This window comes from Megalops cyprinoides, chromosome 8 (genome assembly GCF_013368585.1).
Source record: "Megalops cyprinoides isolate fMegCyp1 chromosome 8, fMegCyp1.pri, whole genome shotgun sequence".
NCBI lineage: Eukaryota > Metazoa > Chordata > Actinopteri > Elopiformes > Megalopidae > Megalops > Megalops cyprinoides.
The window spans coordinates 39,685,529-39,809,353 of NC_050590.1; the positions used below are offsets into that span (position 1 = coordinate 39,685,529).

At 40.9% G+C, this 123,825-nt stretch overlaps 2 protein-coding genes across 3 annotated transcripts; one reads left to right on the forward strand and one right to left on the reverse strand.

The window, feature by feature from the left end:
- Window positions 1-20,016: 20,016 nt before the first annotated feature.
- On the reverse strand, window positions 20,017-57,381 carry LOC118782115 (toll interacting protein). The gene is made up of 6 exons (XM_036535370.1): window positions 57,220-57,381; window positions 47,406-47,555; window positions 33,750-33,932; window positions 32,786-32,938; window positions 26,541-26,631; window positions 20,017-21,552 (listed from the first exon to the last, which is right to left on the reverse strand). The coding sequence occupies exons 1-6, from the start codon at window positions 57,250-57,252 to the stop codon at window positions 21,332-21,334; spliced, it is 831 nt and encodes a 276-aa protein (XP_036391263.1). The 5' UTR covers window positions 57,253-57,381; the 3' UTR covers window positions 20,017-21,331.
- Window positions 57,382-61,538: 4,157 nt separating this feature from the next.
- saal1 (serum amyloid A-like 1) lies at window positions 61,539-82,455 on the forward strand. 2 transcript variants are annotated; one of them, XM_036535760.1, is made up of 13 exons: window positions 61,539-61,665; window positions 64,591-64,796; window positions 65,258-65,359; window positions 65,805-65,888; window positions 67,851-67,930; window positions 75,575-75,634; window positions 76,097-76,212; window positions 76,323-76,479; window positions 76,933-77,015; window positions 79,096-79,281; window positions 80,311-80,489; window positions 80,951-81,043; window positions 82,149-82,455. In XM_036535760.1, the coding sequence occupies exons 1-13, from the start codon at window positions 61,656-61,658 to the stop codon at window positions 82,233-82,235; spliced, it is 1,443 nt and encodes a 480-aa protein (XP_036391653.1). In that variant the 5' UTR covers window positions 61,539-61,655; the 3' UTR covers window positions 82,236-82,455. The 2 variants fall into 2 exon arrangements, with proteins under 2 accessions (XP_036391653.1, XP_036391654.1); XM_036535761.1 differs by lacking the exon at window positions 80,951-81,043.
- Window positions 82,456-123,825: the final 41,370 nt, after the last annotated feature.

Below are 123,825 nucleotides of genomic sequence, written 5' to 3' on the forward strand. Positions count from 1 at the left end.
GTCTGTTTCCAATTCAGTAACCAGCTGTAAAACACCTGTCTCTCTGTCTGACTCTGTCCGCCAAAGATCTGGCAATGAATAAATTACAGGAGAAGGTATGCAGGGCTTTTATCCCATATAGAGGAGGCTCTGCCATTTAAACCCACCAATAAAAAAATGCAAAAAAAAAAAAGAAAAAAAAAAGTCCTTTATGGTAGTGAGTAATTGAGTCCCATCACAAAACAAGGTCACACAAATTGGGATAAACACCCTACTGAAACACTTCATGCAGAATTCTGCAGACTTTAGCTTGTCTTGAAACAGACTAGCAGTTACCAGATTTGCCAACTTTGGTCAGCTGACTGTAGTGACACTCAATTTGAGACCATCTAATGCAGACATGTATGTGGTTTTCATGGCTATTGTTGCAATGATGGCTAAGGTGACCCGTTCAATGGGTAAATTAACGGCTAGCTAACTCGACATTGTCACATTGCAAACAAAGCATTAGCTATTTCGCAGCCTGCTAGCCATGTTTTCCGCTCATACCAGCTCCTCGAAAATCGATGGTCATACGATTGTCATACAAACATGGTGTGTCACCTGACAGCCCTAAGAAACAAACCACCCCTGACAGGTTGCATTTATGTTAGTGTATTTTCAGACTTTTTTTCTTCAAAAAATTTTAAAAAGTAATTTGGTGGACCCTGTGCAGTAACTCTGAAGACCTCCTAGGGGTCGCGGACACCCTGTTGAAGATCGCTGTGCTAGAAGATGGAAGAATAAGAGGGAAAAGAAATTAGTCCTAATTATTGCAAAGTACAACAACTGGCTACCACAAGTGTCAGGAGTTCCTCCTGACATGATCGCGCTGCACTCCCTGGGAGAGCGAGGGGGCTCGGGATTGAATAATTGGCAATTGACGGTGTTCGCTGCCTGGTGTGTGCTCCGCACCTGTTGCCTGTCTGTAAGTGATTTCGCCGGGACTATTTAGGCAGGTGAGTGGGAGTAGCACGACAGAGACACTGACGGAGGTTGCCACACGGGGTTTTAGCGTGAAGCTAGGCTTTTTTGATTTCTTTTTTTCTTTTGAACGTGCCGGCACAGCCGAGTTTAGGGTTTGTTATTTTGGTTTGCTGTTTTTTTCTTCGAGCTCTGGGAGTCACGACCCAGAGCTCGATTTTTGAGTTTGCTTTGTTAATTTTTTTTTTCTGTTTTTGCTTTGGTGTGTTGGACGTGCGAGTGTGTTTGAGTGTCTTAGGCGGCCTCAGAAGAGCGGCGACCGAAGGGGCTCCAGCGGTGAATCCCTGAGGAAGCGGGGAAAACATCGCTTGGTTCTGGACGCAGCCGGGGTCGAAGAGAGCCCCCACCCCGTGGAAGCGCGTGCTGGGGAGGTGGATCCCCTAGCTGGAAGGGAGGTGGCACCGCGGAACCTCAAGAGAGTGCGTGGGTCACCAGCACGGGGTGGAGAGGGAGGGCTGACCGGCTGCTGTTCTGTGTCTCCCTCAGTGTGATCCCGCGGAGCCGGCGGAGTTACTACCGGGGAGAAGACGTGGGTCGCCACCAGAGCCGCCAGCCCCCGCAGGAGTGACGCGGGGGCCTTGTCTGGAGTTTATTTAATTTTTATTTTTTTGGGACGTAGGCGAAGCCCGGCAGTGTGGCGCGGGCTGAGCTACGTCCCCACTTATATTTTCGTTTCGTTTTGTACGTCTTGTGTGGTGTGCGTGCGTGTGAGGAGCCTCCCCCGCAGCGGCAGCACTTCCCGCCCCCCCCCGGTGGTGAAATTGAGCAGTCCTCTCTCTCCCGGTGTCCAGGTGGGCGGGGACGCCAGATCACGGGGTGTTTGCAGTGAGGCTAAGTGTGTGTGTCGGGATTCCTTTTTTTGGTGTGTGCGGTTGGGTAGCATTCCCGCCTGTTTGTAGCTGGGGAGGGCAGACAGGGGTGGACAGAAGGATTGGGGGAAGGGCTTCGCTGGGAGAGGGATAGCGGCGTCTCAAATTTTATGAATTGTTTTGTTTGTGTTTTTTAATTAGAAAAATAAAGAGTTGCTATCCTACTCACCTTGTCCTGGCATTCTTGTGGCGGGCGGATCCCTAGGAGGGCGAACTGTTTGGGCATTGTGTCACTCCTGACACAAGCAACCACAAACGGCTACCAAAACAATCCCAAAGTACCACAGCCAAGAGTACTACAAACTACAAAGAGCTATCACAAACAACCACAAAATACTACAAAATTCTACAAGCTACCACAAATGACCTACAAACTACCAAACATCTGCAAAGTGCTACAAACAACTCAAAACTACCATAAACCACAAAGTATCACAAACAAGTACAGTATTGCAAACATCTCCCTCCAGCAAAGTAACGCAACTGCAAAGTACAGGAAACAACCCAGAAACTATGGCAATTAGCCTAAAGTAACACTAAATCATTTGCTATCCCACACTGAACACTTCACTCTTTTGGAACACTGGAGAATTTTGTCAGGGCTCAGGCACAGACTCAAAACGCAGACCACGAGAGCTTCAGGTTCCAGGCGGCTTTAAGAATCGCAGGGCAAAGACACATGACTGAACAGGCGAAAACCAGGCAGGTAGTACGAAAACAAATGGGGATCGGTAACAGGGACAGGCAGGATCGAAGACCAGGTAGGCAGGCAGATCAGGCAAACAAGACAAGGCGGCAGGCAGGAACAAGGTCGAAGCACAGGCAAACTCAGGTTGGAAAAATCTAAACGAAAACCACAGGCGGGAATGAGACAGGCAGAGGCTGCTGGGAAAGCACATCAAAGATGGCGGAACATGCAGAGTGACTAGCACAGCTAGCTAGCTTAGTGGGAAGCTAGCTAGCTTCCCATTAATATTGATTTAAATACTGTCACGGGGCTCAAGCAAGGACTCAGGTGCAAACAGGAAGGCACGATGAAACAACAAGTTTCATGAATCCAAATCGTAATCCAAAAAACAGTCAGAACAGGCACAGTCCAAAACCAGGGAAACACATTTACATTACATTTATTCATTTGGCAGACGCTTTTATCCAAAGCGACTTACATAGGTTACAGTTCTTTACAATGTTATCCATTTACACAGCTGGATACTTACTGAGGCAACTGTGGGTTAAGTACCTTGCCCAAGGGTACAGCAGCAGTGTCCCAGCGGGGATCGAACCGGCAACCTTTCGGTTACAAGTCCTGCTCCTTAACCACTATGCTACACTGCTGCCCACGGCGAACAATTCCGAAAAACAAAATCGAGGTAAACAAGAACAAGCAGAGTCGCAAAATGGGCAGGCTAAACAGAACAATGAACGACTTGGTAGCGAAACAGGCGAACTGAGACAAACTAGCAATGATCACACAACAAACAGGGCATATAAAGGGTGAGACTGGACTGATGAGGGGATGAGATGCAGGTGTGCAGGCAGGCAGGTGATCAGGCATGGGTGGGCGGAGACAGGGCGGAGAACAGGGCAGGGCTGGAACACAGGGGAAAACAGTAAACATGAGCACGTGGAGAGCGAAAACAAAGCCGGCCACAAAGCCGCTGTACTGACAAATACAGCTTATAACCCCATACAATACGGAACTTAAAAGCACCCTGGCTAACGAAATTGAGAATCTTGAGTCGTTTATTGACAAATACTATTTCGATATGTCTGCCAAACCAGACAACAAGAGATCGAGAGAAGAGAAGAATTGTCAAGTGCAAGCGAACCAGAAATTGAGAGGACTACCGTGTTAACAAAAACAGATCGCGCAATGCTGGAAGCCGTGCACGAACAAATAAAACAACTGAAGAAACTAGATCTCTTGCAAGAAATGATAAAAGATATAGCTGAACTCAAGTCGGCGGTTGACTTCACAAACAAGTTAATGGAAGACTTAAAGGAGGAAAACGCAATCCTTAAAAAAACAGTGAGTACCTTACAAAACGAGGCGGAGCTCTCTAACAAAAATAAACAAATGAAAGCCGAAATAATTGACCTGAAATGTCGAAGCATGAGAAATAACATCGTGATCATGGGAATAAAGGAGGAAGACTCTGAAAATTACACAGAGACGGAAAACCTTGTGAAATAATTCATGAAAAAAGAACTCAAAATGTCGGAGGACCAAGCGACTGAAGCCATAACTGAAAGCCTTTAAATAATGGAAAGTGAGGAAGTTATTATCGCAAGCTATAATTGTATTGGCCTAGCAGATAAAAAAAGACAACAAGTATTTACCTGGTTACAACATAAAGAATACCCGTTTATCTGTTTGAAAGAAATACACTTGGTACCTTCAGATGAAACTGTTTGGAAGGAGGAATGAGGTGGTCAAATATTGTTTTCCCACAGTTTAAAAAACTCAAGGGGAGTGATCTTATTCAAAAATAACTTCAAAATCACTTCTCAAGCTTCAGAAATAGATTCTCAAGGAAGATGGATCATTTTAAACATAACTATTGAAGACAAGCAAGTCTGTTTGATTAACTTATATGGACCAAATAATGATGATCCAAACTTCTTTAAGTTAATTTATAATAACATAAAGGCTGCAAAATTTACAAGTGATTATTATATAATGGTTAGAGATTATAACATAGTTCAGAATACTCTTATGGATCTTAAAGGTAGTAACTCAATCAATTACCACCCGCATGCTTCTACAGAAATTACATCTATAATGGACACAATGGACCTGATAGACATTTGGAGATTAAAAAACCCAAAATCACATAGGTATACATGGAGAAGACAAAACCAGGCAAATCGTATAGATTATTTCCTTATTTCATTCTCCTTGATATCCAAAGTAAAAAAGATTTTAATTGAAGACAAAGTAAGATCTGATCATGAACTTGTATCACTCCATTTAGAAATGACTGAATATCCCTGCGGTCGTGGGTATTGGAAATTCAATCAAAAATTACTAGAGGATTGGACATTTGTAGAAAGAACAAAGGAATTTATCACAGACTTTTTCTCACATAACATAGGATCAACAGACCCTCTTACTGTTTGGGACACATTTAAATGCGCTTTTAGAGGACACTCAATTAAATTTGCCTCACAAAGACAGAAACAGTTTAGGTTAAACGAACTAGAAATTAAAAAGGAGATTGAAATGCTTACATCATTTGTGGACAGCTCAAAAGCAACTCAGGAGGTGTTTGACAAATTGGACCAGAAACAAAGAGAATTTGAACAACTAACATATGACAGGTCAAGTATTATATATTACAAAAATAAAGCAAAATGGATGGAGAAGGGGGAAAATGCAATAAATTCTTTTTAAACCTTCAACAGAGAAATAATGCAAAGAAAAATATACTAAAATTAAATAGGAATGATTCAAAAATCCTCACTACACCAATTGATATTTTGAATGAAGTAGAGAAATATTTTACAGAGATATTTTCATTTAAGTCCTCACCCGTACAATTAAATAAAGACAATTGCAAATTATTCTTTCCTCATACTCATGTTAAAATATCTGACGAACAGAAAGAATCATATGAAGGCCTAATTACAGAAAATGAGCTTTACCAATCTATTATGTTATCAGCGGGGAAAAACACCTGGCCTTGATGGTATTCCAATTGAAGTGTACCAAACATTTTATGAACAAATCAAAAAACCCCTCCTTACATGTTTTAATTTTTCTTATGGAAAAGGTATGCTCACAGGTACTCAGCAAGAAAGTATAATCTCTCTGTTGTTAAAGCAAGAGCCTAGTGGCCAATATAAGGATCCAGTCTACCTGAAAAACTGGAGACCCCTTACACTTCAGTGCTATGACACCAAAATATTAGCCAAATGCATAGCTTTTCGTATTAAACATGTCTTACCTGATATCATACATCACGACCAGTCTGGTTTTATGCAAGGACGAAATATTGCAAATAACATAAGACAGTTCCTTGATATTATAGAACACTATGATAGAACAAAGAAACCAGGATTAATTTTTATAGCAGATTTTGAGAAAGCTTTTGATAAAATAAGATGGGATTTTATATATAAATATTTGAAATTCTTTAATTTTGGAGATTCTTTAATAAAATGGGTTAAAGTTCTATATAATGACTCTAGCAAAGTTATAAATAATGGATATCTATCAAAACCTATCACACTCTCACGGGGGGTAAAACAAGGTTGCCTTTTATACCCATATTTATTCATCATAGCAATTGAAATTCTTGCTGTTAAAATAAGATCAAATAATAACATCAAAGGTTTGGAATTGCAAGGGCTAAATACAAAAATTTCAATGTATGCTGATGACTCAAGTTTCTTGCTGAGCCCTGACAATAAATGCCTTCAAAACCTTATAAAAGACCTAGATGACTTCGCAAACCTATCTGGAATAAAGCCAAACTATAATAAGTGTCACATATTGAGGCTCGGACCACTGAAAAATACAGATTTCTCCCTACCACATGATTTACCAATCAAATGGACAGATGGATCGGTTAATGTACTTGGTATTCACACCCCAGAGAACATGAATGAAATATCAACACTTAATTTTAATAATAAACTCAGTAAAATCACAAAGATCTTGCGGCCTTGGAAAGGAAAACATTTGACTATTTATGGCAAAACAACTTTAATTAATTAATTAATTGTATCCCAGTTTACCTATTTATTCATGGCATTACCAACTCCTAAAGAATCATTTTTCAAAACATATGAACAGAAGGTGTTCCAATTTATATGGAACGACAAACAAGATAAAATTAAGCGGACATATCTCTATAATGACTACGTATCTGGTGGTTTAAAAATACTAAATTTAAAAGCATTGATTCTCTCACTTAAAGCCTCCCTTATTCCTAAATTCTATTTCAACTCACAATGGTTTTCCAGTAGATTACTTAAGAGTGTTCACCCCATGTTTAAAAAAGGCCTTTCCTACAAGTCAAGCCTATGCATTATTCAGTAATTAATTACATATTCTCTAATGTCTCCACGTTTTTGAAAGAAGCTCTACAAAGTTGGTTACAATACCAATTTCATCCACCAGAAAATACAGAACAAGTCTTACAACAAATCATCTGGCTGAACTCCCACGTTATGATGGATAGAACAATGATTTTTTGGAAACAAATGTTTGACAAAGGCATAATTTTTATAAAGGATATAGTTGATGAAGAAGGTAAACTCATGTCATATACACAACTAATTCATATTTATGGAACTGTTTGCACATTACAGCAATACAATCAACTTATTGGATCTTTACCACAAACTTGGAAAAGGAAAATTAGAAATGGTACTGGATACCAGTTAGTCTGTAGGCCACATATGAAAATGGCAACTTGGCTAAAAAAACAAAAATTAATAAAGATATCTACAAATTTTATTTAAGAACAAATAACTTAGTTGACATACCATACAAGATTTTAGATAACTGGGAAAAGATGTTAGATACACCAATCCCATGGAATCAGATCTTCAATATCCTTTATAAAACAACACTAGATTCAAAAATAAGATATTTCCAATACAAACTAATATATAAGTTCCTTGTAATGAAAAAGATGTTAAATATCTGGGGAATTGACCCATGCCCCATATGCCGATTCTGCCAAGAAGAGGTGGAATCTGTAGAGCATTTGTTTTGGTATTGCCCGATTGTGGCCTTATTTTGGAAAAAGGTTCAGGAATGGTTATCAGTGCAGAATGTTTGTGTAGCGAAGGGCGAGAGCAGTAGCCCCACCCAGCCTCGAACCCAGGTCTACGGGGTACCAAACTGCAGCTTTGACCGCGACGCCAAAGAGCCAGGCTTGTTGGTATGGCAGTCAGAGCGCATACTCAACCATAGTGACGGCACTGCATCACACTGCCCTCCCCTTCAGGAAGCGTGCCCATGCGCTTCACGCACCATGGCATCCCTCACGCATTGTCTTGCCATACTTCTCCCATCCCAGGGTGCCCCACTCACCAGTGCTTCACCCATCTCTGGGGTCCCTCACACCGTGCTTCACCCATCTCTGGGGTCCTTCACACCGGGGTCAACCTAACCTGGGGGTCCCTCATACGGCTCACACATCGGGCACGCCTCCAATGCCTCCTCGCAGGCAGCCATCCCACTGCTGACACCATTTGTAACAAAGGGCGAGAGCAGTAGCCCCACCCAGCCTCAAACCCAGGTGTACGGGGTACCAAACTGCAGCTTTGACCGCGACGCCAAAGAGCCAGGCTCGTTGGTATGGCAGTCAGAGCACATACTCAACCATAGTGACGGCACTCCGTCACAGTTTGTTTTCAATTAAACTTGTTTACAGTGATACTGGGCGATATATTAAAACACTCTCACACAATACACAACATAATTATATTGCTGGGAAAAGTTTTTATTTTTGGGTTGACATCATTGGAGACTCTAAGAATTGTGAGATTCAAGAACTTTGTCAACTGTTATTGTAGAACCGAGTGTCTTATGGCACATGAAAAAGGAGCTTTAGCTTATGCCAAAAGATGGGATAAAGTTAGAGGCTGAAGGATGGAATTGGTAATATATTTAAAGAAAGAAGGTAAAGAATAATGAAATATATTGTATAATAACGGAGAAGACAGAACAAGAAGTTTTCCTCCTCCACATGTACTTATACATACATTTATTTTACCCATTTGTTGATCCAGACATAGCTTGTCCTTTCCACCCTGTCTACAAGGAAGAGGAAGGGCTTCTTTTGTAATACTCCTGTTTTGTCTTAGATGTTTCTTAATTTTTTTTTTTTTACTTTTGATGTGGTTATTGTTGTTTGTTTGACTTATGTTTGCTCTGTTGCTGTCGTTTCATGTCTTACATGTAATATTTAAAAAAAAAAAAAAAAAAATGAGACAGGCAAAAACACTGCAACGATCTGGCAACAGGATAGAGACAAGCAGGGTGGATATAGGGCTTTGCTGATGAGGTGATTGGATGCAGGTAGGCAGACTGGCAGGTGGAGGAGATCAGGTAATCAGGTGGGCGGGGACAGGGTGGAGAACGGGGCAGGGCTGGAACACAAGGCAAAACAGTAAATGAAAGCACATGGACCACACGGTAGACAGGGAGAAACACCAAAACAGTAGCTAGGGGGCCGGAGTACTGACACTTTTGGTATCTTTGTATTCAGTTTTAATTGTTTGACTAAAATACAAATTGGTCTTCTCACATTTTGTTATTTCACATTTTAGCCATTTTTCCCTTTTCAGTATTAATTCAGTTTTCGTGGACAAAACTCTGAATGGTTTAGTCTGTTTTTAGTATTATTTTATTTCATTTTAGTCTTTTTTTATTACATCATTACAAAAATGAACCTTTCATTGAGTATTCTCAGATGTACTAACACAACATTCCCATCATATATCTTTATTTGCTAAGCAAACAAAACAGCTATTGTGAGATTCTATCCTAACCATCAGGAATGATTTTTAAACTAATAAAGGTCTTGCTTATTAGTAGACAAGTTGAATCAGATGAGCTAGTAGGCTACTTCCATATATCTAATATGGGAACTTGTAAGATGTTAATGAACACAGATAAACTGTTAAGGCATATAACATATAGGCATATAAGGCATAAAACATAAACAGTGTACTCAATACATGAAATATGCCTGGACTCAGTCAGTACTGCAACACTCCTTTTTATGTCCATAATGGGGGTTCAGAGGTCACTGTATCTCCCAATGACAACACAATTTCATTTAAGGCAATCTAACAACAGCTGTTAAAAAATTATGAATGCAGGAAAAAATAGAGAGGACATATCAGTTAATATTCTAATTTAGAAGCTCATCGATTATGTACAATTCAACACCAATCAGTTCAACTTAAATTATACCTTGAGAGCAATTAGGCTGAACACATAGCGTCTTTTTTGATGAAAAATGCTGGCCAGAGCATTTTTTCAGGTAGAAAAAAACTCTGGCAGTGTTTGTTCCAGAAAGCAGTTGAGAGCATCTTTTGTTGTCATAACAACAGCTACTGCAACATCTAGCGATCTAACTTCTCCACTGCTACCTTCTCCATTTTTGGTGGCTTTTATGTGAAACGATTGGGTCTCACTACTCCGCTTGTGATTGGTCAGCAGATGCAGATTAACGCACAGGCTGGCCTAGGCTGCAGCCTAGGGGCCCCACATTTACATTTACATTTATTTATTTAGCAGACGCTTTTATCCAAAGCGACGTACAAAAGTGCATACAGTAAGTATAGCGACAATACGGGGACAGGATGTGTACAGTTCCACAATGAGACAGTTCTCAGCTGAGAGCAAGGTCTGTTTGAGGACACAGTACTATCATATTTGTACAACTACAGCGTTAGTACAACAATACGATACACCTTCAAACAGCAAACTTCAACAACTTCAAACAGCACAATGAGTGTCAGGGTAAAGGCGGCAACAAGAAACAATTCAAAAAGCACAGCAATTTACGACACCAATTTTGGGGGCAGCAATTTTGTGCTGGGTCAGTCCAGGTAGAGTCTGAAGAGGTGTGTCTTCAGGCCCCGTCTGAGGGAATGGGGTGAAGGAGCTGTCCATAGTGGGACACCACTGGGGAGTGATGTAGGTGAAACGCCGATGTCTAGCAGAACGAGCACCTCCTGCCTTGACCATGCAAGGAGCAAGGTGTCCAGTTGCTGCTGAGCGCAGGGGTCGGGCTGGTGTGTAGGGCTGGATGAGTTCTTGGAGGTAGGTAGGGGCTGTCCTGTTGATTGCAGAGAAGGCGAGGGTCAGGGTCTTGAATCTGATCCTGGCAGCGACAGGAAGCCAGTGGAGGGATTTAAGCAGGTGCCAGGGCCCCGAGGGCCCCGGATTGGCCAGACTATTTTTAACCCTTTCGCAGTTTTCAAACCTTTTTTTATGCTATGTAGCGCATGTTGTGTTACATGGTTTGTTATGTTTTCATTAGTGTTAAGCTTCTCATAGTTTTCAGTTAGCATTCGTTATATTTTTAACATTAAATCACTGTTTCCTCAAAGGTAAAATTAGCTAGAATTTTTTCCAAGATAGTGTTCTAATCGCACCGGTTTTAGCAAATCAAAACCGGTGTGACCGTACGCGCGAAAGGGTTAATTATTTAAATTTTACTTCAGAGGAAAAAAAAAACTTGAGGTCTATTGGCCCATAAGAAACATTTAAAAAAGTAAGTAGTTGATTGGGTAGATGTGGCCAGGTTCATAAGGTCAATTTGGTTTTCAAATAATACGTCACTGCTACTGGAAAGCATGGTAGCAAAATGTCAGAAAGAAAATATGATGGCGGGGCACAAAAACGAAAAGCATTGCAAAGAACGGCTGAAAGAACACCGTGGCCAAGATCTACTAAAGAAAATCCCTAAATATTCTGCGCCAATTGGATTTTACCAGCCTTATTAAGGACCTCTCTGTCAGAAAAACAAGGAAGAAAAACTTCAAAGGAAGGACTATGTATTTATGATTGTGCTGCTGTTGCATTATTGCTGTTATATGCTGCTGCTGTGTTTATTGTATTTTTATGGCCTTGTTTTATTTGAGTATTGCACAGCGGTTCAATTTGTGTCTCTAAGGATGTTGTGATTTTGCCTCAGTAAAACAGGGTGTTCTGTATCGCTGCAGATGTTGTACGTGTTGATTTTGAAAGCTAAAAGCTGTTACCAGCTTGCATATGCACTGTGAATGCCTTTTCTTTGTAGCATTGCTGTTTATAGTAAAGGCTGTCTCAGAGTAAGTGTGAGTGTGTGTGTGCGTGCGTGTGGGCCGTGTAATATGCCTAACACGCTTTCACACTAGGGATGGTAAGATTCACCGATTCGCATTGGTGCACCGGCATAAAATTTCATGATGCGCTTGCCCCAATTAAAAAAGTGCATCATTTCTAACATGCACTTGAGGTGCATCATTTCTAACATCTTTCCATCGGTAAAATCCGATTTATGTATATATAATTATTAGTAGAGGCCCAATGTCTTTATTATTTAGAAATGTGACCAACAATTTTATATTTACATTGATTCCTCCTCTCTAAACTGTTTCTCAAGCACGCTCTCTCTCTCTCCACTGCTTTCGGTGGCCAATTCATGTCAAGTCTCTCGGCGAAGTCTCGCGTGAGTTGGAGGTGTGTCCGGCCGAGCCAGATTATCATGGAGGAGGAAGAGGTACACGTTCCACCAAATTGCTACAAATCAAATGTTTGGTGACACTTCGGATTTTTCAAGACAGACGGACAATTTGACAAGAGGCATGCAATTTGCCAAATATGACATGCCGCTATAAAGTACACAAGCAGCACGACTAACTCAAGTACTCACCTGAAGCTAGCGAAACAAATATGTTAAGTAAAAATGGCACTTTAGTTAATTTGGGATTTGCTGTCTGCTTAAGAAAAACCAAAGAAATAAAATCAAACTATATAAATAAAATCAAACCAAAGAAATAAAATCAAACTATATATACCATATTGAACATTCACATTCTTTTGCATCGCATTGTATCGTGTTGAATCGCATTGTGTTGAATCAAATCGTGTGGAATCACACTACATCGCAATAGGGGTGAATCATATCGTATCGCATTAGTAGTTGCCTCATATGTATCTTTAATGTATCATTGGCAATGCATGGAGATGTGTATCGCATTGGCCTCAGTGACTTCTTTTCTGGTAAAGCATGATGAGTAAGCCCCCCCCCCCCCCCACACACACACACACACATATACACACACACACACACACACAAAGAGTAGCCTAGGGGCCCATGACCACCTTAATCCGCCACTGCTGGTCAGCTGTCAAAAAAAGCGCTTGGCATAGGCCGTTTTGCGTTTTTTCTGAGAAGTCTGAACTTTTTTCAACGGAAAAAAACGCCCTGAGCTGCAGAAAAAAAAACGCTGGTGATGGCATTAAAACGCTCAGGACGTTTTTGAAAACACGGTCTACTCCATAGGATTATTATGTAAAACAGACGCTGACAGCTTCAAAAAAGACGCTACGTGTGAACACAGCCTTACTCACCAGCTAATATTTTGCATTCATGAGAATGTTAAATTTAGATCTATGGGAATATTCGTATGTTGCTATAATATAGTATATTGTACATTCCCTCTCACACTAACTGATGAATTAGCCTCCAAAATGAATATTAGCTACAGCAAGCTAGATTGAATGCAAGAAAGTTAAACCAGTGAGGAAAGCTTATAATCTGGATAGTTGGCGGGTGGAGGAGTAGGGACCCCGCAATAGGTATTTGGTAAAGATGCACCGATTTATCAGCCATACATTGGTATCGGCCGATATTCACCTTGTTAACTGCCAACGGCCTATTCACCGATGGCAGTGGCCGATGTTTATCTGTTGTGTCGCATCAATTTTGCGCTGGCTAAATGTTGGTTATTTGCGGTGTGGCTCGGACAACACTAGCCTACCCAGCTGCAGATTTGGAGAAGATCCAATAGGTGGTAGGCTACTATAATTAGCCTTATTCACGTGGCAGCCATTTTGCTCTTATGTCATGCTCAGGGTGGGGGTAGCAGGGTAACTCTACGGTCACACGGACGACACAGGAGCTTGTCACTTCGCTTGTCACTTATGGGCGTTCCTGGCTTGTAGTTACTAGGTTACAGAACTAAACAAGTAGGCTAGACATGATTGCTACCTTAAAATATGTCCCCACTGTCTTTACTGTAAAATATTATGTCAGCTATCATAGGCTCTATGGAAATTTGTAAGAGCCAATGACACCACATGAGAACTTGTCTTTCAATCCCATTTGTTGTAAATATGGCTGGATTGAAAGTATAGAAAACAATGTCTGCTGTTAACAAATGAGGCCTACATTGTCACTAAAAATGGCTACTCTGGGGCGTGAATATCCTATCTATAAAAATGCAGTGTATTCTTTGCAAAAACTATCATTGCCTACTTAGTAGGAGAAGTTTGCTCTTGACTCTTGTGGCAATTTATTTGCTTCAAAAACGTCGGCTGTGCCACTCCATCTAAGTCCATAGGACTCTCCAGGCCTGCGGTCAGCAAGGAGAATACAGTCGGCTTGTCTATAAGCTGCAACTGGATGAGGATCGGTTCCAGCAATATTTCGGGGCTGAGCAAAGCCCAGTTCGATGAGCTTCTGTCAAAGGTGGGACCCCGCATCACTAAACTGGACACGATCTGGCGTGTAGCCATCAGGCCAGTTGAACGGCTTGCGATTTGCTTGCGGTGAGTGTTTATAGTTAGGGTTGGGTATTGTCTGAATTTTATCGATTCCGATTCTGCTTATCAATTCTGATTCCTATTCTGCTTATTCTTGCTTATCGCAAGACATCAAACACTGTACAGTCTTTCAGATCAACACCTGCGTTTGGTCAGATTTGATGTGCAACCTGACTTGCAACTAATTAGCTTCCCACATGCACTGCACTTTGCCTTGTCGTCGTTTTCTTTTCTAAAGTGAAGCCACACTGTTGTGATGTTGGCCATGTATGATCATCATGTATGATGCTCGTATTTAACCCTTTCGCATGTAACTTATTTTTATGCTATGTAGCGCGCGTGTTACGTTACATGGTTCATTATGTTTTTTAATGTTAAATTGCTGTTTCCTCAAAGCTAAAATTAGCTAGAATTTTTTTTCCTATCTATTGGTTTTAGCATACGTGCTAAACAGCTAATCACACCGTACACACGAAAGGGCTAAACAAATGGGCACATTGTTGCGTTGATGCGTGACGTAGTCACATAGACAGGTCCTTGCAGGTAAGTAGCCTTTGTTTGCAATAATAAAGGGAACCGATAAGCAGAAATGTAATTTTTTTTACGGGTACCCAGTACTTTGCATTTTGGATTCGTTTCTAATTTGGAACTGAGTTTCGGTTCCCAGCCCTATTTATGATTGATTTCAATTTTAATGCCGCGATATCTTTACCCATTATTTTACACTGTTGTGAACAATGCCTCCACTTATATTCAGCTCTAAGTTTAATTTCCTTTCAATAAGTTCAAAATATTTTTTTTTCTTTTAAGAATTAACTGAAATTCTACTTTGCTGACATTTCAGAAGTATGTAAGTAGGCTTACTGTCTAAGCTAGCTAGGCATGTTATTGTAAGTGGTGCATTCCTATACAGCTTGATTCTTTTAAAGTCAAATGTTAAAGTAAGTTCAATTTTTAATACCCTGGTACCTCACTACAGGGGACTCATACCACAGCATTGACTTCAGCTACCATGTTGGGCACAACACTGTTTCTGGCATTGTGGCAGAGGTTTCCAGGGCCATCTGGGACGCCCTGGTGGGGTGACTACATGCCTGATCCCACCACAGAGGACTGGAAAGCCATTGAGGAGGAGTTCTACCATCGTTGGAACTTTCTCAACTGCTTAGGGTCAATTGATGGAAAGCATGTGCAGATCCAGGCCCCCAGAAACTCTGGCTCACTGTATGACAACTACAAGGGCATATATTTCATTATTCTCTTAGCAGTTGTTAATGCACAGTACTGCTTTTTGTCATAGATGTTGGCAGGAGGACGGGAGGACCAGTGATGGTTGGACTCTGGCCAACAGTGTCTTTGGCCAGGCCCTGCGGGATGGCACACTTGGCTTACTTGGGAACAAACCACTGCCTGGAGCAGAGCACCTTGGGCCCCAGCCTCATGTCTTCATTGATGATGAGGCCTTTCCACTCCAGAGAGACCTGATGAGGCCCTTTCCTGGCACTAACCTCCCCAGCAAGCAGAGGGTGTTTAACTACAGGCTTTCGCGGGCAAGGCTAATTGTTAAATGTACATTTGGTATACTTGCAGCCCAATGGCGCATGTACCGTTGTGTCATTGGCATTAGTCCTGCCAATGTGGAGGCCTGTGTGACAGCCACCTGTGTCCTGCATCCGCAAAACTTCAAGGGCTGCGCAGGACCAACTTGGTGATGTGGAAGCTGTTGCTCTGCATAACATCAGAAGAGCAGGGAGCAACCATGCTGCACAGGAGGCAATACGTGTGAGGGTGACCTTCGCCGTATACTTCTGTGCTGAGGGTGCAGTGCCTTGGCAACCAACAGCATAATTTAGAAACAAATGCTCTTTTAAGAGCCACCCATGTTTGAATAAAAATCCAATATTCCTTGTCTCACCTCATGACCCACTCCTACTCATAAAATAAATACATGCAATAACATCCTTATCCCATAGTAAGTCATTCAGCTGTCCACTGTTCCACTACTTTACACTTGTGTGTAAATGAATGAGTAGGTTTACATGAACTGCCTGTGTATTGTTTTACAAACTACAACTTCAACAAACCTTTAAACTACAACCACAAAGAATTAACATATCAATGACAGAATTATAGAAGAAATGGGTATTAACAAATACCTCTTAGCTTAACTTGTCTCTATGAAATAACTTTGAATACTACAACACCATTAACATATTAGAACATTTTTATTGGGTAAAAGCTACCACACTATTGATTTGTTGTGAAGTGATGAACTTTTGTGATAGTTTTTAAACTTTTAATAATATTTTAAAATCATGGGTAATGAACATTTGAAGTCAGCCATCCAAAGAAGTTCTAGACTGCAAGGCACCGCTGACAAGACCGTGAGGGTAAATGAGCTTACTAACACCCTCACGACCTTGTCAGCTGTGCCCCACCCTCATCTTTTACCTGCCTGCACTTGGCCTCATAAATTAATCTGTGTATGTTAAATTTCATAGCCTCCCTCCTTGAAACTGCCAGAGACTTCAGCTGAGGCAATGGGCTCCGCAAAAACAGCTCATCAGGGTCATCACTTGGAGGAGGGGGTGTGGCCTCGGTACGTTCAATGGCAGTCACTAGCCTCATCTCAAACGGCTTAACGTTCCACTCCTGGGCCTTTTTGATCTCTGACCACATGCCCCCTCCACCCAAGTGAAGGTGCAAGTGGCTGGACTCTGGGGCTCACCTTCTGGTAGCATCATGAGCACCCTAACTCCCTGAGGCATGTTGCCACTGGTGGGCCTATTCTCAATATAGGGGGCTAGGAAACCCATGATGCCACTATATTTCCATGTGCGGACATACTCCACTCCTGCACCACTTCTCTGCCTGTCTTTACTTTTCTGAAATTCTCATCGGTATGAGTTTCTGAGGTTTTTCCATTTTTTTTTTTACAGTCTTCAAATGAAAATTGAGACAGTGTAATGACACATAAATAACAGGTCAGAGGCAATTAATTCCTGGTAGACTTGATAACTTAAAATGTTACATAGCCTACTGTCAGTGTCCATGACTATAACCAGACTTGGGGAGTAACGGAATACATGTAACGGCATTATGTAATTATGACACAAAAAAGGTAACTGTATTCCGTTACAGTTACAGAAAAAAAGACGTAATCAGATTACCGATACGTTTAGTAGAAATGGGGATTATTAACAGGATTACAATTTTAAAATGGTAAGAAATGGTAAGAAATGGTGATAGGTTGATAGGTTGCCCAAATTCATTAAGTTAAATAAGCCTAGTTGTTTATAATTATTATAATACATCTAATGTTTTCATTTCTAAAGGGAGTATACCTTTGGACATATGATTAGATTTTATAGTAGATTATAATTAGACAGTATATGTTTACACATTAAGGTAAAAAATCTCTTTAATGTAGAAAGGGACAGCAGCAGACACAGGAGTCCAGAGTGAGTGCAAGTGCGTCAGGACAAATGTAGGTCCAAGTTTCCCGGTTTTTCACAAACCAAAGGTGGCAACCCCAAATGTTAACTACACAGAAATCCAGTTAGCTAAAGTTAACGTTTCATAGTTAGTAAAGTGCTTGAAAGCTAAATTAGTTAGCTAGGTACTTGTGCATTCAACTGAAAAGTACAAATACCACCTTACAAAGACAAATATAGCTAGCTAGCTACAAAACAATAAACGTAACTAGCTAGCTACTATCACATTCCGCTGACAAATACAAATATCACCTTGCAAACAAACACGTAGCTAGCTTAGCTAACTACAATAAAAACCAACGTAGAAAGCTAGATAGCTTGCTAGCTAATTTGGCTTTCACGCACTTTCCTCAACTGTCATATTTCTAATAGCTATCTCGCTAGCTATCAAACTAATAAGAACATAAGAACATATGATGACGAGAACAGGTCATTCGGTCCAACTAAGCTCGCCATTTCTTAATTAAAGAGTATCCAAAACTGCATCAAGTCTAGACTTGAACACAGCAAGGGTCTCTGCCTCAAATACATGACCTGGCAACCTATTCCATGTATTGATAACTCTTTGTGTAAAATAATATTTCCTTACATCAGTGCGGAACTTACTCTTAACTAGTTTCCATTTATGTCCTCTTGTTTTACAGACTGAACTCACCCTAAAGAATCTATTATAGTTAACCTTATTGATTCCTTTTATAAATTTAAATACCTCAATTAAATCACCCCTAAGCCTCCTCTCGCTTAATCTAAATAGGTTAAGTAACTTGAGTCTTTCCTCATAGCATTTATATTTCATGCCAGGAACTAATTTAGTTGCCCTTCTTTGAACCTTTTCTAAAGCTTCAGTATCTTTTTTATAGTGCGGTGCGCAGAACTGCACAGAGTATTCCAGGTGCGGTCTGACTAAGGCATTGTATAATTTCAATATAACCTCTTTAGATTTATACTCAATACTTTTGGCTATATATCCCAGCATCCTGTTGGCCTTTTTTACTGCTACAGCACACTGCCTAGATCCTGTTAAGCTTGGGTCAACCATTACTCCCAAGTCCTTTTCCTTTTGAGCACATTCTAGTTTTTTTCCACCCATGAAGTAGTCTTGTTTAAGGTTCTTATTTCCTACATGCAAGATTTTACATTTATCTAAATTGAAAGTCATCTGCCAGGTATCTGCCCACTTTTGGATGCTGTTTAGGTCTTCCTGTATTACCTGAGTTGATTCTATACTGTTGGCTAGACCCCCTAGTTTTGTGTCATCTGCAAATTTTACTATTTTACTTCTAACCTCTGCATCAAGATCATTTATGTATATAAGAAATAGCAAAGGCCCCAACACCGATCCCTGCGGGGCTCCACTTCGTACAGGACCCTGCTCTGATACAATTCCTCCCACAGTTACAGTCTGCTTTCTATTAGACAGCCAACTTTGAACTATTGTGTAGTTGCTATTGCTGTGACAGCTATTGTGTAGCTGTCTTGTTTGCCAATGGTGCAATCGGTTGTCTTATCACATTTGGGAATTCACTGAGGACTTTGAATTCCCTTTTGATCTCCACTTGAGCTTCTGCAGTGTTCTAGTCTTAAGAATTTATTAAAGCCACCTAAATGAGGTTCCTGGACAATGGAATACGCACCAGTGGTGGCCTCATTAAGAGGTGTATTTTCCTCTGGTTTATGATTTCTAGTAGGCAGGGTACAACTTATCCCCAACTGCTTCGAAAAAATTCCAGCTACACAACTTGTCAGCATGTTAAAATTAAGCTTTTTAGCCATTTCTGAAATCGGGAATTCAGAAATGTGACGTGTGCTTTTAGTAACATTCTCACTGAAAGCAGTCTTGAGAGCCCTTTGCCCTACTTTTGTAATAATTAGGTGCATTTTGGGGGCAAATGGAATATATGACCATGCATGTTTGTTGATGTGCATTGTCTATTGACACACCACATGACAATCTAGTTCTCCAGGAACTAGACCAGACCCTAAAGCCCTAATATTTTCAGACATTTCAAAACAATGAAGATGTGTGGCAGCAAAATACTGGCTGCTGATCACACAAATATAGCCACAACCTTTTCACAAAGATTCCTTATTATTGCCTGCATTTAAAACTCATAAAGGAAAGGAAAACAACACTTCAGAGAGAGTTTGAGTGCCAAGAATTTTCAGCTTTGCATTTTGTTGTGTTGATTTATCTGAAAACTAATAAAGTTGATTGCAAAAAGCTTTTCAGTTTGTTTAGCACACAATTAACAACCAGAAAGAACAAATTAGATTATTAAAAATGTGAAGCATTTTGACACCAAGTTATCAAGTTTAGTCATTATGTTGCAGTAGCATTTGAATAATTTCTCATCTTAACAGGTGATTGGGGAGGCATTACACACAATTTGAGTCACCACTTACTAGGTTACACAGTGTAGAGTGATGAGTTGATGTTTGTGTGTCAGGCTAGGATGAAAATCTGGCATGACCCAGAAGCTACCTTTTAACTGAAAGAGAACATAGAACAAAATGCAAGATCCAGGAGTTTCTGATCCAGTATAATCAAAGCAGAATGCAACGTGCAAGGCAGCATCTTTCTTCTGCACTGTGTATGCACGCACAAACAGACAAACAACTTTTTCATGAGCATTCCATTTATACAAAATGAAACATAATAAAAATATACTAGATCATCTGGATTAGAAGTTGGTTGAAATTTGCAGGGTAGCAATAAATAGACATTCTTTGGCTTCAATCACAGAGCAGTAGCAGTACAATAATATTTAAAATCATACAACAATGCTCAAGTTGGGGTATTTCTGCATTTAACACTGGTAGCACATAGGTGATACAGATGGCATGAACTGAAACATTGACTGGGGTTTAAGCGCTGCCACTTATTATAAAAAGAAAGCATGCTGCACAGTCCTGTCATTTGAAAATGCAGAAGTGTGATTTTGATTTATCCAGAGGATGTTTTCAACAGACAATGAAATAAGCTTCGTTGGACACTGTTTATGATGGGTTGCGCAGGCTTCCAAATGTTACTGAACTGCTTGCTTGCCATACTTGACCAAAGTAAATTGAATAGTGAAAACCTTTATGCATAAGCTTTAAGATTGGCTATTAATGAATCTGTTCAGAACCATGAGGGCAATAATATCATAAATACAAGGAATGCTGGATAGTTCTGTATTTTAAAACACATTTGTGAAATAACAAAATAAATGGAAAAAATTGTTCATCACCTTTGGCAGACCACAACAGGTGTGCCTGTCTGTGTACTTGTGAGTGCTCTAATTGTATAGTGCTTAGAGGCAAATGTTTGCTTGGAATTAGCCAAAATCCAATTACATATGGAAAGCATTATAACAATAACAGCACAATATAATGGCAAAATGAGTGGGTTTGAACTTCCCTGTAAGAGCTATATATTATGTATTTGTAGTTTCTTCATACAGTATCCTTATGTACCCCATCTCTATATATTCTTTTGTTCCAACCCTCCAACCCTCCAACCCCCTTTGTACCAAAATCTCCCCAATCATATTTTAGATTTAACCATTTAAATATTTATTACTAACTTAATATAGATGTATGCCAAAAACTAGGACACAAGTACACAATGATGCACATATACAATATAGATATTTACAATATGTTGTTATGGTTATGGTTTCTGGGGTTACAATTGGCATGCATTACAACTCCTCAGTCATCTGCAGGAGTGAATTGATGGCAGCATCCTTGTTCCCTTGCTGAGCCTCCATCACGGTACGTATCACCTCTCTGTCCAAATTGGGAAACATATCCTGCAGGGCCTTGAGGTCCTCTTCACTGCAGAGGTTCCCACGCACAGCAGGGGCAGGAGCAGCAGGCAGACCAATGGGCACCATGCCTTGGTTGTACACTGTGGGAACACCTGTAATGGGTACACAGAGAAAGCAGTCAGCCAAACCAAGTCCTGTTTCCACTACAGGTCAAGATAGATGACCAGCAGCCAAAGCTGGATGGTATAACTGTATAACATCACTGTATTATTTCACATAGTAAGACTAACATTTCACATAATGCCATCTGACTATGCATGACTTCTTATCTAAATGATTTAAATCAAGTATTTTGCACATGAACACAACAGTGTGCCACACTGGATGTGAACCCACAATCCCCAAGTCAGAACTCCAGAGTTAAACCCACTACTGAGCATTTTGGTGCATACTTGCAAAATAACAACCTTATTCATACATAATTTTCCAAATGCCTTCAAAATAAAAAGAGTAAACAAAAAGCAAATACCACAGAAAAAAACATAATGAATATAGCCGCAAGCGGCGATTACAGGGTCCAAGCACATCAGCGGAAGTTTGAATGGGTGATGGCTGCCATTGTTTCTGAGTCATCTGTCCTTGAAGACTTTATCAGGACCTTTGACCAAGATGCATTATACAAAATTCTAACTTTATTAGAGAATTGGTTTAGGAGATATGGCCAGTAAATGTTAAATAGGTCAATTTTTGCAATTGTGAAATACATGTATTATATGCAAGAATGTTTGCCATTAGAAGAAGCCAATGATTTCTGCCATCTCAGTTCAGTGAAAGTTGACCTGAGTCTAGGTTTCTGGGTCGATGAATGTTGATCTGGGTATAGCCGTCTGGAATGTAGCAAAGTGTAGTTTTTGACTGGGGGAGAGGTGGAAAGTGAGTTTGCCATGTAATTTTCATACAGATTGCTATTTGACACATCAAAAACAATCCTGCAAAGTTTCATGATGATAGGTCATAGTTAAGTCAGTTTAAGGGCTCCTGAAATTTGATTGGCTGATGGCGGCCATCTTGTTTGCGCTATCAACTTGTCCTTAAAGACTGTGTCTTTGACCAAGACACAGCATTCAACATTTGAGGTGAAAAAAAGAATTTTGATTCTAGCCCAAACGGTTCAAGAGTTATAAGCCAAAACGTGTTGTGGCTCGCTACAGCACCACCATCTGGCCAATCGCACTATGTGCTTGGACCCCTAATAAAAATCAGAACAAACACAATAGGGTTCCAGCACTACGTGCTTGGACCCCTAATAATAAAAATTAGAGCAAACACAATAGGGTTCCAGCACTACATGCTTGGACCCCTACTCACAATAACAATAATAATATCAAGTTAAACCAGGTGTCAATAAAATTAAAGTATGTATAAAAAGGAAAATTATTTAAAACTAAGTAAAGATTTGTCCTTTCTAATATCACTTGCAGTGTGCACCAAACCTTTGATTGTATACAGTACAGTGGAGGGCTACCTCATAGACAACAACCCTCGGCAGATGTGGAGGGGTATCCAGGCTATAAGCAACTACAAAGGCCAGAGCCCAACGACCACCGGCAGCAGCAGCACGCTGGCAGAGGAGCTGAACAGCTTCTTTGCCCGCTTTGAGGCCACCACACACCTGCACACACTGCCTCCCCACAACTCCAGCACCCCCCCCCCCCCTCTCTCTCCAGGAGCATAAGGTGAGAAGGACACTGAGAGCAGTGAACCCCAGGAAAGCTGCTGGACCTAATGGCATCCCGGGGACTGTGGTCAAGGCATGCGCAGACCAGCTGGCAGGGATCCTCACCAAGCTGTTCAACCTCTCCCTGACGCATGCCACCGTCCCTTCATGTCTGAAGGCCGCCACCATCATCCCCATTCCTAAAAAACCTGCCATAGACAGCCTCAGTGACTACAGACCCATAGCCCTCACGTCTGTAGTCATGAAGTGTTTTGAGCGGCTAGTCTCTCAGCACATCAGAGACTGCCTCCCTCCCTCCTTCGACCCCCACCAGTTCCTTATAGAGTGAACCGATCTACGGAGGACGCCATCACCACAACACTTCACAGAGCGCCGAGTCATCTGGAGAACCGGAAGAGCTATGTGAGGATGCTCTTCGTGGATTACAGCTCAGCGTTTAACACAATCATCCCGGACATATTAGTTACCAAACTGTTCAAACTGCAGATCCCCCTCCCCACCTGCACCTGGATCAAACATTTTCTCACAAACCGCCCACAATCTGTCAGAGTTGGCCCCCACCTCTCCTCCACGCTTACACTCAGCACTGGTTCTCCTCAGGGCTGCGTGCTGAGCCCCCTACTGTACGCCCTGTACACTTATGACTGCGCTCCGTCCCACCCAACCAACGCCACCATTAAGTTTGCGGACGACACCACCGTGGTTGGGCTCATCTCCAATGGGGATGAGATGGCATACAAGGCTGAGATAGAGAAACTGTCTGTGTGGTGCTCAGAAAATAACCTGTCACTGAACATCCTTAAAACAAAAGAACTTATCATGGACTTCAGGAAACACAGACAAGTCCATGCCCCTCTCCTCATCAACAGAGAACGTGTGGAAACTGTCACCACCTTCAGGTTTCTGGGCACCCACATCTCTGCAGATCTCTCCTGGACATCCAACACCAAGGCCTTAGTGAAGAAGGCTCAGCAGCGGCTGCACTTCCTGCGTGTCCTCAGGAAGAACAACCTGGACAAGAAGCTGCTGCTGGCCTTCTATCACTCCTGTGTGGAGAGCATATTAACATACTCTCTGGGGGTGTGGTACGCAGGCTCCACAGCTGAGGACAGGAAGGCTGTGCAGAGGGTTATTAATACCGCCCAAAAAATTATCGGCTGCCCTCTGCCCTCCCTGGACGACATATCCAGATCCCGCTGCCTCAGTAAAATTAAGGCCATCACAGGAGACCCCTCACATCCCGCCTATCACCTGTTTGACCTGTTGCCCTCCGGACGGCGCTTCAGGTCAATCAAGTCCCACACCACCAGACTAACCAATAGCTTCTTCCCCTGGGCCAATACGGACTGCTAACAAACACTGACACCCCCCCCCCCCCCCCCCCCCCCCAGCCCTCTGCCTCAATACAACTGTGCAATTCCACTGTGCACTTTAAGTAGTTTTTAAAAGGCCATATTATTGCACAAGTTTTTCTTTATATTTCTTTTTATTTACAGTGTGTCTTCTTTTTAAATTTGTATTTTATTGTATTTTATTGTATATTTTGTATATTTTTTTTCTATGTCGTGTGCCTTATTTGTATTGTGTTTACATAAATGTTCCACAGTGCGCTGTTGTTGCAGACCACCCACAATTTCGTTGTACCCCCACCGTGCAATGACAGTTAAGTCTATTCTGATTCTGATTCTGTAACAGTTCCATCTGCTTTGTCTTTAGCAAGGATATAATTGTGTTTTAAAAGATTTTAAATATTTAAAATCTTTAAATCTACTCTAGACACCACAGTCAGCCAATGTACAGTGACCAAGACCACAGTAATATGTGACCTCTTCTTTATTTTAGTAAGGAGCCCAGCCGGAGAATTTTGTACCAGCTGGAAAGTGAGAAAGACCATCATTATTAGTAGAGAGAATTAAAACAATAAAGACATACTGCTATGAAAGCATAAATAACTCTTACTTAAGACAGAAATGATCTGAGTCTAGAAATGTTCTGAAGCTGATAAACTGCAACTCTGTGTCAACTTCTCAACTTCTGCTGTTATTAATCAAATATTGGGGTCAAACAGAACATTAAAATAACATTAAACATTCTTTCCATTTGGAATTTGAGACTCAAGATCAGAACTGAGCAGTTCTGATTCAAATTTAGAATGACCATTACAGGATCAAATGATTATAACTGCCACATTCAGGTAAGGGGAATTACATTATAGTTCCATTCATATTTACTCATGCCCAGATTCAACAGGACCAAAACTGCTGTAAGAGAAAACATTTATAGCTGGAGATCTCCATATCAACCCTCCCATCTCCAGGATGCAAAGTGAAAGAGTACTATCCAAAGTCACCTGCATGATGCTGGCCTTCATGGCCAAATATATTCTGAAGGCAAAGCACAAAAAGAAGTGTTTAAATTTGAGAATCTAATTTGACTTAATATTAAATGATGCAAACACAGTCAAAGTAGAACAGCATCACATAAACTGCTCACTAATTCTTTGGTTTGCAGTAGCTGTTCGAAAATGGATGGGAGAAGCATGAGACAGGAAGCAGAAGATCAAAGACAAAACCAAGAAACAGTAAAATTAAATATCCTCCATGAATCATGCTGCTCAAAGCCGAATGAGGCAACACGGCAAGCACATCATGAATGCTGCAATCTCCAAGAATAAGAACAATCACTTCTAAATTTCTCACGAAATAAAGATGCTTTTTTAGAGTTTCAGATTTCCTTAGCAGGGTGCCATTTGTACCTTCATGAATAATTATGGAAGGAATATAATTTCAGTTACTGTAGCTACAGCTATGTCAAGGACTCTAGCAACTGGAAGGCTTCCAAATTCATTCTTAGTCATTAGAGGATAAAACATACATAAAGAGCCTTTAACAGAATTCCATCAGTGTCTTAACTGGAGGCTTTCTAAATCATCAAACACTTCAAATTTGGGGGTGCAGGAAGGTTACGAGTATTCAGTCCTGTCATCACAGTAATCCAGTCGTATTTTGTGTCAAGGAAAAAAAAGAAGGAGCAGCGAGTTTGCGGGAGTAGGTAGAAGGTGCTGTCCTGGTTTCCTTTACTGGGTAATTCACTTCCTACTTATGAGGTGTGACAAAGATTGCTGGCATAGCACCTAAACAGGATCTACTGCCTACTTTTCCACATGCTCTCCAGACTGGACTTCAAGAAGTCCTACATCCACTGTGACAGCATCTTCATTTAGACAGAGCATGAACTTGATGGGGTTCCAGAGAGTGACAGATAGTGGGATCAGGATGTTAGTAAGATATTGACCATGCATTACTACAGTGCCTGTGTTTTTGGAATATACTGGTATGTTGAGTTACCCATCAGCATGCACACGTATGCAATGTCTGCATCAGTACATAGAAGTTCACACACCTGCAATGGGCACGTATCCGACTCCCTGCTGGTAGACTGTGGGCATGAGGACCACAGGCTGCGGTTGTATCATCATACCTGCAGGCATCGACTGAAACCAGAGAAATGCACAATCAGAGCCAGGGAAACTGCCTTCAAGTACCATGCTTCCTCTGTGGATAACCAGCTACCCAAAAAGCCCACAGCTGATGAGAAAAAGATCCTTTCTTCCTCCAAAAATCAATTGACATCATTGTTCATGAAGAGAAGTCAGAATAACAATGGTGGCCATTTTGATACACAGAAGGCAAAACAATTTAGAGATATGGTGGAGCCAATTTGGAGCCATGGCAGATTGGGCAAGCAGGCACCAAAAGACACTGGGAAAACTCATAAAATGAGACTATACATTAATGATCTGCGAAATATGTGTAATGTTATGTGAAATATTGTAATTCAGAAATTAAGACATTCAGGTTGGTTGGCCAGTGTAAGTTTTATCAAGTGCCAGGTCAGCATTGATGCTGTGTGCAAGAGGAATCTGTTCAGCCCTCAGGTATGCAATAGAAAATGATAATGTTTTTAAGTAATGTTTACAAAATTACACTCGGCATATAAGAAAACTTTATATAGTCAACTGCATAAAATGACCCAGATCTCTGGAACAAAACCATTCTTACACTAACAGTTTGAAAATTCAGCTTGTAAGAATCAAACAATCCATCAATTTGCTCTCACACATGTCAATAAGGCATTCAGCTGTTATGATTTCAACAAAGAAAATCTCCTAATGTTAATTATCAAAGCACCTAGGGCTGTGTATTTTCCCATGCGCGTAAGTCAAAAAAGCGCACAGCTATGCACTTTTCAGCCTATGTGTATTCTCCCCTTGACTTAAGTTTATGATTGGTGCGCCATGAAGGCAGTTACACGCTTCGGGTGGAGCAACCCCAAAATCTGGGCATTTCTTATGTAAGCACAGTTTACGCATATTCTGCCCTTGACTTACGTGCTTTTCAGCTATGCGCTTCTGAGGGCTGTAGTAAGTCAAGCGCCACAACACAGCGAAACACCATATTGCCTTTTAAGTCAGTCCTACTTTTAACATTATTATACAAATAAAGTTCAAAATTTACGATATTTGTGTGCCATTATTTTTAAACTACAATAATATTTCTTGTAACCTTATATTACATTGTTAAACAGAAAAAAATCCTAACATCACATGGTCTTGTGAACAAGCCTGGTAAATAATTAGTTCAATTAGAATTAAACAGAAATATCAATTAAGATGAGTATAAATAGGACCAATCTTCTAGTATGCCTTAACAATCCTAACCCAAAATGCCTGCTCTGCATTTGCTTGTGCTCCTGAGAGAGTGGGAAAGACGGAGAAGAGCTCGCCAAACACAAAGAAGATGGTCACGAGTATTCTGACCTCGTTTGGATATACTGGGGCTCACTGATGCGCAGTGCATCCAGCGATTTCGTCTCGACCATGAAGCCGTCATCCACCTGTGCAGACTCCTGGACGAACAGCTTAACAGCCACAGTAATCGCCCACATTCCCTACCGGTCCTCATCAAAATCACCAGTGCTCTGTCTGTTCTTGCATCTGGGTCGTTTCAGAGGGTGGCTGAATTTTTAATAATAGGCTACTCAGCATAAGTTCAAACGTGGACATTGGAACATGCATTTTGTTGTATCGTTTCCTCAATAGTGCGTTTTTATTAATGAATCTCCATTAATAAAGTCAAACATGCCTTTATACATAGGCCTATCACATGTGTCATCTGGTATATTTACTTTATTTTTGGGTTTATGTCATACATAGAAACAAATGCTTTCCTTTGAGGCGATTCGTAATATAGCTCTCCCTTTGCATTTATTTTCAAAATCAGAGTCTGGTTTATGGTTTGAATGGATTTCAATGACATTCACATGGTAAATGCATAAGTCCACATTCCATGTTTTCCCGACAGCCAAAATAAACGAGGCTGTGACTCAGTCTACTTCTATTCTAAATAAATCACGCCTCTTTCATGAGCCCACCTTCATTCTGAAGTTAAGCGCTGTGGGCGTGATCGGATCACGTAGGGGAGAATACGCGTAACTGAAATGCGCGTAACTGGAGGCGCGCAAAAAAGGACTTAAGCACGAATGGGAGAATACAGCCCCTAGCCTGTACATTATATCTACTGAAGAAAAGGTTTAGTGAAGTTTCTGGATGCCAGTAGACTAATAACGTCACTTTCTACAGTGGAAAACACTGCCTTCTTCCACATGTGTTAATATCAGGGAAAGAAAAGCAGGTGAGAAATTCAGCACTACATGGTTGTCTTAGATTCTGTTAAGTTAGGGAAGTAATGTGAACATGCAAAAAACAACAGTGCAATTATCACAGAGACACTGGCAAACAATCAAAGAGTTAAATTATGCTTTAACTTAGCTAAGAATACTGACTGCAATAGTCCTTTATTTATTTAACTTGGACCCATCCATGGATCCATGGACCCATAACGGGTGGGCATCAGGGGCCCATGAGCCATGCACAAAAATAATATTGTCTTGGACTGCCTTTCTGTGAAAAAAGTCTTTTTGTCAGTTTTTGTCAGTGTTCCTGACAACAAGAGGCACTGCCCCATTTGCGGCTCATTGCTGCTCACTGCTACACTTGCAAGCACTATGTTTCGATGTATTGCGACCCCACAGTATGACTGAGCTCTACCGACTATGTGTAAGTAAGGTGAGTCAGTCCCAGAATTGGACTGAATTGAGTCGGACCAATTGATATTGTAGCCAGACCAAGAGCTGAATTTTGCAAAAGCAGATGTAACAGGAGTAGAATGAGGTACACCAGCAGACACAGCTGCAAAGAGGTTCAAATACATGGTCTGAATCATATGTATGAATTTGTTTCCAAAACCAAAGTGCTCAAGAACAAACTAATAGTCCCACTCCAAGCGGTCAGAAGCTTGCTCTGAATCTAGGGATGAAACAGCACATGGAGGATTCAGATGTGAAGCTTTGGCAATGACACGACACAAGCAATGCATATTATCTGGTGCCAGCCACCCCTTATACACACTGTTTGGTCTGGGTGTATGAGCTTTTCAAGTACTTTTTCGAATTTAGCAAACATTTTCATTTTTGTTCCAGCTAAACCAATAGCTCTGTAAGTGGCACAAATTGAGGAGGTCATGTTGGAATTATCCTGGCAGAACTGTCAACAGCAGTGTTAACTGGATTCAAGAATTACTTGTCCAAGCATATCCCAAAACTGTAAAATGAATTCAAGATGAATGAAATGAATGAATTCAGGATGAATGAAATGAATTCAATCAATGGCTGGTGCTTTCACTTTCTTAATATCTAAAAATACAGATTTAACTTCTGATAGGGACAATGGTTCACCTAATATCCATGTTTTCTCAGTATTGGCAAACTGAATTTTTAAAAGCTGATGGCATGCAGATATCTCTAGGCCATGAGTAGAACTATATACATCAGAATAAAACTGGCTGAATGGTATTTTTTCTATAAAATCCAAAGTGGTTGGGGACTTCATCACCAAAATTGTTGATTTTGCTTCAACATGTTTAAGCTGCAATGCCAATAAATGGCTTGGGGTACTCCCCTGACTACAGTATTTTTGTCGTTCTCTTTGCATTATAAATTCTGCTATATGTCATAGGAGACCACTGAGTTCCGGTCTAAATGTTTTCAGCTCGGTCTCCTTCTTAGTTGAGAAATTTCCTTTCAGTGATTGTTCAAATAAATGACAATGATTTTCCAATTCATCAGTTTTCTTGACTTATGATTCATGAAGATGGGAAAAGTGTAGTACTGCCCCATATGAAGCCTTTGACAGCCAACCATACCATAGTTGGGTGCTCTACCTAATTGCAATTGATGGCTAAAAATTCTCAGGTTGGTTCTAAAGTGTAAGGTGAAAGGTTTTGCAAAAGACTATTAGTAAATCTCCACCATAATTGGCTTTGGTCTTTGGATAGATTTGAAATTTGTAAATAGGCACACTGTGCTTTGACAGAATGGCTGACAGGGTTTTCATCAGCTCCATGTTACCAGATAAATCATTTGAGGACAAAATATAATCAATTCCAGAGACAGTCTATAATTTGGCAGAGAAACCTGTATAATCTGTAGTTGTGGGGTTATGTATTCCAATCCAAAGTGAAGAGTTATAATAAAAAGGTCCAGATCAAATTATTTTGGGGTCAATAATGGCATTCATTTCAGCTCCAATTGTCAAGGCATGGTCAGCAATGGTTAATTAGGGTACTAGTGACAGACGGTAGAAAATCATGAGTGTTGGCAGTGTAGAGTGAAATAAATGCAAATTTCCTTCCACATTATGTAAAATGTACATAAACAAGTCTATCATATCTGTCACTGACATTGATTTCAGTTGTAACCACAAGTTTACATTTATGATTAAGGCAGTGTTAGTCTTGCTCCTATACAGCAAGTCAAGATACTTATCATGCTTATTTGGTTCATTCAAACCCCTCAAGCCAGCCAATGTAAGCTGGCAATCCAGCTATCGAGTTATATGCCTGACATCAGATAAATCCAATTAATAAACTCAGAACTCTATCCATGGATAAACAAACCATACTCACATGTCACTACTGTCACTTAACTCAGATTAAAAATCACAACTGCTGACCAAGGTTAGCTAGCAAACTAGTCAGCTGGTTAGCTAGAAAGCTAGTCCATGGAATCTTTGTTGCTTGGTTCGTCCTGGTGATGAGAGTGCTTCCTCCTCACTTTTGGAACAATGTGCCATTTGTGGCCATTGTCCTCATCTAATGAAAGCTCTCAGCCTGCTGGGTGGTCTGGAAGGTCAGGTATTCTACATTGTGGGTAACTCAAAGTGTCGCTGGACATATTAGGAAGGACGCAAAGCCCCTCTGCCTGAACTTGACCAAGGTCTCATTGTAGGCTTTCCGACACTGAGAGGTGGTGATGCTGTAATCAGGGAAGAACCGCAGTATCTTGCCTGCTTGGTGGATTAGCTTCGCTGATCTGGCTCCATGTAGGGTGCCTTGGTGGAAATTGTACCAGAGGACTTTGAAAGTCATTGTCTGCACTTATCAGCAAAGGCATTCCTGTCTCTGGAATAGATGCAGTGAGCTCGCTCGATTTCCACAGAGTGTTTCATAAATATTCTCCATTTATAAAACTTAAAATCATACATACTGTATGTTCAAAATAGTTTTGAACGAGTTTTGATTGGCACTGCAGACAGGGGGTTAGCAATAAAGATTTTTGTCTCCCTGTGGATGATTGTTTTCATATGCTTATTAATTGGTGCAATGGGTGATACTTCTTCCTTCTCTACGTTTTTGACATATTAATCAAGTCTCTCTTTGCTCAAAAGCAGTAAATGATTGAAAAATGTAATAAACTATGAAATAAGGGGTAATGATTTTTGCAGTCCTAGTAATTTGCAACCATAATATCCATTGGTCATGCGATCATCACATACCTGCAGATTTAATGACAACTAGCTGGCCTAAGCTTATTCATTTCATTTTTGTGCATTAATTACTGCTGTCCATACAAATCAAACAGTGTTTGAGAGTATTTGTTTAAACGCATTTTTCTGCAGAGAGAATCCATAGCTTTCATCAGATTTTCAGAGGGGCCTAAAACCCAAAAACCATTAAGAGGCACTGCCATACACAATTGTTTTGTTCCATGTTTTAAGGCATTAGCCAATGACCTTTTTGAATTGAAAGAAAAACTGTGTTCAAAAACAAATGCTCATTTGACCCTTTCCTCTGGAACTCTGCTTTAAGAATCAACTACCTAGAATTTAATTGTCCTTTACAGAAGTGATTCACATAAACTGTGTGAACTGTATATATTGTTACCTATTTGTTAACAATTTTAACAAATTTGGATGTGTTAATACAAAAAATACCCAAAATGTGTTCTAGTTTTTTCATTTCAACTTAATATCAGTTAAGACGACACTGGTCGTCTAGGAATGGTTCGCGTGACTTCCTCTTCTCTATTTGCACTGCTTAGCCTGCAAGCCTTATCAATTAAAGATTCTACCTTCAAACCTCTGGCCACATATTACTGAAGGAGTCAACAGTGGTATATCTTTTGCCTTGACTGATCCATCCAAACCACTGCTGTAGTATGCAACATGTAAAAGGGAATTTTTGATATTCAACCCAGCAGGACTCATATTCCATGCAGATAAAAAGTGGTGAGAACGTGTACTGACTCACAGTAAAGGACATGACCAGGTTGATCATTCCCTCTTTGTCATCACCCTGCCTGCCGCTCAGGCTGTACCATTCGTCCACCACACTGCCCTCCTTCAGGCTTTCTGGGATGGTGATGTGCGTCCAGGCGATTCGGTCATCCATGGAGAATGCTCTCTGGAAGGGGAGGCACAGAAAGACTCCCTGTCTTAAACTAGCCTCATGACTCCACTACGAGATCCAGCTATCACAACAGACTAACCAAACTACTAATAAAGGGGAGTGAATTTGAAGAAATAATGAAGAATAGAAAAAGTTCTGTCAAACTGACCCGACTACATAATGTGGCTAGGGCTGGTATATCAATAATTTGATCCCAACTTGCAAAAAAAAAAAAAAAATCACCTTTACTCTTTCTATTGATAAATATTAAAACATATCTAAATTTTTATAAACCCTACTCCAGTATGACCCTGTGCCTACACCTGCTGACCTTGTTACAGTTATTAGATCAAGATCAGGAAGTACCCTAAAAGCACATTAAGGGTGCTTTCACACTAGAGCCTTTGGTGCAGACCCGAGTCCGCTTGAGCCGTTAGTTTGGTTTGTTTTGTTGATGTGAAAGCTGTTTTCTGAACTCGGGTGCGCACCAAGGGACCTCACCCAAGTCCTCCAGAAAATGGGGGTCTGGGGTCCGGTTCACTTGAACTCCATTGCAGTTTGCATCTGGTGTGAAAGCTATTCAATCTAAAACCAGGAAGTAAACGCTATTTTGCCTCCTTTTTGCGTTGTTGCCTAGCGACATTGGTAAATAAAAGCTGCACATTTCTTACGTGTTGATGACGTAAACGGACCAGGGTTCGCAACAAAAAATGTAATGTGAAAGGAGACCAGCGAAGTTTGTACCAGTAAAACAGACCAAGTGTGAAAACAGCCTAAGATTTCAAGGAGGAAATCAGTCTATATCTAGCACCTAATCCTCTCTCACCTCGTCAAAGATCTCCAGGTAGAATGAGTCCACTCCAGGCGGGACAGTGCACTGGATCACCTTGTTCCAGCGTGGATTCTTGGCACCATTGTGAGCGGTAGGGGTTTCATAAACAGCATAGCCCAGTCGGACCCGGCAGTACGGGTCCATCCGAGTCATTCCGTAGTTCTTTGCCAGCTTGGCCTGGAATGGGTGACAGCAATTCACTCACAAATCTGCCGAATAACCCAACATATGGACATTATACACTGGCACCAGTACAGGTAGCCAAACACACAATATTTGGCCCACTTATCCATTATCTTTCCGTTATGATCCAGACATCACTCAAACATTTTAATCTGCTAATGGTGTGCTAACATTAGCACATCTGCTAATGTTTTGCAAAGGTTTAAGAGCCACACAACCATCAGGTGCTTGAGTGTATTAAGTAAACTGGCACAACAGCACTACCATGTCTTAAATGTAATAAAGCAGACAACCACTGCTGGTTAGCCTTTGCACATGTTTATTTTTGGCAGTCTCATTGTGAGATCAAGTATATTTTGAATAAATGCATGAAATCTTCATACACATTTATGAACTGAAGCAACTGCAAGATAGGACTGTCATGGCTGAGTATACTGAGAGTAGCTAATGAAAACTACTGAGTAGGTGTTGTGCAGACTGAAACTAGGGCTGTGACAGTAATTATTTTTTCTTCCCGCGGTAATAAAGCAACAAATTACCGCGATTTAGCGGTTTAAATAACATAAACATAAACATAAACATAACACTGAAAATAAACTAAAAATAAGTTATATTAGTTATATAACTTAAGTTAAAAATAAACATATTGTTCATTGTTCAGGAGTGAAGTCTTCTCGCTGTTTGCACCTATATTTCTGAATGGGGGTAAAATTAGAATGTTTTTTTTAAATAACGTTAAAACTATAATATGAAATTATGAAAGTGCAGCACACAAATGGTGAATGAACCAGCCCGTTTGGCGTTGCTTTGGTGTCTGTAGCACAAATGGTTTAGGTGCAGTTAGAGCTAGAAGAATAAATAGTAGTAAGGGACACAAAAACAACAGCGTGCTTGCCCTTTGGGCAACCACACTAATTAACAGGTGCATTTTAAGTAAGAGTAATGCTAAAGCTTGGTCGGACAAAGACAAGGGTGTCTATCTGCGGGAGACCATCGAGGGAGAACATCAGGATGAACAACAACACGCCATGGATCACCCGATCCCTGTGATCATCTCCAGTGTGGTGGGACTGACTCTTCATATCCCAGGCCTAGAAATTCTCTGTTCTCCCATTCTCATGTGTCTAAATCCTCTTTTGAATTTCACACTGTTACAGTTACTGACCCCTCTAGAGTGTGTTTTTCTTTACAGTCCCCCTGGCCCCCGGGAGACTTCCTTGAGGAGCTGGATATTTTTCAGTTCCTTCCCAGAAGATTGAACCCCCCTAATCTCCTGGGGGTTTTCAACATCTCCCTCGAGAACTCTCAAGCTTCTGGATTCCACCCACTGCTCCACTCCTTTGACTTCACACTAATACAGTAGCTGCTAACACACATAGCAGGCAGACAGCTGGATCTGGTCTTCCCCAGGGACTGCGCCACCTCAGACCTGAAAGTTACCCCCTCCAGCTCTCTGATCACTTCTCTGTCTCTTTTTCTCTATATCCTCCTCCACAACCCACCCTGGTCATTACCTCTGTCACCTCTGACCATTGTATACACAAGCTTTCATCTTCAGCCCTCTCTTCCACAGTTCTCTCTTCTCTCCCACCCCTTGATGCTTTCTCTAAATTGTCTACTGACTCTGCTACATCCACACTTTTTTCTTCTCTGTCCTCTCACTTCCAGGCCTGTACGACTCACTCCACTGTGTCCTTGGTTAATGGATTCACTTCACGAGAACAGAGCCGGGCTTCATGCTACAGAACGGAAGTGGAGAAAATCCAGCTCCTCCACCGATCTACTGAATATATATCAAGCACTTCTCTCTGCTTGCTCTGCAAGTGTGATGTCAGCAAAGGCTTCCTGCTATGAATTGAAAATGCAAAGCTCACTTCCTAATCCATGCAGACTTTTCTTTATTTTCTACTTTTTCTTCGCTTCCCCACTCCCCTCTGTGGATGACTTTGCCGATCATTTCAACCTAAAGATTGTAAACATTTATAACTCCCTCCAATCCCCACAGCCCTCATCTCTCACCACTTCCTCTTTTTCCACCCTCTTCCTTTTTCTTCCTTTCTCTTTCTAAACTTTCCCCTATTTTATATGCTGATGTTGCTCATCTCCTTACATCACATCCACCCACTACCTGTGCCCTGTATCCCATTCCTTCACCTCTCCAGAAGACTGTTGCTCTCAGTCTTCTTCCATTCATCAGTGATCTGATGAATCTATCACTCTCCACAGGCAGTGTGCTAACAGCCTTCAAGGAGGCACAAGTCACACCCCTACTGAAGAAGAGGACTCAAGACACATCTGATGAATGAGCTGTGGCTAACCAGCTATCCTCCTTTCTCTTCTGCAATAACCTTCGACTCTTTTCAGTCTCGCTTCAGAGCTGGTCATTCCACAGAGACTGCCCTATTCTCCATTACTGAGGCTCTTCAATCAGGCAGAGCTTCCTCCCACTCCTCAGTCTTGATTCCTCTAGACCTCTCCGCAGCCTTTCTTTCAGAGTGTCCTGTAATGGTGGGTTGTCTATACCCCAAAGGCTACTGGTGTCCCTCAAGGCTCTACTTGGCTCCCTTCGCCAATACCGATTTTTAAAATAACAATTTGGCCGATGGCTGAAGCCGATACCAATGTTTTTTGTTTGTTTGTTTCTTTCTTATGCTTCCAAGCCCACCATAGGCTGGGAAACATATTGTTTTTGTTCTGTTTTTTTATGCTTCCAAACCCATGGGCTAGGAAGCATATTGTTTTCGTTGTTTTTTTTTTTTAGTTTATTTTTACCCCCTACCCCAATATTTACAAAAAATTTCTTCGCGATAAGCCTCCTACATCGTTAGTCTAGGGAATGTGAAATCTGGTCCTGGACGTAGCCCAAGAGGTCTACTAATCAAATTGCACAGGGTTTATGGATATCTGCTATAATCTGGAGGTTACCTGGATCAAAAGCCTACCTGTGCCATAAAATCATCACAACAGATTTTTCCCATGGCTATTCTCCAAAACAGTAAGAGCTATTCACACCAATCCTGGTAGGTTTGTGCCGCATGTGTACGCAATTCTGTCAGAGTTGCCCCCCTCCATAAAAAATTCTATAAAATATAATCTAAAAATATAATGGGAGTCTATGAAAATACTTGCAGTACTGAATTCTTCCATGAGAGGCGCAATCCGTGTCTTGAAAAGGAAACTCATACAAGACTTGGCAGACACAAAACATGGCGGTGCACGAACACAGGCTCCGCATAAAATTTAGGGTTACTATGCTATGAATCTCAAGTTCGGTCTTCAACTGAGGAAAGTACTAAAGTTAACGTCCATGTACTTTACAAATGATTACATTCCTCTCCTCAATACATGTTGCAAGTCTTTCAATCACCGCGTAGTGACTCATTGCGCTACCTTGCCGGCTAACTAATGTATAAACGATTACATTCTTCTAATTACTGTATCTTGGTAGGATGGTGAAATGAACGATTATTGTATTACCATTCTTCTAATAAATATTAATGCACGCTAGCTAACTACTTACAATCAATTACATTCTGTGAATGTTGTCATCCTTGTGTCTGCAATCATCTCATTATTGTATTACCATTCTGCATGCATCTAACGTGCTAACATCCACAACTCGTTGTGTAGTGAATGCGGTGCTAGCTAGGTTGCTAATATTTTACTGTGTCACTACGCTAGCTAGCTAGCAATACTCGTCATGTAGCCTTTTAATATTACCATGCAGTGAATGGTGTGCTAGCTAGGTTGCTAGCTAGCTAGTTTTGTAAAACCAAAGTGCTTGCACCTTGCCAGTATGATTGAATTAAATAAGCTAAGCAAGATATTACATTTCCAAAGTTTCTTATGATAGTCACTGCAATGAAAATGTTTCAGAACTTAGTTTAATATCAAAGGGTGTTTGCTGGTTTGCTAGTATTAAGAATACATTTACGAATTAGTTTTGTAAAACCGAAGTGCGCTTGTTTAGGTCTGTTCGAACAAATCTTGTTATGACTATCACTATAAAATAATGTCTTGTATCTGTAAATGAAAACCTAGTTGACCAGCAAGCTAGATTCCGTTCATCACTGCAATTAAATACCATTAACTCAGCTGCAGCTGATTTTGTGTTAAATTCTGTTTATCATTAGAAAAACAGAAAAGCAAGATTAGAACATTTTGAACTTCACCATATTTGTCTGGCACTTTGCCAGTACGATTGAATTAAATAGGCTAAGCAAGATATTATGTTTCCAAAGTTTCTTACATTATTCGCTGCAATGAAAATGTTTCATAATGTAGTTTATATCAAACTGTGTTTGCTGTATTGCTAGTATTGTGAATATATTTATGAATTACTTTTCTAAAACCGCAGTGCACTTGTTACGGAAGACCGTATTTGAAGAAACAACTACATGGATTACCTAAGGAGCCAACTGTCCAGAAATAAGAGTCTATGTAAGATGATATTCATGATATCGTAAGCAGGTTGTTCCACTCTTTTTCCTTTATTCACTCTAACTGGTGTGTAGGGCTGCCCCCTAATAGTCGACAAAATGTTAGTCGATGAGAAGAATCTTCGTTGACCACGTTTTCCCTGGTCGGTTAGTTGCAGGGAAAAAAACCCTCAAACTCCATTCAGGAGCTGTGCCCTGTTGGTAAAAAGTTATTAGACTATGTCAGGCAGGAAATCATCCAAAGTGTGGGATCATTTCAAGTGTGTAAAGGACGACCCCAAGAAGATGACATGCAAACTCTGCATGCAAAGATTCTCCTATCATTCATCAACCTCAAACATGACTTATCATCTGACACATGTAGGGGAGAGCCGGTATGAAAGTAACACGGGACAAAAGTAACACGGCGATTTTCTCCGAGCCCATACAAGTGTGATATGCCAGACTGTGTCAGCATGTACAGCATGCAACACTTACCAGAACCCCGAAAATCGCGTGGATACATTATGCTTTTGCAGAGTTATACCCGAGAAGCTGTTTTGGATCACAGAAAGTAAATTCACTCAAGCGGTAAATTTTTTTTTTCGAATGACAAGTTGTGTCTATTGTTTCATGTGTCATAGTCAAGATCATTTGACAGTTTAATTAGTACTTTAACACATCCTGAAGTTTGCTATGTCAGAGTTTCTCAGTTTAGAAGCAAGTCAGGTTTATATGTCAGGAGTCATTGTCAGGATGATTGTAACAGTTGTTTCTTTCATCCCTCCACAATAACAACTACACTTATTATATCATTATACCAAAGTCGTTACACATTTGTACAAAAAAACAGCTGGTATTGATAGAACACACACGTGAGTTGTTGCTCACAACAAAAATTAGTTTCTGTCTGTAACGTTATCTTTTAAAATGACATTTATCTGAAAAGCGTTAGTTTCATCCCGCCTCTCCCCTAAGTAGCCTAACGTTATTATCCCTTTCGCACATAACTCATTTTTATGAAATGTAGCACGCTGTTACGTTACGATTCATTATGTTTTCATTAGCATTATTAAGCTTCTCACAGTTTTCTGTTAGCATTTGCTATATTTTTTAACGTTAAATCACTTTCCTCAAAGCTAAAATTATCTAGAATTTTTCCAATCTAGTGGTCTAATTGCACAGGTTTTAGCGTATGCACTAAACGGCTAATCACACCGGTGTGACCGTACATGCGAAAAGGTTATTCCATTATGGTACATGATTAATGGCCTAATTAAGTTTAAGGAATTGCAAAGTTAAGGCTATACGCAGCTAAATAAATATATTGTCATATACGCTGTTAGACTTATCCAAGTGTTCGTGGGGACTGGGGAAGCTAAATTACGTCGCTTACTGCATGTTTAACTTCATGTTCTGTTTTTTATTTATCATTTGTTTTGTAAGTTATTGTGTTAGTGTTACAAGTTCATAAGTGGTATTACGTTATACTGTGTTGAAATAAATTGACAAAATGTTCAGTCTCCTTGCTGGTTGCTCCGACACATTCAGAATCATTACCGCTTTTTCCATTAGCATTGTCATTAACAGGCGGCTCACTTTGTGCGTGCGCTTGTAAAATTTATATTTTAAAGGCTCATTATTACGGTTTTGTATTTCTCTGTAACGTAGCACAGTGTTAACAATGTTACTTATAAGATTCTTCCTCAGTCCTGGAACTCAAATCATTTTCTGATGCCCCAAAAAAATATATTTAAATAGTTAAATTAATGTCATAAATGTGCAACGACTAGTCAACTAATGGCTTGAACTAACGGCTACTAGTCGACTAGGAAAATCTTTGGTCTTTTGGTACTGCCGTACCTTCAGTACTGTAGTTTCATATATGAATGGGTTCCTAGGTAGGTTGCTAGCTAGCTTGCTAATATTTTAAACATTTGTGTATATAGAATTTACTTTTCAAACTTTAAAACAAAGTGTACCTCATTTAATATGGTAACAAGATAAATTAATTCTTATCAGTTTGTTTAATTGTTATATATATTGCATGACACCTTCGGGGCTTGGAAGCATTTGAGGAACTGCAACTTCTAGTTTTGTTAGGGATGCACGATGATATAGGCACGACATCTGTATTGGCCAATAAAAACTTAAGAAGTTAATTATCGGCATCAGCAGATATGAACTTTTCTGCCGATGTGCCGATGCCAATAAGGTGACGCTAAATGTTTATTATGAGTGCCAGCAACAAGCTTCAACATGTCAGCTGTATGGAAGTATTTTGAAGTATCTGAAACAGATAACAAAATTGTTATTTGCAATGCTTGTAAAGCACCAGTGATGCAAGGAGGGGTAAAATATATAGCTAAGTTTCTCACTCTGGGATTCTAGCTGTGTGCTGCTAAGATTTTCTCTGCTTCTGAAGGGGTGTGAGACCATTTTTAAATAACGCGGCTCTGCAAGGAGAGAATGCGATTTCAAATGAAACAAGACAGCCCGCAATCACAGAGCTTGTGCTATTGGGACTTGAATAGAGGGCCTAATGGTTTCGACCGACCCCTAGCTAGGTTTCTCACCCAGCGAGGATGCTAGCTGTGTGTTGCTAGGCTTCTATTTTCTTGCGGAGGGGCGTGAAACCATTGTTTAATATCACGGCTCCGGCAGCAGAGACTGCAATGGGAAATAAAACAAGACAACCCGCAATCGCCTAGTTCCTGCTTTGGGACTCGAACTCAAACTCACACCGTGTAATTTTTGTGTTTGTACACCTACATGACACTGGACAACGAATAACGTTTTCTCTAACTTTGGTTGTGGTACGGCTACCACAGCAGCCGTGAGTTCAAGCCGAGGTATTGTGACTGGTTTCAATGGTGCAACTCTTGCTTTTCCCACCTGTGCACCTTGCCTTGGCGATTCCTTGCAACCAGATAGGTGACTGTGCCGTAGCTTACCAGATTCCACGCACCACTGCACTCCTAACGCTCTCTCAACTGGAAGTGTGTCCTTTTCAAGGTCCAAGTCTTTGACCTCTGTGGCCTTGTCCTCCTCAGGTACAGTCGCAAGCACGGCACAGGTATTGGATATCCACTTTGTTACTTTAAACCCTCCAGTGGCACACAATGCCCTAAGGTCTTGAATCAAAGTTACTGCCTGGTTTTCTGTTGCAACTGATTTTAAGCAGTCATCAACATAAAAGTTTCTCAGAACAGTGTTTACAGCTTCTGAACTGAAAGTCTTTTTGGTTGTCTTCGGCACACTTTCTGTGTGAATAACTTGCACAACTCAGTGATGAGGTGGCACCAAACAAGTTGTAGCGAAGGGCGAGAGCAGTTACCCCACCCGGCCTTGAACCCGGGTCTACGGGGTACCAATCATGCAACTTTGACCGTGACGCCAAAATGCCAGGCTCGTTGGTATGGCAGTCAGAGCGCATACTCAACCGTAGTGACGGCACTCCGTCACACAAGTGTACAACCATTCTGTATTCCTGTAGTTCCAGCCTGATTTCCCCCTCTGGCCACCACAGAAATCTCAGCAAGTCAGTGTCTTCAGGAGTCACCCTTACTTGGTGGAACATGCCTTCCACATCAGCCATAAAGGCAGCTGGTTCCTGTCTGAATCTTGTTAGCACTCCAATAAGGGAATTAGTCAGGTCGGGTCCTTGCAGAAGCTGTGAATTTAGTGATGTTCCCTGGTATTTGGCTGCACAATCAAACACCACTCTAATCTTATGCTTCTTTGGGTGGTAAACCCCATGATGAGGTATGTACCAAATTCTTTCATAGTCCCTGTGCATGTCCTCCTTTGGAATTTCCTCTGCATGCTTTTTCTCTAGCATTTCCTTCATGAACTTGCAGTAGTCCTTATGGAATCCTGGGTTCTTGATGAACTTCCGTTTCAGGTTCTGAGCTCGCTGCACTGCGACAGAACGGTTGTTTGGAAATACGACTTCCCTATTTCTTAGGGGAAGACCGATACTGTAGTGTCCATTGACGAGTTTCACGGACTGAGATACATCGTCCATGAATTTCCTATCCTCTGTAGACATCTCCACCTTCTCAGCCTTTTGGCTCTCAGGGAAGTCGTGCTTCATTTGCTGTTGGATAAGATCCTCTAATTTCACCACAGAGATCCTGTTCACTGTTATCTGAGGCCACTCAGCATCTCCCCTTTCAGTGCTGTCATCTCTATGCAGAGGTCCATTTGTGATCCAGCCCAAGACTGTCTTCACTGCATATGGTCCCTCTCCTCTACTATTGTTGACTTCCCATGGTTCCAATGCCTTGGGTACCTATACCTGTTCCTATTAACAATCCAACAGATGCATCAATCTGGGAGAGATGTATGCCATTTAAATATGGCCATCTGTCCACATCCCTCTGTTGTGGGATATTTCCTTTCTTGACTGGTATTTCCTTTTGTGAGAAGACGTGTGGGGGCTCCACATAGTTGCTCTCATCCAGGCCACTGATCTCCAGCCCTGTGACAACATGTGTGCTGACCAACCTTTCTTGTCCCATGGTTCTGAGCAATATGTTGGTTTTTCTTCCTACTACCTTTAGATTCTTCATAAGTTCCTCTGTACAAAATGTTGCTGAACTGCCTGGATCCAAGAAGGCATATGTTTCAAATGCCTGATGGCTATTCTTAGACTTAACTCTGACTGGAAAAATGGCAAGAGCACACTCCTCACTGCCAGCCCCTGTGCAACCACAGGTTTCACTATTTGTTATCAAAGCAGCACTACAGACGGGTTGCTTGTTGTCACCACTTTCACCGCTACCTGGACCCAAGTCCTTCTTAGTTAAGTGCAGAATGGTGGGGTGCTTCAGTGAGCATATTAGACAAGTCTGTTTTTTCTGGCAGCCTTTGCTTAAGTGTCCCTGTGACAAACATTCAAAACAAAAACCCTTCAATTTCAGGAAATCAAGCCTCTCTTTATGTGATTTCAGCTTGATGAGATTGCACAACTCCAAGCTATGCTCTTTGCGGCAGAAGTGACACCACTTTGTAATAGCAACATTGCCTACAATTTCCTTTTCCCTTTTTAGCTGCTCTTTGGAATCAAGAACAGGTTTCACACTTGTGGCAAAGCTTGATTTCTTTACTTTGGAGCTTGTGGCACTCAGCTTGCATTAAACTTGCTACCATCCCTTGCTCTTAAAGGTTTCCAAACAGCAGCTGCAAGGCAATCTTAGCCTGCTTATCCACAAAACTGACTAGATCTGTGAACCTAGCTCTATGGCCACTTTTTTCCTGTAGCTCGAATGCTACTACTCTCCACTTTTCCTTAAGCTTGAAGGGAAGCTTTGAAATGATTGTTCGCATGTTGGTTGGGCTATCCATTTCCTCAATATACTCCACACTGTCCACAGTATTACAACAACCAGTGAAGAATACAGCAAATGCCATGAGGGCTTTTCGATCCTCTGTCTTAATGGTGGGCCATTTCAAAGCCTTTCCAATATAGGCACTGGCAATTGTATACTCATTCCCAAAGTGTTTGTGCAGCAGCCTGTTAGCTTCCCTATAGCCCCTGTCAGGATGCATGTGCTGGCAACTACGAACGAACGAACACCTTGGGCTGTCCACTGGTGAACTTTTCTAAGAAATACAATCGATCTTTATTGTTTTCAGTCCTATCCTCAATCCCATGTTCAAACGCCTCCATGAAGAACCTGAATTCAAGCGGGTCTCCATTAAATACTGGAATATTCAGTGGTGGTAAAGTAGACAATTTCTGTTGCATTACCAGAAGCTCAGTAATATCATTCTGGCGTTGCATAATGCTAAGCAAGTGTCCAATATCACCACTGTCCTGACCTGGACTGGGTTGAGTATTTGCTTGGGTTGACCTTGCACTCTGTTGAGGAGGTTTTACAGCCACTTTGACAGCAATGTCACTACCTCTGGTTCTTTGTCCGTATGCGTGTGATCATCTCTGTTGAGCAGTCTGCTGAAATACTGAATACACCCCTTCTTCTTGCTCAGTTTCCAATCTGATGCTGCTGCTGTTAGCATATTTTGCTGCAGCCAGGTATGCATTCATGTCATCACTGAGATCAGCAGGTGCAGCCTGGGCAGACTCATACACAGTCAATACATGAAGCTTGGCATTTACAGCATCAATGGCAGTTTGCAACTCTAACTCCTCTTTCCTTGCTCTAAGCTGAGTTTCCTCCCTCTCAATCTCCTGTTTTTGTTTCAAAATGTTAGCACGTGCCAACAGTGCTGCCCTCTCAGCTTCTACTTTTAACCTAGCAGATGAGGTAGTGGAGGATACAACTGAAGAATGGCTAGCAGGAGGCTTCCTTTCCCCCTTTGTGTGAGTGGAAGACATAACCATTGAAACACTGTCTGCTGGCTGAACTTCAGCATCACATTTTCTTGCCTCTTCAGCTTGATGCACCCTCTTTATCCAATCCTTTACATTTTCTAGAAAGAGCCTAAGTACATCTGACTTTGGCTCAAACCATTCAGCTTGGTCTTGAATAATTCCCTCTTCAGACATACACGCTTTTATTGCATCGTTTAAGTCACAGAATTCCCTGTGCACACACGTGAATTCAGTGGCTATTTGGGCTGTCACAATTTCTGCATCGTCATTGTTCCCCATTAAGGCATTAATCTCCTTAATTTTCCTGCTTAATTGCCCAAACGTAGCCTTTCTAGCTCCTATTAGCTGGTAAAGCCTTTCCTCATGGCCTTTAGCAGTAAGCCTTGTTACCCTTTTTGGGCGAACGTCCATTCCTTCTTCCATTCCTTTCTTTCCATAATTCCAATGCAACGATAGCGTAATTGCAATAAATAAAATGACGCAGCAGGACCGCTATTTCAAATAAGCCCTTTAGTCAAATTAGCATAAAATCAGCCACTCTGAGGTAAACAAGGCCAAGCTTACGAGTGCAGTTAAAATTGTCAGCCTCCTTACAAACACGCTAGCTCACTTTTCTGATGAACAATATAAAGTCCACTTACTTCATATTAATAATGATCCTGTTTGGCATTTATATTCCGCTACAAATCAACTTTTCACCATTCATACGCGCACATCAATTTTTCCTCCGTTTTCCATAGGGAGCAGTTGTTTGACTAAGTGTAGTGTCAACTCAAAAAAAAAAAAAAACTTGGGAGGCGGTTTGTTTCATTTTGTGAAAAAATAACTGCTTGATTCAAATTCTCATTCTTGTTTCTTATCATTTTCACTAGCTTTCTCATCAAACAACTGTTGCTCCATGTATTACCAAAAAAAAACCCAATTTGTGTAAACAAATTTTACTTACTTTTTAGACTGACTAATGGGGCCCAAAAAAATGAAAAGCCCAAGCTGATGAATCAATTTATATATATATATATATAATATATATAAAAAAAAAAAAAATATATATATATATATATATATATATATATATATATATATATATATATATATATATATTTTTTTTTTTTTTTTTTTTTTTTTGGCTCTTACACCCTATGTTCCCTCAACATCGCATCTGCAGGGGAACTAACTGTCCCAACCCAAAGGGATCACTCTTTTCAGACACAATCCCTGTCTGTATTGGTCCCTTAGTGGTGGAACAAACTCCCTACAGGGGTTAGGACAACAGAATCAGTGGACATCTTCCGACACAGACAGAATACCCACCTCTTCAGACTGCATCTCAGTCCCACTTAAATCCCCGCACCCTAATACCTGTAGTATTTGATGCTTACTTTGTGTAATATTGTAATGTATTGTGGTTCTATGTTCTAGCGCAGAGGTTTTCAACCTTTGTGGGGCTAAGGCACATCAAAGGTCAAACCAGAACTTCAAGGCACACCAACGTAAAGCTGGTTATCAATAATGAAGAATGTCATACACATTATGATAGGTTATAACGTCATTAGCGAGATTTGACCCATACTGCACTACAGCAGACTGTCAAATAATTATCAAACAGATAGTTAAATCAGACAGGCAATCCTATAACTTATTAAAAATGCACTGAAGTGCATCGAAGCAAGAACTTGTCCGACATAGTGCGGCATCATGAACAGCAACATACTAAAATGAAATAAATAAAATGCTAAAATTGGTGTGATTAGAACACTACATGGGAAAAACTCTTTGCTTTGAGGAAACAGCAATTTAACATAAAAAAAATAGCAAATGCTAACTGAAAACTATGAGAAGCTTAATAACGCTAATGAAAACATGTAATGTAACACGCCCGCTACACAGCATAAAATAAGTTACGTGTGAAAGGGTTAATAGCACAATATAAAACATCAGTCAGTATAAGTGCACACACACACACACACACACACATACCTATATAAAACGCATCAGGCTCCTCAAAATTCCACACACCGGTTGAGAAGCACTGTTCTAGGGACTGTTGTATCATAGTATACTTGGCTTCTACATTTACATTTACATTCATTCATTTGGCAGATGCTTTTATCCAAAGCGACTTCCAAGTGAGGTACAATACAAAAAATTAAAACAGTTTACAGGCTCTTACTTTGGTTTACATTACATTATTTAGCAGACACTCTTATCCAGAGCGACTTACATCGGTTACAATTATTATTATTTTTTTTTTAACAATATCATCCATTCATACAGCTGGATATTTACTGAGGAAGTTGTGGGTTAAGTACCTTGCCCAAAGGTACAACAGCAGTACCCCAGTGGGGAATTGATCCGGCAACCTTTCGGTCACAAGTCCTGCTCCTTAACCACTATGCAACACTGCCGGCTTCTGTTATATTGCACAGGTTAACTTGTGGTAGGGCTTGAATAGTGTTAAGCTCACACTCACCGGTCTAGGACTGTTGGTAGCCTGATCTGACACTGTTGTTCATTTAAACTGAAGGGATGCACTTATGTCCTAATGTGATGGAATTTCTCTGGAGAAGAGTCTCTGCTAAATGTATGTAATGTAATGTAATGTAATATAGCAATTTATTTCTGACTCAATAGAGTGGCTTGGACCTAAGGGCAACAACAGTCTTTATTTTAGCCTAGCTTCATGGCGAGGCATGACATGCATGCACCTACCTGCACCACAGTGATGCTGAGGCGGCCTACTGTGCCCACATTGCCTCCATACTGCAGCTGCTGGGCGGTCTGTGCATCCAGCTGGACCTGCTGCTGCTGCTGGGTGGGCATGATGCGCAGAAAGTCCTGGGGAAGCTCCCCGACATACACCTGAGGAGATGAAGAAAACTATTTTACTTAGCCTATCAGCTGTACTACTTCATTTATTTAAGGCAAACTTATCAACAAAAAATCAATTTTGCAATCTGACATGTCAAAGTAATGCTTCAGGGCACATGTTCAAGCCTGCACAGATTTTCTATGCCAAGTCACTGAATAATAAACTCTGAAGTCATAGTTGAGTTACATGACAATCAATGAAAGACTCTGTTGGCTTCATCCAGCCTGTAGCTGAGCATGTGCATGACAGTTAATTGCACTTTGTACTGAAGCAAACAATGAAAAAACTCTTCCCAATGAATTTCTATCCGACCACTTTCTTAACTTTCTAATCTTTATAAAAGTGCCTGAATTTCCTTTTCACAAAAGAACTTCAAGAATTTAGAGCTGAATTTAAAGACTTTTATGTAGAATCAAAGCAAGATGTGAAAGAAATTGTGCTCCAGACAAAAGAATTACTGCAGAATGTGGATAAAGTGAAAACACTAGAGAAGCTGCACAGGAGAACCAGTGAATTCCATGAGAATGAAATGTTGCAACACAGAACTGTGAAAAACACAGTAATGAGACAGTAAGTCTTGTCATCCATCTCTCTATCTAGAGAACAAATCCAGACAATCAACATGCATACTTTAATATTAAAGTGTTGATATTCAACATATTTTAATATTAACATCACCTCAATTTTAACATTGAAGCTTCATATTACCTTTAAAACAGTGTTTCTCAATCCTACTCCTGGAGCCCCCCTGTCCTGCATATCTTCTATCCATTCTTGCTCCAAACACACCTGATTGAAATTAATGTGAGCTCTTGATTAAATCAGGTTTGCCCAGCTAATCAAAAGTACCACTGATGAGTTCAGTCAGGTAGGTAGAGCAGGGAAAGATGGAAAACGTGCAGAGCAGGGGGGCCCCAGGAACAGGATTGAGAATCAGTAACATTAAGTCATCTTTAAGGTGAGACACTACAGGTGAATAGGGGAAAATTTTTAACTAAAAAGGTATCACCATGAAACTTTGTCAGTTGATTACTTTCATTACTATAAATTGTTTTTGTATTGCAAGTTTTCCAGAAATTCACATTTAAATATGCACATTAGGCAATATGTCATTAAATATGTGATAATTTACATATATTTAAAAACCAGAAATCTAGATAATGGATAAAGCTAGACTTAAAATATTTATTTCATTTTGACAACATGGTGTAGACCAAAGTTTTTACAGAACAGCTTTTGGATACATCCTTTTTTCATTTTATAAATCAGAAAATACTATGTACTAAAAATGCATTTTTGGCACATTTTTAAGAACAAAATATCTAATAAATCAAGAAAATAAGAAAGGTATAAACAAATTCTTCTGTAATATGCTCAAGAATACTATTATGAATGAATATGAAAAGTTTGGTTCATATAAGTGCTCTAAAAGTTGAGATTTTTGGTTCAGAGTATGGAAAAAAACTAATTTTGAGAAAATGGCCGTTAAAGACATATACTGTGAGTTCATATATTCAATAAGTAGTATTTAATGATTATAGCAACAACAACCCATTCAATGATACCCCCAATTGCCCATCAAAAAACTAAATATATCTAAATTGTATATATACTTTATTATTATTAACTACAACTAAGGATCATAGGCACAGGACCTTCAAATTACAGCGCAGCCCTTTTGTGCCCTACCTATCACATGTTCTCAGGGTTAACTGCGTTATCTTTGTTCTATCCATCCCCATATGTAAACAAACATTCTTTTAATTCCCTCTGGTGTCTTTTGAGCTTTTTAATTGCTCATTTAAACGGGATATGTGCATTATAAGCCACTGTTGTGTGGCTGGTCGGTCATTATCATCCCCCTGACCTTTCCCCATTTGTTGAATTTTGCGCCTTCATGCACTAACCCCTCGTGAGTCTCTGGCAGACTCGTCGTCAATTTTAGGATCAGGCTTACTTAGCCTGGCAGTTACTCTTCTTCTGGCAATTGATAACTGATCAGGTCTGTTTTTACAAGGTTTAACACAAATTCTGTGTGTTTTGCCCATGCTGCTTCCTGGTTTCAAACTTGGTGCCGAATGCAAAGGAGGAAGTTCTGATAATGTCACGTGATGGATTTCAGCCAATCACGTAGCCAGAAATGGTCTACAAACTTCATTAGCCAATGAGATTTCGAGAAGCAACCATTTCATCACTCGGTTTGTTCACTGTTTGTCGTCTCTAGAAGGAAAATGGCCATATATGGAGCAGCCAGCATTGTGCTACAGAACACGAGCTTTACAACGAGGCATTACACTCTATGGTTTTATGAAAGATCGCGCAGTTATATTGCGCTCAAAAATGCTAACATTGGCTATAGTTCGAAAAATTTGAGGACTTAAATAGACAAAATGTAGTAAAATAAACATATTTGTGTGTAGTTTGTACATTTTATGACAATAGTGTTGTAGAAGACATGTTATAGAAGCAAAATAACAAAAAATCTGAAAATTGATGAGTGGAAGCAAAAACGTCATTTTTGCCTACCGTGTCTTGCCTTAAGCAGATGAAGCAAGGAGACCCACTCTCCCCCCTGATCTTTGCCATGTGTGTGGCACCTCTGGTTGGTACCATAATCACATGGGCCAATGACACATATCTAGCAAAATGGTGTTCAATGGAGTGGGCATATCAATAAAAACATTACCCTTTATTGACAATAAGAACAATCTCAAAAAGGGACTCAAGGGACAATTAAAAAACATCCAGAGGTACGTAACATGTACATGAAATGGAAATGTATTTGTAAAAATCAAAGAATAAATAAGGAAGTGCTGATCCTTTGAAAAATGCTATGAGACACAGACTCCAAACCAAACAATGCATAATATCTTAAAAACCTGGACATCAAGAGAATTAAAAAACCTATTCTGAGATTATATAAACATGTTTAATTTAAATCAATGTCATCTGAGTATAGATACCCACAATCATATTTTGCAAGTATCTCCAAATCAGAACTATTTAAAACAGCAAAACAAACATTTACCCTCAACCAAGACTGTCACTTATTGACTCCAAACATTTACATCAAAGGCCTTGGGATTGGAATTGACCCAGATCTCTTTCTTTTTCAACTCATACATAACATTTCAACGCTGGCATCTCCCAATCATTCCAAATTAGGCATTTTCAAGATATTACATCTGGACTGGACCAATAATGTGCCCTTTTATCTGGATTCTCAAATGCCCCTATAAATCCACTGCAACTTTCACAAAACACTGCTGCCAGACTTCTGAGTGAACAAAATCATTTTACCACAATTACACAGGTTCTAGCATCAATCCACTGTCTACCAGTAAAACAGGCATGTGCCTGCCTATTTAAAAGATGTCTTAATTCCCCACAATTCCATCAGCCTTGCTTTGTTCATAAGAGGCTGGCTGTGACTGTTGTAAAATAAGTACAACTAAAACTGATACATACAACTAAATCTGAATTTAATGAAAATTTGTCTGGGACACAGAGTCTTACAGTCATGTATAGGAGCATTAGCTACACAAAAACTTCAGTGCTAAGAACTTTCCTTAATGTTGCCTCATTTATAGCGCAGTTGCCCGTTTTTTTTTTTTTTTAAACAGTGGGACAGTCTTGGATAACCTCCTTTTGCATACTGCCATAGGTCATCCTTGCTGAGCTACAAAGTTCTGCACTACCCATTGTATACAGCACAGATTCCGTGGGCATCCTTACATTGACATTACATTTACATTCATTCATTTGGCAGATGCTTTGGTGATTTACAAGTGAGGCAGAGAACAAAACAAGCAAAAAGCCACATAAGGAGTCATCAATATTAGAAGCACTGCGTGGCCAAGTTTCAATAGTTGACAAGACAAGGTACCAGCTAGCTGGTAGAGATTCACTGCACCATCAGTGACAATTGCGGAGAAAGTTCTGGATTGTTATCTTGTGCTGCGGGACCACTAGAGGCCGTTTGTTATCAGAGCGTAGTGGTCAGGAGTAGGGCTGGGCTATATGGACGAAAAATCATATCTCGGTATTTTTAGGCTGAATGGCGATACACTATATATCTCAGTATTTTCTACGAAGTGGGCTAAATGATCAGTTGTAAGTCAAAGCCACATGTGAGATGTCACAAGCACTTTTATTAAAACAGACTGTGATCAAAATAAAATGCAAAGACAGGGTTCCTTTCCCTGTTTGAAAATATACAGTTGCAAAACATGTAAATGAAAAATTATATAAAATAAATAGCCTATATTAAGCCTCCTTCAGTTGTTTTCAACAACAATAACAGACTGATTAAAATAGAGTAGAATTAGAGGTTTTCCTCTCCTGCTTAACAAAACACACAGCTGTGCAAATAATGAAAAAATGTAAACAAAAATAACAGGCCTACCCTGAAAATATACAGCTGCACAATATGTATCAACATGTAAATGAAAAAAAAAATTAAACAAAAATAGGTTTATGTTGGCAGCACTTTCTGATAAGCCATCTCAGACTATCGAAATACTCTACCTGTAGGTTTATGTCGGTTTATTCTTATATTCTTAACATTCATGTCTTGATAGTCTTTTCTGATAAGGTTTAGAATATCAAAATATGGTACTTGAAGTTTTACGTTGGTATTGATTAGAGTGCGCTGATTGACAAACTAGAAAACAAATGTTAGCATGTAAACTAGACTGTCGAAATACAGTTTATGTGATGGATAAAGTGTAAGTAGGCCATGCCTATTATTAAAATTTACTTGACAGCATTTTCAAAACTGCTGTTGGATGAACTAACGAAAACAATAATGTAATTCGCTTAGAGCCATTTTCTGATAAGGTAAAAAAGAATTACCGACCTTTTTTGGCTTCTAAAGTAGCACAACCTACTTGCGGTAGTATTTCCAGATAGGGTAGTAAAGATCAATAGATATGACTATCAATCTACGCTATGGTAGGACATTTCAATAGGGTAGGACAAATCGACAGAACACCGGGTTTGCGCGCAGGCGCAGAGGGAGTGTGGGGGCGGAGTTGCATGGAGAGTGTGAGAGAGGAGAGATGCAAACATTGGCACGGCTTTACAGAAGAAACAGGTTATGTAACGCAACATCAAACTATATCGATATAAATGGTATTGTCTCATCCTATATCTCGTTTGAAAATATATCGATATACCTTAAAAAGTCGATATACTGCCCAGCCTTAGTCAGGAGGGAACACAGGTTTGTATTGAGTTCAGGTAGGTAGGTACTTATCTCTGTCCTCTCCCTCCTTTCTTTCACTGTCTCTCCTGCCATTGACAAACAAGTTCTTGTTAGACCAGCCACTGGCTAATTACCATTTACCTGTGTCAATGAACAAAACACCTGGGCCACCATTGCAGCAGGAAATCCATGATCCTCTTGCTCTGGTCAATACTGGAAGGGTCTCCCCCAAGCCCACCATGCCATCCCTACAAACACCTAACGGTCTCTGGGGATGCACTGTAGCAATGGACTGATGGATATGTCATGCAATTCCTGACTGTTAACAGTCCTCTGTTTTCCAGGTACCTCTTCCTGCTGTCAGGGAATAATTTTCCCGTCTTTCCCAATTATCTTTGGGTTTTATAGTTAAGGAATATACAATATGTTTAGCGCTTTGTGACCATTAAACTGCAAAATTGTGCTATAACAAAACAAAACTAATTGAACTGAATACAACTGACTAAATATAGCTAGTTATTATTAGCCTTACTAAATTATTATATAATTATTAATAAAGATTTTACATGAAATACTGTATATGAAAACAATGATTACAAAATATGACTGAAGTATGAGGCAATTCATAAAATCTTTGATCTATATGTTTTTGGGTGCCACTGAAATTCAACACTACACTAAAATAACTCCTCATTCCTTCATGTTAGGCTGTTAAGTGAGCTTCAGACTGACATTATGATTATGTTGTGGTCACACTGCAAAACACACCGTCTTCCACAACTACAAAACACACCCTCTGTTCCATAAACTGTGAAAGGTTGCCTAACCCTGCATTCACACCGGGAGCGGCAAGAGTGTCAAAGCAAACGGAAGTCATTCATATTCTATGAGCCAGCGTAGGGCTGGGAGATATGGCCTATAAATAATATTGCAATATTTTTAGGCTATATCGAGATACACAATATATATATCTCGATATTTTGAAATCTCCTCTAAAGCACTTCATAAATGCTCAATTTAACCCTTTGATGCATACACTCACACCAGTATGATGATTCTAATAGTCCCTGCAACATATGTCTGCATTAAAACTAGTGCTGGCCGATAAATCGCATTTTCATCGTCATCACGATATGAACATGCACGATAAACACATCGCAAAAGACTGCCTGAAACACAATGAATAAGAAAAATCATTTTATTTACACGCGCCATGCATTCACACTCAGCATGCGAACATTGGACCTATCACAGGGCCGCCCAATTTCGCTCCCTTTGTTTTGCACCGCCATGAGCTATGCGCTCCCGCCGTCACGTTCTTCCGGGTAAGATGATGCGCCCCTTAAAACTTATGTTCCACCAATGGGCGGAACGGGGCAGGAGTGTAGCGAACACTGGTTGAATAGGAAATAAAATGCACTAAAGAAGCATGTCTTTGTGATAAACTACAGTCGGCCTTTTGGACAGGGTTGCCAGTCTGATTTCAAGTGACGTCACATAAAAAGCTGAAATTGTGTTACACGCTATCAAAACCGATTCCCGACAAGGTTCGCTTTGGAAAAAGCACTAAAACACCACTGTGCCAAGTATTTACTTACAATAAACTGCTAACCGTGGAAACAAACCATGGCTAATTCTGCACAGGAGAGTGGTCTGGACGGGCGGGCGAGTTTGTGTGACGTTGGAGTTTTCTCTTTTTGTGTCTGTGAGAGGGAGAGAGCCATAGGAGAGAGCGAGAGAAGCTTAACACCAAAGCGAGTCTCATGCCAGTGGCTTAAAAAAATTACCTAACAATTTGTACTCGATGTTCGCGATATAGTCATTTACTACATCCCACGTAGAACAAGCCGTGATACATCGAGTATATTCGATATATCACCCACCCCTAAGCCAGTGTCTCTTGGCAGCGAGCAGCAGCATGACCGTTGGCGGCGCTTCTTGGGCAGTGTGGGCATCAGAATAAAGTTGAAGTCCGGGCAACTTCATGGAAATGAGCTATGACGCAGTTCGGTGGCAACCAATTGGAATGCAGCCCCTTTAAATAATGTTTGCAAGACCAAGACTTCCAAACAAACTTCTAGCCACCCATTTCATCTATGTCAGAACGTCCACTTCAAGAGCATTGTTGGCAGGGCAGCCACAGTGAATTTTGACGCTCTCACCGCTCCTGGTGTGAACGTACGGTAACTGCCCTAATAAAAAGTACATGTAGCATGTCATGTCTGAGTAAAACGCAAACCAGAACAAAACCTTTGGCAAAATTTCTGAGTACAGGCTGAGGCCAAACAGGTTTATGACAGCAACTGCACTCTTTGAGCTGTGGTAGTTACTTCAGTATTACGAAAATACTGCCTGAAGAAACAGTGAAAAAGGGTGTGTACAATTCTACAGTGCTACATTAAGTTTCACCGACCTTCACTCGTAACACCTAGATCGGGGAGGGGCAGGTTCAATCAATCATAGGGACTGCACCTGCTTTCCACCTACAATTTTTCTATACCACATTAACGTCATCCTTGGATTTCTATATAAAATGACCCCTCCAAGAAGGTAACTGTCACCTGTTAGCTAAATGATATCAAAGACACAAACAGTCTTTGATATTAAAAGCAGCCCATCTCTCTAGAAAAAAGCTGTGTTGGTTAATTTGCGTTACTTACAATTACAGTTGAATAATGCAGAAAAGATGTTCCAACATGCATGGATAGCTTTCTTTTGTGTTCAGTTTAGATATAAATACCCAAGGTTTAACCTGAACTCTGAACTTAAGTCCATCCAGTCCTTATCAGATTTTGTGGGGGGAAAAAAGAGCAAAGAGACCATGCTAACTTGAATTAATCACAACATTCAAATTTCACTTTAATGCCTGTACATCTGTTCTCAATTTGGTAACTATATGAACTTATAACTAAAGGAACCCTTTGGTGTAGCTTTGGTTCTCAAAGAAAAGCTAAGCTGAGGCCCCTGAGTGGTTGTCACCACTGTAGCTATGATCAATCGAGCAGAAAACATTACTGCTTGCATGCTATGCATAATAGTAAATAATTAAACATAACAACGTTCAATGTATTATGAATAAAAATAATGTCAAATGAAGACATTTCCAACCCCAATAACAAAACATAGAAATAAACAGAAATATTATAATTAAACTCCACTAAAAATACCAAGTCTGACTCTTCTTTTATTCCAAGAGGTAACAGTGACTGAGTCCAGAAAATCGCGTGTATTTTTTCTTTTAAACGAACAGCAACAACGTGTGTGGGTCTTGTTAAACTGTTTTTCACCAGTCTTGCAAACACGACCCCGCCCATCTGTGTTGCCGTGAACAATTTTATGGTGTAAATAATGTGACAAGGGAGGCCCAGTCGCGCATTCCCCAGCGCAATTATATCGCAGACCACACACGGCCAAAAACACTGCAGAAGGGTCTACTCTAACCGATTCCTCCGGATTCTGACTATACGACGCGTACAATTACGTATTATATTTATGCTGTGCTAGTTATTCTACTTAAACTCCTAAAACACGTATTAGTTTGATACATTTTTTGCGTCAGCCTCTCTCCATGTATATATAAAATGTGATTAGCAAGCTACACAAAGTAACGTTGTAACGTTTACAGTTGTGGCATACGCTTTGTATTAAAACATTATCTAAATGATATTAAGACGCTGATTTTGTAGATCTTACAAAACCAGTCGTCCTTGCTACATACCTAAAACGGAATGCCTAATGTGACAACAAATTTAATCGGCGTTAGCTACATGCTCACAACATAGAGACAAATATAACAGCTCCCTACCTAGATAGCCATTTACGGTTACACGAACAAGGTTGTTTACTAAACCAATCTGGCTGTGCTAAGCTTTAACCTATTAGCTGCACAGCAACTCTAACGACACCAAAACTAACCGCAGATTTTGTTAGAGACTTGTAAATTTACAGCCAGATAGCAAGGTACCTACCGAATGTGTTCCAAAATGAACTACTGAAGTGACCAACATAATTTCGCTGACGTTAGACTGGTAAGACGTCTAAAGACGTTAAATCGATTACGTAAATTAGGGATTTATTAAATTAGAGATTGTTGCAATGTCTTCGTTGGTGGAATTTCAAAGTGGGTAGTCCTGGTCGATAAACTATGTCTGGTTAGTTAAGTCAGATTAGTTAGCTATTTAGTTCAACTACAGCTGACAAACTAACGGCAGCAGCCAGTAGATAGGCTTGAGCATGACAAGGATTAATTTACTAGCTAATTAACGAATACATTATACCATTGGCACCCCAAAACATTTCTAAGTGAACAAAATACTAGAGACAAACCAGTCCAGCCTTGAGCTAGAACGCTAACGTTAGTTAGCCAGTGACATGGCTAAGCAGACTAGCGAACAAACAATGATGACAGAATGCTGTAGATCGCAAACGAGCCACTTTCTTTAATTTACCTGACCCCGCTGCGTGCTAATCGTTGTGGCCATGTCTCGTTGGGCGCTTAAGGTCAGCTGAAATGGAAAACAATACAAAAGTTGGACGCTTGTGTCAGGAAAATCGAGCGAATCTGACTGTCACGCAGGCGCTTTCTTTCCTGGTCAGCTGATCGCACGACTTCCCTTTAGCCACTCCTCAGTAAAAAAAAAAAAAAAATCGTGCCGCACAAACAATAGAGTAACGAGGTGGCCACGTCACACTGGTGAACGTGAATTCCCCATTCATTTTAGTCGTAGACATTTTTTTAAATGCACTTTTAAAGTACTTCTAGTCATTTATGGCTTAACCACGGGCTAAAAACTACACTTCCCATGACACCACGGAGCTTTCTCATTCCCGCTCTCCGGCCTTGCTAGTGTGCCTAATCATCGAAGCTAACTTGCAAGCTCGTCTTTAGCAGTCATCGCTATCAGCAATAGCAAGCTCATCGTTAGCAGCAATGGAGTCGCTTAGCCATATTCTCCTCTTCTTTAAGGATGAGACCCGAAGTTTTCAGCGGGGCGAGAACCATTGTAAATAAAGGCATGTGGAGGAATTCAGTTGTTTTGAGGGCTATATCACCGGTATGGTCAGGGCGAGCACGAGGAATAAGACCTACAGGATGTCAGTGAGTGTAGGCCAGTGTAACGTTAGGTAGCATAGCTAGCTAGCAAAGTCAGGTTACCAAATCATCCCCCATCGAGCTTGCAAAGTGGACTGATTGTAACCCACGATTTTGAATGATGAAAAAGGCCTGAAGCCTTTGAGACATATCTACAGAGTCAGAAACACTTTGACGTTTAAGCAAAAAGATAATTCTTCATACATGTGTAGTTTTGGGCACACGACTTGAGTGAAAATGCACATTCAGTTAGCTACATTTGATAGACGTCTCTGTGACGGTGTGCTTACAGAGATAACCTTCACGATTTCCATAGTGTAAAACCAGTTTTGCTTATATTAAACATTCAAATTTTGTTGCAGATGTATGTGTTGTCGTCTACTAGTAAACCTAACTAGGTTCAGAGCCAACGGTTTTCTAAACTGAACATCCCAGGATGCCCGGATGAGATGGTGGTATCTGATTTGTCAGGACGTTCCCCCGCATTGCTCTATTGGATATGTCGGTCGAAAAGTGGACTACAAGTCTTAAATCTTAACATTGTCGGAAAATATCGAAACATTTGATGAGTCCAAATATATCCTCACACCGAACAGGTTAATTCAGGAAATTCCCAGCTCCTGAAATGAATCCGAACTTGAGAAAAGATGAATAGTGTGCGAAGCCCATTGTAATTTCCCATAGGGAATTTACTTCCAACACCAGCGAAGAACCAGTGATGACGTCCCCAATTAGGCACACCGAGGGGGGCAGGTAAAAACTTTATTGATTTTTCGACAGTCTGCCCGATGGCCAGTACACCACTGGTCGCCAGCCATCATTTTCACCAGCCAAAGTCTTTATGCCTCAAGTGTAACTGCAATTTATATTTTAACTAAAAAAACATACATACAAACATATTACCTTTTGCATATAACACTGATTTTGGGATAGAAAAGGGACACTGAGGGAGTCCAATCAGACTTAGTTTCTCTACATATCTTGCCCTTTCTTCGTACAGAAGGGTATTGAAATAGGCTGGCTTTGACATTTTTTTTTTTTTTTGTTAAAATTGTTTCAAGACACGGTGTCCCGCAATTTCCCATCCATTCCCGTTCAACTTCACGGAATCTTTTCCCCCACGGGGGGCGTGGTTTTCCTTCCGATGACGCGTTGCGCTCTGTCTCTATCTTGGTTTGCCGACTTGTTGTACTGGAACGCGATCAACTCGGGTGTGACGTTAATCCCAGCACCGACTTCCGAGGCAAATGGAACGCAGCATCTTAATATGCCGTTGCTTTGGTAGGAATGCCGCCCAAAGTAACGTTAGCTTGAACTTTTGAACATTTTGGCTCTGCTTTCCAAATACTAACCAACCCACAGGAGTCAAAATGGAGTCTGTTTCATAACTAAGAATGTTTGATATCTAATATTAAACAGCGCCCCCAACCCACACGGTCAAGTAATCATGTCCGGGATGCGTTTGTGGGAAGGAGGTTTCTGAAGTCAGAAGAAAGTGCATAAGGGACAATGGAAACATTTTCTGGGTGTTTCTGTAATGATAATTTAACGTAGTTGTTTGATAATTACAATTTACAATATTACGAGCAAAGCGGGCCACATGTTGGCCTGCATAACAACCAGTGAATTGCGCAAAAGAGAATGGAACTTAGGCTATATCATGTGATCGAAGTGGCAGAAATCAATATGGTGACAAGTGCGCTGGAATTTGCTAATCTCGAATTCATCGTAATGGAGAAACTCATATCGTTTTCTTCAATACCATCACGTTCATATTTTGTATTTCCATCGTGATTGTATTCATAGTAAGTAAAATATGGCTTTGTGAGTCTTTTGTCTGGACTCCATAACGAAGTCTGGACGATCTAAGTCTGGTAGTCTCAAACACACGGCTCCGATTGGATGAAATTGCTTAGCATGATGGATAGCTCACAAAGACAGAGAAAGGGACGGAGTAGAAGCAACTACGACAAGTCTACTACACGCTTGTGCACATTCACATGAACATGCTATTAATAATTTGCACACAGACTATAGCCAAGGCTATAGAAAATTCAGTGTGTGACTATAGGACCTATTGTAACTGAAGGTTTTCTATGTAGACCAGTGTTTCTCAACCCTCTCCTGGAGGGCCCCTTGCCCTGCATGTTTTAGATCTCTCCCTGCTCCAACACAGCTGATTCAAATGATCAACTTGTTATGAACTCCTGAAGCTGCTTAATAAAAAAACTGATCATTTGAATCAGCTGTGTTCCAGGCTCAAAAACAGCTTTTACCCCAGAGCCATTACTGAACTGAACTCCACAGAACACTGACCCCCGCCCCTACCACCGCAACCCACCCCCCATGTGCAATAACATCTGTAAATAATCTGTATATAACATGCAATAATGTTTTATAAGGTGCAATAATATTGGTACAGTGGTACATTTTGGCACAGTGCAATGGCATAGGTACAATACACAACAGTAGCTCTTGATATGCCTCTTCTTTTTTTATTATTTTTATATTTATTATCTGGTGTGTTTGTGTGTGTGTACATGTGTGGAATGTTAATGTACCATCTCAGGGGCTGCACAGCAAATTTCGTTGTACAACAATGTGCAATGACAATAAAGGCATTCTGATTCACTCCAACCCTATCTGGACTGACACCCTTGCCATTTTGACCTTGTAAATCTAAGATTCTTGGCTTGTACTTGTAGCTTTATCTCTTACCTTGTATTTATAGCATGTTTTTGCCTAGGTAGTATGGCAGTACTTTATTGTCCCAGTGATTGTATTCGATATATGTAATCTTAAATCAGATTAGTTCTGGCTCGGTACACCGACCTTGTGCTCAGCTTCAGCACTATCTGCATTGTGCACCTGTACACATCTTGCCCTTGTGCCTGTTTGCCCACTATATGCACTTTTGTACGTCGCTTTGGATAAAAGCGTCTGCTAAATGAATGATTATGTAAATGTGTTCATGAAGAGTCAAGGCATGTGTTACTGTCCTCTTTTCTCATCAGTGGAGAGTTTTTCCATGCCACTGTCACGTTAGTTTTGCTTGCATGGATGTCCTGCATGTTTTGTTTTGTTTTTTTTTTGCCTGTGTGGCAGTCATTTCACAATTAGAAAATACTGGCTTTATTGCTATGAAATTACATTACATTATTGTCTTCAACGGATGCTATTAATCCAAAGCAATTTACAATTTTATCTATTTGCACAGCTGGATAATTACTGAGACAATTGTGGGTTAACTACCTTGCTCAAGGGAACAACAGCAGTACCCCAGCAGGGAAACAAATCAGCGACATTTTGGTTACAGTCCTGCTGCTTACCAATATGCCAAACTTATGCCTGGTATTTGCCAAGTAAATAAATCAGTTAAAATTACATCACCTGTATCACAATTTAGAAATAAAACCAAGCATTTATTGCACACAGAGGTGTTCCTTTTTAATCCGTCATAGTTTCCAATCGAAGAGGGAAGGATAAATGTAATGAATGAATGAATGAAAAGATTCCGCCTGAATGTCTGCGGCCCCTGCATTTTACCTACGCGGACGAACGTACACTCAGTCATCCGCAGCACCTGTGAGACAGTCGTCCGAATGAACATATCCTATTCCTGCCTTAAAATGAGTGTTTACACATGCGCAATGCTGTAATGTGAGTTCATTCGAGCATCTGTCTGTGCTGTCGTATTTATCGGTGGGTAGCAAACGAAGTTGGCGGCTCTGTAAGAAGCGTGAACACTGAAAGGAGTTTTCCGTTCCACTAGGCTAGCGATCCAAGCGCTCGATGATTATGGGTAAGAACGAATACGTGAAGGTTTCGCTACGAAATTACCTATGACTGTCCCTAGTCAGATTCACTTTCATGCAGTTAAAGCAAGGGAAAACTAAAATATAGCTATCCATTTTGCTAACAACATATTGTTGAGTAGCTACATGTCTACGTTGCGTACCAGCAATGAGAATACATTGCATTACCAATGTCGACAGCTAATAAAACAGAGATGTCTTTGAATTGAAATAATTCGAAAATAAGAAGTTACATCTTCCGGAATATGGAAAACCCCGAAGCATTAAAATATCAGTTAGCTAGACTCACATTTTGAGAAGGGTGATAGTGAAACATGTCTGAGCCCTGTGTTGAAACAAATGAAAACAACAAAATCGGATATACCGAGGCATAATTCATCCAGGTGTCCTCACAATTTCATTTTTCCTACAGAATGTGTCACCAGCTTCAGCAGTTTAGGCTATACAGCAGAGGATGAGTGCGAATTACAGGAATGTTCATATAACGTTATCATGCGATGACTGCACTGTACAGGTGAAATTGGCCATAGTATTGGTTAGTTGGCCATATGATTTTCTTTCCTAGTGCAACATAATTACTCTCATTTGACAAATGCAGATGGAAATTAAGATATGCAGAGTGTGAATTAGTAAATGTTCTTTAACGTATGATTACAGTATTATCCATATGGGTAATTGCACTTAGCATTTAAGTGTGTAAAATGTTTGTCTCAGACTTATGCAATGTTGGTTAGACCCTTATAACTTAAAAAAAATCCTTCATTTTATTATTCATTAAACCTATGCAAGCAGGCATTGTATTAACCATGATTAAGCCAATTAGCCACCGTATAGCATTCAAGTCAGATACTAAGTACTAAAAATGTAATGATTATAAGTTGTAGTTTGGTATCAGGTGCTATGGGTATGCATTACAGTTAAGTATAACGTTAGCCACATCCGGGGTTTGGGTAGGTTACTTTTAAATTGTAATCAGTCATTACGTCATATTGCATTATATATTGTAACTCAGGGGAAGCTGTTATCCAGACTGACATATAAGATAAGCACATTTAACAATACAATTACATTGTTAACATCAAGTAGACACTCTTATCCATGGCAACATACAAGATGAGTACGCTACATGTAATATTACATTTACATTATTGACATCCAGCAGACACTCTTATCCAGAGTAACTCCAGAAGGCAAGCAGAAAATCCGTCAGCTACACGTGAACGAGTCATTGTCAAACACATAAGGCTGAGACCACTAATGAGGCCCAGCACACAAGTGCAACACAATATACCTGACAGGAGTGTACCATTCCAATATCAACACATACCCAGGGCCTCCCTGGATTATTGTTAGTGTAATGGTATGATAATGTGACAACTGGTAAAAATATTACTCGGTGGTTTCCCCAGAGAGACTCCCTTTGTACTACCTAGTCCTCTTATGACAAGGCTGCCATTTCAACACAGATATACCCGTAGAGTATCTTGCTCAGATACTGAGCTGAAGAGTGGCCAGTTGAAAGGGGGAAACAAAACCATTGACTAATTAGTAATGAAATGTGCTTAACCAAGGACAAAACAAACACCTGAATTATAGGCTAACAAATAATAAATGGTAACAAATATGCTATTAGCTGCAGTGCTAACCAACACACTAAACCAAATATCACTGCAGCCAACGATCATTTTCGTGCATTGCCAATAGCAACAATTGCTGGGTATCAATCACTGGACTGTGAACAGCGCCTAAAACCCAGGGTATACATTCTCTTTGGTGGTGGCATGTATTGAATTACTTGCAAAAAACAAACATTACATACATTCCTTTTTAACCAAACCCTGAATATATCACAGGTGGGTTATCTGCAGTTGCAGTCTGCTGATTATGAAAACCTAATCTAACTATCCAGCTAGCTTAGTACTAAGTATCAGTTATTATATTCCTTACAAGCATTGTTATTTAAAATATTTTACTACTCATGTAGTTTAAACCAAATTTCTGTCAAGGAGACTGAAACTTGACACTTGCATTTTTGTGTATTTGTGTATTTGCTTGCCTATGTTGACAACTTCTAATAAGTGCTGCTTAATTTGAAGTTTTTTTGTCTTCCATTATAATGATGGAAAATATGGGAAATATTCTGTGTCTCTCAGTCAGTCAGTACATACAAGTAATGGTACATAAGACAACTCAAATAACAGTACAAATATATCACATCTGAACACGTTTCAGTGTATCACACAGCAAAAGCCTGTGCTACAAAGGCTATAAGTGCTATACAAAAGGTAAGGTGGTAACAGTAAATATGTTATTAACTAGTTGTAGGCATTCTTTATACAGTCATTGAAAAATCTGTGTCTTCTATTATTGAAGCTACAAGTCTTCTGATTTGCTTACTTAGTGTGAGCATTTTTGAAGTTGTATGGTCTAAAATGACATTAATCTGATGGCTCTTAACATCCAGCTCTCCAGCTATGGTCAGTGGATCTTTGCAGGGATAAACTATGGTTACTAAAGTTGCTTAGAAACAGGCTGAAGAGATGGACTTCATCCATTAGACAGATCTGTGGTCACTGTTTAACTAGTACAGATCTGTCCATGGATTTCGGCTTTCTCACTCAGCACCAGTTAGTAGATTCACATACAATCTATAATCAGATGATCTTCCTAGATGCAATGCAGATAAAACTTATAACTGTGTGACCTTTAGTAGTTAGCTGTTCTCATTTGTATTCATATCTCATTCCAAGGGGAGTGCATTTAGTAGTTTTATCAGTAAGATTGTACTTGTGAGCTGAGCTAATTACCTAGCTATTGTATTGAACCCATAATATCAATATTACATTACTGGACATGCACAGATGTTAATTCTGGACTTCCAGCTAAGGTCACTCTCCCCTTGTGCCTCCCAGAGCGCGGTGGTGAGACTGAGGAAAGCCAAGAAGAACTGAATGCTAGGTCTCCTTCTCCCAAGGCTGACCTGGACTCAATGCTCCACCGTAACCCCTCGCCCCCATCTAACCAGGAGGAGGACAAATCCCATCTGGAGAGGGAATCCATTGGGGAAACGTTGTATAGCAAGCACTGGCTCTTCAGCACCTTGACCTGCCTAATCCAGGTAGCCATATCCAGCAAGCAGATGGGCTAAGATGGAGCCTGTTTATGTGGTATACCTGTGGGCATGGCAGTGTTGTGAAGGAGTCCTGTCCCACTGTTTACCACAAAGTGAATACGGGGAACACAGTGCTGTAGGTATCTTCAAATAAAGTGGTTCGTGGAAGGGAGTAATGCGTGAAAAATGGTCTGTTTTCTCATGAGCTCAACACATAGGTGTGATAATCCTGTGTTTCTAGTGAAGTGGATATGTATGCAATGGCTTAAACTGCACAAATATTTGACACTGCAAAAATCACAAAAAAATGTTGACAAATTAAATTTATGCAGACTGTGCATGAAATGTTTTATGCAAATCTGAAGCGTCACCAAAAAGAAGAACAGTCAGTGACACAAGCATGGCAACTCAGTGTATCAGTGACTCAAGCATTGAGACTCAGTGTCAGTGAGTATGTCTTCTCCCAGACTGTGGTCAAGCACGATGCTATGGACCCAGGTATCCAGGTGGAGCTGCCAGAGGAAGAGGAGGGTAGGCTGTGTAAAATGTGGGACATGGCAATGGATGAGGTCAGTATTTTTCATTCAACTCACATCTACAAATGCCAACTGTAGAAAAAAAGTAGAGGAGAAAGCACTTTCTTTAATATGACCATAAGGGCACTACCCATATACACTGTCATAGTAATTTCAAAGTGTAAGCATTTTACATTTTTTTTCTCCCTTGGGAAGATTTTCACTGAGGAAATGTGAACTTCAGTGGCTACAGAGTTTGAGTAGCTGGTTTGAATATTATGTGTTTTCATATGAGTCTGACCTGTTCTCTTCTGCCCTGTATGGCTTTCTGTCGAATACCTGGTCTGACACTGTTGCTTGTTTGTATTGAATGGATACACTTATGTTCTGTTGCGATGGAAGTTGCTCTGGATAAAAACATCTGCTAAATGCATGTAATGTAATGAATATCTATGTGTGCTTATTTTTGTCTGTGTTTCCTTGTCCTCTGTGTATCCAGGATGTGGCTGGCTTCTTACAAGAGTTCAAAGCCACAGATATCCTGCTAGGAGCCATTGCTAAGTCTCACTGTCCGCGGCTTACGGTGAGTCATCTTGCTCTGGACATACATAGACATGAGTAAGACTGAATGAGATTATGGTCTGACTTGTAGAAAACTAACTCTATACAGAATGCACAGTGTTAAATATGCCACCACTGCTGATTTAGTCATAGTTTCAATATGGGTGACTAAAATTCTTTTTATACTAAGTTACATTTCACTGTTCAGTGTTCATTGATTTTAGTCAATGAAAACCCTCTGTTAGTCATATTTTAATCAAGGAAATGTAATTTCAGCAAAATTTGAAATTAATCCAGCCAAATTCAAGTCAAGTATATGAAGTCTATACGGACTCCCTTTAATCTCTGTAAAACAAGACTCAGAGGTGATTAGAATTAGGTTTTGAAAAACATAATAGGGGATAATACAGTGGATTACAGAATGTAACTTCAAGATAAAACTACAAGTCTAGCTGAGCCAAATAGGTTGTTTTTATCATTAAATGTTTGTATGCTCTTAAATTAACCTGTAAAACATACAAACAAAGGAACTGATTATCAAAATTCATCAGGGCATTTAAAAATATCATTCATGATGACTAAAGGGAGACATAAATGCAAGGAGTATTATTACTGAAGGTAGTTTGTTAGCTAATCAGCATGAAGTCTTTATTAATGAATGGGAGCTTTCAGTAGCTTGCAAAATAACTATGTGGCTGTCTGTGATCTGTAATATAGATAATAAAGACCTGCAATTCATATCAGCTGTACCATGGTATAACAAATGTTAAACCTTATTCATGCCAAATTTGAAAAGAAACAGTAGACATTTTTTCCCAAATTGTTCCACTATGTTCTTGTGTTATATATCTAAATTGTATATCAGTTATTCAGTGTTTCACTTTTGTTTAGTGTGGACTGTTCCAGTTCACTTAGTGTTACATTTTTACCTAATACGAGTTACTTACTACTTACCTCTGTTTAAATTTTTTTTTCGTATTATGGACATATTATTCCCAGCAGATACATTAAAACATTATGTTTAGAGTGGGAAATAACCTTGCTGGTCTACTGGACACAGTGGCTGATGAATGATAATATAATAATTAAAATGATTATTATTGTTAACAGTAATATTAATATTAATATGACTTATCCTAGATTATATACTATATCATATATATATATATCATATATATAGACAGGTAGATATAGTGCGTATGTCTGTGTCTGTGTTTGTATAGTAAAATTGCACTTTTTTAAAAAATTGTCTTTTTTATAATTATTTAATTATTATTATTATTATTTAACATTTAACAGTTTTTCTCCCCAGTTGTATAGTCCATGTTCCCCAGCTGTGACTCCTGCTGTCAGTTGGGGGCTTACACTAGCATTCTCTCCTCTGAGAGTTGTGATGTCTAACACAGCTACCAGGACCAACAACCAGGAATCACTATTTAGCTATCAGGCAAGCCCCAGGGTGCCTTTTCCTTCCTTATGTCCCTAGTGGAAGGACCCAGTTCCGCTACTGTGGGATCCCAGTCATCATTGGCTGACGTTGGGCCTGGGCCATAGCACTCAACTTTGTACTTTTGACAACAAACACTTTTACTGGCAAAGACTTTCAAGACCAGTCACATTCTTGTACATATTTCTTTCAATATTGTAGTTAAGAGTATTTTAAATCATTTATTTTTAAAACTCAGTCAGAGCAAAGGGGCAGTTTACAACTACCATTAGCTAGCTAGCTAATATAATTTAATGTTGGTGTTTCATGTCAAGTTAGCATTGAAAGATTGACCTGTAAATAAAAAAGAAAATAACCGCATTTGCACCGTCACTTGCAAGTGACAAGTGTCAATCTCCCACCATGGTTATTTTGTTTCTGCACAGTGAAGATGGGGGGGGGGGGGTAGTTATGGTGTTGATTGTACTTGTATTAATGACTCATATGTTCTGTTATATGCTTAGTGTTTTTTGAGTATAGGATCTTTTCTGTCTCCAGGAGATTTGTGTGGGGATCTTGGGAAACATGGCCTGCTTCCCTGAAATCTGTCTCTCCCTCAGTGATAACAAGGATCTTGGGTATGTGGCAGTTTCAGAAAGTTGTTTTGTAGTAATTAGCCTGTTGTATTGTTAGGGTTCAGTGTTTTAGGTTTTTATTTTTCCTTGAAAAAATTTATTGGTGTGTAGTTGGAATAAACAACAGGTAAAAGGGTGAGGGATGAAATGACTTTTGTTCACTACTCAGTAGACCATTGCCTGTGTTCTATTACTGTACTCTCAAATATGTGTAGTATGGGGTGTAGTAAGTTTATGTACTGCATAAATGACTATAGTATCGTTCTCTGTGAAGTTCTTGATGGACTGTAGTTAAGTAAAAAAAATATGTTTGTATTTTGACATTTATAACTGACATTTATGACTGAGAGGTAGTTACCACACATGTCATGTCACATAGTTTAATAGCTGGCTCTATTGTTGATATAAAAATGTAGAGACTCTAGCTACACTTCGTGAACAGATGGCAGATAAATATTTATGCTTGGACACGTGTCTGGCTAGATAGCTACTAAGCTATTTGTAGTAGCATACAATTAATGTGGTTTAGATATCAGCTTTACCTGTAATTTTATCTTGCTGATTTGCTGTTTAAGCCAATAATATACATTGCCTTGAAAAAGTATTCAGCCCCCAACCCTTTTTTTGCACAAATGATTTCCGCAACCTGAGGTTTTGATTTTTCTTTTTATTCTATTATAAAAATCTGAAGGCCAACTGTCATTTTGACAGATTAGAACACTGAGGGCAATGTACCGTAACTTTAAGTAATTCACACCCCTGTCCAATTGGTGGAGATTGTGCATATTAATTAGCTAATGTCTAGTCTTGTCTTTGATCTCACGTGCATGACCTCGTTGTCTAGCTGGCTTTAGCCATTGCATTGGTAAGCTATATCATTACATACCGTTGCAAAATGTCACGGGAGCTGAGTGTTTCTTTAAAAAGCCCAATAATTGTGATGACGTTGATAAATGAGGTGAAAAAAGAGGGATTGTTGCGGTGGAGGATGAAGGACAAGCAAATAATACTGATAACGTTTATCATCCAGCGGCAGCTTATGTTACGGGGCAAGCAAGTGGCAGAAGGTCAAGAGGGAGTACTGGGTTTAGTGGAAGTTCACGTGGCTGAGGAGGGAACATTAGGGTTGGGCATCGTTTGGGTTTTTTCCGATGCTGGTGCTAAAGCGATACATTTAAAACGGTACCGGTACCCAGGGCCAGCCTGACGCATAAGCAAACTAAGCAGCTACTTAGGGCCCCCGTGGCCACCAGGGGGTCCCCAAGAGTGCTTGAAATGTCCCACAAGAGAGCTTGAAGTGTTTTTTTGTGATATATTTAGGTTTGTCAAAATAATACGTTAATTTTGATTAATTAATTATAGAAAAAATAATGCGTCAAAAAAACTAAGCAGGTTAATCGCGCTCTATGATGCCCCTTTGACCCTATACGTCACTGTGCATATCACATGAGAAGGAGTGCTGTTATACTGAATATTTTCAGCGCTTGGCTTGCAGCCTCGTACCTACGACCAAGTCACAGCCATGCTGATATTCAGTATAACAGCACGACCTTGAGTGTGATATTGCTTTTTCTGCAACAGTTCTACAAATAAGGGTGTTTATCAAGTAACGATAATTTGAGACAAATTATGTTTTTTGTCATTTATTTGGCTCTGCCGACAAAACTAGTTCCTTCAGTATTATATTTAAGCAAGCAGCACATAAAGTTTCTTGACTGCAGGTTAGTTAGCTAGCTTCCTGCTTTTTATCATACATGAAAAGGCTAGCTAGCTACTGTCTTTCATACCCAACAGCAGGCTCGCTAGCTGCTTTTTATCAAACACATAAAGGCTAGCTATACAGTAGGCAAGCAAGCCATTTTTAATCAAAGCCCATTACATGCTTGCGAGCTACTTTTTAGCATACATGGCCAGGCTAGATATATGGTAGGCTTGTTATCTAGCTATTGTTTATCATACCCAACTGCAGGCTAGCTAGGTTTTTTTATATCATACACAGAAACTTATCCACATTATATACTAGGGATGTGCATCTTCATCATTGAGGCAGATGCGATACACATCTCGATGCAATGCCAGTGATCCAATACATTAAAGATACATATGAAACAACTACTAATGCGATACGATATGATTCACCCCTATTGTGATGCAGTGGAATTAAACGCGATATGGTGTGATGCAAAAGAATATGATGCTATGCAATTCAATATAGTTTGATTTTTATTGCTTGGGTTCTCCTTAAGCAGACGGAAAATCATAAATTGACTAAAAAAGTGCCATTTTTACTAAACATATTTGTTTGATGCTGCCTGTGTACTTTATAGCAGCACGGCATATTTTGCAAATTGCATGCGTCTTGTCAAATTGTCAGTCTCTCTTGAAAAATCTGAAGTGTCGCCAAACATTTGATTTGTAGTGCTTCGGTGGAACGTGCAGCTCTTCCTCCTCCTCGATAATCTGTGACTCGGCTGGACATACCTCCAACTGGAGCAAGACTTGGCCAAGAGACTTTACAAAAATTCGGCACATACAGCAGTGGAGATGAGAGAATGCTCTTGAGAAACAGTTTAGAGAGGAGGAATCAATCTAAATATAAAATTATTGGTCACATTTCTATATAATAAAGGCATAGGACCTCTACTAATAATTATATACAAATAAATCAGATTTTACCGAAGCAAAGATGTTAGAAACAATGAATCCCGAGTTCATCCCAAATTGTATCTGGTGCACACTTTTTTAATCGCAGCAATCGCATCATGAACTTTTTTGCCAGTGCACCGATGCGAATCGGTGAATCTTACCATCCCTATTATATGCTGTATATATCCATCATATATTACTGTTGGTCTATGTTGCCTAACTAATTTTAGTTTAGTTTTTTTTGGCATCTAAAATATGACACATTGACAATCATTTCAATGTCAAGGATAAAATGACAAACTTATGGACTTATTTCCATCATTGTTCTTGCTGAAACATTTCTGATTTTTTTTATTTCCTCAATTGATTAGGTCATATTTTTGATTGTTATGGCCATTATTGCACATGAACAGAGAAAAACATGTTCTGAATGTATGGAAAATAAAACAGATGTTGAACTGAAATGAAGTTTATACTGTCTATTATCATTGATGCAGTCATCTACCTAAGTCCATTTGAATTGAAATATTTATAAATGCTTCTAACGGCAAATATTGATATATGCAATAAATTTAGATTAATTAATCACAAAGCATGTAATTAATTCGATTTTTTTAAATCGCTTGACAGCCATAATTATATTATGTCAAGGGTAATCACACAAAAACGCAATATTATGTTAACAATAGTCAATAGTATTGGCGGCGCTGAGGTGGTGGGGGGCCCCCAAATCAAATTCTGCTTAGGGCCCTGTTGCCCCTTTTCCACCAATGCATTTCGAGGGCCAGTTCGGAGCTGGTGCCTAATCTTCAACTAGTTCTTCGCATTTCGACAGCCAAAGAACCAGCTCTCGGCCAGGAAAACTGGTTCGAGAGCGGCACCAACTCTTTGCTGGTCTAGAACAAAGAACCGCTGGGGGCGGGATTATCATGACCAACTAAAACTTTGTGACTGCCATTTTTAAAAAACCAGAGCTAGTGTAGCGCCTAGTCTGCCTAAAAAGAAGAAGAAAAAACCAAAGTTTTATTTTTCAAACGTTTCGCCTTGTTGCCAGCCAGCTGTGTATTTCTTAGCTGTGTAGCAAGTTACAAATTTCTCACATCGATGTTACGAACGTAACATTGATGGCTAGCTAGCTAGCTGTTGGTCAACTAACAGTAGCCAAGCAAGCATAGCTACTAATTTCTCACATCAATGTTACGTTTGACGTTTGTTATCATTGATGTGAGAAATTAGTAGCTATGCTTGCTTGGGTAATGTTAGCTGACCAACAGCTAGCTAGCCAGCTACCGTAACCTTGGTAACAATAGCTAACATTAGCATGCTACTTTCTGACATTGCCATTGACTCACCTACCAATGTCACTTAACATTTGATTTCACAAAAGGCTAAAATTTTATAAAGTGTAGTGAACAAGTTTGTTTTTTAAAGCACTGTTCTCTTGTTTTTATTGTTGTTTGTTCCCGCTAGCTTGCAGTGGCGGCTGCAAGCTAGCGAAACGCTATGCTCGCTAAACACTATGCTCGCGAAGCACCGCAGATTGTCTAAAATTTGTGTGCTGTTGCGAAAGCTGCAGCATGAGATTGTTTAACAAGGATTGCAATTTGAATAATTAAGTGGCAACTAATCCCAAAGCTTTCCCTTAAATGTCTCACATTACAGCTTTCTTGTGTTACAAAATTCAAATTACAAAACGGAGCTAAATTTAGTTAAATTGATTTAAATTACTGAGAATAAACTTTTAGGTTATGTTGAGTGCAATGAACAATAACATTTAGAACACAGGCCTCACAAAAACTGTGCTGTGTCATGAGCATTTATCGTAATTTAAAATCGATAAATGCCATCCTTGTTAATTAATCTCACATTGTAGCTTTCGTAAGCACACAAACTACAGACAATCTTCGCAGTTTCACGAGCATATTCATTTACTCTGTTTACGCAATTGGTGTTGATTATTCTGTGAATTATTTGTTTTATTGTTAAGGACGATAAAGGGGAACAGGTTGAAAGTAATGATAGATTTAAAGGTAGTGTTCAGGCTTGCCCTGTTTCCAGCTCACCAGCCACCACTGCTAGCTTGGCGCTAGCGGGAAAACAGAGACGTATACAGACGACATAATACAGTGACATAACAACGTGGCTCTATGGTGGCTCTCTGCCCGTGGAAAAGCAAACCGATTCTTAGAAGGTTTGCAAGTTGAAACAACTCCGAACTGGAACTAGCACAAGCCCAGAACTAGCACATAGTTCGCGTTGGTGGAAAAGGGGTAATTAAGGCTTGGGCCAGCCCTGCCGGTGCCTAAACGGTGCCTGTACGGTCACACCTGTGTGATCAGCTGTTTAGTGCCTATGCTAAAACTGGTGCGACTAGAACACGACATTGGAAAAATTCTAATTTTAGCTTTGAGGAAACTGCAATTTAACATAAAAAATATAGCAAATGTGGCGGTGAAAACTATGAGCAGCTTAATAACACTAATGAAAACATAACTAACTATGTAACGTAACACACGCGCTACATGGCATTAAATAAGTTGCATGTGAAAGGGCTAAGAAAAGGCACAAAACGATGGTCGATGACATTAAAGAACAGCTTTTTTATTGCTAAGGCAAATTTGAACTTGAAATTGAACAATATATTAACTGGTAACAGTTTAAAGTATACTTAAAGATATAGATACAAATAAATACAAAACACTTAACACATTTACATTACAAATTTACATAATAAATAAAACCTAACCCAACTACAATAATTTAACACTAAATAGTTACAGTACAGTAACATCCATTTTGGAGCACCAGAGGGCAAATATTTTAATCGACAGCGCTCAGGCATTTAAGTGGCACCGAAATCTGCGTTGCAATTCAGTTCAATATATACCGGTTGTATGGTTTCGGTACCTAACCCGTGTGGTGTGGACATGAAAAGTGACCACACGGTCGGTGTCTCTGTTCATCTTTTCTGTCCATGCCCTTATAAATGCATAATGTATAAGCTTGTTCTGTATATTAATTATTAAAAAATTAAAATGAAAATGAATGAATGAAAATTAAATGCTATTAAATATGTCTTATTATCATTAAAAAATGAAAATTGATGGGTAATAATAGATTATGACGGAAGTTTTACGACCCTGTCCGTCAAAATGACGGACAACGAGAAAGTCTAACACAACCTCTGCAGACCGCTATCTAGCTGGCTTTAAAAGTGATCTTACATACTTTTCCGCTGATCTGGGACAATTGTGTGAGCTCAACCATGGCACTGTTCTCTGTCCAGCATGATTCTTTTCATTTGCAACAGTATTTGTGTAACCCTCCCACTAAGCTGACTTTTACATACATGTATTATTGTGCCCCACTACCATGAACACGTGAATAATACACAACAAGGGAGGAGCTTAAGTGGAATGCACCAGGCAGGATATAGGTCTAGGGTTACTGTCTCACACAGGGTGTCTAAGAGGCCTGAGATAGCCTATGGGAATGGCTATAGTTAGATGCTGGATAACTGACCTCCCTTGCATTAACTACTAATAACAGTGTGAGCCCCCACTTTGAGTTAATCTTCAAAGATTGAATTGTAAACAATGTATCCCACGAATTACAAATAATTGGACTGCAACACCACTAAAATAGCGGACTCTCTAAATGATAGCTGAATGCTCATTACCATCAAAACTCTTATGCATCAATTACTTTAGCTGCAGATGATATTTATTTATCCAAGAAGTGCAATTACGGTTTGAGAAATGAACAGACATGTACCCAGATAAGTGCACAGCAAAATACAGACAGCGTCAAATAAAATAAATAATAAAAAAAACACTCGTGTTGTATACACACACACACACACACACACAGTCTGGGGTACCCTTTAGTTGGCGCGCATGGTGGAGCTCATAATGCCGGACAAAGACGTGGTTTTCTTACTCACGGAACCATTCGTCTGCAGACCAAGGAAAACTTCACGGACATCCACGATCTGAAGAACAAAGCGGCCTACTCCGTGAGATGGTATCCAATGCGTTGTCCTCACACAATCACCTCAGGCTCTGATGAACAGTCCTTTTTCCCTCACCGTCTCCTCGCAGCAATCGCGAAAAAAAGGACTCGTCGCTGCCCTCCGTTGACTCACTCGCAACGGTCTGAAACGGCTAAATGTCCCGTGCAGCTAACGGCTAATCCACAAAATGGCGATCAAGCACAGGAATTCTTACTCTTCGCCACTACTGAGTACACCTCAAAATCCACAGCAAAGTGTAACCCACAAATAAAAATAATGACACACACAAACAGTTCGTAAGTTGTATTTCCCCCAGAATCTTCTGCTTAACCCCAATAAAACTTTTCTTTTTTTCCACACAACTCGAACTCTCTCTACCCTCGTTAACCAGGCACAATCCCAACGTACATAGCAACAGTAATCCGATTGGCTAGTACTTAACCAATCATATTTTTTCCCCACATCGTACTGACATCGTAATGAACACATATGAAACGGAACCACTTGTAAACATGGCAACTAGCCCATTGCAAATACACCTTTACCTTGTTCTCTATTTGTAAATAATTTTATTCAAAAATAAAAGCAATGAATTTCCCAGGGGTACTACATTTGTTATCCCACTGCTGTCATTTTAGCTGTTTCTCAACCTCCTGTTATTTGAGTCAGAAAATAATTTTCCATTTTTTCATTATGCTACATGTACAGCAATTTGTGACGTTCTATTGAAAAATTGAACTAATAATTTTGATTGTTTGATTTACATAATGGTCCTGTTATGATCTTTGGGGTGTATGGGCCTATAAAATGTATTCAGTGTAGCTTAGTTAAATAACTTGCAAGGAAAGCACCCTGATTTCTCTTATTTCATAGCACTTGCATTGGTGATTGATATTGATACTGGATACATTTTTCCTTGAGTCAGCAATATACAGTCTGAATAAAGAGTACAGTATAAGATTGATATTTATGTGGTTTTTTCCCCACAGGGAGGTGCTTCTGCTTCTTCTGGGAGATTCAGACCCCCCAACACTACTGGAGACAAGCAGGTGAGATTTGTACTGCACAACTTATTATTTTCTCATTTCTCTACACTTTGCTTTTCAGAATATGCAAACTGTGTTGGTAAACCTCTCCCATATTTCTTTCTTATCAGCTTGTAAAACAAACCCTTCATTTCAGAGGCGGACATCTGTAGGTCTTTTTCCCACTTTCATTCCCATTTTTTGGAATCAGAATTTGGACATTGTTGTTGCTCAATGCAACATTCAGTGGACATTCAGGAGTACAAGGTGTAAAGAATACTATGGCATCACAATGCAGTCATTTGGCAACACAGCTGGTATTTACCCTGGGATATAGAGCTCAGCTTCCAAAGAGAGTGCCTTAATCCCTGACTCGGGAGCCCGAAGATGTGCAGGTGTACAATTCATATTACATCAACCCCCCACTGTAAATCTACCAAATGAAAAAAATCTTAAAGTTTATTCTCTGTGTGTGCATGTGTCTAGGCTGCTTCTCACCTGCCTTGCCCAGCCCAGTGTTGCCCCCCAGTGGCTGGAAAGGTTTCGGCAGCAGGAGCCAGTTTGCTCCAGACTCTGCTTCATTATGTGCAGTTCCACCAATGGTACAGTCAAGTTTACATACCAAAATTTGTGTTTAAATTTTTCTTTCACATTCTTTTGTGGTCTTCGTCTGCCTGTTCTCACAGTGGTTGGTCTGTGTCTTTGGATACAGTGGATTTGCTGGTTAAGGTTGGAGAGTTGGTAGACAAGCTGTTTGACCTGGATGAGAAGCTGATGAAGAGCTGGATCACTGCTCGGCCAAGCGAAGCCGATACTGGCAGTCATCTGCTGCTTGCTCCCTCCCTGCTAGAGGCTGCCAAACAGCTCAGGTGGACAAATAGCCCAGAGTTGTGAATGTTTGAATTTCTTTGTGAATCTTTCAGTCTAAAATGTTGTATTTGTGAATGTGTACCAAGGTGTGTCTCTTACATTTAAGTCCCTGAATGTGTTCTTGTGTGCCTTGTAATGCAGTGTTTAGAAGATCTGTTTTTATGTTACTCTGGGTATTAGCCAGCAGGCTGAAAAGCACAAGCATTGCTGTTACATTGTTGCAATGCCTCAGCTGCATGCTCATACTGTGTATTAGAACTGGGACACTTGTGTGTAATGTCTTTTAACCCACTGTGTGTAATGACTGTATGCTAGCTGTGTGTATAATATGTGTGCTAATGGTGTATGCAATGTTTGTATGCTAGCAGTGTGTATAATATCTGTAATAATAGTGATGTGCATAATATCTCTGTGTTAATGCAGTGTATAATGTTTGTGTGCCTTGTGAACAGAGCTGAGAGCCCAGAAGGTCTAGAGGTTTACCTGCATGCCGTGCAACTTCTCACCACCGTGGAGGAAGGAATCCAGGCTCTGGGTGAGGATCTTCATGAGGCTCTGGATGAATCTCTACATAGCACTAGGGCTGGGCAGTATAGCCATTGCGGTTTATCGTATAGCTATTTTTAGCACAATAACAGCTATCCCAGGTATGTGGCATTAGGTTTCTTCCCACATTGTTTTCGCTTTAGTCATACCTGATGCGGGAGCGCACCTCCAGTTTTCTGAGGCCATGTGAAATGCTTGTGGGGGAAAACACGCTACTCGTATCCAGTGATGGCAGGTGAGCTGGAAACAGGGGAAGCCCGAACACTTCCTTTAAATCTATCATTACTTTCAACCTGTTCCCCTTTATCCTCCTTGAGTACAATAAAACAAATAATTCACAGAATAATCTACACCAGTCGCGTAATTAGAATAAATGATTATGCCCGTGAAGCACTGCAGATTGTCTGAAATTTGTGTGCTTGCGAAATCTACATGAAATTGTTTGATTAACAAGGATGGCATTTATGGATTTAAATTACATTAAATGCTCATGACACATCGCAGCTTTTGTGAGGTCTGTGTTCTAAATGTTATTGTTCATTGCACTTAACCTAACCTAAAAGTTTATTCTCAGTAATTTAAATCAATTTAATTAAATTTAGCTCTGTTTTGTAATTTGAATTTTGTAACACAAGAAAGCTGTAATGTGAAACATTTAAGAGAAAGCTTTGGGATTAGTTGCCACTTAATTATTCAAATTGCCATCCTTGTTCAATCTCAATCTGTTCAATCTCATCCTATAGCTTTCACATTAGCACACAAATTTCAGACAATCTGCTGTGTTTCGCAAGCATAATCATTTATTGTAATTGGTGTCGATTATTCTGTGAATTATTTGTTTTATTGTTAATCAAGGAGGATAAAGGGGAACAGGTTGAAAGTAATGATAGATTTAAAGGTAGAGTTCAGGCTTCCCGTTTCTAGCTCACCCACCGCCACTGCTCGTATCTATTCAATATTCAATGTTGATATCACAGCAACAGCACTATACTGCTTCCATGTGGTTGATAGAAACACATGGCTAAGATAAAGACTGAAAACATATGCTATGTGTTTTTCAAAGCTAATAGGTAAATTAACCAACCAATAGATACAAGTGATATTTTTCTGCCCCGGAAGCATTTCACTGAACTTTGAAGGTGTGCTCCTGCATCAGGCATGACTAAAGCGAAAACAATACGGGAAGAAACCAAACGCCGCATACTGGGGATAGCTATTATTGCGCTAAAAATAGCTGTACCATATATTGCAGCAGCTACACCACCCAGCCCTACATAGGGCTGTACATGGGGCTATGCATGAGGTTTTGCATGAATGTCTGCGTGAGGCACTGGCTGAGGCTTATTCTGCTCTTGTGAGTGCACAAGACAGGATTGTGCTGTGGACACAGAAAACACTTCCATTTCCAAATTAGTTGTATATAGGATGCCAGGTGAACCATCTTTACAATGCCATAGTTTGTCTGTACAAGGCTTTTTCAGGTGTAATTTCTAATTAAATTTTCTAATTTCAGTGTGTAAATCTGGTAAGGACTGCCACTGGTCCCCACTGGTTGGACCGTGTCAGTTTATCCTTCCTTGTGTACCATTGTTTCATTTAAGATATTTTGACAGAATTGTCTGTTGTTCTTTTTCATTCACTAGCACTGATTCTTGTATGTTACACTAGGTAGTGACCTCTTGGGGCAGGTTCTTCACCCTGTTCTCCCCAGGGTCTGCTTTGAATCTTCCATGTGGAGATATATCAACATAGTTGTGTAATAGGCATACACAAAGATATTACTTGATATGAGATTACTTGCACAAACTGCAGTATTTAAGTGTAATGAGCTGCTGGGCACACACAAAGGTAGAGTCACATTTATAGCTTGTTATATATTTGCCAGACAAGCAAAGGATCTGACACAAGATAAAAAGTCAATATAGTACATTAGCATCCCTTATGATTGGATTACTTGTGAATTCATTGCAGTAATGTGGTTCAGTATTACATTGGTATTTTACTTGTTGCTGATATGGATGTTTACACAGCCTGCAGTATATTAATTTGCAAAAATGTTTGTGTCCTAGTGGAGCATGATGGGGTTAGGGAGCAGGCCTGGACCCTGCTGTGTGAGGTGATTTGTGAGGACCTGTGCCAGCTGGATGACCCCCCCATTATTCTGCAGGAGCAGAAGGGCCTGCTGGCCTCCACTCTGGCTGTGCTGTCCAGCCTCTCTGTCTGCCAGGATCAGCAGTACTGCCAGCTGGAATGCAGTAGGACCTGGGGCACATTTGGGGTGGGGTTGGGGGGTGGGGGGTACTGGATAGGGAAAGGATGGGGAGGTAGAGGGAGAAACTCACCCTTCACTAAAATAAAAGCAAATTAAGCGAAACAATTTCACACTGATGACTACAAACCAGTTTTAATGGTTGTAACTATTTCTTCCTTTGCCCAATGTTACTCCTGGTTAAACAGAAGTTATTGGCAAATATTACAATTGTTTGTTCATTTTTATTGTTCTAGAGGGCTCTGAGTGGACACAGCCAGTTTATATTTGTATGTTTACCTTTTAGGTAGGTTTATGCAAGTAGTGTTTCCCCCACATGTTGTATGAATACAAGGGATTAAATTCCTCTATGACCATCTTTGAATAAATTTTGCCTGTAAATTCACAATTACATGTATTACATTTCATTTGACTCCTATCCGTTGTGACTTACAAAGATAAGGTACACTACTGGTCAAAAGTTTTAGAACACCCTCAATTTCTGTAAAGGAAAGACCTACACTTAAGGGTTATAATGTTCTGTCTGTCTTCCTTTGTTAATTGTCTTTCTCTTCCCATGATGATAAGCAATATACTACTTCCTGCAGTGAAATACTGTCCAAATAATGCTTCAGAGGGTGTAGTAACCCAGTCTGTTCTAACGCTGCTTTTATACAGACGGAGGGTTTGTAAGTAATCAACAAAAGTTGGGGCACCTGTAGGAATTGTTTGCATCAACTTTCAAGGTTTAATTTACTTCCATTGCTGCAGAAAAGCTGTAAGTTGTTAACTCGTTACTTGTTCCCTGAAAAAGGATTTTTATAACTGAAGTTTACATTATTTTTCAGTTTTTGGTAACCTACATTTTTTTTAACCTCTGGCAGTTTACCGCTTCCTTTTGTTCCATTTCAGGTCATTCACTGGACTTGAGCTGTTTAAATTTCCATAAATTGGAAAAATGGAGGTGTTCTAAAAATTTTGACCGGTAGCGTATATAAGTGTATATAAGATGATCACATGAATATATGTGTTTCAGACTTGCCTCTGCTTGGGAGCCTGCTGCGAGTGCTACAGTACCTGAGTGAGTGTCAGCAAAGGGTGAAAGAGGGCGAGGACAGCTCAGGCAAGGGACCAAGAGAGGATGACGTACAGTTGCTGGCCGTGAGGGAGACAGCTACAGAGTTCCTGGCCCACATGCTCACCAACCTTAACAAGGCAAGGCAGGCTAACTAGGACCTTCTCTCTGAAGGAATACTGAAGAAATGTAACATAGCTCAGTCAAACCATATCATATTATTTGTTATAAGGCATATTAACAACAAATAATCAACAAGTGGGTATATCATCTGTACTGTACTGTGGTGTGTGTGAGAGAGACTATTGTGTGTGTGTGTGTGTGTGTGTGTGAGAGAGAGAGAGAGAGAGAGAGAGAGACAGAGAGAAAGAGCATACCTGGCTTTACTATGGTATGTGTGTCACTATATCAGCTGTACTGTGTGTTTGTACGTGTGCATGTTTGTGTGTTACTATACCAGTTGTAGCCTACTCTGTGTTTGTGTGTGTGTGTGTGTGTGAGAGAGAGAGAGAGAGAGAGAAAGAGTATACCAACTGTACTGTGGAGTGTGTATGAGCATACCAGCTGTTCTGTGATGTGTGTTTGTGTGCGTTTTCATCAGGATGTGTTATCAGAGCTGTTGAAGAGGGGCTACTTGACCAAGGACACCTGTATGTCTGCAGTGAAGTGTTTACTGCCACAGCACAGCACTGCGGTTAGCACCTACATCCCCTCTACCTCTTTGTACTTACCTGTTTCTTCTTCATGCACATATGCTTTCATATATTCAATCTTACTTTAAAGTGGGGAATATGACATACGGCAGAGGGTATTTGGAATATTGCAGAAGGAATAAGGAGTACTGTAGAGGGGACATGGAATACTGCAGAGAGAACACTTTAAATGGAATACTGTAGAGGGAATATGGAGTACTATAGAGGGAATACATTAAATGGAATACTGTAGAGGGAATATGGAATACTGTAGGGGATTATGGAATGCTGCAGAGAGAACATGGAGTACTGGAGTGGCAATATGTAATGCTGCAGAGGTAATAGTTTAGGTGGAATAATGTAGGGAAAATGTTTTAAATCCATTACCCTGGGGGAATGCTTTAAATGGAGTACTATAGGGGGAATACTTTAATTGGAATACTGTAGGGAGAATACCTCAAATAGAATACTGTTTGGGTAATACATTAAATGGAATACTCTAGTGGGAATAGAGAATACAGAAAAGGGAACACTGTATTGCTCTGTATTGACTGACATTGCAGTTGAACAGTGCAAGGTAAGTTCAGCTTTTTGTTTTTTTGTTCTTTTATACTGCACAACTTACAGCTCAGCATCTTCTTTCCATCATTTTAGTTTAGATACCTATAGGTGTCAAGTTGCACATTTGCATTTCTTCTGTTAATCTACTAAAGTACAGTTTGTGATGGCTGTGAAGAAGCTCCGTGTTGTGTGTGTTTTATATTCATATATTAATTCTTACATTGAGGGGTATTTGGAAGGTCATATATATACATATGTATAGCATTGCAATAATAGGCCAATATGAGTCGAACAGTGAAGTGGTTCTGCGTTCTGCTTTTTTTGTTCATTTTTTATTATTTTATTATGTGCATTCTGACAGTTTGCCCTAAAATTAGTACTTGTTACTAGAAGGCAGTTTTGAGGTTTCACATTTATGCTGCAGTCATGAATGAAGGAAGGCTACAGTTATACCGATATAAATGTGAATTCAGTGGAAGCTTGAGACATTAGACTAGAGACAGTGGCAAGGCCTGCTATGATCCCATGCCTGTGTGTCTCCCCCAGGTACAGTATATGGTATCCCTGCTTTCTGAAGCTGAGCCCAACATGGCAGACATAGTGAGAGTGAAGTTTTCCACTCTGAAGTCCTGAAACATGTCACTTCCTCCCGCACTCAGGACCACCTCTCCTGTGTAACCTAGCATATTTACAAGTCGATGCCAATGTTCCCCACGCATTAACACCATCAAAGCTGCATGTTTACCAATGGGTTTACAGCCCTCCATTTTACAGGACTCGAGAGAGAGAAGCCCTTGCTGGTTTCTTCACCATTTTCAGGCTGCTAGCTTAAAGAATATGGATCAGAATTTTGCCAACAAATCATGTGCTCCTGTTTGGAACATTTATCTTTGTATTTTTGTTGCATAATAAAAATGTGACTTTTTTGTCAGTGTTGAGAGAAGTGTTCTTCCTGTTTTGTAGGTGGCGTGGAGGGAACACTATCTTTATTATGTCTGCCAAAATCCTGTTTATCACTTTTTTCATAGTCAGCAGATTTTGTCTTTCTTGCAGAGGCCAAAGTGGCTCAGTCTGTTAAGGCTCTAATTCCCGTTATAGACTGAACTCTATCGGCCAGATGCAATGTCCATGAGCCTGCAGTAGCAGAACAATTTGAATTCTGTTGGGTGTAGGGGTAGCTATTTCAGCCCTGTTCCCTTGTCACACCACTCTTGGCATTTTGTGACTTACACACATGCATGGAAGTTGCTCAGGTGACATTTAGATTACATGTACATTTTGTAACTTAGCAGATGCTCTTACCCAGAGTGATGTACCGGGTGTCTGTACATTTAACTTTACATTTAACATGACATCAGGGAGATGCATCTATCTTTTGGGTTGCTTCCTTGTACACTCTGGGACTTGTAGTGTAAAAAATAGTCACACTAGGGTTTGGGCGTTTCAGAAGAATGCACTCAGCATGGCCTGTGTTCCCATGCACATGCAGAGTGTAGGGATTTTTCCTTCTTGTAAAGTAAGGCTCGTAGTTCCAAAGTTTAGGTTGAAAACAATTTAATAACAAAGCAAAACTAGTGTTGAATTACAGTATGAAACATACCGGGTAAAAGCAAGGCAGGTCATTTACAAAGTGGTGTTGTTTGGGTACAAGCCTTTATACTCAAAACCTGAAATAAAATGTTGAAATAAAATGCAGGTTCCTGTTCCTGATTGGGTGGCAGAGAAACAAATGTACATTTACATTTGTAAGGTTTTTGAGGCTCCACAGAGTCTCCTCCTTCACCCTGCTCACAGGAAAGGACAGAGGTATCGCACCTCATACAGGAACAAAGGGTGTGATGTGGAAGGCAACCAAATGGTTGTTGTTAACATCAAGGTATGCCAAACAATTCCCTTTGTCTCTAACCCCCCTCCTTGATAATTGAGTTAGTTTTATTGTATTGTATTAGGTGACCATCCAAGAACACTAAAGCAGGTTTTGCATTTTCCTTACAAGAGGTTGTCACAAAAGTTGGTTGAAATAGGGAGGTAAAACACAAAAAGAAAAAGTTTTTTTAAAAAAGAGAGCATCATTATCTTCCATGAATGTGAGCTCAACTGCTTCATTATTAGGTATTATAAACATACACAGCAGTGTGGGGGTGTTAGACTTCTTTACACAGGGCACCAATTTTGTAGGTTATGTGGCTATTGCCCATAGAGGCACTAGGTATTTGATAAGGATAGTTAACATTCCTCAACAAATATAAAAATGAATAAAATGAGGTCTTTAAAACCTGTTAGAGCCCGGTTTGTCAATACAAAATATAGAAAAGGCAATCACACATTTAACAAAACAATGCAGAAAATCACTGATGGAATGAAACAAAATAAACTAGAACATCTAAACAGACAGACAACAATGAACAAAAAATGAATTAATGAATAAATGATGGAAAAGGTTATTGCCAGAAAAAACCACAAAAAGGGAATGTAAATATAATGCTGTTGCGTGTGTTGGACTAGGCTTTCAGCAGCTGAGTCAAACTATGAACTGAAATCATGAACTGATAACCATAGTTTACACAGGCAAAAAAATTAATTGGACATGAGTCTAACCATACGTGAACTTATTTTGACATAAGTTTAACTTAACTATATGTAAGTTACTCTAATCAGTGTCATAAGGTCTCACACAAGATCAAATCAGCTAAGCTACAAAGGATGCCAGTATTAAACAATAACACTCATGGAGTTATTGAGGAGGGCCAGTCCATTGGATTTGACGGGATGGCAGCTCCGTTTTCTACCAGAGGGTTTCTGGGTTTGTCACTAGGGTTGCCACCTTTGGTTTGTGAAAAATCGGGAAACTTGGACCTATGTTTGTCCTGACGCAGTTGCACTCACTCTGAATTCCTTTGTCTGCTGTTGTCCCTTTCTACATTAAAGAGATGTTTTACTTTAATGTGTAAACATATACTGTCTACTTATAATCTACTATAAAATCTAATCATATGTCCAAAGGTATACTCCCTTTAGAAATGAAAACATGATTAGATGTATTATAATAGATTATAAACAACTAGGCTTATTTAACTTCCGTAGATAAGTAGCTCTGGCCGTGAAGCACTCCGTGGCACATACTGCTAAACTCCGCTATTGCTATCCTGTCTTCCTCTGGTGAACCTTTTTTTTTTGTCATAAAAGTTAAAATGACTAGTTTTTTGTGTTTGCTTAATACAAAACTCTGATGCTTCTTTATTGCATAATTTACAGGGCTGTTTTTCCTTCATATTTAACTGACATTTTGGCTGGACACAAAACACATGTGGTGGACAACGGGTCTCCTTGGGTGGGCCTTACCCATTCAGAAAAGTTTTCTCTTTTCGACCAGTCTGAGTTGTACATTGTAAATTGTTTTTTCTTTGATGCTGGTGGCTCCTCCGATTTTGTTTTGTTGTCCTCCTCGTCCGTCTCTCCCCACCATTTCACAAAACCAACAAAATAAATAGAAAGTTAGAAAGAAATATAGAATATAATAGAAAGAAAAATAATAATAACATTACCTCTAGCTAGCAACTGAACTCACAGTGGGGTCGTGGATGTGGATGCGCACGGCAGATCGACAGCCCGGGCAGTTGCTAGGCAATAAGGTAAGCTTTCGTATTTACACTACCAATCAAATAATAATAATAATAAAGTATAGACATGGCCAATCGCCGCTGTGTTTTACCCGTTTACGGGCACAGGATCGGATGTATAAACATAACCAGGAAGAAAACAGAATATCAGTAGAAGGAAACCAAATGAGGTTTTATTTGAAACTATGAAATTCTAAATTAGAAGTACATTTTCACAAAAAAACGGGACAATTCATGTCCCAGGAAAGATTATTAATTTTCCAGGACGGTCGCTCAAAAAAAAGGACAAACCCGGCAAAACTGGGACAGGTGGCAACCCTATTTGTCACAGAAGACAGAGAGAAGGAGATGCGCAGGGGAAGTCCATTTTCCGACCGTAAGTGGGAAAACAAACACAGTGTCCAGGTCCATCACTGGAGGTCCACTTCTTCTGGCTTCCTTGCCAAGCAAACATTGTTGACATGGGGATGTTGAAGAGATCTGGTCGTCTTTGCATCCATAAAGATTGTCTTCACTGACAGCCTCCAACTTTGTGTCAGGTCACACTCGTGCGTAAGGGAAAACGCTACATATTACCCACAGCTAGGTCTTCTGGTAAACTTTCCAGGTGGAAATGTTGTTGACACATGGGGAAAGATGAAGAGATGCAGTCTTCTGTCCTTACAGTCTCCAACTGCATGCTGGGGCATTTTGGTCACTAAGAGTGCATTGTTTATTGTCCAGTGACTTGCTTCCAGAGCCGGTGTTCTGTCAATTTGTCCTACTTTATCAAAATGTCCTACAGTAGTGTAGATCGACAGTTCGCATCTATCGATCTTTGCTACCCTATTTGGAAATGCTACTGCAAGTAGGTTGTGCTACCTTAGAAGCCAAAAAAGGTCAGTAATTTTTTTTAACCTTATCAGAAAATGGTTCTAAGCTAATTACATTGTTTTCATTAATGCTGTCAAGTAAATTTTAACAGGCATAGCCTACTTACAATTTATCCATCATATAAACTGTATGTATTTTGACAGTCTAGTTTACATGCTGAAATGTAAACTTGTAGTCTAGTTTGTCCATCTACACACTCTAATCAATACCAACGTAAAACTTTAAGTAGCATATTTTGATATTCTAAACCTTATCAGAAAAGACTACTAGGATATAATTATAGAATGTTCTGATACCTTATCAGAAAATGTTACCAACATACCCTACAGGTAGCGCATTTCAATAGTGTCAATAAGCAGACATAAAGCTTTGTTTTAAACTCAAATCAATTTTATTCATCAATTTAGCACACAATATTTTATTACAGAATCAACAATAACAAGGCAATAGCACATAAAAGAAATTAATAAAGACAAAATACTCTGTCGAAAAAAAACAACCATAGAAACAAATTCTATATTCTGGGGACAGCCAGATCTGAGGTCATTTTCACGATAAATTTCAGAAGGAAAAAGTGGTACAAGACAGATAAACTGAACAAAATACCAATTATTAACTCTGCTGTAGCTAACCTTAGCTAGCTAGCCAGCGATTACGCTGACAGCATAGGCTAAACTAAGACTGGAGTTGCATGATGCAACTAACATTGTGTTGAAACTTTGCTAACACAACAGTCTAAATTAGCAAGCTTAAGTTGTCAAATAATGACAGTAGAAATGGGCTATGAAGACAACTTAGCAATATCACCTCACATATTTTTCATGTCAGGCAATCGACGATTGTGAAAATGAATAGGAATAGACCGTTCTCCGATTAACAAATACTGGCTGATATCGGTGCCCGATCATTCGGTGCATCCCTAGTAGCCTAAATAAAGTTGCCACTGATTGTGTGAATGAAAATGACTAATTAGATAAGTATGAATTTGTTAAAATGCGTGCAAGTAGCTAGCGATAGTTAGTTATCGGTGTGTTATCACTACCTGAAACTACAATCAACCTTTGTCCATTTAGATAACACAAACAAAATTAAACTGAACAACAACATAACTGAATAACAAAAATAACAATAAGCTGGCTTTCTATAATAGGCCTGAAGAAAGGCTGAATAAACATCAACACCACACTAATGATGAAAAACATGCAACACCAACCTTCTGGCAACTAGCCTTCCGCCAAGTAGGATAAATTGATGGGTTTCCCGCTAAACCCGAGAAACATGATATAATTGTGATGTGCGCATGCGCAGTTAGCATTGGTAGGACCGCTCGATAGGTAGGACAGATCGACAGGACACCCTGGCTGTGGATTCATAAAGTAGAATGTTGGAAATGACAGCCGTCCACAGCTGAAGATGAGTTCAGGATGCATCAGTGGTCGAGGAGTCTTCTTCCAGAGCTTGCTGAGTTAAGAAAAATGATCACCTGAACCACTACCACCTAAAGGAATTTCTTATGCCCTAAACTCTGTTTTTCCTTTAAAGACCCCCTCAAATTTAATGGTTTAATACCCTCTACGAGCAAGCTTGTATCTTGTCTGGCCAACTATTGAAATTTGGTCATGCGGCACTTCTAATATTGTGACTTAATATTATAACACCAAGCCCAATGCTACTGTAATATCTACTGGGTAATATGCAATTAGGCAGGTAGATGTCGGAACATCATTGGGGCTGTCAAGTAGGCACCTTCCTTCAGCCTCAACAGTTAGTTCTGGCATCCCAGAACCACCCCCTGCTTACCCACTCTCACCACTTATGCTAACCACCTACCCTACCAAACAAATAACCATTAAATGAAAAATGATTAATTAACTAAGCGGCTCGCCATGTACTCATCTGTCATCTACTGCACTGAAAGACCCACCACTAATAAAGCACGCTAATAAAGAACCAGTTATTTAATTTAATCCAAATCTAATTATGCTAATTTCGACAACAAAACAAACTCAAGAAAACATTGACAAACTTTTCCACTGCTGAAGTACATCCACATACACACAAATGTCCTTTACACTTATTATAATAAATACTCTACTACTACAGCTCACCAATTCCATGCCAACAGGCAAACACTTGTGTCTTCACAACTGACCTTACAATTATCCTATGATGGAAAAATAGTCATTCTGCTAACACAGGGGTGTCCAAAGTCTGGCCTGCGGGCCAAATGTGGCCCCGGGGGCAGATTTTAAATGGCCCGTGGCCTCTCTCCCAAAATATACTGCGAGTGGTGCCAGCGCTACAATACAATATTAGGCTATGTGGTAAAGACGTGAAATGTGCTATTCAAGTGGCCCACCACACGATGGCAGAACCAACTACAGTTTGTAGACCTGCACAATATTGAAGAAGAAATTATACTTGTCCCTTAATAACAAACTGATTGGTTATACAGTCAGTAGCCTACCAGTCATTCGCTATGGCTGCGAAGAAGCGCAAAGTTGATAGCGAGGGCTGCCGCATTCAGTCCAAACAGTCCAAGTGTCCATCATCTGGATAACAGTTTGTGTAGCCTGTATTTGTTAGTGTGATGTTAATTCATATTGAAATGCTGTCCATTCATAGGTTAATTGTGTTTCGATACTGTTATCTAGCTAGCTACCTCGTTCTCGCATCTCACATGACAGTCATCAGCTAGCTAGCTTTGTTTTAAATTGCTAAACAGGGTTGAAATATGAATGACGCTAAGCAGGTAGCTAAGCCCAACCTTAAACGCTCTGATAACGCTAAATAACTGAGTAGAAAGTAGATTTGTAGTGTTGAGTGTCCACTAGCTGTCTTAACTAGGCTAAATAAAGAAACATGAGAATGACAGATTATCAATGATAGGTCTTAATGTAGGCTTTGTTTTGTGAATGACATTGCTTTTAAGTCAGGAGGAGCAAGAGGGATAGCTGTAATGTGAAGGCTAGGGCTCGGGACATCTGGACAGAGATTCATTTACCCACCCAAGCCTTGTTTTGAAATCAATATGGCAATGCAGGTTAAAAAGGCGAATACTAGGGGGGAGGATTTTTTCAGTCCGTGTCTAAAGTTGTCAATGTTTTGGAGAAAATAGGACAGAAAATGCAAGAACTGTCAGATCCTGGCTGGCTGGCAGATTTTGCATTTTTGATTGACATCACAAAGCATTTGAACATGTTAAACACCAGCCTGCAAGGCAAAGACGCAGTGATCAGTCAACTGTGTTTGCACATAAAGTCCTTTGCTACGAAACTCATGCTGTTTGAGAAACATCTGTCACAAAGTGAGCCCAACACCTCACATTTCTCAACACTGCGGGAGGTCATGGACAGTTTTCCCAGGGAGAACTTTGGTGGACTAGTAGAAACATATGCAACAGCGATTGCAGGTCTCTCAGCTCATTTCAACACACTCTTCCAGGATTCCGACCTTCAGTGTGATGATGCATTGCGCAGCAAACATGAACTCTCTCTGACGAACTTTTATCAGCAGCTGGATAAAGCCAGGTTTCCTGTAATGCGGACACTTGCGAGGAGGATGCCTAGCTTGTTTGGGTTGACGTACATATGTAAACAAACTTTCTCTGTTATGAACATGAACAAGAACCGCTTGAGGTCCAGATTGACAGATTCCCACCTACGTGATGTTCTATGTATCAGTACCACAGCTTTCACCCCAGACTTGACGTATATACTGGAATCTAGATCCCAATTTCATCCATCTCATTAGCTATGGGCTTGTCTCTTAGGTGTCAAATGGATAGCAGCCTACTTTGAAACTGGATTCATAGCAGCAAGTGTCTGAGTGATTGGAAAAGATTGTGTTACTCATGAGAATAAAATGAATAATACATAAATAAACCAAATACATAATAAGTCTACAAATAATACATACAATACCTTATTAAACACCTGTGTGTGGCAACAGTAGGTCTAGCCTGCAAACACATCTATAGTTGGTGAATCATCAGCCAAATTTATTTGTATTTTGAAATGCATTGTATTACAATGATGTCTTATTAGGTCTGTTTTATATTCATATTTCATTTATACTAGTCCAGAATTAACTTAAAACTAAAGGCACTATAAATAAAGAAAATGTCTTAAAGACTAAGAGTTTAAGTATAGTAGGCTCCTACATACACTACTACACTATATGGACAAAAGTATTTGGCCACACCTGTTAATTATTGAATTCAGGTGTTTCAATCAGACCCGTTGCCACAGGTGTATAAAATCAAGCACCTAGCCATGCAGTCTCCATTTGCAAACATTTGTGATACAAAATGGGTCGTTCTGAAGAGCTCAGTGACTTCAAGGGTGGTACTGTGATAGGATGCCACCTTTGCAATAAGACGGTTTGTGAAATTTTATCCCTGCTGGATATTTCACAGTCAACTGTAAGTGATATTATTAGAAAGTGAAAGCGTTTAGGAACAACAGCAACTCAGCCAGGAAGCGGAAGACCACGTAAAATCACAGAGCGGGGTCAATGACTGCTAAGGTGCATGGTGCGTAAAAGTCGCCAACGCTCAGCTGATTCCATAACTGAAGAGTTCCGAACTTCCACTGGCATTAATGTAAGCACAAAAACTGTGCAGCGGGAGCTTCATGGAATGGGTTTCCATGGCCGAGCAGCTGCATGCAAGCCTCACATCACCAAGTCCAATGCCAAGCGTCAGATGGAGTGGTGTAAAGCACACCGACACTGGACTGTGGAGCAGTGGAAACGTGTTCTGTGGAGTGACAAATCATGCTTCTCTGTTTTGCAGTCAGATGGGCGAGTCTGGGTTTGGCGAATGCCGGGAGAACGTTACCCGTCTGACTGCATTGTGCCAACTGTGAAGTTTGGTGGGGGAGGGATAATGGTATGGGGCTGTTTTTCAGGGTTTGGGCTAGGCCCCTTATCTCCAGTGAAGGGCAATCTTAATGCTTTAGCATACCAAGACATTTTGGACAATGCTATACTTTCAACTTTGTGGCAACAGTTTGGGGAAGGCCCTTTTCTATTCCAACATGACTGTGCCCCAGTGCACAAAGCAAGGACTATAAAGATGAGTTTGATGAGTTCGGTGTAGAAGAACTTGACTGGCCCGCACAGAGCCCTGACCTCAACCCCATCAAGCACCTTTGGGATGAACTGGAACGGAGATTGCGAGCCAGGCCTTCTCGTCCAACATCAGTGCCTGACCTCATAAATGCTCTACAGAATGAATGGGCACAAATTCCCACAGAAACACTCCAAAATCTTGTGGAAAGCCTTCCAAGAAGAGTGGAAGCTGTTATAGCTGCAAAAGGGGGACCAACTCCATATTAAAGTATATGTATTTGAATACAATGTCATTACAGTCCCTGTTGGTGTAATGGCCAGGCATCCGAATACTTTTGTCCATATAGTGTATATGTTAATAGACTTGAATAAAACTTAATTGATTTGTATTTTGAAGTTTCATTGCTATCTTACTGTTTCATAATTCATTAAAAAAAAACTGCACAGTGCATTTCGAGTTTTACCAAGAAGTCAGTGTCAGAAGATATGCAGGCATGGCTTGCTATGTTATTGATTACAGCCCATTTAATTGTTGATTTATTATTACACTGAAAGCTTTTAGAACGCATATGTAAAATCAAGGAGCTGGCCCTTTTCATAAGATCTAATCTGGCACCGGTTGAAAAAAGTTTGGACACCCCAGTGCTAACATGTTTCTCACATGAAAAGATAAAGAAAAGCACACACCACATGTTATACTCCTTCTCTCTGACCCCAGCTAACACTGTTCCTTCTACACCAAATCCACCTACTTCCTTGCTCTGCAGCCTCTGCCATCTCCTTCGCTACCTGCCCTAAACCCGGCCCCCATACTCCCAGCTCTCTAAACAGCGCTGTAGTTGATCGCACTACAAAACCTCTACAACCTACCTCAATGGAATGCACACTTGCCCTCCATCCTCGCTGCTGTACCTCTGCTGCTAAATGCATGTATTTAAGCTTCTTCCTCTCATAAGCTTCATCCACTGTGTCCTCCCACAGCACCATCAGCTCTATAAAATGTACAACGCGCTGACTAGGTGAACTTCTACAGAGGTACCATTGAGAGTATTCTGACAAACTGCATCTCAGTGTGGTACTGTACCGTACAGTCTCCGACTGGAAGGCCCTCCCGAGGGTGGTGAAACCGCCGAGCACATCACCAGTGACCAGCTGCCTACCATCGAGGACATCCAGCACAAGTGTTGTCTACAGAGGGTGAGAGGCATCGTCAAGGACACCTCTCACCCGAACCACGGACTGTTGACCCTCCTTCCATCCAGGAAGCACTACAGGAGCCTCCGCTGCCGCACCAGCAGTCTCAAGAACAGCTTCTTTCCCTCAGCTGTTGGCCTGCTGAACTCTGTTCTTGAACATTTTTTTTTTTTCACATTGCACAACACTGCACCTTCTTCCCTCCACACTTGTATATTTTTTGTGTTTATGGATGTGCTCTGTCAATGAATGTGTACATGTAACTGTTTAGCTTAAGTGTTTAGCTTGTAGGGGGCCAGAACCTGTAGGGAAGTTTCAGAGTAAGTTTGTGTGTGCACATGAATTTGTATATGTAAGTGTGTGACTTAGAGTGTAAGTAGTATAAAAGCAACCATTTCATATCCAGAGATGTGGTGCTATTTTCTGAAGTACTGGGGCACCCCCGCTTTTTTTTTTTTGGGGGGGGGGGGGGGGGGGGGGCTATTAAAAAAAACTTGCCTTCCGCCACACCTATGTTCATATCACAATACCACAATAATATGATGAGGACAGTCTGGCAAACTGGATGAATTTTTTTTGAGGTGTTTTACAATGGTGGTAGCAAGAGCAGCTATAGCACCCCTTAAGGGACAGATTGGTTGAAAAGCTATGACTTGAGAAAGTGCTTTGTAGTTGTTTCTGGTTATACTTTTTGTTCTTTGTGGTACTTTGTGGTTGTCTGTGGAAGATGTTGTCATACTTTGTGGTGATTAGTAGAGCCCAGAGGAACAGGAAGTTAGCTTAAAATATACAAAGAATAGGCAATGCATGCAGGACTAAATTATGCCTGTAGCCATGGATTATCAATAGGGCCCCTTTTTTGGACCACATGAACTGCAGGGATTTAAAACTGTGACTTCAATCTCTATCCAGGTGTCCTAGTGTCACTAGATTCAGTCAATCAATTATCAATAGTACTTTTTAATTATCAGTAGTAACTTCTAAATAACATCATAGCTTTATGGTGAGCTCTATGGAAAGGTGAAATTTATATGCAAACTTTTTATTAAAAATAAATAAAAACCAAATTTAAAAATAATTTATGATATGAACCAGCATGTAATAAACAGTGGGGCCATTACATTAGACAACCAACTTCAACAGAATTACCTTCTACAAACAGCTGACTTGCACAAAAACAAATTGAAAGACTAATCAAAACATCTGACAGTATATCTATTTTCAGAGGTGAAACAACGTGGGAAAGACCATTATGTTTTACTTACTGTATTTGTTCTGGAAGTAAAATGGGGAAGTGCAATCAGATAATTTTGTGACAAGTGAATTATAAAAAGGCCGTATCAACCTCTTTGTGTCTGTCTCGGAATTACCTGCAAGAAAAAAGTTTCTAGGCTGTACTGCATTAACAAATTGTAAACCTGAATCATGATTATGTGTAATATAGGGAGACACATTAAAACACATGTAACAGGAATATACACCCCAAATTACAAGAATGCCCTAGGTAGTTTTTTTTAGGCTATTGGATGGATAATGACCTAAACCCAGGCTGTCCAAATAAATGGAGAAGGGAGGCTGTTACAGTCAATAAATAATCAATAATTTATTATTGTTCCATTTCATGTATATTTGTGTTCTCTCAGTCTTCAGTTAAAAACAAGCACAGCAGTATACATTCAGAAATGACAAAGGGAACACGCTAAACCAACAAGTGGCACACGGACAAAGATGCTGACACCAAGAATTCCCTCACTGAGAGCCTGTGCCCACTTAATTGAAGCACAGTTGGGCCCTGAGCTAAGCAGTATTAAAAAAACTCCGTGACAGATTATATTATGTGTACACACAATAGTTAAGAGCTATCAAGCATCACGCTACACTGCACAGCAAGCACACAAAAAGTGCAACCCACACTCTTGCCACTAGGGCGTGTCCACACAATACTGCTATGTAAACTTCGGCCAACAGGATCAGTTACAGTCAGGCCACAGATCATAGAGAAGAGGGCAGTAAAGGGGCAAGAAAACAAAATAAATCAATAAAGAAAAAAATCGTTCAAAAAAACAAAAAAAAAAAAAAAAACAGAACAGAACAGAGAATCAGATACGCAGCAGCCGCACACAGGCGAGCCGCTGAATCGACACGGGCGAACCCGTGGCGACAGGGAAAGCTAAGAAGGGGAGGGAAGGGGGGCAAACTAATGAGGGGCTATACTCTGCAGCCGGTAGACTCGGTCAAACAAACACTGACGCTACTCGACCGGCATTGATTGGACTACGCTAACCACTGCGTACACAGCCTCAGTCAGTACAACGCGTACACGCACCAAACACACTCACGCACACAATACGAAAAAAAACACAAGACTGTAGAACATAAAGCTGGCTGTGACGCTAAGCCAAAACAACAATAAAAGAAAAACGGGGAAAACAGTGATCAAATCCAGGTCCACAGCCACAACAAAATCTTTACTCTCAGGGGTAAATGCTACTGATGACCCAGGGAAGAAAAAGAAGCCCGGAGCTCTCGGTGCGCTCACACACTCGGCTGGAATAAACCCCACAAGCTTCCATGGACAAACGGCACAGCTACCCGCAACAAACAGCTCTTTTTCAGGGACGCCCGCATGAGTTTCAAACAATCCCGAGGCACTTCTAAATACCAGAGGAGGTTACGTGCACATTACGTGCCGTCGCACCAGGTGAACCTAATCAATTTGATCACTACCGGGGCTCAACCAGCTACACACAAAACAAAGTGGAATGTGTTAAACTCTCTAAAAAGGTATTATACTCTGGCAGAATATCTGACCCAGTCAAAAATGTAAAGCACATGCAGAGTTCAGCCTGGCCATTCAAAAGTAACAACACAAGCAAACCAGGCAAGCCAGGGCAGACAGGCTCTGTGACCGCTGTTTTGTTCAGTTTTGTTGTATACTCCATTTAGTATAATGACGAGACATGAAACTGCAGAGTATTTCACGTGAGCTGATGTATTATGTCCAGAACCCAGAAATCAGCATGACAATAACTGAAGGTAACATGGGGGGGGGGCAAACTTAGGTGGTCAATACACAACACGCTGCAATAGAAAATACACTCACTGAGCACTTTATTAGGAACACCTGTACACCTACTTATTCATGCAATTATCTAATCAGGCAGCAGTGCAATGCATAAAATCATGCAGATACAGGTCAGGAGCTTCAGTTAATGTTCACATTAACCATCAGAATGGGGAAAAAATGTGATCTCAGTGATTTCGACCGTGGCATGATTCTTGGTGCCAGATGGGCTGGTTTGAGTATTTCTGTAACTGCTGATCTCCTGGGATTTTCATGCACAACAGTCTTTAGAGTTTACTCAGATTGGTGCCAACAACAAAAAACATCCAGTGAGCGGCAGTGTCAGGACTCAGGCACGGACTCAGACGCGGACCACGAGTGCTCCAATTACAGGCGTTTATAAGCCAAATCCTCAAACAAGCAGGCAGTCCAAAAACAGGCAGGGTCAAAATACCAGGTAAGCAGTCCAAGGGCAAAACAGGGATCAAAAACCGAAACAGGCAGGGTCAAACCTTGAAGGCAGGCAGATCAGGCAATCAGGACAGAAGGGCAGGCAAAAAACGAAGTCGAGGAACAGGCGAGGCAAAAACCAGCAAAATCCAAACAGGGTAAACAGGCGGGAAACGAGACAGGCAGAAACACTGAAACGATCTGGCAAACAACACAGAGACAAGCAGGGTAGATATAGGGCTGGGCTGATTAGGAGATGGGAAGCAGGTGTGCAGGCAGGCGGGTGGAGACAATCAGGTGGGCGGAGGCAGGGCGGAGAGCGGGGCAGGGCTAGAACACAAGGAAAACAAAGGCACATGGACAGGGAAAAACAAAAACACAACAGCTAGGGGGCGGGAGCCCTGACAGTACCCCCCCCCCTACGGACGCCACCAGGCGTCACAGCAGGCGAGCCTGGGTTCCGGCGGTGGAAGTCCCGGATCAAGGCGGGGTCCAGGATGTCCCTGGCTGGGACCCAGCATCTCTCCTCGGGTCCGTAGCCCTCCCAGTCCACCAGGTACTGGAGACCGCACCCTCGACGCCGAACCCCCAGCAGACGGCGAACAGTGTAGGCTTGGGCTCCACCGATCAGGCGGGGAGGCGGAGGAGTCCGGGGAGCTGGGCAGAGAGGGCTGCGGACGACGGGCTTGATCCTGGAGATGTGGAAGGTCGGGTGGATGCGGCGAAGAGAGAGCGGGAGTTTCAGCCGGACCGCTGCGGGGCTGATCACCTTAGCGATGGGAAAGGGACCTATGAAGCGGGGAGCCAGCTTGCGGGAGTCCACCTTAAGGGGCAGGTCGCGGGTGGAGAGCCACACTCGCTGACCCTGGCGATAGCGAGGGGCCTTGGAGCGGTGGCGGTCGGCAAACCGTTTAGCCTGAGCCACAGAGCGCAGCAGCGTGTGCCGAGCGCGTCTCCAGGTGCGGCGGCAGCGTCGGATAAATGCCGCCGCTGAGGGTACGCCGACTTCCTCCTCCTGGGCCGGGAACAGGGGAGGTTGGTAACCCACACAACACTGGAACGGGGAAAGCCCTGTAGATGCAGAGGGCAAGGAGTTAACGGCATACTCCACCCAGGGAAGGTGCTGGCTCCACGCTGACGGTTCCTGGGACGTCAGGCATCGCAGCACCGTCTCCAACTGCTGGTTCGCCCGCTCGGTCTGGCCGTTGGACTGGGGATGGAAACCGGACGACAGGTTGACAGTGGCACCCAGTAGCCTGCAAAACGCCCTCCAGAAATGAGAGGTAAACTGCGGCCCCCGGTCGGACACCACGTCCATGGGCAGACCATGCAGCTGGAACACATGATGTATGAGTAGCTGGGCAGTCTCCTTGGTGGAGGGTAACTTGGGCAGCGGTATGAAATGTACTGACTTCGAAAACCGATCCACAATGGTAAGGATGGTGGTGTTACCATCAGACAGGGGCAGGCCGGTGACAAAGTCCAGGGCTATGTGGGACCAGGGTCGTCTGGGAACAGGCAGGGGTTGCAGCAGGCCGGCGGGCGGTTGGTTGGACGTCTTGTTCTGGGCACAGACCGAGCAGGCGGTGACGAAGTTCCGGACATAGTCCTCCATGGTGGGCCACCAGAACCGCTGGCGGATGAACGCCACTGTGCGACGGGCACCGGGATGGCAGGAGAATCTGGATGAGTGCCCCCACTGCAGGACCTGGGAACGAACAGACTGGGGAACAAAAAGACGGTTAGGGGGGCAGGAGCTCGGGCCCGGCTCGGCCTGGAGGGCGGTGCGGACGGTCGTCTCGATGTCCCAGCGCGCCGCTGCGACAACGCATCGAGTGGGCAGGATGGTGCTGGGCTCCTGGGTGTCCCCGGCGGGTACGAACTGGCGAGAGAGGGCATCCGGCTTACCGTTCTTGGTTCCCGGGCGGTAGGACAAGGTGAAATTAAACCGGGAGAAGAACAAGGACCAGCGGGCTTGTCTAGGGTTCAGACGTTTGGCCGACCTGAGGTATTCCAAGTTCTTATGGTCGGTCCACACCAGGAACGGCATGCTCGCCCCCTCCAGCCAGTGCCTCCACTCCTCCAGTGCCAGCTTGACAGCTAGCAGCTCCCGGTCGCCGATGTCATAATTGCGCTCAGTAGGCGAAAGGCGATGGGAAAAGTAAGCGCAGGGGTGGAGTTTGCTGTCGGTGGCCGAGCGCTGTGACAGGACGGCCCCCACTCCCACGTCCGAGGCGTCCACCTCCACAACAAACTGCCGGGCAGGGTCTGGCTGAGTCAGGATAGGCGCAGAGGTGAAGCGGGTTTTCAGGTCACGGAAGGCCTCTTCAGCTGCCGGGGACCAGGAGAAGGCCTTGTTGACCGATGTCAGAGCGGTGAGGGGAGCTGCTACCGTGCTGTAATCCCGGATGAAGCGGCGGTAGAAGTTGGCGAATCCAAGGAAGCGCTGCAACTCCCGGCGGGAGGTGGGACGAGACCACTCCTCCACTGCTCGGACTTTCTGCCGGTCCATCTGGATGCTCCCTGCCGTGACAACAAAGCCCAGGAAGGAGATAGTGCTTTGATGGAATTCGCACTTCTCCGCCTTGACGTACAGGTGGTTCTCCAGCAGGCGCTGGAGAACGCGACGGACGTGCTGGATGTGTTCAGGCAGGGAGCGTGAGAAGATGAGGATGTCATCCAGATAGACAAACACAAACCGGTTGAGCAGGTCTCGGAGGATGTCGTTGACCAGGGCCTGGAAGACAGCCGGGGCATTAGTCAAACCGAACGGCATGACCAGATATTCATAGTGCCCAGATGGAGTGTTGAAGGCCGTCTTCCACTCATCTCCCTCACGAATCCGGACCAGGTGGTAAGCGTTGCGGAGGTCCAGTTTGGTGAAGACGGTGGCCCCCTGTAACGACTCAAACGCAGAGGACAGAAACGGCAGGGGGTAGCGGTTCTTAACTGTTATGGTGTTGAGGCCCCGATAATCAATACAGGGACGGAGGGAGCCATCCTTCTTACCCACGAAGAAGAACCCAGCCCCTGCGGGTGAGGAGGATGGATGGATGATGCCTGCAGCAAGGGACTCCCGGATGTACCGGTTCATGGCCTCGGTCTCCGGGGGTGACAGGGAGTACAGACGCCCCCTCGGAGGTGACGAGCCGGGCAGGAGGTCGATGGCACAGTCGTATGGACGGTGCGGAGGTAGTGACGTGGCACGGGACTTGCTGAACGCAGGTTTCAGGTCCAGGTATTCAGGAGGCACCGCCGACAGGTCTGAGAAGTCCTCGGGGGCAGGAGAGACCGGCGATACAGGAACCAAGGCATCCCGAAGGCAGTGGGAGTGGCAGTACGGGCTCCAGCCCAGGATCATATTGCCCACCCAATCAATGTGGGGGTTGTGCTGGGCTAGCCAGGGGTGACCCAGGACCACGGAGGCTTGTGGGGTGTTAATAATATGCAACATGATCTCCTCGCGATGGTTACCAGAGACGAGGAAACTCACCGGAGGAGTGGCGTGGGTGATCCGGACCAGCGGGGCCTCAGTGATGGCGTGGGCTTCCAGTGGCGAGTGCAGCGGGACACGGGGCAGTTTCAGCTAGGCCGCCAGGTTGGCATCGATGAAGCTCCCGTCGGCTCCTGAGTCAATCAGGACGGAGACTGCGTGAGGCTGACCCCCGATGAGCAGCGTGGCCGAGAACAGAGGACGGACTTCAAGGGACTGGTGTAAGGGGGTGACGCTCACCTGTAACCCTCTGGCTGTGGGTGAGTTCTGGTCTTTTGCCGGGCAGGTTGCGATGAAGTGACCAGGCTGTCCGCAGTACAGGCAGGATCGGGTGCTGATCCTCCTCTGACGCTCGGCGGAAGACAGACAAGTGCGGACAACCCGCATCGGCTCTGGGGAGGCAGGTGGCGGACGTGCAGGGTTCCGTGCGGCCAGCGCGGGCGGATGTTCTCGGGTGAGGCTGAGCGGTCCACTGGCCCCTCTCTCCCGGCGTCGCTGCGACAGGCGCTGATCAACTCGGATGGCCAGGTCCACCAAGGCGTCAAAGCTAGCTGGCAGTTCCCGGGTGGCCAGCTCATCCTTGATGGGCTCCGAAAGACTGTGGAGGAAAGCGTCGTATTGCGCCTCCATATTCCACCCACTAGTGGCGGCCAGGGTGCGGAAATCAATGGCCAGATCGTACTGTCAGGACTCAGGCACGGACTCAGACGCGGACCACGAGTGCTCCAATTACAGGCGTTTATAAGCCAAATCCTCAAACAAGCAGGCAGTCCAAAAACAGGCAGGGTCAAAATACCAGGTAAGCAGTCCAAGGGCAAAACAGGGATCAAAAACCGAAACAGGCAGGGTCAAACCTTGAAGGCAGGCAGATCAGGCAATCAGGACAGAAGGGCAGGCAAAAAACGAAGTCGAGGAACAGGCGAGGCAAAAACCAGCAAAATCCAAACAGGGTAAACAGGCGGGAAACGAGACAGGCAGAAACACTGAAACGATCTGGCAAACAACACAGAGACAAGCAGGGTAGATATAGGGCTGGGCTGATTAGGAGATGGGAAGCAGGTGTGCAGGCAGGCGGGTGGAGACAATCAGGTGGGCGGAGGCAGGGCGGAGAGCGGGGCAGGGCTAGAACACAAGGAAAACAAAGGCACATGGACAGGGAAAAACAAAAACACAACAGCTAGGGGGCGGGAGCCCTGACAGGCAGTTCTGCGGACGGAAACACCTTGTTTATGAGAGAGGTCAACGGAGAATGGTCTAGTTCGAGCTGACAGAAAGGCTACAGTAACTCAGATAACCACTCTGTACAATTGTGGCGATTGATACAATTGAATGCACAACACGTCAAACCTTGAGGCAGATGGGCTACAACAGCAGAAGACCATGTCGGGGTCCACTTCTGTCAGCCAAGAACAGAAAGCTGAGGCTGCAGTGAGCACAGGCTCACCAAAACTGGACAGATGAAGACTGGAAAAACGTAGCCCGGTCTGATGAATCTCGATTTCTGCTGAGGCTCACAGATGGTAGGGTCAGAATTTGGTGCCAGCAGCATGAATCCATGGACCCAACCTGCCTTGTGTCAACAGTCCAGGCTGGTGGTGGTGGTGTAATGGTGTGGGGAATGTTTTCTTGGCACATTTTGGGCCCGTTAATACCAATCAATCATCGCTTGAATGCCACAGCCTATTTGAGTATTGTTGCTGACCATGTGCATCCCTTCATGGCCATAATTTACCCATCTTCTAATGGCTACTTCCAGCATGATAATGCACCATGTCACAAAGCAAAAGTCGTCTCAAACTGCTTTCATGAACATGACAATGAGTTCAATGTTCTTCAGTGGCCTTCTCAGTCACCAGATCTGAATCCAATAAAACACCTTTGGGATGTGGTAGAACAGGAGATTGAATGTGCAGCATGAATGTGCTGCTGACAAATCTGCAGAAATTGCGTGATGCAATCATGTCAACATGGACCAGAATCTCAAAGGAATGTTTCCATCATCTTGTGGAATCCATGCCACAAAGAATTGAGGCTGTTTTGAGAGCAAAGGGATGTCAGGGCTCCCGCCCCCTAGCTGTTGTGTTTTTGTTTTTTCCCTGTCCATGTGCCTTTGTTTTCCTTGTGTTCTAGCCCTGCCCCGCTCTCCGCCCTGTCTCCGCCCACCTGATTGTCTCCACCCGCCTGCCTGCACACCTGCTTCCCATCACCTAATCAGCCCAGCCCTATATCTACCCTGCTTGTCTCTGTGTTGTTTGCCAGATCGTTTCAGTGTTTTCTGCCTGTCTCGTTTCCCGCCTGTTTTCCTGTTTGGATTTTGCTGGTTTTTGCCTTGCCTGTTCCTTGACTACGTTTTTGCCTGCCCTCCTGTCCTGATTTCCTGATCTGCCTGCCTTCAAGGTTTGACCCTGCCTGTTTCTGGTTTTGATCCTTGTTTTTCCCCTTGGACTGTCTACCTGGTATTTTTGACCCTGCCTGTTTTTGGACTGCCGGCTTGTTTGACGATTCTGCTTATAAACGCCTGTAATTGGAGCTCTTGTGGTCCGCGTCTGAGTCCGTGCCTGAGTCCTGACAAGGGAGGCCCTACCCAGTATTAGAATAGTGTTCCTAATAAAGTGCTTAGTGAGTATGTTGAGACTGTTGTGAAATGCACTAAATATTCTGAAGCAATGCAAATATTCATTAAAAATATCAACTGCCATCCCCAAATTTATAAAGCTGACTTATACTGAGAAAATTTTAGTCATACTAGAAGAGGGGTCTACAGCCCCACTAGCAGCTCAGTATGTGGCCACATGTCACAGCCTCAGGGACAGTAGTGAGTACCCTGTGCTGCAACATGTGCTGACATTTTAATTTAACACACATATTAATTTATTAACTTATGAATTACTGTTACACAAAATCCATTGCTTAATTATCATTTGTTACTGATCAATTTAACTTATGTGTATATATTTTCTTTATTTTGTTTACCATTATCACTTTGGTGACACTAGAGCATCATTGAGCACCATTGAATTGAACTGAATACATTTATGAACCATTGTTTCACAACATAACTACATAGTTCTAATTTTAATATTTGGTGTTTGTATCCAATTTTGTCTATTTTGTGTTTGACTGGACAGATTAAACTATCAAATGTACCAAATGAAAGTCTGACCATGCCGCCATTTTCCTGATACGGGAATATAAACAAAGACTGGTACAGGAGGCTCCATTGACGAGAGAGGTCAGGCACTGGACTGCCCAATCAGAAGACATGCTACAAGATGCGTTGGCGGATGTGGGACATGTTCCACTCCACCTCTGATGACATCAACGAATATGCGGAAGTAGTGACATGCTTCATCACTAAGCTTGGCTGTTTATCAATCTGCGTTGTCATTACCCGATCCGTGCCTGCTGCCCGATACTCTGTGTACATGCACAAAAGTCAGCGCATGCGTAGAATTTAACCTGTTTTACGACACAGCCCAATCTGTTCCACGCATGCAGGATTTTTTACGTTGCTTTATCGGTTGGTATTGGTTGGTATTGGTAGTCAAATTAGCTGTATGTGTATGCTGTACAACAAATATGTCTGATCCTAAATAATACTATACTACTAAATAATATTATATGCAAATTGCATTTCATTGGCTGTGTACTTGTACTCTGCACAATTGACTCTAATGTAATCTAATCAAATAAACAATAACTGCAATGAATAGATTGCATTCTCTGGCTCATAGATGGGATATGGTGTAATTAGGTAAACTTGTGTGTGTCAATAAATTTGTATCGTTTAAGCACTGTGTTGATGTATGATCACATTTGTCTTTGATAATGTATGAAGTAAAAAAAATCTTAAAAACAATAAATCAATAAATTAAATAAAAATAAATTTCAATCAGGACAGGGTGACAATATCACAAGCATCCAACAGCAACTATCTTTAATTTGAGGGGTGATAACAGTGGAGTGTTAGAGTGATAGTCAGTAGGGCCCCACAGCAGTAAAGTCCATCACAAAGGGGAGTGGGGAGAGCCAGGTAGGAGGCCCTTGGAGAATGGGATGCCAGAAAGTGCTCGCGTTAACAGTACGCTTCCACTGCAGCGAATTTCACTTCACTCTCATTCAGTTTGTATGGGGGCGAAATTCGCTCTGGTTGGGCAAAATCGGGGCAAATTCGCAGAGGAAATCGAAATTGAGATGGCGAAATCCCAACTTCATGCAAATGAGAACCACGTGAGATCCAATCAGTTCAGCATGTGATGTGTTTGGTACGTGACGTTAAAAAGAAAGGCGGAAGTAACAAAAAAAGTCTGACCAAGATGGCGGAGGCTAAAGGCTACATGTAGCATGAAAACATGTATATGCTTAAAAGATGTATGGGCAACCATTTGTGTCTACATCAATACGGGTTGTTGTTTCTATGTTATATTAACTTAGCTGAGACAAATAGACCCCTGTAGATCTTCATTTAAACACTCTAAGTTAGGTGACAGGCTAACTGCTAACGGGTTCGGACACCACATGTACACTACGCAGATTACTAGGATAGCCAGGCTAAAGTTGGCATGAATACATTTATATGATTTTACGATGTCTGGGTGACCTTATTGTCTACATCAACACTAATTTATATGTTACATTAACTAAGCTGAGACAAGTAGACCCCTGTAGATCATCATTTAAACACTCTAACTTTTGAGCTAGCTGACCAGCTAACCACTAACATTATCTCATTGGCTTGCTAGCAAAGTGTGTGCTACCTACCACTACATCACATATTACCGGGATATTCAAATATCGAAGATGGAGGAGAAGCCGCCATATATCCTAAGAAGCTGCTAAGAAAAGATAGAATCAATAGAAGAGGAGGAGGCGTAGCTCTCTATGTAAAAGATAATCTTAATATTCAGGAAATACCAGGAATGGAGCCCCTTGGTGTTAGTGAAGACATATGGATTAAAATATTGGGGGAAAATGAAAAAGGTCTGAATGTTGGAGTATGCTATAGGCCACTAGCCTCAGACAGCAGTGTCAACAGTATGCTCTTTGATAACATTAAACTAGCATGTCAGGAGGGGGAGTAATGGGGGACTTCAATTACCCTTCAATTAAGTGGGAAGCTGTGTCAGGTCAAGGTATGAGGAAGTTTTTGGATGTTGTAAATGATTGTTTTTTGATACAGTCTGTTACTCAACCCACGAGAGAGAACACAATCCTAGATCTGGTTCTGTGTAATAATCCTGAGAGAATCAGCAGTATTGAGGTAGGGGGACCACTCGGTACAAGTGAAAAAAGAAGGAGGACATTCGGGTGTTGTATCTGCAGGCCTGCTTGTAACTGAGTGGATGACATCACCGGCCACATCAGCGTTAGCAGAGGGGGGGATATACACCACCATCGCGATAACATGCGAGAATTCCCTTGGTAGATAGAATGGCCTCATGCTAACAACCAACAGCTCAATGTCCTTACTGCAGAGTTGTTTTTTAGTAGTGATGTGTCCAGAGTTACACCATCTATCATTAACAAATACTACCAGCCCACCTCCCCTCCTATTACCACTCTCCTTTTTCCTGTCTGCCTGCAACATCTGAAAACCATCCAATGCAGCATTCGTGTCTGGAGTTAGCGCAGTTAGCCATGTCTCCGACGCATGTGGCAAGGACTACGGACAATATCAGACTATAAAGGCAATATTTCCTCTATGGTGAGTGCCTACTCGTCTCTTGCTAAAAACCTTAGCTCTTTCTTTGCGCGGTTTGGTGCTAATGACGCTAATGTTAGCATAGAGACTGGCGCCTGGGAATTTCGCCCTGCTGCGGGGGGAGAGCATGCACTCACTGTCTCAGAGCATGACGTTGGGAGAACTCTGAGATGAGTGAACACTAACCCTAGCGTCGGGGGGCCAAGATGGCGTCTTTCTAGTCGGGCGTGTTTCTCAACGCTCTTCAGGTTTTGGGAGTAATGGCAGTATTTGCCAATGTTTCTTTAAATATATAACATAGTGGCTGCTTAAAGTAATAATCTTATGCAATAAGCTACTGTATTGATTGATGGGCAGAGGGAAAGGGAAGAAGACTCGATCTACTAAAGCCATGCCAAACAACGATAACAACGTGGGTGCTCCTAAGGAGTCAGAGGTTCAATGGTACTGTTACGACCATGGTCGTTACTGTTTGTGTTTGTTCGTTTTCCCCGATGTATGTGTTTTGCTCCGGCTGCGTGCGTGCGTCGTTTTACGTTTTCCCCAGGTCCGTCTCATCCCTTCCCCGAGCTGTGTCCTTCGCTGGGTGTCTCCTCCCCTCGCCCGTGATTGGAGCCTTCCCTCATTTCCTGGCCGGCCCGCTCCCTTCAAAGAGGCTCAGTCCGCGCAAGGGAACAGACCACCTGTCGTTTCTGCATTTTGTTATTATTGATTGTTCATCGTTGTGCGTATGCTTAGGTTCTCGTCCTTATGTTTCTGTGAGTATTGTTTTTGGTCTTCGTGACACTGTGGTTGGGTGTGGGAAGTAGGGAGTCGATGCCATTTTCTTTTCCATCTCTTTTTCACGTTGGTTTCGTTAGGAAGGGAGAAAGGGAAGTTTTACTGTATCTTTTGTTTTGAGATTTATTTTGTTAGGTCAGTTAGTTTCCCTCTCTCGTTAGTTAGATTGTGTTTGTGTGTTATTTTGGCTTGTCGACTCCTGAGTTTGTTTCCCGGTTACCCACTTGATTTATGTTATATGTTTTATTTGTCTTTAAATGTTAAGTGTAATAAATTCTGTTACACTTTCCCCAGTGTTCGCGACCGTGGTCTCCCCTCTTTTTCCCTGTTACGGTCTGACCCTAGACCGGGCCGTAACAGGTACGATGCTGAAACTTCACGGCCTGAACGAGGCTGATCGAGAAGATGTTAAAGCGCGCACTATTGAAGTTCTGCACCATGTGGCACCGAGTACTCAGGGTAAACTTGATGAAGTGATTGACATCGTTCACGGGGTTAGGCCAAAAATAATAATTTCCTATTTTTGGAAATTACAATGATGGTTCAAGAGAACTCCTCAAAATATAATGACCCATATATTATTATCTCAGGAGATTTCAATGAGTGTCTTGATGACTCAATTGATAGATATCCATGTCGCTCCAAGTTAAATCTTAATAGTAATAATAGTATCACAGATCTATGTACTAACATATCCGTAACTGATCCATGGCGCTTTCTTAATCCTGGAAAAGTGGATTTCACATGGTCAAATAAGGCAACTACACTACGTTCTAGAATTGATACACTATATGGACAAAAGTATTTGGCCACACCTGTTTTTCAGGGTTTGGGCTAGGCCCCTTATCTCCAGTGAAGGGCAATCTTAATGTTTCAGCATACCAAGACATTTTGGACATTTGGGGAAGGCCCTTTTCAATTTCAAATGACTGTGCCCCAGTGCACAAAGCAAGGACTATAAAGACATGGTTTGATGAGTTCGGTGTGGAAGAACTTGACTAGCCCGCATAGAGCCTTGACCTCAACCCCATCGAGCACCTTTGGGATGAACTGGAACGGAGATTGCGAGCCAGGTCTTCTCGCCCAACATCAGTGCCTGACCTCATAAATGCTCTACAGAATGAATGGGCACAAATTCCCACAGAAACACTCCAAAATCTTGTGGAAAGCCTTCCAAGAAGAGTGGAAGCTGTTATAGCTGCAAAAGGGGGACCAATTCCATATTAAAGAATATGTATTTGAATACAATATCATTACAGTCCCTGTTGGTGTAATGGTCAGGCGTCCAAATACTTTTGTCCATGTAGTGTATGTATATAGTAGTTAATTTCTACTTCTGCTTTGCAATATATTAAAGACATATCACATAGACCTTCACCTTTATCAGACCATAAACTCATGTATTTAAAACTAGAGGATACAAAATTGCATAATAAAAGAGGTTACTGGAAATTTAATAATACACTTCTCACAGATAAGTTATTGAATACTCAAATTCATAACTTGGTGGAAGAAAATTTTGATGACTACTCTTATTCATCCATTAAAAGCCAATGGGAATTCTTTAAATACAAGGTGAGACTTGCAGCTATTAAAAGAAGTAAAGAACTAAAGAAAATCAGAATTCAAACTGAAATGGATCTCATGGATAAACTTAACACACTACATCAGAAACAACAAATGACTGAAGAGGATATGTCACTCAGTTCTATACTAAACTCTATCAGTCTGGCAATACTGATGTTGATGGCTTCCTTCAGCTGATTCGTGAGAAAGCACCAGTCATAAATAATGATTTCCAACATATGTGTGACTCTCCCTTATCTAAATGTGAAAAAAGGGAAGTCGTCTGGTATAGATGGACTGACCACTGAGTTTTATGTACATTTCTGGGATGTGTTGGAAGAGCCACTGTTTGCTTTGATTAATCAATGTATATTTGATGGAGAGATGACAAATTCTATGAAACAAGGTGTCATAATGCTAATACCTAAACCAGGCAAAGACATTTTACTGATTGACAATTGGAGACCAATTAGTCTTCTAACAATTGAGTACAAGATATTTGCAAGTGCTTATGCCAGTAGACTAAAACAAGGACTTGACCATATTATATATGAAACCCAAACTGGATTCATGAAAAACAGACACATTAGTAACAATATCAGGCTAATTCTTGATTTAGTGGACTACGCCCATTTAGTGGGAAAAGAGAGTCTAATTATTTTCCTGGATTTTTATAAAGCGTTTGACACTGTTGAACATTATTTACTTTTTGAAACTCTTAAAGTTTTTGGTTTTGGTGAGAGTTTTATTGATGTGGTAAAAATGTTTTATGGCAATATAAATAGTTCAGTTATTCTTGGAAATAATACTTCACAAAGATTCAAAATTAATTGAGGAGTTCGACAGGGATGCCCCTTCTCCCCCCTTTTGTTTTTAATGGTTGTTGAATTGCTCTCTATAAATAGTCGTGAGGAGGAAAGGATTCAAGGAATAGAAATTTTTGGTAAACGCCCTAAAATTTCTCAATTGACTGATGATACTACTTTATTTTTTAAAAGTAAAGAAGACATCCCTAACGTGGTAACCTAAGATAATTTTTCAAAGGCCTCTGGTTTAACTATTAATATAAACAAGTGTGAACTGTTAACTTTACATACCATTGAAGAGACCTCTATTTGTAACATTAATGTGCGAACATCAGTTAAATACCAAGGTATACACATCACCAAAGACATTACTGAAAGACAACATCTTAACTTTTCATCTAGGCTTAAAAATACTAAAATAAAAATGAACAGTTGGCTGTTAAGGGATGTATCCATTTTTGGGCGAGTCCTTTTATCCAAAGCAGAAGGACTCTCACGCTTTATCTTTTTATTAATGACTATATCTGTAAGGAAATAAATAACTTATTTTTTAATTTCATTTGGAAGAATTTTTTCTGAACTCAAAAAAGGGGTTATTACAAACTGTACAGCGGAAGGTGGACTTGAGGCAGTGAATTTTTTTTATCTCAATAACACCTTTAAAATGAATTGGCTTAAGAGACTTTTACTTAGTCCTCACACGATTTGGAACTTCATTCCATATAATATCTTTAGTAAAGTTGGTGGTATACAATTTTTACTGCTTTGTGATTATTCTTTAACTAAACTTCCGGTTGTCCAAATTTCACCAACAAGCACTTCTGGCTTGGAAAATCTGTTACCTTCATAATTTCTCCCCACACTCTACTTTTCTTTGGAATAGCTGTAATATTGTTAGCCAGAATAAGTCAATTTTTTGTCAAAACTGGTATGAAAGGGGTATTAATCATGTTGTAGATGTGTTAGACAATTTAAAAAGTAATTGGTTCAAAAAACAATTGGTTCAAAATGTTGTTGTTGAAAATAAAGCATTTAAAAAAATAAAAACCCTACCGTCACACGGACGACGGAGACAAAGCGACCGGCTGCCATTCATTTTCAATGAGAGTTGGCAATTGACAGCGAGAAGAGACAAACGGCCATTGTAAATCCGAACAAGGCAGGGCTGAAATAGACTAGCGGTTTATTTTATGCTAATACTGAGGGATGCGACACGGCAACTACCGATGGGAGTGAAAGCAGCGTGACACACGTTGCTGAAACAAATGATGCAACATTTTGATTAATTCTGTAACCTAGCAATCACGAACCAGGAACACCCACAAGCGACAAGCAACAAGGGCTCCTGTGTGACTGTAGGGTAAAACCCTGCCCTCCACTGGCAGCGACTTTGTCGTTGTATGTCGCCACCCACCTTGTGGGTGTTGCTAATGAAGTTTTGACGAAGTGGGCTACAAATGTATTGACAGGAGATGCATCAAATTTCTAAAAAAAAAAAAAAAAAAAAGTATATAGTAATAAATATTATAAATATACATTATATTTTATATTTATTTATATGTTATCAGGGCTGTGCACGGACCTTTAGAGGGGCAGGTGCTCAAATTTAAAAAGGGGCACATGGATCAAGATGTTAGAACACCAACTACATCGTAAGCTGTCAAAGAGAATGTAAAATGGAATCTTATAACAAACCGCATCATAGTTTATGATTACACCTTAGAAGAGTTTGGCATTTATCAGAATGTATTATTGTTATTATTATTTGAAGATTACTCAGTTGCAGACTGCTTGTTGTCAGTGTCTGCTGGGGCTGTAAGCAGACAAGAATACATACCAGAAAGCACTGTTGTGCACAGAGCAGTCCCAGATAAGTTAGGTAAGGCTGGGAATGTGTAAGGCTGTTCAGTTATGAATCTGTACTGTATATGTAATATATAATGAAGTAAATACAAAATAATGTATTTTAGCTGTAGTTCATTATTGAAATAGACACAAAACAACAAAATACATAATAATACTAATAACAAATAAAATCTTTGGTGCCCACTCAAAACAGCCACACATGCAGTGTTACTGTGTGTTACCATATGATGTTCAATAGATGCAAAACAGAGCACACACACTTACTGATCTGTAGATCCTCTCCTCCTGGTTGCATTCACAGCAGAATCTTGCTGTTGGCCATGTCCCGTAAAATGTCTATGACATTATTGTGGTTGATTGGAACATCTTTCTCAATTGCCAATAAAAGAAGTTCTGACAGCCTCTCCTCTTTGCAAAGACTGTGAAGTCAGTTTTTTACCAGCTTTAACTTTGAGTAAGAATGTTCCACAGCTGCTGTGGACACTGGAAGCGTGCCATATACCTTAAGCACTTCAAACATGTTAGGGAACACCAAATGTGCATTGTTTGCTTTGACCACTGAAAGTATACATGTCACACTGACTGGTGGAGGACATGAGTATAAGGTATGAAAAACAGTTTCGTCTGCAATTGGCCCTCATTTTCAATGTTATAGAATTTGCAGAGCTTCTTTGTAGCTTGGAGTGCCTCTGTTGGAATTCTTGCTGCTTTCCAGTTGTCTGGGCCTGTCAGGCAATGGAAGGCATTCACAATTTCCTATGTGGAATTATCCCCTCCTTTAAAGCATCTCTGAAGCTCTTGTGTCATTCTGTCCAAAAAAACATTGTTATAGTTCAATGTTGCGTTACATGACTTGTTTCTTCCGTAAAGCTGTGCCAGTGTTTGCATCTCTCCTCTCTCACACTCTCCGTGCAACACTGTCCCCACTCTCCCTCTGCGTCTGCGTGCAAACCCAGTGCTCTGTCAATTTGTCCTACCTTATCGAAATGTCCTACCACAGCGCAGATTGATAGTCATATCTATCGATCTTTGCTACCCTATCAGGAAATACTACCGCAAGTAGGTTGTGCTACCTTAGAAGCCAAAAAAGGCCGGTAATACTTTTTTTTACCTCTTTTTTATCAGAAAATTGTTCTAAGCTAATTACATTATTGTTTTCATTAATGCATCCAAAAGCAATTTCAAAAATGCAGTCAAGTAAATTTTAATAATAGGCATAACCTACTTACAATTTATCCATCACATAAACTGTATGTATTTCGACAGTCTAGTTTACATGCTGACGTGTAAATTTGTAGTCTAGTTTGTCCATCAACACACTCTAATCAATACCAATGTAAAACTTTAAGTAGCATATTTTGATATTCTAAACCTTATCAGAAAAGACAATCAGGATATAACTATAGAATGTTCTGATAGTCTGAATTACCTTATCAGAAAGTGTTACCAACATAAACCTATTTTCATTTAATATAGGCTATTTATTAGTGTTACTGCGATGTGAAGCTATGAGGTCAATGGCAGGATGGAGGGATGAATGTAAAAAACTGATGAGAAAAATGACAAAAAGATGAGTGCCAGTCAAGATGGTCTTGGGGGAGTGTTGGGGGATTTGTCCCGAGGCAACATGTGAGGTATTGCGGCTCTGGGGTGAAAAGTGATCGAGTGGGAGGACAATACATCTGTGAATTACTTTTCTAAAACTGAAGCACTCTTGTTATGGAAGAAGGGACATTCTAAATCACTTAACGTGAAATGGCTTAACATGGCTTAATGTTCCAAAACAGCGATGCCTATGGAGGCTTTTTTGATAGGAGATAGTGTTTATGACATGTGGGATGTCAGACAAATTTGGTGATCATTGATTGCTGTTTTGGGACATTAAGCCACGTTAAGCATTTTAGAATGTCCCCTTGATTCATGATATCGTAAATCTTTACTCCCACAATAGTCTACTAAGATTTATTTGTAGAAATACAACACATAAGAACATATGATGACGAGAACAAGCCATTCGGCCCAACTAAGCTCGCCATTTCTTAATTAAAGAGTATCCAAAACTGCATCAAGTCTAGACTTGAACACAGAAAGGGTCTCTGTCTCAACTACATGACCTGGCAACGCAGGGCCGGCCCGCGGCATAGGCAGTATAGGCAAATGCTAAGGGTGCCGACCATCCAGGGGGCGCCAAAAACGGGGGAGAAAAAAAATTACTCTTCTTAAAACTAGTTGGTATTATATATCTTAATAGGAAGATAATGAGCCAAAAATATCTAACTGCATAGCAAACCCTATTAAATATGAATAAAAATAATAATAAAAATGATGATCACACTTTACTTTCCTGAGATGCTCCCCCTTCCCCCCGGACTAATTAGACTCTACCTGCTGGCGGAGGGGGGAGGGGGGAGGGGGGAGGGGGGCACGCATTGACATGACCCCAAAAGCAAGCTCGACAACAAGACGGCAGGACAACAACAACATGTCAAAACGTCTCAAACTGTCTGGTGCCCAGGGGAGGAAAAAAAGAAAAGAAGAGGAGGAAAAAAGAGAGAAAGACAGAGGTAAAGTTACAATAAAGGTGATGTCATGACATTATTTGTACATAGGAGAACAACGACACGTTGTTAACCAAACATGGTTTGCTAATCAATAAATAGCTAGCGTGAACTGTTTTAACTTCAGTTAGGCTAATGGCATGTTACGAAGGACCAAAGCTGTTATGAAAAATGGCACTCCCACCCAGCTTCCAAATATGTAAATATTATAGGGTCAGCAAGAGTTAAAATTAAAATAAAACTTGTGTACATTTTTATTGAAAACTGGTTAGCTCACGTTTTTTTAGCTTGCAATATTAGCCTTAATAAAAAAGCTAACGTGTTATTCCTTTTCCTATAGTTTTAAGCCTGCACAGTGCACATCATTCCTGTTATAGCATACCTTAGCATTCCTACATTCTATATTATAGTGCAGTTTACTACTTCTTTGCATTCTGCTAATCAGCATTTCCTTGTAATGACAAAAATTGAATCTTATATCATTTGCATATCAGAAAAGTATTAAACATGTACAGCGTAGTCATCATGCACATATCCCTTAGATTTTTAATTTGTCATATTTCAGTTTATTCTTAAAATCATATTATGTATCATATCATATTTATTATTAGATTGGTGTAATATATTCCTCTTCTCTCTTCAGATGCGCTGTTGAGGTTTCTCAGTCCCACCCCTGCAAATCCTGGGTCATCTACAGCATCAAGCGCTCCTCCTGTTTCCTCCACCTCAACAGCACAACCCAGCAGTGATGCAGCAGCTTCAAGCGCTCCTCCTGCTGCTCCAATAGACCCTGCTGACTGGCCATCTCCTCTTACTGATAAGGTAAGAACAGAGTTGGTTCACAGAGGTCCATTTCAAATTCAAAACAGCTTCACATTCCCTAAACAAAAGGATGGACGAAGGTGTCAACATGACTATTTTAAAAGAATCTTAGTCAATGGAGAAAAAGTCAGAAGAAGCTGGCTTATGTACTCCATAAAAGATGACAACTTGCACTGCTTTTGCTGCAAAATCTTTTCAAAAAAAGACTATAAACTTAATAGGGAAGGACTAAAGGACTGGAAAAATGCAAGACACTTGCTCAAAGTCCATGAGGACAGCCAGGAGCATAATACTCACATGGCAACATGGAAGGACTTGGAAGTCCGTCTTGCAAAAAACCTCACAATAGACAAACAAGAGATGGCACTTGCTGAGGCAGAAAGAAAAAGGTGGTGTGATGTTCTTCATCGATTGGTAGCAATAATTCAGTCCTTGGCTGAAAGAAACATGGCGTTAAGGGGATCCACAGATACATTAAATAAGCCAGACAATGGAAATTTTCTTAAAGAGGTGGAACTTATGGCCAAATTTGACCCAGTCATGAAGCAGCATGTCAGTAGGGTGGAAAGTGGAGCTAGCAGTCATACACATTATCTAGGCAAGACAATCCAAAATGAACTTATTGACTCCATCAGTTCTAAAATAACAGAAAACGTGGAAGAGATTAAAACATCCAAGTACTTTTCCATCATTTTAGATTGCACCCCTGATGTGAGTCATAAGGAACAGCTCTCTGTTATAGTCAGGATAGTGTCACACGAAGACGTACCTCAAATTAAAGAGCACTTCTTGGGCTTTCTTAAAGTAGACGAGTCAACAGGAGAACATTTATCATCTCTGATCCTAAAAAGGCTGGAGGAACTTAACATCCCATTTGAGGACTGCAGAGGCCAGTCCTATGACAATGGTGCCAACATGAAAGGCAAAAATAAAGGCGTCCAGGCAAGATTGCTTAAGCTAAATCCAAGAGCTTTTTTTGTACCATGTGGTGCCCACACTTTAAATCTGGTTGTAGCTGATGCTGCAAAAAGCTCACCAGATGCTCTTGGCTACTTCGGGCATTTAACAAAGTTATTTAAGCTGTTCTCAGCCTCCCCCCAAAGGTGGGATGTCCTCCTGAAATACGCCAGAATCACTCTAAAATCATGGGCTGAGACCAGATGGGAAAGCCGAATAAAAAGCATTGAGGCAGTAAGATACCAGGCTGGGCAAGTCAGAGAGGCTCTTCTGGAGGTGAGGGAAACAACTGCTGACCCTGTGGTGAGAGTTGAAGCCCAGTCTTTGGCTGAGGAAATTGGATCCTATCGTTTCTGCATTTGTACGGCAATATGGTACGAAATTCTCAGCAAAATCCAGTACATCAGTAAACTGATGCAGTCACCCTCAATGCAGCTCGATGTGGCTGTCGACTTGCTGAAGAAAACCAAAGATTCCCTGACCAGTTACAGAAACACTGGATTTTCTGATGCACAGAAAACGGCAAAGAAGATGTGTGACGAGATGAATGTGGAGGCTGAACTCAAACAAAAGCGATTGAGAACCACAAAAAGGCACTTTGGCTATGAGGCTCCAGATGAGCCCATACAAGATGCACTGCAAAAAATGGAAACCACATTTTTTAATGTGGTTGTGGATACTGCCATCTCTTCACTTGATGAGAGATTTAAGAATCTTGGAGAGGTGAATAACAAGTTTGGTGTACTTCTCAATTTCCCCAACTTGGAGGAAGAAGACCTGCTGCAGCAGTGCCAAACCCTAAGTGCTGCTCTGACCCATGAAAGCCAGCCAGACATTGATGGCACAGAACTTGCAAAGGAAATGCAGAATTTTCCACCATTGCCATCAAAGAATGTGACATGGAACTCTTGACCTTCCTGCATGAGAAGAAGCTGGCAGAAATTTACTCCAACATGTGGGTTGCTCTGAGAATCTTTGCCACTCTTTCTGTCACAGTGGGTACTGCAGAAAGAAGCTTCTCAAAGCTTAAACTGATAAAAACCTACTTGAGAGCTACAATGATGCAGGAACGTCTAAGTGGACTTGCCATCATTAGTATAAATCATGTGGTCTCAAGTAAGCTATCATGTTATAGATGACTTTGCTGCAAGAAAGAGCAGGAGAGTTACGCTGTAGCAGCAGGTGATATGAGGTTGAGTAGGTGGTTGTGTAGTTTTGATGCAGTACCAAAAAGCACCAGTAGATGTCTTTATAAGAGCCCCCCCCCCCCCCCCCCCCTTGATATTCTTGTAATTTTTTTTGCCGATACTGTTGTTTTTTAATATCTTATTGTGTGCAGTGCCTTATTTATATTGTATTTATAATTTATTTTATGCCACTGGTTTACACTTTTTTTATTTTGTGGCTATTTAAATCTTATACTTTATTTAAGCTATTCATATTGTATTTCAAAAATTCATTTCATATTTTTATTGTATTTCTTTCTAATTTGTTCCAAGTGTTTTGATTTTGCAATCGCAAATAAAAGAATGTCGAAGATAAAGCTATTCAGTTTCTTGTGAGTATGTACACCAGCAGTCGAATTTACTCCGATGCAAGGGGGGCGCCACCTAAATTTTCGCCTAGGGCGCCAAATTGGTTTGGGCCGGGCCTGTGGCAACGTATTCCATGTATTGATAACTCTTTGTGTAAAATAATATTTCCTTATATCAGTGCGGAACTTACTCTTAACTAGTTTCCATTTATGTCCTCTTGTTTTACAGACTGAACTCACCCTAAAGAATCTATTATAGTTAACCTTATTGATTCCTTTTATAGATTTAAATACTTCAATTAAATCACCCCTAAGCCTCCTCTCGCTTAGTCTAAATAGGTTACGTAACTTGAGTCTTTCCTCATAGCTTTTATATTTCATGCCAGGAACTAATTTAGTTGCCCTTCTTTGAACCTTTTCAAGAACTTCGATATCTTTTTTATAGTGCGGTGCCCAGAACTGCACACAGTATTCCAAGTGAGGTCTGACTAAGGCATTGTATAATTTCAATATAACCTCTTTAGATTTATACTCAATACTTTTGGCTATATATCCCAGCATCCTGTTGGCCTTTTTGACTGCTACAGCACACTGCCTAGATCCTGTTAAGCTTGGGTCAACTATTACTCCCAAGTCTTTTTCAAATTGAGCACATTCTAGTTTTTTCCACCCATGAAGTAGTCTTGTCTAAGGTTCTTATTTCCCACATGCAAGACTACATTTATCTAAATTGAATGTCATCTGCCAGGTATCTGCCCACTTTTGGATGCTGTTTAGGTCTTCCTGTATTACCTGAGTTGATTCTATACTGTTGGCTAGACCCCCTAGTTCTGTATCATCTGCAAATTTTACTATTTTAGTACTACTTTGCTATTCATTCAGACAGAGGTGACTTCTTGTACAAACTTCCATCACATTTTTCAGCAGAGAAAGCAGAAATCACAGCAGTGCTACAGACTACAGCTTTTCCAAATTCAGACTTGAGTATTTATTCAGACTCTGCATTTTTGGTTAATTCTCTCACAGAGTACTTACCCATTTGGCAGAAAGGGGGTTTTACCAGTGCAGATGGTGAACCCTTAGTTCATTGTGGTCCCATACAGACTCTGTGGTCAGCTGCTAAGTGTAGCACACACAGAATAGCTTTATTGAGAGTGAAAGCTCACCAGAAGAAAGGGACATGTAAACATGGTGATGGTAATCTGAGAGTTGATGACTTAGCAAAGAAAGCTGCTGTGGAAGGGGAGCCACTTCCAGATGTCTCAGTTGCAGCTATGAACATTAGAGAGCTGATAGACCTGAAAAGTGCCCAACACAGTGATCCACTTATAAAGGAAGCGATTAGACTTAAGCAAAATGGTGAAGCAGTGTCAGATGGTCCACTCGCCCAGTATGATGCACGACTAATAATACATAACAATGTGTTGCTTTACAGAATTGACAATATTCCAGTATGGATTCCACCAACAGGATTGCGGAATGATATTTTGTACCATATCCACGGGTGGGGTGGGGGGGCATTTAGGCATGGCAAAAGTCAACAACAGACTGGAAAACATGTTTTGGTGGCCAGATGTTGACAAAGACATAAATGATTACTGTACAAATTGTTTGACGTGTGTCCAAATGAATCCATCAAACGCCAAAAAGACAAGGTGTCTGACACCTACTGTACATGCCTAGCTGAAGGTCCATGGACAAATCTCCAGATTGATTACGTAGATCCACTACCTGCAGCAAAAGGAAGATACAAATATATTCTGGTTATAGTGGACACATTTAGTTAATGGATAGAGGCATTTCCAATCAAGGCCGATACAGCTTCTGCCACAGCGCAAGTACTTTTGGAATAAATCTACTGTAGATTTGGTCTCCCTCTGAGTATGGAGAGTGACAGAAGGACGCAATTCATTCAGATTTGGCAAAACTGCTTGGAATAAAACATCAGCTTCACATAGCACACCACCCTCAGTCCTCAGGAGGTGTAGAAAGAACAAACATGACACTCAAGACAGCACTAAAGAAAATGGTGCTAGATAATGGTTCTAATTGGGCTCAGAACCTTCCTAGCATTTTAATGTTGGTGAATGTTGGGAATTGTACACAAAAGCACAGGGTACAGTCCTCACGAGTTAATGACAGGAAGGAAAATGAGATTGCCAGAACACCTTTTACTTGAGGTCCCCAGACCAATGATGGAAGGTTGGACAACTGAAACATTTCTGAAGAATCTGCTTCAGAATCTTCTTCTTTGCTTGCTATGTATCATCAAGCTGCTCAGCAAATTGGTTCCACTCAGAAATACAACAAGGTGTATTATGACTAACATGTAAATGATCACAAGTTCGAGCTTAGTGATGAAGTCATGGTAACGAACTATCATCTTGATGGCCCATGGTCCGCTAACTGGAAGGGACCATATACTGTGTTCGACAAATGTGGAGACTCCATTTATGAAGTGTGCTAGAAGGCCAAGACCAGACAGCCTGTGAGGAAATGGTTCCATGTCGACCAGCTAAAAGCATACAAGTCAGATGGTAAACCTACATAGCTGTGTACATAATATTAACTAAATTAAATATTAAATAAATTAAATATTATTAACATAATATTAACTCTTCAGTTGACAGCAGTACCACAGGCAAGCTGCAGTGACATAACTTTGAGAGGGGCCTCTCCAGCGCTCCTTAATTATCTCTTCCTCACAAACACCACAAACTGAGTTTTGGCTGCAGAGATTTTAAAAACCCATTTATGAGACAATTGCTCACTCACCCTCAGCACACCCTGTAACCTTGTAACATACTGCACACTCCTCCCCATCTTCCACAACACACTGTCATTGGTGAATCCTGTCATTGAAAGTGTCACTGCCATTGAAAGTGAAACCTTAGCCAATATTACAAAACATATCATAAATCATGACATTAAAGAACACTAGATTAGTCACAATGTCTTGTGGGATTCCATTGACTAATACAACTGATCCTAACATACCACCTCTAACCCAGACCTGTGGGTAGGTCCAACATTGACAGCGAAGCTGGCTACTGGTGTTACAGTAGTTGTGCTATAGTTCTATTTTTGCTGAAATATTGCACATCACCTCTGGCCATGACTAGCAGCAAATTGTGACCACAGTTGCAAAAATCTGTGCAGTAGTTTTTGTGAATAAGACAATACAAATACGTTAGAATTTTCCTCAGTGCAAATGTTGCTGTCAAATACCACACAATTTATTGAATCTCACTGTGGCCTTCAGTGGGTTATGGAGTACTACACCACCCTCACAATAAGGGGTGAGGGAACCCGATTGACAAGCTCACTAAAAAGCCCCACTCAAGCCTTATTCAATTAAATGAAACAGATGGACGCTGATGCTTAGAAACCTACAATTGTGTCTGTTTATTGATACAATTAATAAAAATAAACAGGATGAGCAATAAATCAAGAGAGGCGACAATGGCTCTTAGAGCTATGAGTAGAATGCACAAACTGCAAAACTGTAGGCCAGGGCTTGGGCCACGTTACAATCCAAACTGGGCCAACACCATTATTCTAATTACAAAGCATAAATAGGCATAGCATTTTATCAACTTTACCCACACACAAGGATCACAGTGAAAAGATAATGCATGAAATAAACACACACACACGCTAACCAACAACATAGAATACACGATCAACCACTTCAATACGTGTTGCACTGCAAACCGTAGGAAGCCATAGGAAACCACAGGTTGTCCAAATATATATCACACTTTGCTGAAAGGACCAGCCCGAAATATTTAATTAATGTAAACCTAAGTAAAATATAAAAAGGCAATTACAAGTATAGACAAATAAGCAATTAAATAAAGTTTGAGACACTCTCTATCTTGATGCACAGGCCTGGATTACCACACGGGCCTATCGGGCACAGGCCCAGGGGCCCAGAGGTCACAGGGGTCCTAAAAACCTGCACCAACTAAACCCTGCTGCTCCAGGGTTGACTCTTGAGAGACCCTAAAAGGCCCGTAGCAATACACAAAGGGCTACATGGGCCCCCAACCTGAATGCAAGTGGTCTATAGCAAGTCTGATCATTATAGACATGTACTGATTTAAATGTATGTTTTGCACCATATGTGAGGTCCTATATGTCCTTGAATGTCTAGTGTGTGTGTCAGTGACAGGGGCACTGCTAGGAATTCTAGGCCCTCTGACAGAATTTTCAGTTAGGCTCCCCCAGCTAGATTTTAGGGACCCTTCCAGCCAGGGCCCTAGGAATCATACTCACCTTTCATGCCTTTACGGCACCCATGGTCAGTGAGTACTGTGTGTCACAATGTTATGTGTTAATGTGTGTCTAAGCAATCGTACCAAGTCAAATTCCTTGTAGACCTACCTCTCTTGTGCTTGGGAAATGAAGGAATTCAATTTCTAATTCAGATTATAAGGGTTTCTAAGGGCCTCTAAATGTAATCGGCGATGTTCAGATTTGAAATACCCTTTTCCCAATAAAAGTCTGGTTAATGAACATTTTATAGCCTACTTAGTTGTATTGTGGTTATTCCTTGAATATCCATCTAAGGAAATTGCATTAAAAAAAATAAATAAATATCAGACTGGATATGTTCTTGATGGTATAATTAAGCAGATTATGCAGTCTCAATAATCTTGCCTAAATCATGCCTGGAAATTGAACTAAAGAAACAAAAATCATAATTTTTGATCTCATGCATATTTTTCATTTTACAAATAGTAAATAAAATAAATGAGATTTAAATAATGATACGTTAAGCAAGCCTGCCTTGTTTGATTGGTTGTGAAAGGTCAGGCTGGGTCAGTGGCAAGGCATGCTGGGCAGGAACAAGATGAACAGACATACAGACAAACAGAGGGAGCTAGTCTACAAACATGGATTGGCGTTTAAGGGGGTGTGCCAAGCGTAAGATTAAGGAAGAAAAGAAAAAGAAAGAACTAGCATTATTAGAAAGTGTGCCAAGCATTTCAAACTTCTTCAGCAAAAATGCTAATCCAGACAAAGATAACATTAGCGGTGAACTGGCTAGCTCTGCTACAACTAATGACAAGAACAACAATGTGGTGGAAGCACTAGCTAGCGCCACAGTGACTGGGACCAGCGATGCTGTTGCCTCAGACTGGGCAGAGTCGATTTCAGTAACAGACAACGGACAAAAAGACACACTGAATGCGACTCCTCCACCACCACCACCACCACCATCTTCTAGGATTGAGAGCACCATGGACCCGGCCAATTGAGGAAACACACAGACTGACGCAGTGAAAACAATCCTCATCAAGAGAGGTGCACAGGCCTTTCATAACCGGCGTGCTTACTACGCGGCCTCAGTGAGGGACAGTGGGCTTGGTGGCAAGACCCAATATTTAACAAACAAACAACTTACTTCCCGCTTGCCAAATGGAACAAAGAGAATAGTTGATGTACTCCCCCTCCATGGGTAATGTTTATTGTTTTGCGTGTAAGTTGTTCTCATCAAAACACCACTCTTTCATAACTGGTTACAGTGATTGGAAACATCCAGAGAGAATCAGTGAACATGAGAAAAGTGGCGAGCATATGACATGCATGCTTGCTCTGTTGAACCGAGCTACAGGTGCCACAGTAGACTCAGATTTAGTCAAACAAACTGATACAGAAAATAAATATTGGAGGCAGGTGTTAAGAAGAGTACTGGCTGTTATCAAATTCCTTGGGGAATGGGAACTTACTTTTAGAGGGGACAATAAATTGTTGGGGTCTCCACACAACAGAAACTATCTGGGTATTTTAGAGCACCTATCACAATTTAACCCATTGGATCATATTAGGAAGTTTGGGCAGATGGATCGTGGTAGTGTTTCATATTTATCCTCTTTCACATGTGAGGAATTTATTGAACTTATGGGTGAAAAAACCAAACAGGCAATTGCAGAGGAATTGCGAGAAGCTAAATACTTTTCTGTAGTTGTAGATTCGACCCCAGATCTATCGCATGTGGACCAACTCACTTTTATATTTTGATTTGTGAGCAAAGAAGGGAAGGTGGTGGAACGTTTTGTTGGAGTTGAGCCAATTACTAGCAACACAGGTGAACGATTAGCCAACTGTGTGGTGTCTATGGGTAAAATCTTGGGTTAGATTTAGTGAATTGCCGTGGACAAGCGTACGACAATGCAAGCAATATGTTGGGGAAATACAATGGATTACAGGCACATCTAAAGAGAAGAAATCCATTGATTCACTATATCTCTTGTGCGGCACATTCTTTAAATTTAGTCGGTGTCAACAGTATGGAAGCGTGTAACATTGTAGTCTCTATTTCGATTTGCTCCAGTCTCTTCACAATTTTACCTATGCCTCCACGCATCGATGGGGTAGAGTATTTGGCAATACCAATTTACACATAGACCTCACTCTAAAATCTCTCTCTGGTACACTTTGGAGCTGTCGCACAGATTCTACAAAAGCACTGTGGCAAAATTATAGTAAAGTAAGAGAGGCCTTAGAGACCGCACATGAGACTGAGAAGCACGACACGCTGTGGAGCTGCTGTGCTCTGTGCGCACTTGGATATGTTAGAGATGGCCTTCATGGCAAACTTTTGGGACACTATTCTATCTTGATTTCAAGCGACAAGTATCCTTTTAAAGAAAACTGATATTGACCTCGCAACAGCAGTGAGAATCTTTGCGCGACTTTGTGTCTGCACAGAGAGGCCTGTTCAACAACTTTGAGCTACAAGCTCTAAATGTACCAGGTGTTACTGTGTCATACAAGCAAGATCTCCACCGGACACGGAAACGTAAAAAATGTGCAGACGAAACCACAGAGTCAGATGTGATGTGATGCTTGATGGGAGACGAAAGTTTCAAATAAAGACTTAAGACTTAAAATAAAGATTTAATGTTGCTATTGATATGTTATGTCACAGCTTTGAACACCGTTTGGATGCCTACAGATATTTGAACAATTTGTTTGGCGTGCTTTTCTGCTCGGAATCAGAGTCGAATGCTTCAGTCATTGACAGGGCCAAAATTCTGTCTTCTGCGTATCCCTCTGACCTAGACGAGAGCCTTGGCGATGAGCTGATTCAGCTGAGGTCTTTCATTAGGCCCAAACAGGACGTAACCCCATCAGGACTGCTTAAAATAATATTGGATTATGTCGTGCAGCCTACCTTTCCAAATACAGTCACTTTGAGACTACTCCTGACACTACCAGTCAGAAACTGCGAGGGGAAATGATCATTTTCCCTTCTGTCAAGGATTAAAAATGAATTGAGAACAAAGATGACTCAAAAATGCATCAATTCACTTTCCCTCATGGCAATTGAAAGCGAACTGACCAAGCAGTTGGACTTTGACGACTTGGTGGACAATTTCACAAAAAAGAAGACAAGAAAGAAACCCCTCACATATATTTTTAAATTTCTGCTTTGTTTTGTCTTCATACATGTCAAATTATATGGAATGTCCGTAATTATACGATTTTTCCCCCATTTAAATTGCTTACGGATATATACATAAAATCATACTGATTATAAAAAAAAACTTGGTTCAAAAGTTATTGCACGCTATTCATTTTGAGAAAGATAAAATAATGCATGAACACACGAACACACACTACAGTAAACAAAGAACAACAACCGGATGCTTGTTTCCTGAAGTCTCGCACAACAGACCAATACTTCGTTTTGTCACACAGGGGGCTGGTGGCAGAAAGTGGCTTTGGCTCCCGTAGACTTACATGCAAAATTCACGACTTTCTCAATGTTATTAAATAACTTTACCATGTTTCTATAATGTTGGTATAATTTTTTTGCATTGTAGCAGTCACATACTACAAAATATATTCCCACCA

Excerpts from the sequence above, each read along its gene's own strand:
- LOC118782115 (XM_036535370.1), bottom strand. The coding sequence starts at position 57,252 with ATGGCCACAACGATTAGCACGCAGCGGGGTCAG. Across the intron at positions 47,556-57,219 it reads TTAGCACGCAGCGGGGTCAG|GTGTATGTCGGGGAGCTTCC; the intron begins GTAAATTAAAGA and ends TCATCTCCTCAG. Across the intron at positions 21,553-26,540 it reads CGGATACGTGCCCATTGCAG|GTGTTCCCACAGTGTACAAC; the intron begins GTGTGTGAACTT and ends TACCCATTACAG.
- saal1 (XM_036535760.1), top strand. Across the intron at positions 76,213-76,322 it reads TATGTGCAGTTCCACCAATG|TGGATTTGCTGGTTAAGGTT; the intron begins GTACAGTCAAGT and ends CTTTGGATACAG. Across the intron at positions 80,490-80,950 it reads TGCTCACCAACCTTAACAAG|GATGTGTTATCAGAGCTGTT; the intron begins GCAAGGCAGGCT and ends CGTTTTCATCAG.